Source organism: Mobula birostris, chromosome 5 (genome assembly GCF_030028105.1).
Source record: "Mobula birostris isolate sMobBir1 chromosome 5, sMobBir1.hap1, whole genome shotgun sequence".
Classification (NCBI taxonomy): domain Eukaryota; kingdom Metazoa; phylum Chordata; class Chondrichthyes; order Myliobatiformes; family Myliobatidae; genus Mobula; species Mobula birostris.
In genome coordinates, this window is record NC_092374.1 from 2,019,404 (window position 1) to 2,158,056 (window position 138,653).

General features: G+C 48.7%; 1 protein-coding gene and 1 pseudogene across 1 annotated transcript; one reads left to right on the top strand and one right to left on the bottom strand.

The window, feature by feature from the left end:
* Window positions 1–38,635: 38,635 nt before the first annotated feature.
* LOC140197492 (uncharacterized) lies at window positions 38,636–121,622 on the bottom strand. The gene is made up of 10 exons (XM_072257473.1): window positions 121,547–121,622; window positions 80,040–80,204; window positions 67,113–67,502; window positions 62,195–62,292; window positions 61,356–61,548; window positions 56,254–56,353; window positions 53,537–53,807; window positions 45,610–45,649; window positions 42,505–42,589; window positions 38,636–42,135 (listed from the first exon to the last, which is right to left on the bottom strand). Exons 1-10 carry the CDS (start codon window positions 121,620–121,622, stop codon window positions 42,060–42,062), a joined length of 1,494 nt encoding a protein of 497 aa, XP_072113574.1. The 3' UTR covers window positions 38,636–42,059.
* LOC140197457 (myosin-9-like) lies at window positions 80,327–81,782 on the top strand (annotated as a pseudogene).
* Window positions 121,623–138,653: the final 17,031 nt, after the last annotated feature.

Genomic DNA, 138,653 nt, shown 5'->3' on the forward strand with positions numbered 1-138,653 from the left:
ACGGTGGTAATGACCTCACGTGCGTTTGAGCTCAACAGTGGGCGTGACAGGAATGTGGAAAGGTGCAGCTGACTCATATCGCCAAATCATATCGTTTCCTCACGGCCCGGTAGCGCTTTCTTTGCGGCCCGGTGGTTGGGGACCGCTGATATAAAGAATGTAAAAAGAATCTTAAGAAAGAAATTAGAAAAGCTAAAAGAAGATACGAGGTTGCTTTGGCAAGTAAGGTGAAAATAAATCCAAAGGGTTTCTACAGTTATATTAATAGCAAAAGGATAGTGAGGGATAAAATTGGTCCCTTAGAGACTCAGGGTGGACGGCTATATGTGGAACCAAAAGAGATGGCGGAGGTTTTGAACAATTTCTTTTCTTCGGTATTCACTAAGGAGAAGGATATTGAATTATGTAAGTTAAGGGAAACAGGTAGGGAAGTTATGGAAACTATGATGATTAAAGAGGAGGAAGTATTGGCACTTTTAATGAACATAAAAGTGGATAAGTCTCCGGGTCCTGACAGGACATTCCCTAGGACCTTGAGGGAAGTTAGTGTGGAAATAGCAGGGGCCCTGACAGAAATATTTCAAATGTCATTAGAAACGGGGATGGTGCTGGAGGACTGGCGTATTCCATTGTTTAAAAAGGGTTCTAAGAGTAAACCTAGCAATTATCGGCCTGTGCATCTGACGTCAGTGGTGGGTAAATTGATGGAAAGTATTCTTAGAGATGGTATGTATAATTATCTGGATAGACAGGGTCTGATTAGTCCTGTCGAAGGGTCTCAGCCTGAAACGTCGACTGCACCTCTTCCTAGAGATGCTGCCTGGCCTGCTGCGTTCACCAGCAACTTTGATGTGTGTTGCTTGAATTTCCAGCATCTGCAGAATTCCTGTTGTTTGCGTTTAGAAACCTTTAGAGAAAGGGTTACTGATTTGCAGGGTCAGAGAGGTATGCACTTGATGCTTATGAAATAGTTTGAGTTGAAGTGTGAGAATAGAGGAAGTGCTGAATTTACGAAGGATGAAGTGGAGGATTAGGGAAACAGTGCGGTGAGTTAAAGACGGCTCTGAATGTGATTCAGAAATCAGCAGAGGAAAGGAAGAGTAACACCGGCGATCATGCAAAATGTATGAAACAGATTGAAAAGCTGCAGGGCCAGCGTAGGTGCTTTGGATGTGTATGAAACAGTCTGGTTTTCTTGGCTGTGTCAGTCTAGGTAAGGCACTCTCAAATCCCGCCAAACTCGTGAGATTGGGCCGGCTCAATCCCACCCCAAACCCCAGTTTGTGTGGACGCTGTGTCATTTGCCATCCTGTTACAACTTAGTGCCATGAAATAACTAAACACACTGAATACAATTAAAGGAATTGTGTTTATGAATCTTAACTGAAGGGTTAGTAAAGAATAACAAAAAGAAAAGGGCCCATTCAGTCAAATGTGCGCAAGTTGGAGCTCATCTTGAACGTCTCAGTCACTCACGCGCTGGGCCCTCGGTCAACGTGAAAACACACACCACCTTCCGAATTCACTCATGATCCATCTCAAACAAACGGGCATCTCACCGGATTGGATGTTACCACCCGTTCTCCCCAGCGTCATCTCTCTTCGTCTCTCGAACGAAAGCCCGAGACCAACTTTATTGTCCCTCAGCAAGAAAAACCACCCACTAATTGGATGTCACACACTCATCATCCCTCATCTTCAGCAATAACCCCACCAGCAGAAACGGAACAGAGCGCTCTGACAGAGCTGCCGAATGAAAGACCCACAGTATAACAGTACAGATGGGAACCAGGGCATTACATGTACAAGGTGAATATGGAGATATCGATTGGCATGATTTAATAGATGAAGCTACTAGATACAGCTACGATCATTACTAAGCACCATTTCACGAGCAACTCCCAAAGACACCCTACCAATGGGAGCGGGTGCTAGTGATGCACGATCGGCACCCCTAGTTAGTATCAGAGAGGGGAAAATAGGGGGAGCAAATCAAAATCAGAATGTAACACATACCACACCGTTTGGGGTACAGCAGCCTGGAGATATTGCTCAGGATATCGGGACATATGTGCTCGGAGACGATACTCCAGAGTTTTTCCAAGCAACTAGTCACCAGAGAGAAATACACGGCCTAGACAACTCTGAGGAAAGGGGATTGATTATAATGTACACTCAGATTTGCCAGATATACAACGACATGGTGGGGGAACAAGTGAGGAACTGAAAAACGCAATAATGATTGTTATGGGAGTGAACAGAGGGGACCCGGTAGATGCGATAGCCAAATGTTACCAGAGGAGAGGTGAACATCCCACTGTATTTGCATCCCGTTTATAGACTGTGTTCCGAGGGGTTTATGGGACAGCGTTAGAGTGGGACCATTTAGGACCAGAGGCATCAGATAGGTGGTTGTGGACACTGGTGTCTCACTGTACCGATGAAGCTAAAAGGCATTAGAAACGTCTGATCCTTCTGAACCCACACATACTGAGGCATGGGTACTGAGGAAAATGCGTAGAGCGTGGGAAAAGGAGATACAAAGACCAACTAAACCCTCCAATGGGAAGATGATGCCTGTTAAAAGTTAGGCAACTACCTGGAGATATGAGGACAGGGGACAAACCCCGATAGCCACCCAACCACACTATCAAGGGTCATGTAAGGGCAGAGGAAATGGAACAGGGAGGACTGAAGATAGAGTAATTAAATGCTATAACTGTTACATTAAGGCATATTAAGAGAGGATGTCCAAACCTGAGACGAGAAAGAGCAGAGTAATGTGGCTTGCCTTTGGAGAGGCCAGAAAGACTGAGTCCACAGAATAACTGTAGACACCAGCATCCAGGGAATTGCACCTCGAGCCTCGATTATGGTGTCAGGCCTCACCAACATGGGTGTGTGACACAAGGAACACCTCTAGTGAGTGAAGGCTGCCCTGTTACCTTTTTATGTGACACTGGAGGGTCCCAAACCACAGTTAACACCACCAATGTAAATAACGCAAACTGGAAGATATCAGGTAAAACTATCCCAAGCGGATTCACCGGACATTAACAAGTGGGACATGTGCGGGTACCATTGGAAGTAAGGATAGAAGACGTAGTATTGGAACATTCAACAGTGTTGAATTACTCGGGGACCAGGAGCACATGCTGGGGAGTGATTACATGGCCAAAGTGGGGCTTTGTTCTGACCCAGTTAATTGTATGATTTGGCAGATGCCAACTGGCATGAATAGCATCCACCACATGCAGATCCCAGCAGGGGAATACCAGGATAGAACATGCACCACGGCTGAGATGTGGATAAAACCGGAGGAGACGAGCAATGAGCAGATGTTGCAGCAAATCACTGCACAGAACTCAGGGGCATTTGCAAGGCACGAGCATGCCTGTGGAAAGATGGCTGGCAGTGTGTGCATACAAGGTCCAGACCCCAAACTCAGAAGCAATATGGGTTTCCCAAAAAAGCAGAGGAAGATGTCAGTGAGATAATACAGAGTTTGGTACAACAAGGGTCCTGAGGCCGGTAGCCTCCACTAATAACTCACCCATATGGCCAGCGAGGAAACCAGATGGTAGTTGGAGGGTGACAATAGACTATCGAGAGCTGAATAAAGAAACTCCATTAACAGGCATTTGATAAGGTGCCCCATGCAAGGCTTATTGAGAAAGTAAGGAGGCATGGGATCCAAGGGGACATTGCTTTGTAGATCCAGAACTGGTTGCCCACAGAAGGCAAAGAGTGGTTGTAGACGGGTCATATTCTGCATGGCAGTCGGTGACCAGTGGAGTGCCTCAGGGATCTGTTCTGGGACCCTTACTCTTCGGGATTTTTATAAATGACCTGGATGAGGAAGTGGAGGAATGGGTTAGTAAGTTTGCTGATGACGTGGTTGGGTGTGTTGTGGATAGTGTGGAGGGCTGTCAGAGGTTACAGCGGGACATTGATAGGATGCAAAACTGGGCTGAGAAGTGGCAGATGGAGTTCAACCCAGATAAGTGTGAGGTGGTTAATTTTGGTAGTGTTACCATGTTCGGATATGGCCCCAGTGCGGAGTGAGAGACACTGAAGCAGGTCGATAGTTCACAGACATTAATACAAACAGTGTTAAAGGGAAAATAAAACAATAAAAGCAAGGCCAAACATGGCCGTTAACTAAAACTCTCAGAAGGAAAATGAAGCCGACACTGCAGCTGAAAAGAACATGTAAACATTAAACAAATACCGCTAGTCTGTTCGGTTAGAGTTAGTTGACACGACAGTCCAATATCTCAGGGAAGGCCAAATGCAAAACAGCAGCGAAGCATTGCTGTGTTCTGTCCAAGTCTCGACAAGCACTACAACGACAAGAATGGAGTTAAATACTATCACAATTAAATAATAATTAACTGACACGTGCAAATTCACAATCGCAATTGCCGCATCTACTGTGTTGCAGAATCCGTGGTTGTGACGGGGCCCTCCTCTCTAGGCTCAGCCCCTGAGGCGCCACAGACCCATGTCCACTGGAAGTCCCGGATCAGCGACTTGTCCAAGATTACTTTAAGATGTCCTTCGCCGGGATCCAAGTCAGTTCTTCTGGACCATACCCTTCCCAGTCCACAAGGTACTGGACCTTCCCACGTACCCGGTGAGATGCCAGGAGGCGCCACACAGTATAGACAAAGGAACCATCTACCAGGCGGGGAGGAGGGGCAGGTGAGGTGACTGGGGCCGGGGGAGAGGTAGTAACCGGCCTGAGCTGGGAAACACACCTTGTTGACAGCCTTTTCCACTACAAACGGTCCAAAGCTACGGTGCCAATTTCCGGCTCTCGACTTTCAGGGGAGGATCCCTTGATGCCAACCAGACCTCCTCTCCTGGCTGGAATGGCCTTACCTGTCGATGAGCCGATCAGCCTGCCGGGAATGCTGTTTCTGGGCCCGCAGCAGAGAAGCCCTGGCTCGTCTCCAGCTGCGCTTGTGGTGCTGGATCAGCTGTTCAGCAGCAGGAATTCCTACATCGATCTCCTGATCAGGGAAGAGCAGAGGCTGGAATCCCTTCTGGCAGCCAAAGGCAGACATACCGATGGAGGACAACTGGAGGTTATTGTGGGTGATCTCTGCCCAAACCAAATGGGAGCTCCAGGACATGGGTTTGGGAGAAGCAAGACAGCACAGGGTTGTCTCCAACTCCTGGTTCGCTCTCTCAGTCTGGCCATTAGATTGGGGGTGGAAGTGAACTGTGGTCCATGAACAGACACTGTGACTTGAGGGAAGCCATGGAGCCGGGACACGTTGAACCATGAGTGTGGCAGTCTCACCAGCCGATGGGAGCTTGGGGAGGGCAATGAAGTGGGCAGCCTTGGAAAATCGATCCACAATGACCAAAATGGTGGTGTTTCCATTATACAGGGCAGACCAGTGATGAAATCTGGTGAGAGGTGGGACCAGGGGTGGTGGGGCACAGGCAGTGGACATAACAGACCCGCAGGACGCTGACATGATGTCTTGTTCCGAGCGCAGGTGGGACAGGCAGATACAAAGTCGTGGACATCCTGGGACATAGATGACCACCAAACTGGTCTCTTTATAAACTTCCGAGTCCGTTGAATTCCCGGATGTCCAGCCAGACGCGAGGAGTGATCTCATTCCAACACTTTGGCTGCATTGCAGCAAGGACAAACAGCCGGTTGGGAGGTCCCCCATCCGGGCCTGGGTCTAATTGTTGGGCGGCCCTCACCTCTGCCTCGATTCCCCAGATCACCAGAGCAGCGATACGCGAGCGAGGAAGAATGGGTCCGGATCGCCATTGTCCTCGGATGCGTTGAACAGCGGGGAGAGAGCACCGGCCTGCGTATTCTTGCTGCCGGGACGGTAAATGAGAACGAAATTGAACCGTGTGAAGAAGAGAGCCCACCGGGCTTGACGAAAGTTGAGTGTCTTAGCATCCTGAATATAGGAGAGGTTCTTGAGATCTGTGCAGACCAAGAATGGATGCTCTGTCCTCTCCAGCCAGTGTCGCCATTTCTCCAGGGCCTCCTTGACAGCCGGTAAATCGCGGTTCTCAACATCGTAATTCCTCTCGGCCGCAGTCAAGCGACGGGATAGAAAGGCACAAGGGTGCAGCTGGCTGTCCGCAGACGAGCGCTGAGAGAGGACAGCTCCAATGCCGACATCGGATGCATCTACCTCGACAATGAGTGGCTGAGATGGGTCTGGGTGCTGTGGCAGCGGGGCAGTGGTGAAACGACGCTTTAGTTCCGAAGATGTTCGGTCGGCATCGTCCGTCCAATGGAATCCTGCCCAGGTCTTCTTGGTGAGTGCAATAATTGGAGCCGCAATAGAACCGAAATTCCGGATGAAGCGGCGATGAAAGTTTGTAGATAAGGATGTCATCTAAACACAGAAACACAAACTGGTTCAACATGTCCCTGAGCACGTCGTCAGCCAAAGCTGGAATACAGTGGGGGCGTTGGCCAGTCCAAAAGGCAGCACCAGGCCATTAGAGGTTCTGAAAGCTGTTTTCCACTCACCTCCTTCTCTTATGCAAATCAGATTGCAAGCATTACGCAGATCAATTTTGGAAAGTATTGTTACTCTCTGAAGATGTTCAAAGGGAAGGGAGTAGCGGTTCTTCACAGTGATGTTGTTCAGGACCGATAATGGATGCAGGGATGGAGCTTGCTGTCTTTCTTGCTCACAAAAAAGAAGCCCGCTCCTGCCGGCGAGGTTGACAGACTGATAAACCCCATGCTCAATGCCTCCTTAATGTATTCCTCCATGCCCACGGTTTCAGGACGAGAGGGGGAAAAGAGCCGGCCCCGGGGAGGACTAGTGCCCAGTAGGAGGTCTATGGCACAGTCGTATGGCCGGTGTGGGACAGGGCTGTGGTCTTTCTGTCACTGAAAACCTCAAGGAGATCCGCATATTCAGCCGGAATTCCAGACAGGTCCACATCCTGAGCTGGCACAGGAGGGGATTCATGGGATGGAGGTTGAGCTGGACCCAGACAGGTAGACAGGCATGTGGGTCCCCACTCTTGGAGCACCTTCAGAGACCAATCGATCCGTGGGTTATGTCAGGATAACCGGGGAGACCAAGTACCAGTGGCAGTTCAGGTGAATTAACCAGACAGAAAGACATTTCTTCATGATGGTTGCCTTCCAGCAGCAGTTGGAGGGGTTGGGTGGAAAGGTGGATCTGGCCGGTTCCCAGAGGTCGATGGTCCAGCACCTTGACATTGATCTTTTCTCTTCATTCCTGAGTTGGAACTCCCCATCTTTGAGCGATGAGATGCCCGGCTGCACCAGAGTCAATAAACGCCTTCAGTTCATGGGTCTGAGACCTCCACGACAAGGAAGCTGCAGGCATTACAGAATGAGGGGAAGCTGACTGAAGAGAGAACCGACCCGTCAGGACTCTCCTCCCTGCTGACCGGTATCCTCTTTTACTGGACGATGGAACATGCCGCCCGGAAGTGTCCTGGATCACCACAACAGAGGCAGGAACCTGTTCTCCGGCGCCACACTCGTTCCTCCTGAGACAGGCGCATGGACCCCACTAGCATAGGCTCCTCCGTGTCCATGGGCTGGGTGCTGGGTGGTGAGGGAGGGGGTGAGGGTGAGGAACGACGATGATCAGGTGAGGGAGGGGAGAGGGTGAGGAACAACGATGATCAGGTGAGGGAGGGGGAGAGGGTGAGGAACAATGATGATCAGGTGAGGGAGGGGAGAGGGTGAGGAACGATGATGATCAGGTGAGGAGGGGAGAGGGTGAGGAACGACGATGATCAGGTGAGGGAGGGGAGAGGGTGAGGAACGACGATGATCAGGTGAGGGAGGGGAGAGGGGGAGGAAAGACGATGATCAGGTGAGGGAGGGGTAGGGTGAGGAACGACGGTGATCAGGTGAGGGAGGGGAGAGGGTGAGGAACGACGATGATCAGGTGAGGGAGGGGAGAGGGGGAGGAAAGACGATGATCAGGTGAGGGAGGGGTAGGGTGAGGAACGATGATGATCAGGTGAGGGAGGGGAGAGGGGGAGGAAAGACGATGATCAGGTGAGGGAGGGGTAGGGTGAGGAACAACGATGATCAGGTGAGGGAGGGGAGAGGGTGAGGAACGACGATGATCAGGTGAGGGGGGAGAGGGTGAGGAACGACGGTGATCAGGTGAGGGAGGGGAGAGGGTAAGGAATGAGGATGATCAGGTGAGGGAGGGAGAGGGTGAGGAATGAGGATGATCAGGTGAGGGAGGGGAGAGGGTGAGGAGCGACGATGATCAGGTGAGGGAGGGGTAGGGTGAGGAAGGACGATGATCAGGTGAGGGACGGGGAGAGGACAAGGAAAGACGGTGATCTGATGGCGCGTAGGAAGTTTGAAACATTCTTTCTCTGAGCCCCTCAGTTACCTGGTCGTCAACTCGAATAGCCAGATTAATCAGGTCATCCAGACTCTCCTGGTCATCCCGCACAGCGATCTCATGCCGGACGCCTGTGTTCAGCCCACGCTGGAAGGCAGTGATGAGATCTCTCATTCCATCCCATCTCTACTGCAAGGGTACGGAATTTGACTGCACAGGTTCTCACCGTTCCTCTGCCTTGACGCAGGTCCAAGAGTCGGTGGGCAGCCTCCTGACCCCGGACAGGAAGATCAAAAACCCTCCTTAACTCCCCCATGAAATGTCGAAACGACTGGGCTGCAGGGTATCCTTGCTCCCGTAAAGCGTTGAACAGGCCGAGTGGAGGTCTGTCAGGAGGATTGACCATGTACGCCAGTTTTCGCGCATCATCACCAAAGTGTTCAGGCTGGGCTTGGAATGTCAGCTCGCTTCTGGTCCGGGCGCGGGAGGGGGAGCATTAGGAGCAGAGATTGTCGGTGCAGCAGAAAAGGAGGACATGTGAGATGCCGGGAGTGGGACTGAGGCGGCTTAAAGCTGCTGAATTGCATTGGCAAGAACGTTAATGGCGGTCAGCTAAGGCTGTCTGTTCACAGTAAGTTGGTGGACGGCGGCCGTGAGTGTGGAAATCCGATTGTCTGATTGTGTGAGTCTGATTGTCTGCGGTGAGCTGTTGAACAGTTGCGGCTAGACGATACCTGTTCCTCCAAGTGAGACTGGGCTTGTCGGCACGAGATTATCTGCCTCATTGCCTCCGTAACATCACTGAGAATAGATTCCATTGCCTGTAGCTTGTCTCCTACCTGACCAGTGAATCCCACGGCCAAGGTCAGCTGCTCTCTCTCTGCTGGGTCCATCTTTGTGTGGTCCAGGTTCGGATATAGCCCAAGTGCAGAGTATTAACACTGAAGCAGGTTGATAGTTCACAGACTTTAATACGAACAGTGTTAAAGGGACAATAAAACAATAAATGTCAGGCCAAACAGGGCTGTTAACTAAAACTTTCAAACGGAAAACGAAGCCTACACTGCAGCTGAAAAGAATATCTAAACATTAAACGAATACTGCCAGTCTTCAGAGCCAGTTGAAAGTCCAATATCTCAGGGAAGGCCAAATGCAAAACAGCAGCAAAGTGTTGCTGTGCTGTGTCCAAGTCTCGACAAGCACTACAATGACAAGAATGGAGTTAAATACTATCATAATTAAATAATAATTACCTGACATGTGCAAATTCACAAGAGCAATTGCCGCACCTACTGCACTGCCGAATCCATGGTTGTGAAGGGTAGGTCAAATATGATGGCAGAATATAGTAGTAATAGTAAAACTCTTGGCAGTGTGGAGGATCAGAGGGATCTTGGGGTCCGAGTCCATAGGACACTCAAAGCTGCTGCGTAGGTTGCCTCTGTGGTTAAGAAGACATACGGTGTATTAGCCTTCATCAATCATGGGATTGAGTTTATGAGGTAAGAGGTAATGTTACAGCTATCTAGGACCCTGGTCAGACCCCACTTGGAGTACTGTGCTCAGTTCTGGTCTCCTCACTATAGGAAGGATGTGGAAACTATAGAAAGGGTGCAGAGGAGATTTACAAGGATGTTGCCTGGATTGGGAAGCATGCTTTATGAGAATAGGTTGTGTCATGTGACTGGCAACAATGAATTATCAATTGAGGCAGGTTTTATAAAAAAACAAGCAAACATTTATTAAACAATAGCAAAAAGTATTCAAAACCACAAACTTAACCGGAGGTTGACTGCTATAGGGCAACTCTGGAACAGTTTTTAAAAGGGTAAATTCGAAAACGGTTCTTAAAGTGGTAAATTAGAACACAGTCTTAAAATGGTAAATTGGAAAGGATGTTGCCTGGATTGGGGAGCATGCTTTATAAGAATAGGTTGCGTGAACTCGGCTTTTTTTCCTTGGAGCGACAGAGTATGAGAGGTGACCTGATTGAGGGGTATAAGATGATGAGAGGTTTTCTGGGCAGTCAACATTTCACCTACATAATCCACTTACAATACTGACAGAACATACCCCCATACAATTACTGTTAGATGGAAGGATTAAAGGAGCAGAAGAAAGATAAAGAATTTTTTAAAATGATAGAAGGTGCAGGGTATGAAATATACAGAGGACAAGGGAGTGTTTGTCAAAGATGGGTTGTCCTTCATGAAGGAAAGTTTGTGGTCCCAGAGGGAGGAAGAAACGAGATGATCCATCGGTACCATGATCTATGGGGACACCAGGGGTGTGAAAGCACCCTGGAAAAGATCAAGGAAGTGGGCTGGTGGCCTAAGATCAAGGATGATGTGGAGCGTTATGTCAGAGATTGCTTGATTTGTGCACAATATAATCCTGATAGAGATGTAAAGAAAGGAGCCCTTCGACACACCAGACCAGTGGAAGGGCCGTGGACTAATTTACAGATAGATTACGTTGGTCCCTTACTGCTCACCCCAGGAGGGTACAAATATATTCTGGTAGTAACAGATACTTTTACAAAGTGGGTGGAAACTTTCCCAGCTAAGACAAACACAGCAAAGGCCACTGCAAAAATCTTTTTGGAAAGGATATTCACTAGCTGGGGACTACCCCAGAGTATCGAATCACATCAGGGCCCAGATAATGCAAGATGTCATGGCACTTTCAGGGATCAAGCAGAGATTTCACATACCCTACAGACCACAGTCTGGTGGAATTGTGGAAAGGATGAATCGAACACTAAAAAATGTTTGCCAAAATGGTGCAACAACATGGCAAGTAGTTTTGCCTTGTGCCTTGACGATAATAAGGAATACAGTCACATCTTCAATATGTTACATATAGCAGGGGATGACCAGAAGGGACATTAGAAGATTAGATTTGCCTTGTGCGTTGACGATAATAAGGAATACAGTCACATCTTCAACTGGCTACACCCCTGATAACCTCATGACCGGAAGGGACGTGAGAGGATCAGAGGAGCCATTCTGATTAGATTTGTCAGAATCTGAAATCGATGGGACTGTGTCAGAAAAGTGGACACAACAATTGGTGGACAGTGAGAGGCCAATTATGTGGCAGCCCACTGCTAAATGGCAACTCATTTGCTTGCACCTTTGGAAACAGCTCTATTTCTATCTCTGATATCTCTTTTTTTCCCTTTTCAGGGATCTTTTGAAGACCCTGACCTGGAGTTACACTCTATTTCGGTTCTTTGCGGGAATGGGACCCGCTCTCAGGGCCTCACGAATGGCTGTTTTTTGATATCTCAAGGACGCGGCCTGGAAGGTGAGCATGCCTTCAGGGTGCCGGATTTCCGTGGCTCTGGAGACGTGCTGATTCTTGGATGGTGCCCCTGACTGAATCGTTGCGGGAGAACACAGAACATCGGGTTAGCTGCCGTGGGTTGTGTGCCCAGAGAGCTCCGCCTTTCTGGGGCTAATTCTCATTGCAGAGCTCAGAAAAAGCGAAGCAACAGACTTTTAACATTGTAAATCAGTGAGTTGTTTGTTATGTCTCCCCTCTCACTGTGAAATGGCAACAACTCTTTTCCCGTTATTAGAGAGGGAGAGAGAGAGAGCCTATGGTATGTCGAATACTGGGTGAACGAGTAGTCTTTGGGGTACTGTAAGTCTGTGCCTTTATTGATGTTTGCTGCACACTTGAGTGCTTGGTGGAGGGCGCTGATGCTTTTTGCTGGGGGGTGTGGGTGTGTGTGGGGGGTCGTTGCTTTGCTGCTGTTGTGCGTGGGGGGAGCTGGAGGGGGTGGGGCTTTGGGGTTCTATCATTTAATGGTCATTCATTCCTTGGGACGCTCCTCTGTTTTCATGGATGTTTGCGAAGAAAAAGAATTTCAGGATGTATATTGTATACATTTCTCTGACATTAAATGTACTTATTGAAACCTATTGAAATAGGAAAGAAGGGGCAACAGAGTAAAGCCTACTTTGACTCAAAAGTCAGTCCCACAGAATTAGGCCCAGAACAGAGTGATGATTAGAATACACCAACTACCTCATTTTTAAATCCAGGTTTGCTGGGCCCTGTGAAATTACAGACAAAGCAAGTGTTTCAATGTACAAAGTACTGACTGTTCCAGAAAAAAGTGGGTGGTACTATACCAACTAGCTGAAACTGGTGGGGAGAAACAGGAATTTTGTCACCATCAGCACGCAACAATTGATGTACAAGATAGTCCTGACTTGAGAGACTTGAGGATGGAACAACTGTTCCAAGAAGATGGGGACAGGTCCTAGCAAGGGGATGATTTTCAGATCTCTCATCCTGAGAACCAAAGGAGTTTTTTCAAAAAAATCAAAGGAAAAGCAAAATATGCCAATTTTGTCCCTCGTATCCTGAAACAAAATTTAGTGAACAAAAATAAATGCTTGAGTCCAAAGACAATTAGAGTCTGGATTGGATGGTCTAGAAAAACAAAATATGGACCTCACATAATTTAAGATTTAATCTGGAAATAAGAGCAGATATTAACCTTGTGTGTTACAAGTTTAATTCAACACGAAGAGAATAATGTACTTTGATGAGATGAAATTAACCGTGACTGGGGCCATGGTCCATCTTGCTCCAGTATCCAGTACAGTGGATAAACATATCAACAGTGATTTTCAGAAGGCCTTTGACAAGGTGCCGCACATGAGGCTGCTAAACAAGATAAGAGCCCATGGAATTACGGGAAAGTTACATACCTGGATAGGGTATTGGCTGATTGAAAGGAAACAGAGAGCGGGAATAAAGGGATCTTATTCTAGTTGGCTGCCGGTTACCAGTGGTGTTCCACAGGGATCAGTTGCTGGGGCCGCTTCTTTTTACATTGTACATCAACGATTTGGATTATGGAATAGATGACTTTGTGGCTAAGTTTGCTGATGATACAAAGATAGATGGAGGGGCCGGTAGTGCTGAGGAAACAGAGAGTCTGCAGAGAGATTTGGATAGATTGGAAGAATGGACAGAGAAGTGGCAAATGAAACACAATGTTGGAAAGTGTATGGTTATGCACTTTGGCAGAAGAAATAAACCGGCAGACTATTATTTAAACGGGGAGAGAATTCAAAGTTCTGAGATGCAACTGGACTTGGGAGTCCTCGTGCAGGATACCCTTAAGGTTAACCTCCGGGTTGAGTCGGTGGTGAAGAAGGTGAATGCAATGTTGGCATTCATTTCTAGAGGAATAGAGTATAGGAGCAGGGATGCGATGTTGAGGCTGTATAAGGCACTGGCGAGACCTCACTTGGAGTACTGTGGGCAGTTTTGGGCTCCTTATTTAAGAAAGGATGTGCTGACATTGGAGAGGGTACAGAGAAGATTCACTAGAATGATTCCGAGAATGAGAGGGTTAACATATGAGGAACGTTTGACCACTCTTGGACTGTATTCCTTGGAGTTCAGAAGAATGAGGGGAGACCTCATAGAAACATTTCGAATGTTGAAAGGCATGGACAGAGTGGATGTGGCAAAGTTGTTTCCCATGATGGGGGAGTCTATTATGAGAGGGCAAGACTTAAGGATTGAAGGGCGCCCATTCAGAACAGAGATGCAAAGAAACTCTTTTTAGTCAGAGGGTGGTGAATCTATGGAATTTGTTGCCATGGGCGGCAGTGGAGGCCAAGTCATTGGGTGTATTTAAGGCAGAGATTGATAGGTATCTGGGTAGCCAGGGCATCAAAGGTTATGGTGAGAAGGCGGGGGGGTGAGACTAAATGGGAGAATGGATCAGCTCATGATAAAATGGCGGAGCAGACTCGAAGGGCTGAATGGCCAACTTCTGCTCCTTTGTCTTATGGTGTTATGGTATTAAGAAAATTGCTCATTGTCTATTGTTCTAGTGAATAATCAGTCTGTTTTACAATATACATTGGTGGGACAGACATATTATCGAGCAATGGTGGCCACAGGTTATACCAAGGGATGGAAACAATGCCCTTTGGAAAGTCACAATGTCACCATAGAGAATGGGACTTTAGATCTGGCCATTGGAGGATGAACTTTGCCTCAGCCAACAGGAGACACAGTAAGGAGAACTTCAAGACCCAATGCACGGATACAGATCAATATCTGTGGGATTTAAAAATGCAAACACGAGGAATTCTGCAGATATCTGTGGGATTATGTTCTTACTGAGTTGCTACCACTTCCTCACTTGACTGCAGACAGGACACATGCTGTGGCAGGGGGAAGTTATTAAAACATATGCTGGTAAGGAAAATGAAATACTGAGTGACCAGGCTTTTGGAGTAAGTTTTGGAATTGGGGGACAAATATTCAAATACATCTATGGGTAAGAAAAGTATCACATGCTACTGTAACACTAATACTGATGGTCAGTATAAAGTCGGTGAAGTTAGTTAGTAAATGTTAATATTATTTATAGAATGCAAGTGTTGCACACCTGCTGAGGTTCCATGGCTGTCCTATGGGCAGTCAACTGAATGAGAGGAGGATAATGATCCTAAGATAAATATCTTTGGATCAAGAGGAGGGAGATGTTGGCCAGAATCTGATCAAGGATTGGATTTGATGAATCAAGGACAGGGGAAGTAGACAAACCTATTGTCTTTGTTTCCCCCCATTTTGTGGACTCTGACCACTTTCTTGATCTGGGATAGTCTAGTCAGAGCATCTGAATGTGGACACAAGGAGCTTCAGGAGCTTCTCCTGCTAAATCTGAGACCATTCTCAGACCGGCAGCTATGTAAAGGGTGTGGACTCTACACTGATTCTTGCTCTGGGACAACATAATCAGAGCAATCACAAACTGCCGGATCTCTGCAAGAGAGACGGGCTGCAAATCGGTGCTGGATTCCAGAAAGTTGGCCACTTTGGCCTCAAAAGAGTCTCCCTCTTCCCCCTCATGGGGTGAAACGCACTCATCCCCCTCCAGGCAGTTATCACCTACACCCAATGAGACCTCACCCTCACCCTAGACCCGACTTCGGGCTCTACCCCATCTCTGGGGCCAGTGACAGAGGAAGTCCCCCCACCCCCACACCTCTGGATCCAGAGAACCTGCTACATTCCAGGCACAAGCTTGTTGGGACAAACCCAGCTCTACGCCCTCACCACCTACCCTCCTACCCTGCAAACACTCAGAGAGCCCCCTTCCTCCTGGGCCCTTGGGATGGCGATTCTGGGCTACATCGGCTCCCCTCAAGGTCTGCATGCTCCTCGGCTGGGCGTGGCCTCAATTGAGGCAACAATTTGGGTGACCAATCCCCCTGGTGACCCGGTACCCACAGAGACCTCTGTCCCACCGGACTTTGTCCCTCACTAAATGAGATTGTTACAAATCATGTTCCTCATAAACTTAGTAAGGGCCGTATGCGTTCTCCTTGGTTTCAAGCAAAATTAAAACATCTCTGTAGTAAGAAAGAGAAATTTTATATGCATGCCAAAAAGAAATGGTACAAGACTGGATTGGGACAAATTCACCAGCGTGCGAAAGCAAGTCGACCATACCATTAGGAGAGCTCATAAGCAATGTGGTTCTTCAATTCTTGAGGGGGGAGAGCATCCTAAGGATTTCTGGAGATATGTGAAATCCAGACGGACAGACAACACTGGTGTCCAGACGCTAAAGGTGAGCAACTGTCTGATCACTGCGGACCAGGAGAAAGCAGAAGCTCTTGCAAACCAATTTCAAAACGTCTTTACTCGGGTAGATATGGAATCTTCATCTTTTCCTGATCTTCCGCCCAGCCCGTATACTGATATGCCTCCTATCGAAATTGAGGTTGAAGGTGTCAAAAAGTTACTGCTCAACATCAATACGACAAAAGCTATTGTGCCAGACCAGATCCAGAATCAAGCCCTTAAGATCGCAGCTGAAGAACTAGATCCTGTCCTGCAATTTATCTTCCAGCAGTCGCTCGGCTCCAGTGATCTTCTCCTGGACTGGAGAAAGGCAAACATCACTCCTCACTTTAAGAAGGGTCCAACCACCAACCCAGCAAAGTACCGTCCTATTTCTTTAACATGTGCTTGCTGTAAACTCTTGGAGCATATAATTGACAGTGTAACGTTCCGTTATATTGGCTCGTGAATGTCTCGGGGAAATCCCGCCCAGCACCTGCTTCAACAGTCCCCTCAGGGTCAATCGTCGCCCGAATCAATCACAAACATCAATCACCAGCCAGCACACCCAGTAAATTTTAACACATACACTTTATAGATATTACTAATTCTAGGGCATTAATATACATTTGATACAGAGAGGAAAGTAATGGGAAAAAAAAGGCGCCAACGCGTATCAAAGTCCAAGTTCTTCGCGCGCTACCGTTGGAGCTCAAGTTCGACGTCAGACGACCACCCGAATTCCGTCGACCCACGGCTCGGGAGCACCCTGAGTGATCGACCGGAGCCTCTCCGCACGTCCGCCGTCCTCCTCGTCTCTCCTCCCGACTCCCCGCCAAAACTCAGTCCACAGTCATATCATACAGCATGGCATCCGAAAACAAAACGATACATAACCACCATTGGCTAATAGAACCTGGTTATCTCATTTAAAGTAAAACAAACTGTTAGCGCAAACTCTCTGCAGCGTTAAAACACAATAAAGCCGCATTCCACAGATTAACATAACAAAATCGCCATTTTAAATGTAACAAAAGAAAGACCCCGTACACTCTCCCCCCACCTCAAAAAGTCATGCCCTCATGACGTTAACAGAATTCACTAGTACTCCTTGTAAAACACAAAACCCAACCCAGGTGCATAACCCAGTGACATAACTTTGCAGGGCAGTAGAGATCACACCCTGCTCTCCCGGCGCTATATAAGTGAGTCTTTCCGGGGGGTGCCTACTCCTCTGAGGCCTCAGGACTTCCTCTGTGGACTCTCCCTGTTCAGACACCCCAGTTGACCCCTCGGGCCTGTCTGACGGACCTTCCCCTTCACCGGGATCCCTCTGCCCCGGTGAACCCTCTGGCTCGGGTTCTGCCTCCACCCTCTCCTCCCCCAATCCCGGCTGTAATACAGGCGGCTCTGCAACACCCTCCCTCGGTTCCCCTGACTCAGTGATGGAAGGGCCAAGAGTCTCTTCTCCCGGCACCGGGGAATCAGCGAACGGAAGCAGGTACCACACGTCCGAATCATCATCTTCCGATGACGTGTCCCTTCTCGAGGTGGGGACCGGCCCCGTTTTCTTCGCAGCGGGCTCTTCCCGCGCCCCGCGCCCTCGCAGAGTCCTCGTACTAGGAGTAAACTCCCATTCGGGCTCTGGGTCCATCTTCACCTCTCGACCCAGAGGCAACAGGTGGTTCCGATGGAGTACCTTGACAGGCCCCTGCCTGCCCTCAGGTCTCACCCGGTAAACCGGGAGATTCGGCATCTGACTCTCCACCACATATGGGGTGGCTGCCCAAAGGTCCGCCAACTTGTGCTTACCCTGTAGTCCTAAATTCCGGATAAGGACTCGGTCTCCCGGCAATAGCTGGACGAACTTTACCTTCTGATCATACCTCCTTTTATTCCGCTGGTTCTGCTTGGTGGCTGCCGCCTCAGCCAACTCGTACGCCCTTTTCAACTCTCTCCTCATATCGGACACGTACTTCAGACATGGCTTCGAAGGTATTTCCCCCGCTTCAGTCCCAAAACACAGATCAATGGGCAACCTCGCTTCCCGTCCGAACATCAGATAGTAGGGCGAGTACCCCGTAGCATCATTGCGAGCACAATTGTAACAATGAACCAAATGGGCGATGTGCTGACTCCACTTACTCTTCCGTCCAATCTCCAAGGTGCCGAGCCTGTCCAGCAGGGTCCGGTTAAACCTCTCGGGTTGAGGATCACCCTGCGGGTGATAGGGGGTGGTTCTGGACTTTTCAACCCCAAGCATATCCAGCAATTCATGGATAAGCCTGCTCTCGAAGTCCCGTCCCTGATCACTGTGGATCCGCCGGGGAAGGCCATAATGAACAAAGTACTTCTCCCATAACACCTTCGCCACTGTAGTCGCTTTCTGATCCTTAGTAGGAAAAGCCTGCGCATATCTAGTGTAGTGATCCGTGAGGACCAAAACATTCGCGGTATTGCTGGTGTCCGGCTCAATAGACAGGAAATCCATACACACCAGGTCCATGGGTCCTGCACTCTGCAAGTGGGATAACGGAGCTGCCTGCGCAGGCAAGGTCTTCCTCCTGACGCAACGGCTACAGGTCTTACAGTATTCTTCCACCTCCCCCCTCATCCGGGGCCAGTAAAACCGGTCCTTGACTAATCCATAGGTCTTCTCTACCCCTAAGTGCCCGGAATCATTATGTAGAGCCTGAAGCACAGCCTTTCGATACTTCTCAGGCATGACCAGCTGCCAGCGCCGGGGGTGGTCCGGAGGCGACGTGACTCGGTACAGGACGTGGTTCTTCAGCTTCAACCGGGGCCACTCCTTCAGTAGTAGAGGAACGGAGGCATGTTTCGCCTTCTCCATCTGCCCCATATCACCCTGGCTAACCGTGTACCAGATAGTGCCAATGCTTGGGTGATCACGCTGAGCCGCCTTTACTTCCTGGGGACTCAACTCCGGCAGCTGCCGGTTCCTCAGAGCAGTCACATTACAGTAAACAGTGGGTAGCGCGTCATCGTCAGCCCCCAGTTGATCTACTGCCCGATCCGTTCCCATCTGTGCTCCTACTTCCCCGTCGCTCCCAACTTGACACATGGCCTTTACTCCCTGGGCGGGGAGACTCTTCCACTCCTCGGCCGTGCCCGACTCGTCGTGCGCCCGACGAGACAGGGCATCTGCATCGATGTTCCGACTCCCCGGGCGGTACTTCTGGCTGAACTCATAGGAAGACAAGGCTGCTAACCACCGGTGCCCAGTAGCGTCCAGCTTCGCCGAGGTCAGGATATAAGTGAGGGGGTTGTTATTAGTTCTCACCTCAAACTGGGCCCCGTATAGGTAGTCACTCAACTTGTCTACCACCGCCCATTTCAACGCCAAGAACTCCAGCTTGTGAGTGGGATAGTTTCTCTCAGATGGCTACAAGCTCCGACTGACAAACGCCACTGGCCTCAATCCGTTTCCCTGTTCCTGGTACAGAACAGCCCCCAGACCGTCGTGACTGGCATCAGTGTGTAGAACATACGGCTTCCGGGGATCAGCAAAAGCCAACACTGGGGCCTGTGTCAACGCCCTTTTTAGAGATTGGAACGCCTCCTCACATTGAGCATCCCACCTCAATCCAAAAGGCTCCCCCGGGTTCAAGTATCCTCCTACCTCCGACCCTCGGTCTCCCTTCCTCCTCCTCCCCACAGGTGGATAACCACACAGCAGCTGGTTCAATGGATGACTCATTTTCGCATATCCTTTCACGAATCGCCGGTAATATCCGCAAAACCCCAAAAACGAGCGTAAGGCGCTCACCTTCTGAGGTCTCGGCCAGGTGGTGACTGCGGCTATCTCACCCGGATCAGTGACCACTCCATTTCGCGAGATTATGTGCCCGACATAGCTGACCGACTTCTTACAGAACTGGCATTTATCCAGGGAAAGTTTTAACCCTTCCTCTTTCAGCCGACTCACCACCTTCAGCAGCCGCTCCTCATGTTCCTCCAACGTAGATCCAAACACTATCAGGTCGTCCAGGTACACCAATACCTCCAGCAGGTTCATGTCCCCCACTGTCCGCTCCATGAGCCGCTGAAAGGTGGCTGGGGCCCCTGAGATACCTTGGGGCATTCGTTCGACTGGAAAAACCCCAGGGGACAGATAAAGGCTGTCTTCTCCTTATCAGTCTCGCTCATCGGAATCTGGTAATACCCACTCCGCAAATCCAATACACTGAACCACTGTGCACCACTCAGACAGGCCAATGCATCTTCCACCCTCGGGAACAGTGTGGCGGTTCAGGGTCCTATAGTCCACGCACATGCGTACCTTCCCATTTTTCTTCCTTGCCACCACTATGGGGGACGCATATGGGCTTCGGGACTCCGCAATAATCCCTGCATCTTTCAACTGCCGCAAGTGCTGCCGCACATCCTCCACATCTGCTGGGGCCAACCGCCGCAACCTCTCCCTAAACAGGGTGTCAATTTTTACCCAAATGGTGTGCCGAGTGCTCTTGGAAAACCCTACATCAAACTCGCCCTGAGAAAAGACATCCCCTAACTTCAGCATCTTCTCCACCAGCCTGCTCTTATACGCCGGCGGTACAGGGGAGTTTTCAAAATTAAAGGCCTCCTCGGTCAGCCGCCCCCCGTTTCCCAATAGTTCTCCTCCAGTGGGCTTCACGGGGGCGCTGAACATCACTGTCACCGGGAACAAGTGCGCGAGGGGCATCCCGCGCTTAAAGGTGATCTCCCTCTCCGTTATGTTCCGTATCTTCACCCCCATCCGCCGTGCCTGTACAGCTGAGAGCCTCTGCAATTCAGGTCTCACCAGTGCCCCAGCCGGGAACCAGGACTCCCTTTCCAGGTCGTCGGGGGCGTCTACTAGCGGGGGCGTCTACTAGCAGGGCCTCTCCCTGCGGCAATCCGGGGAATCTGGGGGTTCCCATCACTAATGCCGCCTCCCCTGGCTGTATCACCTTAGGCCTCGCCTGAGTGCACCACACCGTCCCTCGTTTGCACTCCGGGTCCAGCCCCTGGGGGTCACTCACTCCTTCGTACACTGCTCGGAACACGGGATGTACCGAGAGGGTCTCCAAAAAGTTCTCCCCCCCTTCTTCTTACAGGCTCCCAAGAGCCGTCGCACCAGAGGGGAGTTAGTCCCCACCAACAGGGCAGCACCACCGGTCTCCACCGGGTCCGGACAAACCAACACCAGCGTCTCAAAGGCTTCTGATACTCCCACATCTCCCTCTGAAAATTCCAATCTCACTGACAAGTATCCATCGTACGGGTAATCACCATCACTTATGCCCCAAATCTCCAATGCGTTAAACGGAGTTACTGCCAAATGCTTCAGATATTTGTTGTAGAACGACCGGTACAGTAAGGTAACCTGCGACCCGGTGTCAAGGATGGCTTTCGCAAAGATTCCCTCTATCCGTAGGGACACGCTGGAACGGGGTCCCACCAGTCCATCAGGAATTTGGGCTTGTTCTTTCCGGGGTTCCATAGAGGTTTTCTGGGAACGTGTTCCTCCCGAGACTCCAGTCCATCCCCTCACTGAGCCTCTCTTAAGTTTCCCGACACCTCTCCCTTCTTGGTGGCCTGGGGGCCCTCCCCCCTCGGCGCATCTCGTCTCTCACAATCCTTCCGCAAGTGGCCAGCTTCCCCACAGTGGTAGCACGCCCCCGGCCACTCACATTCCCAGCGGAAATGCCCCTCTCTCCCACAGTTATAGCACCCACTACTCGCCGCCTCTCTCCTCCCGATACGGGCCCCCGAGGACCCCTTGGATTTCTCTGGTCTCACCCCGGCTACCACCTCCTGAACCGCTGAAGACCGTCCCTGAGGGTCCGAGCCCCCTGGTCGGCCCAAAGCACACTCCTCGGCCCGTACTTCTCGGATCAGCCGTCCGAATGATGGAGGGGAGCTCTGCTTAAATGACTGCCGTACACTCCAAGCCACCCTGTCATCCTCCCGGGAACCGCTACATATCTGGCTCATCCTTAATTCCGCCACATCGTCCTCCCTCACCATACCTCGTCGCAGCAACCGCGTAAGCTTTCCTTCCAGCCTGAAAGCATAGTCGGAGAGCTTTTCCCCTCTTCTCTGCCCCATCCGTTGAAACTCTGCTAAATGCCGCCAGGAATCCCCTGACAGTCCAAACACTTCCTCCAAAGCGTCCAAACACTCTGATAGGGAAGCCAAGGGGCGTGCCGCTCTCAGATCGCGGACCACCCGGGCCGCCCTGCCCCTTAAGCTTTCCACCAATCACTGTCTCTTTTCCTCATCCGAAACTGGCCACACCTCTAACAACTGGGATGTATCTTCAACCCAGGTATCATAGTCATCCTCCCCTTCCGGGGTGGGCTTGGCTCCCGAGAAAATTCTCAGCTTCGGGCGGGGCCCCTCAACCCTTCTCGCCAGGGAGGTAATGGCAGCCGTTAACTCGGCAGTCTCCTTAAGCCCATGGGGGCAGGGCCTGGCCAAACCTTCCCACTCCACACCTCTACCTCTTGCTACGGGCACCCGGCCGGGGGCCTCATCTAGCTCCTCCTCCTCCGGCACCTCCTCACTTGCGTCCTCGGGGAGAGTGTGAAGACTCCACGGCCCCGCCTCCCCCGGGGCATGGACTGTCGCTGGTAATTCTAAAGTCATGACGTCGGCACTCGCCCGCACCAACATCCAGCTAGCTTCCAGTTCTTTCCCACCCCTTCTAGCTACAAGTTCTACCTGCCCGATACCTTTAATCAAACTCAACCTTCGCACCAGTACCTCTGCCGAAATGCGATAATCGACCCCGCTTACCACACACGCATGACTCACCGATACCTCCTCCATTTCACACCAACTTACAATCTTATCTCGCTCCATCTTCACACCACTTACCGCAACCACAAGTACAACTTTCCCGAAAAAAAATCCAAATCCCGGACGAGCCCCCACTTGTAACGTTCCGTTATATTGGCTCGTGAATGTCTCGGGGAAATCCCGCCCAGCACCTGCTTCAACAGTCCCCTCAGGGTCAATCGTCGCCCGAATCAATCACAAACATCAATCATCAGCCAGCACACCCAGTAAATTTTAACAAATACACTTTATAGATATTACTAATTCTATGACATTAATATACATTTGATACAGAGAGGAAAGTAATGGGAAAAAAAAGGCGCCAACACTTATCAAAGTCCAAGTTCTTCGCGCGCTACCGTTGGAGCTCAAGTTCGACGTCAGACGACCACCCGAATTCCGTCGACTCACAGCTCGGGACCACCCGAAGTGATCGACCGGAGCCTCTCCGCACGTCCGCCGTCCTCCTCGTCTCCCCTCCCGACTCCCCGCCAAAACTCAGTCCACAGTCATATCATACAGCATGGCATCCGAAAACAAAACGATACATAACCATCCATTGTCTAATAGAACCTGGTTATCTCATTTAAAGTAAAACAAACTGTTAGCGCAAACTCTCTGCAGCGTTAAAACACAACAAAGCCGCATTCCACAGATTAACATAACAAAATCGCCATTTTAAATGTAACAAAAGAAAGACCCCGTACAACAGCAATCTGATGAGCTACCTTAGCAGACACAATATTCTTGCTGACAAGCAGCATGCTGGTCAGAAAACTGACTGACTGTCAGGAGAGGGAAGGGAAATGCCCAGATAGTGGAGAGCACACCTGTGGCTGTCCCCCTCAGCAACAAATATCTTGTTCAGGATGCTGTTGAGGGGGATGACCTGATAGGGGACGCCCATGGTGACCGGGTCTCTGGCACTGAGCCTGGCGCTGTTGTGCAGGAGGGAAGGAGGGAGAAGAGGAATGTGCTAGTCGTAGGGGATAGGGCATATGGTCTTAAGGTACTTAAATGCACGCAGCATAAGGAATAAGGTGGATGATCTTGTTGTACAGCTACAGTTTGGCAGGGATGATATTGTGGCCATCACTGAGACCTGGCTAAAGGATGCATGTCTCTGGGAGCTGAACGTCCAAGGATACACGGTGTATCGGAAGGATAGGAAGGTAGGCAGAGGGGGAGGTGTGGCTTTATTGGAAAGAAATGATACTAAATCATTAGAAAGAGGTGACATAGGATCGGAAGGTGCAGAATCTTTACGGGTTGAGCTAAGGAATAGCAGGGGTAAAAGGACCCTGATGGCGGTTATTTATAGGCCTCCAAACAGCTGCAGTGATGTGGACTACAAATTACAACAGGAAATAGAAAAGGCTTGTCAGAAGAGCAGTGTTATGATAATTGTGGGGGATTTTAACATGCGAGTGGATTGGAAAAATTAGGTCGGTACAGGATCTCAAGAGAGAGAATTTGTAGAATGTCTGCGAGATGGCTTTTTAGAACAGCTTGTTGTTAAGCCCACTAGGGGATCGGCTGTACTGGATTGGGTATTGTGTAATGAACCGGAGGTGATTAGAGAGATTGAGGTGAAGGAACTCTTAGGAGGCAGCGATCATAACATGATTGAGTTCACTGTGAACTTTGAGAAAGAGAAGCCGAAATCTGATATGTCAGTATTTCAGTGGAGTAAAGGAAATTACAGTGGCATGAGAGAAGAACTGGCCAAAGTTGACTGGAAGGGACACTGGCGGGAAAGACGGCAGAGCAGCAGTGGCTGGAGTTTATGTGAGAACTGAGGAATGTACAAGACAGGTATATTCCAAAAAAGAAGAAATTTTTGAAGGGAAAAAGGATGCAACTGTGGCTGACAAGAGAAGTCAAAGCCAAAGCCAAAGTTAAAGCAAAGGACAGGGCATACAAGGAAGCAAAAATTAGTGGGAAGACAGAGGATTGGGAAGTTTTTAAAAAGCTTGCAAAAGGAACCTAAGAAGGACATTAAGAGAGAAAAGATTAACTATGAAAGGAAGCCAGCAAATAATATCAAAGAGGATACTAAAAGCTTTTTCAAGTATATAAAGAGTAAAAGACAGGTGAGAGTAGATATAGGACCGATAGAAAATAATACTGGAGAAATTATAATGGGAGATAAGGAGATGGCGGAGGAACTGAACGAGTATTTTGCATCAGTCTTCACTAAGGAAGACATCAGCAGTATACCAGACACTCAAGGGTGGCAGGGAAGAGAAGTGTGCGCAGTCACAATTACGACAGAGAAAGTACTCAGGAAGCTGAATAGGCTAAAGGTAGATAAATCTCCCGGACCAGATGGAATGCACCCTCGTGTTCTGAAGGAAGTAGCAGTGGAGATTGTGGAGGCATTAGCAATGATCTTTTAAAAGTCGATAGATTCTGGCTTGGTTCCGGAGGACTGGAAGATTGCAAATGTCACTCTGCTATTTGAGAAGGGGGCAATAAAGCAAAAAGGAAATTATAGACCTGTTAGCTTGACATCGGTGGTTGGGAAGTTGTTGGAGTCGATTGTCAAGGATGAGGTTACAGAGTACCTGGAGGCATATGACAAGATAGGCAGAACTCAGCATGGATTCCTTAAAGGAAAATCCTGCCTGACAAACCTATTACAATTTTTTGAGGAAATTACCAGTAGGCTAGACAAGGGAGATGTAGTGGATGTTGTATATTTGGATTTTCAGAAGGCCTTTGACAATGTGCCACACATGAGGCTACTTAACAAGATAAGGGCCCATGGAATTACGGGAAAGTTACATACATGGATAGAGCATTGGCTGATTGGCAGGAAACAGAGAGTGGGAATAAAGGGATCCTACTCTGGTTGGCTGCCGGTTACCAGTGGTGTTCCACAGGGGTCCGTGTTGGGGCTGCTTCTTTTTACATTGTACATCAACGATTTGGATTATGGAATAGATGGTTTTGTGGCTAAGTTTGCTGATGATACAAAGATAGGTGGAGGGGTCAGTAGTGCTGAGGAAACAGAGAGTTTGCAGGGAGACTTGGATAGATTGGAAGAATGGGCAGAGAAGTGGCAAATGAAATACAATGTTGAAAGTGTATGGTTATGCACTTTGGCAGAAGAAATAAACTGGCAGACTATTATTTAAATGGGGAAAGAATTCAAAGTTTGGAGATGCAACGGGACTTGGGAGTCCTCGTGCAGGATACCCTTAAGGTTAACCTCCAGGTTGAGTCAGTAGTGAAGAAGGCGAATGCAATGTTGGCATTCATTTCTAGAGGAATAGAGTATAGGAGCAGGGATGTGATGTTGAGGCTCTATAAGGCGCTGGTGATACCTCACTTGGAGTACTGTGGGCAGTTTTGGGCTCCTTATTTAAGAAAGGATGTGCTGACATTGGAGAGGGTACGGAGAAGATTCACTGGAATGATTCCGGGGATGAGAGGGTTAAGATATGAGGAACGTTTGTCCGCTCTTGGACTGTATCCTTGGAGTTTAGAAGAATGAGGGGAGACCTCATAGAAACATTTCGAATGTTGAAAGGCATGGACAGAGAGGATGTGGCAAAGTTGTTTCCCATGATGGGGGAGTCTAGTATGAGAGGGCATGACTTAAGGATTGAAGGGCACCCATTCAGAACAGGGATGTGAAGAATTTTTTTTTAGCCAGAGGGTGGTGAATCTGTGGAATTTGTTGCCATGGGCGGCAGTGGAGGCCAAGTCATTGGGTGTATTTAAGGCAGAGATTGACAGGTATCTGAGTAGCTAGGGCATCAAAGGTTATGGTGAGAAGGTGGGGGAATGGGACTAAATGGGAGAATGGATCAGCTCATGATAAAGTGGTGGAGCAGACTCGATGGGCCGAATGGCCGACTTCTGCTCCTTTATCTTATGGTCTTATGGTATTATGCTTTTAGGAAGCATAGATTATGCGAGTCTCAGCCTATCCTGACAATAAATGACCTGGCCAAGAATTTTGATAACAATGTCATCAATGATTTAGTAGTGCTCGACTTCTCCAAAGCGTTTGATGTTATTCCCCACCAAAGATTCCTTAGGAAGCTCGATTTCTACGGTGTTCACTCCAATACTAAAAGATGGTATTCCAGTTTCTTGACAAGAGGTTTTCAGCATGTGTGCGTGAATGGAAAAAGTTCTAAATGGCGTCCAGTGTTAACTGGTAAACCCCAGGGTACAGTCCTGGGCCCTCATTTGTTTTTACTTTACATTAATGACATCCATGAAAAAGTCACAAGCACCACCAGATTTTTTGCTGATGATTGTTTGATATATCAGCCAATTAAGTCAGCTGATGATGAAGATGCTCTCCAAAAAGATCTTGATAGTATGGTTGAGTGGTCTCAACAACGGGGCATGCAGTTCAATCCTCCCAAATGTGAAACCATGCGTGTCGCCAGGAAGAGAAAACCAGGTAAAACATCATATGACATCCTGGGTGTCACCCTTGAAGAAACCAAACAGATCAAGCATCTTGGTATCAAAATCCAAAATGATCTGCACTGGAAGAGTCAGACGCATCACGCAACAGGAGTCCTAAATTTTTTGAGACGCAATTTCATCATTGTTCAGCTTCAGTTAAGGAGAAGTTGTACCTCACCATTGTTAGGCCACATTTGGAATATTCAGTTGCTGCCTGGGACCCATACACAAACAAAAACACGACTTCCATCGAGTGAATCCAAAGACAGGCAGCCCGATTTGTCACAAATACCTATCAGAGAGAAGCGAGTGTTACTGAACTTTTAAATTCATTAAAGTGGAACTCTCTCCAAGTTAGACGTGAAACACACCGCCCGACCTGTTTTTACAAAATGTTAACTGGTCAGCTGGACATAGACTACCAATCCCACGTCAAACCCAAACCTATTAGGAGCAGACGGTGGCACTCAACTCAATTTGAAATACTAACTACCAAGTCAGATGTGTACAGCAATTCATTTTCCCCCGCACAATTAAAGCATGGAATAATCTTCATCCTAACAGTCACACAACCAAACCCAATTAAAATTAAGGCAGCTTTTCTTCTTCAAAAATCTCCTTCCTAAGTCCACCCTCCGCCACCTCCAGTTTAAATTCCACACGGAATATTTTGGAGGATCGGGAACCAAGAACCAGGGAGTAGGCACTCCGAGTGCACAATTCCAAAGGTTTCCCTCCCCACACGGTTCCCCCCGCCCTCACCAGCCCGGAGGCCCCGCGTTCCGGAGATGTCTCCCCAACAGAGGGCCCCTGCACAACAGGGCTATCCTCCAGCTCTGGGGGTGGGGGGAGCTCTGCACCCACGGTCTGAACCAGGGGTACATCCTCCTCCTCCTGATCCCCAATCCCTCCGCTGTTTCAGGCCGCGGATATGCTGAGGCACACCGACCTCCATCAACGGCATCCTCAGCCTCCGGCACCACCCCCCGCCCCAGGTTCTGGCTGGATTTCGGGAGCCACGAGATCTCCGGGCTCGGTTCAACACCGACTACCTGTTCCTTCTCGCCTTCTCCTGGGGAGAAGACTTCAAATGGCTTTTTCTTCCCTATTCGCCTTCGTGCCCGCCACCCTGAACCCACCCTTCCCGTCACCTGCCCGTGTCCAACCACGACTTCCAAACACGGGGGTGGGGGTAACAGGGGGAGAAGGGACAGTCGGGGGGGGGGGTCACCGGAGGAAGGCCCAGCGGTATCACCCTGCGCCTCCGAGGCAGAGTTGGCCGCCGGACATTACCAGCAATTCTTCCGAATATGCCCGAACTCCTTAAGGCATGAAACCTCGGGCGGCCCACATCCCACGGGACGGTATTGCCCCTCAAAATAACCCTGAAGCCACCCTCAGCATCCCCACCCCGCTCCAGCTGCTCCAGAGGGCACTGAAATGAGAATAGATGCTCATAACCCTGAGGATGTGCCCTGCACCGTATCGGGATTATTTCTGAACGCACCGCTTCCGACGGAGCCCAGGTAGGGGAAAAGGGGCTTGTCAGGGGGTGGACTGGACATGGGTGCGGATGTCAGAGAGGATTATCACCTGTCCGGTGCTGCACAAACGCTCCTCGCCTTTAACCCCTGACTCAGGGCCAAACACACACCCCCTCACTGACTGCAAATGGAAAAGTGTTTCCCGTTCAAAACCGCTTCCGCAACGACGCGCTCACGGCCCCCAGCAGTCTCCGCCATGGTCTTTACGGCGGCATTCCTGCCGACTGAAGCAGGCTGTACAGCGTTCTCTAAAGTCAGTCATTTGAACGGGGGGTGGGGGGTTCCTCTTCGTGAACCAGCAGCTTTGCGCAAAGGACTTGTCCGCGCCCTGCCATGACGCCGTTCCATTTCAAAAGTTCCAACACAGGTCCTGGGAGGGGGCAGAGTCTACACCCAGCGGAACACCAGGAAACGGTCAAAAATACAGTCCAGAGACAAACTGGAGGGAACAGGGACGGGAGGGCAGGGAACTCTGTGCCGTGTTAAATGAAACTTCAGCGCCGTCTGCGCAGCGGTCGCGAAGAGGCGAAAACGTTTCCCCGCCCGTTCCGCTGCTCCAAAGTGCAAAGTCCTTTTCACCTCGCTGCCCTGGGCTAGATACTCCGAACGAGAGGCATTTTCTGCTGTTACAAACGGAAAACATCCGTCCCCGCTCCCGGCAAAGTCAGACCCTGGCAATCCGCCAGCCGCTTTCACTGCTCAGCACCGAGAGACACGGCCCGGAAAACTTACGGAAACACACAAACACGAGGAATTCTGCAAATGCTGGAAATACAAGCAACACACATCAAAGTTGCTGGTGAACGCAGCAGGCCAGGCAGCATCTCTAGGAAGAGGTACAGTCGACGTTTCAGGCCGAGACCCTTCGTCAGGACTAACTGAAGGAAGAGTTAGTAAGAGATTTGAAAGTTGGGAGGGGGAGGGGGAGATCCAAAATGATAGGAGAAGACAGGAGGGGGAGGGATGGAGCCAAGAGCTGGACAGGTGATTGGCAAAGGGGATACGAGAGGATCATGGGACAGGAGGCCCAGGGAGAAGGAGAAGGGGGAGGGGGAGGGGGCGGAAAACCCAGAGGATGGGCAAGGGCTATAGTCAGAGGGAGAAAAAGGAGAGAGAGAGAAAGAATGTGTGTATAAAAATAAATAACGGTTGGGGTACGAGGGGGAGGTGGGGCATTAGCGGAAGTTAGAGAAGTCGATGTTCATGCCATCAGGTTGGAGGCTACCCAGACGGAATATAAGGTGTTGTTCCTCCAACCTGAGTGTGGCTTCATCTTTACAGTAGAGGAGGCCGTGGATAGACATGTCAGAATGGGAATGGGATGTGGAATTAAAATGTGTGACCGCTGGGAGATCCTGCTTTCTCTGGCGGACAGAGCGTAGATGTTCAGCAAAGCGGTCTCCCAGTCTGCGTCAGGTCTCGCCAATATATAAAAGGCCACATCGAGAGCACCGGACGCAGTATATCACCCCAGCCGACTCACAGGTGAAATGTCGCCTCACCTGGAAGGACTGTCTGGCGCCCTGAATGGTGGTAGGGGAGGAAGTGTAAGGGCATGTGTAGCACTTGTTCCGCTTACACGGATAAGGGCCAGGAGGGAGATCAGTGGGGAGGGATGGGAGGGGGGACGAATGGACAAGAGATCGCGTAGGGAGCGATCCCTGCGGAAAGCAGAGAGAAATGGGGAGGGAAAGATGTGCTTAGTGGTGGGATCCCGTTGGAGGTGGCGGAAGTTACGGAGAATAATATGTTGGACCCGGAGGCTGGTGGGGTGGTAGGTGAGGACAAGGGGAACCCTATTCCTAGTGGGGTGGCGGGAGGATGGAGTGAGAGCAGATGTGCGTGAAATGGGGGAGACGCGTTTGAGAGCAGAGTTGATAGTGGAGGAAGGGAAGCCCCTTTCTTTAAAAAAGGAGGACATCTCCCTCGTCCTGGAATGAAAAGCCTCATCCTGAGAGCAGATGCGGCGGAGACGGAGGAATTGCGAGAAGGGGATGGCATTTTTGCAAGAGACAGGGTGAGAAGAGGAATAGTCCAGATAGCTGTGAGAGTCAGTAGGTTTATAATAGGCATCAGTGGATAAGCTGTCTCCAGAGACAGAGACAGAAAGATCTAGAAAGGGGAGGGAGGTGTCGGAAATGGACCAGGTAAACTTGAGGGCAGGGTGAAAGTTGGAGGCAAAGTTAATAAAGTCAACGAGCTCAGCATGTGTGCAGGAAGCAGCGCCAATGCAGTCATCGATGTAGCGAAGGAAAAGTGGGGGACAGATACCAGAATAGGTACGGAACATAGATTGTTCCACAAACCCAACAAAAAGGCAGGCATAGCTAGGACCCATACAGGTGCCCATGGCTACATCTTTAGATTGGAGGAAGTGGGAGGAGCCAAAGGAGAAATTATTAAGAGTAAGGACTAATTCCGCTAGACGGAGCAGAGTGGTGGTAGAGCGGAACTGATTAGGTCTGAAATCCAAAAGGAAGCAGAGAGCTTTGAGACCTTCCTGATGGGGGATGGAAGTATATAGGGGACTGGACATCCATGGTGAAAATAAAGCGGTGGGGGCCATGGAACTTAAAATCATCGAAAAAATTCAGAGCGTGAGAAGTGTCACGAACATAGGTAGAAGGGATTGAACTAGGGGGGATAAAACCGTGTCGAGGTATGCAGAAATGAGTTCGGTGGGGCAGGGGCAAGCTGAGACAATAGGTCTGCCAGGACAGGCAGGTTTGTGGATCTTGGGTAGGAGGTAGAAATGGGAAGTGCGAGGTGTGGGAACTATAAGGTTGGTAGCAGTGGATGGGAGATCCCCTGAGCGGATAAAGTCGGTGATGGTGTGGGAGACAATGGCCTGGTGCTCCTTAGTGGGGTCACGATCGAGGGGTAAATAAGAGGAGGTATCCGCGAGTTGTCGCTGTGCCTCGGCAAGGTAGAGGTCAGTACGCCAGACTACAACAGCACCCCCCCTATCGGCGGGTTTAATAGTAAGGGTAGGATTAGTGCGGAGGGAGTGGAGAGCAGAGCGTTCGGAAGGAGTGAGATTGGAATGGGAACAGGATGCGGTGAAGTCGAGACTGTTGATGTCCCGTCGGCAATTAGCGAGAAAGAGATCCAGAGCAGGCAGAAGACCAGAGCGGGGTGTCCATGAAGAAGAGGAGGGTTGAAGACGGGAGAAGGGGTCATCGGTGGGGGTGGAAGAGTCCTTGCCGAAGAAGTAGGCTCGGAGACGGAGACGGCGGAAGAAAAGTTCCGCATCATGGCGAATACGGAACTCGCTGAGGTGTGGGCGAAGGGGGACAAAGGTGAGGCCCTTACTGAGAACAGAGCGTTCTGCCTCCGACATTTGAAGGTCGGAGGGGATGGTAAAGACCCGGCACGGATGAGAGCTGGGATCAGAGGGGGGAGGGGGGAGGCTGGGGGTGTCAGTGGAGAGGGGAGGGTTGGGGTGAGAGGAAGATGGAGCCTCTGAGTACCCAGGAGCTGACGATGGGATCTGAGGGAGACGGGATTGCAGAGTGTTGGTGGGGGAAGGGTAGACAGGAGTCACAATAGCAGCACATAAAGACCCGCCTGGAGTTCAAGGCTGGAGTCGCAGTTGGAGGTTGTGCAATCGCTTTGAAGGTGTCCATGGTCGTTGGAGCCGCATTGATGGTGCTGGAGTCCGGGTTTTGAATATGCCCTGGGTTGCTGGAGCCGCCGAGATCAATGGCGGGGGCCGCAATCCGAAATTCGTGCCGGCTAGCGTCGGGGCCAGCAGGTTCTGGGGTCTGCAGATGTACGATCTTGCGATCCTAGCCTAACGTGACAAAGTCAAAGAAACAGTGATCGCAGGCGTGGAGCCGTATCTTTTTAAGGAGAGGGAAGTTTTCTCTCCCCCGCAATTTACTGTGGACTGGCCAGCATCGAATATCAACCCGCAGTCAGGAGATGAGTGGTGTCTCTTGGTTTGAGGAGTATTTACCATGTTGTTGTAACCAAGTTCTGTTCTGTTTAGCTGATTCAAGTCTGGAATCCCGAACAGTTCTGCTGAGTTTGTAAACATTTTGGGTAAATAGAACCCCTATTTTTTTCACCTTTACCTGCTCTCCCAGCTTTATGCTTACCCTGATCCTTCACACAGTAAAACATTACCAAGATCACAAGACAAAGGAGCAGAAGTAGGCCATTCGGCCCATCGAGTCTGCTCTGCCACTCCACCATGAGCTAAACTATTCTCCCATCTAATTCCAATTCCCGGCTTTTTCCCCATATCCCTTGATACCCTGACTAATTAGATACCTATCAATCTCCTCAAACACCTTCAATAATCAGGCCTCCACAGCTGTACGTGACAACGAATTCCACAAATCCACGACCTTCTGGCTAAAAAATTTCTCCTCATCTCTGTTTTAACTGGGTACCCTCTAATTCTAAGACTGTGGCCTCTTGTCCTGGACTCACCCACCAAGGGAAACAGCCTTTCCACATCTACTCTGTCCAACCATTTCAACATTCGAAATGTTTCTATGAGATCCCCTCTCATTCTTCTTTACTCTAATGAATACAATCCAAGAGCTGACAAACGCTCTTCATATGTTAGCCCTTGCATTCCAGGAATCATCCTCGTAAATCTTCTCTGAACTCTCTCCAACATCAATACATCCTTTCTAAGATAGGGGCCCAAAACTGCACACAGTATTCCAAATGAGGTCTCACCAGTGCCCCATAGAGCCTCATCAACACCTCCTTACTCATACACTATTCCTCTTGAAATGAATGCCAACATAGCATTCGCTTTCCTTACCGCCAATCCAACCTGGTGGTTAAACTTTAGAGTATCCTGCACGAGGACCCCCAAGTTCCTTTGCACTTCCGAGTTTTGAATTTTCTCCCCATCTAAATAATAATCTGCCCAGTTATTTCTTCTTCCAAAATGTACAACCGTATATTTCTCAACATTATATCTCACCTGCCATTTCTTTTCCCACTCTCCTAAACTGACTAAGTCTCTCTGCAACCTTTCTGTTTCTTCAACACTTCCTGCTCCTCCACCTATCTTAGTGTCATCCGCAAACTTAGCCACAAAACCATTTAATCCATAATCCAAATCATCGATATACATTGTAAAAAAGATATTACATTCTCCCCCCACCAAATTTAGTCATGTCCTCATGACGTTGAGATAATTCGCCAACCTTTCCTGCAAATACAAAGCCCAATCCAGGTTCAAAAGGCAGTGGCATAGCTCCCCAGAACAGTGGAGATCACGCCCTGTTCCCCAGGCGCTACATAGGCCAACCTAATTCTCTGAGACCTCCGTACCTCCTCACCTAACTCTTCAGGCTCAGACTCTACTGGGGATACGTTGGGTCGACTTGGCGAATCCTCCCTTGAGCTATCACTCATGCCCCCCTGTAACCCGGACCCCCCTGTCCCATGTCCAGGCCCCGCTTCCTCTCCTTCAGGGTCCTGCTGTAACCCCGGCTGCCCACAGATAGCCCTCCCCACTTCACCTGACTCAGGGGGACAAGGGCCAGGAGTCTCTTTCTCAGTCACTGGGGAGTTAGTGAAAGGCAGCAGATCCTCATCCTCCAAATCAGTATCCCTCTCAGGGGTGGGGTCCGGCCTAACCTCACCTGTTGGGGGCCCAGTAGTCCCCCATGTTTCTGAAGAGTCCTCTTACGAGGTGTAGGCTGCAAGTCGGGCCCTGGGTCTACCTGCAGCTCTCGTCCCAGGGGCAGCAGGTGGTTCCGATGGAGAATCTTGACAGGCCATTTCCCTCCTCTGGTCTCACCTGGAAAACTGGTAGGTTTGGCGTCTGACTCTCCACCGCATCGGGTGTGGCCGCCCAGCGGTCAGCCAACTTGTGCTTTCCAGGTAGTCCCAAATTCCTTATGAGGACTCCGTCTCCCAGCAGGAGTTGGGAGAACCTCACCATCTGATCATACCTCCTCTTATTCCCTTGATTCTGCTGGGCAGCCGCAACCCCAACTAATTCATAAGCCCTTTTCAAATCTCTTCTCATGTCGGACACATATTTCAGATAAGTCTTCAGTGGTAGGTCACCCTCATCAGTCCCAAAACAAAGGTCAATGGGCAACCTCCCCTCATGCCCAAACATCAGATAATATGGTGAGTACCCAGTCGCTTCATTTCGTGTACAATTATAACTGTGAACCAGGTGCCCAATATGTTGACTCCACCTGCTCTTCTTGCTGATCTCCAGGGACCTGAGCATGTCTAGCAAGGTTGGATTAAACCTCTCAGGCTGGGGATCGCCCTGCGGGTGATAGGGCATGGTCCGCGACTTCTCAACTCCAAGCATGCCCAGTAACTCACAGATGAGTCTGCTCTCAAAATCCTGTCCCTGGTCACTACCTATTCACCTGGGGAACCATAATAAATGAAATACTTCTCCCATAACACATTTGCCACCATAGTCACCCTCTGGTCCTTGGTAGGAAAAGCCTGAGCATATCTGGTGTCGTGGTCCGTGATGACTAGGACATTCACCGTGTTGCTGGCATCGGGTTCTATGGACAGGAAATCCATACACACGGAGTCCAGGGGCCCTGCACTCTGCAAGTGGGACAAGGGAGCTGCCCACATAGGCAGCGTATGAGGGGAATGCACGACTTGCAGTGTTCCTCGACCTCTGCCTACATTCGGGACCAGTAAAACCGGTCTCTGAGCAATCCATAGGTCTTTTCCACCCCCAAATGTCCAGAATCATCATGAAGTGACTTCAACGTCAACCACCTTATTCCTTATGCTGCGTGCGTTTAAGTACAACACCTTAAGACCAGTATTTAGTACTTTTTGCTTTGATTGCACCGCAACTCATCCCAATGGCTGCAAATTTGCCCCATCACCTGCCTGTCTTTCCTGACATCTTTACTGCTCACTATGTTAGATTTATTTCTGCTTTCCCATTCCTCCGCTCTATCATTCCGGTTCCCATCACCCTGCCAAATTAGTTTAAACCCTCCCTGACAGCTCTATTAAACCTTCCTGCCAGGATATTGGTCCCCTTCGGGTTCAGGTGTAACCTGTCCTGTTTGAACAGGTCATACTTCCCCCAGAAGAGATCCCAATGATCCAAGAATCTGAAGCCCTACTCCCTACACCAGTCTCTCAGCCACGCATTCATCTGCCTGATCTGACTACTCTTGCCCTCGCTAGCACGTGGCACAGGTAGCAATCCCGAGATTACTACCCTGGAGGTCCTGCTTCTCAGCTTCCTTCCTAACTCCCGGAAATCTCTCTTCAGGACCTCCTCCCTTCTCCTATCTATGTCATTGGTACCAACATGTACCAAGACAAACGGCTGCTCACCCTCCCCCTTCAGAATATTCAGGACTCGATCCGAGACATCCTGTACCCTGGCACCTGGGAGGCAACACACCATGCGGGTATCTCTGTCAGGCTCACAGAATCTCCTGTCCGTTCCCCTGACTATGGAATTCCTCTTCTCCCTCCTTCCCTCCTGCACAACAGCGCCAGGCTCAGTGCCAGAGACCCAGTCACCGTGGGCATCCCCAGTCAGGTCATCCCCCTCAACAGCATCCAGAACAAGATCTTTGTTGCTGAGGGGGACAGCCACAGGGGTGCCCTCCACTATCCAGGCATTTCCCTTCCCTCTCTTGACAGTGACCCAGTTTTCTGACCCCTGTAGCCTAGGGATGACTACCTCCCTGTAGCTCCTGTCTATCACCTCTTCACTTTCCCTGATCAGCAGTAGGTCATCAAACTGCAGCTCCAGATCCCTAACACGGTCTCTGAGGAGCTGCATCTTGGTGCACCTGGCGCAGATGTGACCATCAGGGAGGCTGGAGGTCTCCCAGGATTCCCACATCAGACACCCTGAACAAAGCACTAACCCTGCAGGCATGCTACCTAATTCTACAGGAATGAAACAGGAAAAATGAGTCTACTGACCCACTTATCTCGACAAATTTGGTATCCGGCCCAAAGCAGCCACGCACTTCCTCAAAAGCAGCTCGAAACCCTGGGTGCACGGACAATGTTCCCAGAAACCTCTCCCCAGCCTTCTCCTTGCAGGCCCCCATGAGACTCCTCACCAGAGGGGTGTTGGTCCCCACCAGAATTGAAACGCCGCCCGTCTCAACGGGGTCCAGACAAACCAGCACCAATGTATCAAGGACCTCAGACACTCCCACATTGGCCTCCAAGAACACCAACTTCACTGACAAATAACCATCGTACAGATAATCACCAGCACTGATACCCCAGATCTCCAGTGCACTGAATGGTGTCAATGGTAAATGCTGTAGATACTGGTTGTAAAATGATCGGTGCCTAATGTGACCTGTGACCCGGTGTCAAGTATGGTTTTAGAATAGATTCCCTCTATCCGTAGCGACACACTGGAGCGTGGTCCCAGTAAGCCTTCCGGAAATGGGTCTTTCACTTTCGGGAGTTCCTTGGTACATTGCTGGGAACGTGTTCCCCCAGAGACACCAGGCCGTTGCCTCACTGGGTCTCCTATAAGTTTCCTGACACCTCTCCCTGCTTAGGTACCCGGGGGCTCACTCCCCGAGGGGCTTCCTGCCGCTCACATTCCCGCTGGAAGTGCCCCTCTCCCCACAGTTATAGAAGACGCTACCGGCCGCCCCTCCTCTCGCAAAGCTCCAGCCACCCGCAGCCCTCTACGTCATGCTTCCCCTTGTGGGGGGGGTGGGGGGGCCTCTCTACCAGTCCTATCATATGGAGGGTCCACACCCGCTGTTAACACCCGGGACATCTCAGTTCTCAGCTCTGCCACCATCTCCTTTATGTATGATTTCCCGGGTTGGGCTGGCCACGGTTACTTCACCACAAGGGGCTACTACCGAGGGGATTGTACCCTGCTGATGGGAGTCCTCTCGTGGCCCCAACGCGTTCTCCTCCTCCCGCACCTCTCTGATCAGCTGAACAAATAAGGGAGGGGGTGCATTTTACGGGACTGTCAGAGACCCCAGGCAATCATGTCCTGGGGCTGGGCGCCCATGGCTACCTGGTCCATCCTTAACTTACCCACCGCAGCTGCCTGAATGACCCCCCCGGTGCCGCAAACTGTTTAGCTGTCTGTCTAGTCAGGAAAGGTACGTGGAAAGTTTCTGTCCCTTCTCCCTCGGGGGTGGGTGTTATTCCAGAGAAAATTCACAGCTTCCGGCGGGGATCTGCTGCCTTATTCGCCAGGGAGGCGAGGGCTGACGCCAACTCAGAACCCTCACTCTTCACTGGGGGACGGGGACTAATTAAACTTTCCAAATCCCACCACTCTTTCCCCTCACTCCTCCGCGATGATAGAACCCTGTCTCTGAAATCTCTGCCCCAGCTGCGGGCAACTCAGCTTGTGACCCGTGACCCAGCCTGCTGGGCTCCCTTCTCCTCCTCCCTGACAGTATGGACGGGCCACGGCCCCACCTCACCTGGGGCACCAATAACCGGGGGGCAGTCCCACCGCCATTACGTCTGACCTAAGACAAGGTCTGAGCTCGCCATTTTATCAAACCTTCACGCTACAATTTCAACCTTGCCAACAGCTTTAACCATACTCAAACAGCGAATTAACAATTCATCCGGGGTATGAATATCCACCCCACTCGACACGCACGCGTTAATTCCCGGCAATTCCACAGAGGCCGACCACTGCTGTAACCCAAGAACATCCACACCAGCAGAGAGTTACAGATTTAAACAGGGCGATCACACAGCATCCAACAGAATCAATCCCGGATGAGCCCCCACAATTGTAACCCTCAGGCTCGCCCAGCTCCTGTTCGTCTAGGGGAATCAGCCTTCGGACCCACCAAACTGAGTAATCACGTTTGTGTGGAGGCTGCGTGATGTACCCCCAGATAAAAACCCACAACGCAAAATATCAGACAGTACACCATATGCAATTAAATGATAGACTTTATGAATCTTAATCTGAATATAGGGTTAGTAATGAAAATAAAGAAAACAAAAGAAGGGCCCAAGTCAAAATCAAAGTGCCAGTTGGAGCTCACTCTGTAGCCATTCTTCCACCATCAATCTCCTCCGAGCGTCGCTGACCTTCGGACCCTCAGGTCCCAGTCCAATCCGTCCGGTGGTCTACCAGCTCTCTCCACTTGCATCTTCCCTCTTCATCTCTCCTCGACAACTGATCACGAAAACACAGCTCCCAGACACACCAGAAAGAACAATATTTCCTCATTGGCCACCCCTGCATACAAAACCCCGTTATCTCCAGCCATAACCCAAACATTGCTGCTACAGAGAACCCATTACCTCAGCAGTGAACATTACAGAGAAGCCATTACATTAGCATTAGCAGTAAAACATTACAAAGAAGCCGTTACACGTGAGTGTTGTGTGACTGGACATTGTCCATATGTATCTTGCGACCGGACGTTGTCCGTGTGTCTCGTGTGACTGGACGTTGTCCGTGTGTCCCGTGTGACCGGTCGCCGTCCGTGTGTCCCGTGTGACCAGTCGCTGTTCGTGTGTGTCATGTGACCGGACGCTGTACGTGTGTCCCGTGTGACCGGACACAGTCCGTGTATCGTGTGACCAGACGCTGTCCGTGTGTCCCGTGTGACCGGTCGCCGTCCGTGTGTCCCGTGTGACCAGTCGCTGTTCGTGTGTGTCGTGTGACCGGACACTGTCCGTGTATCGTGTGACCGGACGCCGTCCGTGTGTGTCGTGTGACCGGACACAGTCCGTGTGCCTCGAAGTGACCGGACACGGTCCGTGTGTCTTGTGTGACCGGACGCTGTCTGTGTGTCCCGTGTGATCGGTCGCTGTCCGTGTGTGTCATGTGACCAGACACTGTCCATGTGTGTCATGTGACCAGACACTGCCTGTGTGCATCGTATGACTAGACACTGTGTGTCTCGTGTGACTGTACAACGCAGTTGGTATGTTGTGGGTGATGAACTCCTTTGCTGCACCGAGTTCTGTTCAAAGCTCCAACCTGCTGGTTCGTTCAGACTGAGAGAGGAAGCTGGCGATACCAGTTCTTCAGCAAGGACAGTCAGAATGGTGAGGGATCGAGAGTTGTCAGTGCAGGGAGAGGGGCCAGTCTTAGTGGGGAGAGAGTTTGGGAGATGTATCAGTGTAGGAAGAGGTTGTTTGTCAGATAGAGGGGAGTGATAGGGAGAGTGGTGGTATCAGAGGGAAGTGATGGGGAGAGTGGTGGTATCAGAGGGGAGTGGTAGGGAGAGTGGGAGTATCAGAGGGGAGTGATAGGGAGAGTGGGAGTATCAGAGGGGAGTGGTAGGGAGAGTGGTGGTATCAGAGGGGAGTGATAGGGAGAGTGGGAGTATCAGAGGGGAATGATAGGGAGAGTGCTGGTATCAGAGGGGAGTGATAGGGAGAGTGGTGGTATCAGAGGGGAGTGATAGGGAGAGTGGGAGTATCAGAGGGGAGTGATGGGGAGAGTGGGAGTATCAGAGGGGAGTGATAGGGAGAGTGGGAGTATCAGAGGGGAGTGATGGGGAGAGTGGGAGTATCAGAGGGGAGTGATGGGGAGAGTGGGAGTATCAGAGGGGAGTGATAGGGAGAGTGGGAGTATCAGAGGGGAGTGATGGGGAGAGTGGTGGTATCAGAGGGAAGTGATGGGGAGAGTGGGAGTATCAGAGGGGAGTGATAGGGAGAGTGGGAGTATCAGAGAGGAGTGATAGGGAGAGTGGGAGTATCAGAGGGGAGTGATAGGGAGAGTGGTGGTATCAGAGGGAAGTGATGGGGAGAGTGGGAGTATCAGAGGGGAGTGATAGGGAGAGTGGGAGTATCAGAGGGGAGTGATAGGGAGAGTGGGAGTATCAGAGGGGAGTGATAGGGAGAGTGGGAGTATCAGAGGGGAGTGATAGGGAGAGTGGGAGTATCAGAGGGGAGTGATGGGGAGAGTGGGAGTATCAGAGGGGAGTAATGGGGAGAGTGGTGGTATCAGAGGGGAGTGATAGGGAGAGTGGTGGTATCAGAGGGGAGTGATAGGGAGAGTGGTGGTATCAGAGGGGAGTGATAGGGAGAGTGGGAGTATCAGAGGGGAGTGATGGGGAGAGTGGGAGTATCAGAGGGGAGTGATGGGGAGAGTGGGAGTATCAGAGGGGAGTGATGGGGAGAGTGGTGGTATCAGAGGGGAGTGATGGGGAGAGTGGGAGTATCAGAGGGGAGTGATGGGGAGAGTGGGAGTATCAGAGGGGAGTGATGGGGAGAGTGGTGGTATCAGAGGGGAGTGATAGGGAGAGTGGTGGTATCAGAGGGGAGTGATAGGGAGAGTGGGAGTATCAGAGGGGAGTGATGGGGAGAGTGGGAGTATCAGAGGGGAGTGATGGGGAGAGTGGGAGTATCAGAGGGGAGTGATGGGGAGAGTGGTGGTATCAGAGGGGAGTGATGGGGAGAGTGGGAGTATCAGAGGGGAGTGATGGGGAGAGTGGGAGTATCAGAGGGGAGTGATGGGGAGAGTGGGAGTATCAGAGGGGAGTGATAGGGAGAGTGGTGGTATCAGAGGGGAGTGATGGGGAGAGTGGGAGTATCAGAGGGGAGTGATGGGGAGAGTGGGAGTATCAGAGGGGAGTGATGGGGAGAGTGGGAGTATCAGAGGGGAGTGATGGGGAGAGTGGGAGTATCAGAAGGGAGTGATAGGGAGAGTGGGAGTATCAGAGGGGAGTGATAGAGACAGTGGGAGTATCAGAGGGGAGTGATAGGGAGAGTGGGAGTATCAGAGGGGAGTGATAGGGAGAGTGGGAGTATCAGAGGGGAGTGATAGGGAGAGTGGGAGTATCAGAGGGGAGTGATAGGGAGAGTGGGAGTATCAGAGGGGAGTGATAGGGAGAGTGGGAGTATCAGAGGGGAGTGATAGGGAGAGTGGGAGTATCAGAGGGGAGTGATAGGGAGAGTGATGGTATCAGAGGGGAGTGATAGAGACAGTGGGAGTATCAGAGGGGAGTGATAGGGAGAGAGGTAGTATCAGAGGGGAATGATAGGGAGAGTGGTGGTATCAGAGGGGAGTGATAGGGAGAGTGGGAGTATCAGAGGGGAGTGATAGGGAGAGTGGGAGTATCAGAGGGGAGTGATAGGGAGAGTGGGAGTATCAGAGGGGAGTGATAGGGAGAGTGGGAGTATCAGAGGGGAGTGATAGGGAGAGTGGTGGTATCAGAGGGGAGTGGTAGGGAGAGTGGGAGTATCAGAGGGGAGTGATAAGGAGACTGGGAGTATCAGAGGGGAGTGACAGGGAGATGCTGTGTGTCAGGGAGATGTGGAGTTGCGGAGGGGGAGGTGAGGCTGTGAGGTTGGGGCGAGATGAATGAGAATGGATGATGCTGAACTCTCCACAGGCTCAGTCTTCACCTGAGCTCTTCATATTGAAACGTCGGATCACTTGCCATTTGGGCTGCCTGGCCTTCCGTCTCCTCCTGCACAGGAAGGAGAGATGATAGTTAGGTGGAACACTCAGCAAGGTTCTGAGTTGTGGATGTCCCTATCCCAGAGGCAGTTATCCCTCCAGGAACTCTCTGGAAAAGACACCTGGAAATGGAAGTTGTGGAGTAACTGGATGTTAATCTGGACCAGTGTAAAATCTTCGGTGGGTGACCCAGGTCCTCTGGTTGCAAACACAGTGTCATCCTGGTGTGGCCACCCACTGACCCCAGTCGCTGATTTCATTTTAACCCTCACACGCCTCACCCCAAGACAGCTCCCTTCACCACCTTCAGTCAGAGCTGGTGGTTCCAGGGACCTGCCCCACCCATAGGGCCTTGGGGAAAGGCCCAGGAGATGCCTACCTGTAGACCATGAAGACCACCAGGATCGAATTCAGACTGATGAAGAGGAGAACAGTAACGGTTGCTGCAACCTTTCCCGTTGATACTGTTGGGAGCAGAATCCAAAGCAGTAGTTAGATACACGGAGAAACAACAGTCTGGCCCCCAGTTCAGGGTGTCCCAGAGTAGCCCTGTAAACACTCCCTGTACAGTGGGAGCCCATTGACTGGTGATGTGGACCAGTCAGTTCAAGGTGACCCAGAGTAGCCCTGTAAACACTCATAGAAACATAGAAAATAGGTGCAGGAGTAGGCCCTTCAGCCCTTCGAGCCTGCACCGCCATTCAGTATGATTATGGCTGATCATCCAACTCAGAACCCTGTACCTGCCTTCTCTCCATACCCCCGATCCCTTTAGCCACCAGGGCCGTATCTAACTCCCTCTTAAATATAGCCAATGAATTGGCCTCAACTGTTTCCTGTGGCAGAGAATTCCACAGATTCACCACTCTCTGTGTGAAGAGGTTTTTCCTCATCTCGGTCCTAAAAGGCCTCCCCTTCATCCTTAAACTGTGACCCCTCGTTCTGGACTTCCCCAACATCGGGAACAATCTTCCTGCATCTAGCCTGTCCAATCCCTTTAGGATTTTGTACATTTCAATAAGATTGCCCCTTAATCTTCTAAATTCCAACGAGTATAAGCCTAGTCGATCCAGTCTTTCATCATATGAAAGTCCTGCCATCCCAGGAATCAATCTGGTGAACCTTCTTTGTACTCCCTTATGGCAAGGATGTCTTTCCTCAGATTAGGGGACCAAAACTGCACACAATACTCCAGGTGTGGACAACAGGAATTCTGCAGATGCTGGAAATTCAAGCAACACACATCAAAGTTGCTGGTGAACACAGCAGGCCAGGCAGCATCTGTAGGAAGAGGTGCAGTCGACGTTTCAGGCCGACTGCAGTAGTACCTCCCTGCTCCTGTACTCGAATCCTCTTGCTATGAATGCCACTCCCTGTACATCGACTGGTGATGTGGACTGGCCAGTTCAGGGTGACCCAGAATAGCCCTGTAAACACTCCCTGTACAGTGGGAGCCCATCGACTGGTGATGTGGACCAGCCCGTTCAGCTGCTCGCTCCCTGGCCCTTCCCCAGCGGCTCTGTTAATGGGGCTGTTGCCATTCGGGTAATCATGTTCAGCACACCTCTCAACTGTCCCATTTAAATTGGGAAATTCTAGGCTTGAATGACCCAGTCCCGTCCTCTATTCCTGCACTTGATCATTTCACAGAGTATGATGGCTTTGTGTGATTGAAATGGGGTCTGGTCTCACTGATGTGTTTGAGAAATGGGTTTTGTGTGGGTGGCTGCAGTGATCTGTTACAACTTCACAAAACACTGGTTCGGCAGAAACTGCAGCTGCTGTGATCTGGAACCCCAATTTACAGCCGGAGGATCTCACTGAGTCAGGCAGCATCTGTGGAAGGAAACGGGCGGGTCAGGGGCCTTCACCCGGATTGGTTAGGCTGCAGGGAGTCTTGTGAGCAGAATTGTAGTTCTGGTCACCGTGCTGTGGGAAAGGTGTCCTTACTCTGGAGAGAGTGCAAGAGGAGATCTTCCCAGACTGGAGGACGTCAGATATGGGGGAAGGTTGGATGGGCTGGGATGTTTTCCCTGGGGTGAAGGAGGCTGACAGGCGGCCTGTATAAGTACACCAAGTTCTGAGAGGACAGCTTATCAGGACTTGTTTTCATGGTGTCAAAAGCAGGTGAGCGCAGTCTGATAGTGAGAAACGGAGGTTGAAAGGAGATCGGAGGGGGGAAGCTTTGCTTTACACATTTCTGGAATGCACTGCGGGAGGAAGTTGTGGAATCAGACACTATCACTACGTTTCAGACATTCAGACAAACCGGCAGGGCACAGGGGGCTCCAGACCTAATGCAGGCAGGTAGGATGAGTGTAGATGGGCAACAGATGTCAGCATGGACAGGATGGGCCGAAGGGCCTGTTTCTGTGCTGTACATCGACACGATCCGAGTCAGAATGAGGTCTATTACCACTGGCAGATATCACGAGGTGTGTTGTCTTGCTGCAATATGACTAAATCTGGAGAAAACGCAATGTGCTGTGGGACATCAGGGAGTCAGACAGTATCTGTAGAGATGTTGGGGGAACTCAGGGTGAGACAGTATCTGTAGAGATGTTGGAGGATTTTAGGGTCAGACAGGATCTGTAGAGATGTTTTGGGGACTGAGAGTCAGAGGATCTGTAGAAATGTTTTGGGTATCTCAGAGTCAGAAACATTCCAGACGAAGGACCTCGATTTTCATTTGCACCGACATCTCGTTCAATTGCTAATTCCACCCACCCCCCTGGATATTCGCTATAATTGTGTGGAGGAAGATTCCTCTGATGTGTGAATTTGTACAGTCAGGACCATTAAAAACCCTTCCCCCCAGCCCCCACCCACCTCCGTGGTCTTGATTCCACAACTCCCTGGGACATAGAAGCAGAATTAGGCCATTCGGTCCATCGAGACTGTTTTGCCATTCCATCATTTCTAAGACGATAAGGCCCATCGATTCTGATCCACCATTCAATCCTGGCTGATTTATTACCCCTCTCAACCCCATTCTCCTGCCTTCTCCCCATAACCGTTGTTGCTGTAATCAAGTTTTTCTCTACCTGCACTGTAAATTTATCCAATCACTTGTCCCTCATGGCGTCCGCGGAAATGAATTTCACGGAATCACCACCCTCTAACTAAAGGAATTCCCCATCTCCGTTCGAAATGTGTGTTCCTCTTTTCCTCCGGATCTAGATTCCTAGACATCGCCTACTACTGGAAACATCCTCTCTGTCAAGCATTTCAATATTTGATAGGTTTCAATGAGAACCTCATTCTTCTAAACTCCAGCCAGTACAGCCTCATGCCTGATTGCACACTGTCAGCATCACTGACCTGCTCTCATCCGTGCCAGCTATCCTGGAAATAACAGTGCTTTCTGCTCCCTCTCAGGTTTCATATTGTATTAACCACTGGAAACACCTGCTTTAAACAATCCCGTGCTGGGCTGTCTGCTGGGGTCAGTAACAGTGCGACAGCAGTCAGGGTTTGAACTCACCATAGAACGGTTCATAATACGCACACACAAACTTCACTTCCTGCAAAGAGAATTAACAGCCGCTGTTAGTAATCGAAGCTTTTCCATTCAGATGTGTTTGCTCAGACAATGAGGTGCATTACTCTGCCATAAGCCCAGAACCCAGGTCAACGAGCAAGAAACAAGTGTTCAAATCCCACCAAGCAATTTCAACTCAGTGAGTGAGGTGAATCTTGGACAAAGGTTGATCCCGGTGACAGTGTCTATGAAACTGCTGGGTTGTAGTAAACCCTCAACTGGCCACTATCGTCCTTCAGTGGCGGAACTCTGACCCCCCGGACACACTCTATCCTGTGTGTGAGTCTGTCCCCTCCAAACTGATCTGCAAACCCACTGTGACCATCACCATTACACCCAAAAGCACACAGGTCACCGTGACATAGAGTCACACATGACAGAGCCCCTCCCAGCCCGGTCTACAGCACCTCCTGGGTCTGCGTTTGAACTGCTGTCATGAGGTTTGGTATCAAGGGGTCCTGAAGAGACTCAAACTGAGTAATTTATCAAATGTCACCTGACAGCACCGCGAACAACGGCTTCCACCCACTCTGACGATGGTTCACACAGTGATTGTGCAATGGGTTTGTCCTTCAGTTTGTGAACGGGACAAGACTGGGCAGTTTGCACACTGTTGGGTCGATTCCTGTGTCGGAACTGTCCTGGAACAGATAGTTCTGGAGCACAGCTCGTCAGTACTGATGTGGGAACGCTCTCCATGGGTTCAGCTGGACCCTGAAGCAGCTTTATTATCAGTGATTTGTGCAGCAGCACAGTTACAATTACATCACTGTAAATAACAAATAATCTCATCGTACAAGGAAAGGAATAATGAGACAGAGCGAGTCGGGGACCAGAGGACCCGGCCTCAGAACCGAGGGGCGGCCTTTTACAACGGAGATGAGGAGGAATTTTTTCAGCCAGAGAGTGGTGAATCTGTGGAATTCTTTGCCACAGGCAGCTGTGGAGGCCAAGTCTTTATGTATATTTAAGGCAGAGGTTGGTAGATTCTTGATTAGTCAAGGCATAAAGGATACGGGGAGAAGGCAGGAGATTGGGGCTGAGAGGGAAATAGTCCGGTAATTCGGCACAGCAGTCGGTGTGACGCTACTAAGGATCGGGTAATAAGGGTAAGAGAAATTCTAAGGGTAGAAAGACCCTAATGGGACTTACCTACAGGCCCCCAAACAGTAGTCTGGATGTAGGGTGTAAGTTGAATCAAGAGTTAAAATTGGCATGTCGCAAAGGTAATGCTACAGTTGTTATGGGGGATTTCAACATGCAGGTAGACTGGAGGAATCAGGTTCGTACTGGACCCCAAGAAAGGGAGTTTGTGGAGTCCCTCCGAGATGGATTCTTAGAACAGCTTGTACTGGAGCCTACCAGAGAGAACGCAATTCTAGATTTAGTGTTGTGCAATGAACCGGATTTGATCAGGGACCTCCAGGTAAAGGAGCCATTAGGAGGCAGTGACCACAATATGATAAGTTTTAATCTACAATTTGAGGGGGAGAAGGGAAACTCAGAAGTGTCAGTATTACAGTTGAACAAAGGGAACTATGGAGCTATGAGGGAGGAGCTGGCCAAAGTTCAATGGAACAATACTCTAGCAGGGATGACAGTGGAACAGCAATGGCAAGTGTTTCTGGGAATAATGCGGAAGGTGCAGGATCAGTTCGTTCCAAAGAGGAAGAAAGATCCTAAGGGGAGTAAGGGGAGGCCGTGGCTGACAAGGGAAGTAAAGGACAGTATAAAAATAAAAGAGAAGTATAACATAGCAAAGACGAGTGGGAAACCGGAGGATTGGGAAACTTTTAAAGAGCAACAGAAGGTAACTGAAAAGGCAATACGCGGAGAAAAAATGAGATACGAAGGTAAACTAGTCAAGAATATAAAGGAGGATAATAAAAGCTTCTTTAGGTATGTGAAAAGGAAAAAAAAATAGTTAAGACTAAAATTGGGCCCTCGAAGACAGAAACTGGTGAATTTATTATGGGGAACAAGGAAATGGCAGACGAGTTGAACAGGTACTTTGGATCTGTCTTCACTGGGGAAGACACAAACAATCTCCCAGATATAATAGTGGCCAAAGGACCTAGGGTAATGGATGAATTAAATTAATGATATTAAATCATTAGAAAGAGGTGATATAGGATCGGAAGGTGCAGAATCTTTACGGGTTGAGCTAAGGAATAGCAGAGGTAAAAGGACCCTGATGGCAGTTATATACAGGCCTCCAAACAGCTGCAGTGATGTGGACTACAAATTACAACAAGAAATAGAAAAGGCTTGTCAGAAGAGCAGTGTTATGATAATTGTGGGGGATTTTAACATGCGAGTGGATTGGGAAAATCAGGTCAGCACTGGATCTCAAGAGAGAGAATTTGTAGAATGTCTGCGAGATGGCTTTTTAGAACAGCTTGTTGTTGAGCCCACTAGGGGATCGGCTGTACTGGATTGGGTATTGTGTAATGAACTGGAGGTGATTAGAGAGATTGAGGTGAAGGAACCCTTAGGAGGCAGTGATCATAACATGATTGAGTTCACTGTGAAATTAGAAAAAGAGAAGCCGAAATCTGATGTGTCGGTATTTCAGTGGAGTAAAGGAAATTACAGTGGCATGAGAGAGGAACTGGCCAAAGTTGACTGGAAAGGGACAATGGCGGGAAAGACAGCAGAGCAGCAGTGGCTGGAGTTTATGCGAGAAATGAGGAATGTGCAAGACAGGTATATTCCAAAAAAGAAGAAATTTTCGAGTGGAAAAAGGATGCAACCATGGTTGACAAGAGAAGTCAAAGCCAAAGTTAAAGCAAAGGAGAGGGCATACAAGGAAGCAAAAATTAGTGGGAAGAGAGAGGATTGGGAATTTTTTAAAACTTTACAAAAGGAAACCAAGAAGGTCATTAAGAGAGAAAAGATTAACTATGAAAGGAAGCTAGCAAATAATATCGAAGAGGATACTAAAAGCTTTTTCAAGTATATAAAGAGAAAAAGACAGGTCAGAGTAGATATAGGACTGATAGAAAATGATGCTGGAGAAATTGTAATGGGAGATAACGAGATGGCGGAGGAACTGAATGAGTATTTTGCATCAGTCTTCACTGAGGAAGACATCAGCAGTATTCCGGATACTCAAGGGTGGCAGGGAGGAGAAGTGTGCGCAGTCACAATTACGACAGAGAAAGTACTCAGGAAGCTGAATAGTCTAAAGGTAGATAAATCTCCTGGACCAGATGGAATGCACCCTCGTGTTCTGAAGGAAGTAGCTGTGGAGATTGCGGAGGCATTAGCGATAATCTTTCAAAAGTCGATAGATTCTGGCATGGTTCCGGAAGACTGGAAGATTGCAAATGTCACTCCGCTATTTAAGAAGGGGGAAAGGAAGCAAAAAGGAAATTATAGACGTGTTAGCTTGACATCTGTGGTTGGGAAGTTGTTGGAGTCGATTGTCAAGGATGAGGTTACAGAATACCTGGAGTCATATGACAAGATAGGCAGAACTCAGCATGGATTCCTTAAAGGAAAATCCTGCCTGACAAACCTATTACAATTTTTTGAGGAAATTACCAGTAGGCTAGACAAGGGAGATGCAGTGGGTGTTGTATATTTGGATTTTCAGAAGGCCTTTGACAAGGTGCCACACATGAGGCTACTTAACAAGATAAGAGCCCATGGAATTATGGGAAAGTTACATACGTGGATAGAGCGTTGGCTGATTGGCAGGAAACAGAGAGTGGGAATAAAGGGATCCTATTCTGGTTGGCTGCCGGTTACCAGTGGTGTTCCACAGGGGTCCGTGTTGGGGCCGCTTCTTTTTACATTGTACATCAACGATTTGGATTATGGAATAGATGGCTTCGTGGTTAAGTTTGCTGACAATATGAAGGTAGGTAGAGGGGCCGGTAGTGCTGAGGAAACAGAGTCTGCAGAGAGACTTGGATAGATTAGAAGAATGGACAGAGAAGTGGCAAATGAAGTACAATGTTGGAAAGTGTATGGTTATGCACTTTGGCAGAAAAAATAAACAGGCAGACTATTATTTAAATGGGAAAAGAATTCAAAGTTCTGAGATGTAACGGGACTTGGGAATCCTCGTACAGGATACCCTTAAAGTTAACCTCCAGGTTGAGTCAGTAGTGAAGAAGGCGAATGCAATGTTGGCTTTCATTTCTAGAGGAATAGAGTATAGGAGCAGGAATGTGATGTTGAGGCTCTATAAGGTGCTGGTGAGACCTCACTTGGAGTACTGTGGGCAGTTTTGGTCTCCTTATTTAAGAAAGGATGTGCTGACGTTGGAGAGGGTACAGAGAAGATTCACTAGAATGATTCTGGAAATGAGAGGGTTAAAATATGAGGAACGTTTGTCCTCTCTTGGACTGTATTCCTTGGAGTTTAGAAGAATGAGGGGAGACCTCATAGAAACATTGCGAATGTTAAAAGGCATGGACAGAGTGGATGTGGCAAAGTTGTTTCCCATGATGGGGGAGTCTAGTATGAGAGGGCATGACTTAAGGATTGAAGGGCGCCCTTTCAGAACAGAGATGCAAAGATACTTTTTTTAGTCAGAGGGTGGTGAATCTATGGAATTTGTTGCCACGGGCAGCAGTGGAGGCCAAGTCATTGAGTGTATTTAAGGCAGAGATTGATAGGTATCTGAGTAGCCAGGGCATCAAAGGTTATGGCGAGAAGGCAGGAGGGACTAAATAGGAGAAAATGGATCAGGTCATGATAAAATAGTGGAGCAGACTCGATGGGCTGAATGGCCTACTTCTGCTCCTTTGTCTTATGGTCTTATGGTCTTATGAATTGAAGGAAATTTATATTAGGCAGGAAATGGTGTTGGATAGACTGTTGGGTCTGAAGGCTGATAAGTCCCCGGGACCTGATGGTCTGCATCCCAGGGTACTTAAGGAGGTGGCTTTAGAAATCGTGGACACATTGGTAATCATTTTCCAATGTTCTATAGATTCAGGATCAGTTCCTGTGGATTGGAGGGTGGCTAATGTTGTCCCTCTCTTCAAGAGGGGAGGAAGAGAGAAAATAGAGAATTATAGACTGGTTAGCCTGACGTTGGTGGTGGGAAAGATGCTGGAGTCAATTATAAAAGATGAAATTATGACTCACCTGGATAGCAGTAACAGGATCGGTCCGAGTCAGCATGGATTTACAAAGGGGAAATCGTGCTTGACTAATCTTCTGGAATTTTTTGAGGATGTAACTATGAAAATGGAGAAGGGAGAGCCAGTGGATGTAGTGTACCTGGACTTTCAGAAAGCCTTTGATAAAGTCCCACATAGGAGATTAGTGGGCAAAATTAGGGCACATAGTATTAGGGGCAGAGTACTGACATGGATTGAAAATTGGCTGGCTGACGGAAAACAAAGAGTAGCGATTAACGGGTCCCTTTCGGAATGGCAGGCGGTGACCAGTGGGGTACCGTAGGGTTCAGTGCTGGGACCGCAGCTGTTTACAATATATATTAATGATTTAGCTGAGGGAATTAAAAGTAACATTAGCAAATTCGCCGATGAGACGAAGCTGGGTGGCGGTGTGAAATGTGAGGAGGGTGTTATGAGAATGCAGGGTGACTTGGACAGGCTGGGTGAGTGGGCAGATGCATGGCAGATGCAGTTTAATGTGGATAAATGTGAGGTTATCCACTTTAGTGGTAAGAACAGGAAGGCAGATTATTATCTAAATGGAGTCAAGTTAGGAAAAGGGGAAGTACAACGAGATCTAGGTGTTCTTGTACATCAGTCACTGAAAGCAAGCATGCAAGTACAGCAGGCAGTGAAGAAAGCTAATGGCTTTGCTGGCCTTCATAACAAAGGGAATTGAGAATAAGAGCAAAGAGGTCCTTCTGCAGCTGTACAGGGCCCTGGTGAGACCACACCTGGAGTACTGTGTGCAGTTTTGGCCTCCAAATTTGAGGAAGGACATTCTTGCTATTGAGGGAGTGCAGCGTAGGTTCACAAGGTTAATTCCTGGGATGGCAGGACTGTCATATATTGAAAGATTGGAGTGACTGGGCTTGTATACTCTGGAATTTAGAAGGCTGAGAGGGGATCTTATTGAAACATATAAGATTATTAAGGGATTGGACACGCTGGAGGCAGGAAGCATGTTCCCGCTGATGGGTGAGTCCATAACCAGAGGCCACAGTTTAAGAATAAGGGGTAGGCCATTTAGAACGGAGTTGAGGAAAAACTTTTTCACCCAGAGAGTGGTGGATATATGGAATGCTCTTCCCCAGAAGGCTGTGGAGGCCAAGTCTCTGGATGATTTCAAGAAAGAGGTGGATAGAGCTCTTAAAGATAGCAGAATCAAAGGTTATGGGGATAAGGCAGGAACTGGATACTGATTGTGGATGATCAGCCATGATCACAGTGAATGGTGGTGCTGGCTTTGTGGGCCGAAGGGCCTGTATTGTGCTGTAGGTTTTCTATGTTTCTGTTTGTAAGGGGTTTCTTCTTTCATGTTACTGTGTAGGCTAATCAAAATGGCTGCTTTGTTATGTTAACTGTTGAGAAAGTTCTCTCACTAGCAGCTTGTTTGGGTTATAGAGCGAGTTGTATTCATTTGCTAACCAATTGGGATAGATATTATTCTTTCTTGTGTGTCTGTAAGCTATTGTGATGTGCGGGCTTTGGCGCAGAAGGTGCGATGGGGACAAAGACAGTGGACTCGATGCTGTAAACCAGCCGAATCTCGTACGGGAGTCCGAGGTCCAGGGTCTTTGGCGGGGAGAGGAGACGAAGACAGACTCGTGTGGAGCGTCTGGTCGACCACTATGGTTGGTCCCAGGTGGTGGGCCGAGGTGGTCAGAGGGGATCAGATGGTGAACAGAGGACCGTTACTAGAGCTCCAACTGTTGTGCACGAAGAGGTTGAACTTTGATAAGTTTGGCGCCTTTTACTTTCCTTTTATATTTTATCTCTATTAATTATATAGTTCCAGTAATATCTATAAATTGTAATCATTTAATCGTATCTGGTGTATTGTCTGTTATTTGCCGGGGTGGGGTACATCACACAGCATCTACACAAACTTGATTACCCAGTTTGGCGGGGCCGAAGGCTGCTCCCTCTCGACGACAGCCAGTTGAGTGAGCCCGAGGCTTACCAGGGGGCTACATATATAAAATGGCCCATATTGTCAGGAATCATAAAGAAGCAGGTGATCTAAACGGTGAGAGATTGTAGATCTCTGAGACACAGACAGACCTGGAGCCCCTGTGTGTGATTTACAGAAGCCGGAATCAGGTATACAGATAAGTCACCGATGGACTCTGAGCCTTTGGCCCAAAGTGCAGCTGAAGCAGTGACCTTGACATTGTTAAAGCAGAAGTGGTTAAATGAGGGGTGAGGGTTGCTGCCATAGAACAGACAACATTACACCACAGTACAGGCCCTTCGGCCCACAATGTTGTGCTGACCTTTTCAGCTGCTGTAAGATCAATGTAACCCTTTCCTCCTACACAGCCTCCATTTTCCCATCATCCACCGTGGACAGGACTGTGGAGTTGAGGCTACAGTCACATCAGCCAAATAGACAGCGTGGTTTGAGAGACTGAGTGTCCCACAGCCACTCCTCACTCCGATTCTGACATTACTACTCCTATTTATAACCCCGCCAAGGACAGTCCCAAGCCTGGCTGTGAAAAGAGGAGGGTTGGGCAACCTCATCCTGTAAAGACCCAGAGCTACAAAGACCTCACCCCTGATGTAGCGGCTGGGGACGGTCGGACACAGGACACTGTCATGTCGGACCCACGTCCACCTTCCTTTCCAAGCTGTGACTCCAGGCACTGATGCCCACTGACCTGATTACCAGGACTCCTGGATACAAGAGCGAACAGCGCACAAGATGGCGGCAGGTGACGCACACTCACCGGACTCCAGTCACTGACGATTCGCAACGTGACTGTGTATTGCTGGTCAGGCTCCAGACGTCTGTTCCAGAAGTTGCCAATGGTCTGATCATCTCCGATGGTCAACGTCATTGTTCCAGAGACGTTGGCAGTGGGAATGCGCAGACTGATGTAGTCCTCGAATGGATGCTTCACTTGGAATGCAAGCAGATGCCTATTCTGACACAACCCTTCCCGTTCTAAACGTGAGGGTGAATGATAACTTGTCGGCGAAACAATCACCTCGTAAAATCTGCACCGGTGACAACAGAGGCAGAGTCAGTTGGGGGGGGGGCAGAGAGTGGGAGGGCGAGGGAGTGGGGGGGAGACGGAGAGAGTGGGGGGATGTAGAGGGTGGGGGAGAGACGGATAGAGTGGGGGGGGAGACGGAGAGTGTGGGGGGAGACGGAGAGACTCGGGGAATGGAGGGAGTGGGGGGGAGACGGATGGAGTGGGGGGGAGACGGAGAGAGTGGGGGGGAGACGGAGAGAGTGGGGGGGAGACGGAGAGTGTGGGGGGAGACGGAGAGTGTGGGGGGAGACGGAGAGTGTGGGGGGAGACGGAGAGTGTGGGGGGAAGACGGAGAGACTCGGGGAATGGAGAGAGTGGGGGGGGAGACGGAGGGAGTGGGGGGGAGACGGAGAGTGAGGGGGGAGACGGAGAGTGGGGGGGAGACGGAGAGAGTGGGGGGGAGACGGAGAGAGTGGGGGGGAGACGGAGAGTGTGGGGGGAGACGGAGAGTGTGGGGGGAGACGGAGAGTGTGGGGGGAGACGGAGAGTGTGGGGGGAAGACGGAGAGACTCGGGGAATGGAGAGAGTGGGGGGGGAGACGGAGGGAGTGGGGGGGAGACGGAGAGTGAGGGGGGAGACGGAGAGTGGGGGGGAGACGGAGAGAGTGGGGGGGAGACGGAGAGAGTGGGGGGGAGACGGAGAGAGTGGGGGGGGGAGACGGAGAGAGTGGGGGGGGGGAGACGGAGAGAGTGGGGGGGGGAGACGGAGAGAGTGGGGGGGGGAGACGGAGAGAGTGGGGGGGGAGACGGAGAGAGTGGGGGGGGAGACGGATGGAGTGGGGGGGGAGACGGATGGAGTGGGGGGGGAGACGGATGGAGTGGGGGGGAAGACGGAGAGTGGGGGGGAAGACGGAGAGTGGGGGGGAAGACGGAGAGTGGGGGGGAAGACGGATGGAGTGGGGGGAAGACGGATGGAGTGGGGGGAAGACGGAGAATGTGGGGGGAAGACGGAGAGACTCGGGGAATGGAGGGAGTGGGGGGGAGACGGAGAGAGTGGGGGGGAGACGGAGAGAGTGGGGGGGAGACGGAGAGAGTGGGGGGGAGACGGAGAATGTGGGGGGGAGACGGAGAATGTGGGGGGGAGACGGAGAATGTGGGGGGGGAGACGGAGAATGTGGGGGGGAGACGGAGAATGTGGGGGGAAGACGGAGAGAGTGGGGGGGAGACGGACGGAGTGGGGGGGGAGACGGACGGAGTGGGGGGGGAGACGGACGGAGCGGGGGGGAGACGGAGGGAGCGGGGGGGGAGACGGAGGGAGTGGGGGAGAGGTTGAGTGAGTCAAGGTATATGGACAGAGTAGGGAGGGGTGAGGAGACTCGAGGGTAGACTAGCACGGATGAAGAGAAGGGAAGGTAGGAGGGACTGCAGAGGGAAAGGAGGAGGGACCACAGGGAGAGGGGGAGGGACTGTGGGGGAGGAGCAGGGACCGTGGGGAGGGGCAGAGGGACTGAGGAGGAAAAGTGGGAGGGGCCGTGGGGGAGGAGGGGGAGGGACTGTGGGGGGAAGGGTGAGGGACTGTGGGGGGAAGGGTGAGGGACTGTGGGGGGAAGGGTGAGGGGTCGTGGGGAGGTGGGGCGGGACTGTGGGGGAGGGGGTGAGGGACTGTAGGGAGAGGAGGGGGAGGGACTGTGGGAGGAGGGGGAGGGACTGTGGGGGAGGGGGAGGGACTGTGGGGGAGGGGGAGGGAATGAGGAGGAAAAGTGGGAGGGTCCATGTGGGGGGAGGGAGAGGGACCGTGGGGAGGGGGAGGGACTGTGGGGGGAGGGGGAGGGACTGTGGGGGAGGGGGAGGGATGGTGGGGGGAAGGGGGAGGGGCCGTGGGGAGGTGGGGAGGGACTGTGGGAGGGGGTGAGGGACTGTAGGGAGAGGAGGGGGAGGGACTGTGGGGGGAGGGGGAGGGACTGTGGGGGAGGGGGAGGGACTGTGGGGGAGGGTGAGGGACTGTGGGGAGGTGGGGAGGGACTGTGGGGGGAGGGGAGGGACTGTGGGGGGAGGGGGAGGGACTGTAGGGAGAGGAGGGGGAGGGACTGTGGGGAGGTGGGGCGGGACTGTGGGGGGAAGGGTCGTGGGGAGGTGGGGCGGGACTGTGGGGGAGGGGGGAGGGACTGTGGGAGGAGGGAGAGGGACCGTGGGGAGGGGGAGGGACTGTAGGGAGAGGAGGGGGAGGGACTGTGGGGGAGGGGGAGGGACGGTGGGGGGGAGGGGGAGGGACTGTGGGGGAGGGGGAGGGACGGTGGTGGGGAGGGGGAGGGACTGTAGGGGAGGGGGAGGGACTGTGGGGGGAAGGGGGAGGGACTGTGGGGGGAAGGGGGAGGGACTGTGGGGGAGGGGGAGGGACCGTGGGGGAGGGGGAGGGAGCGCGGAGGAAAGGCGGAGGGGTGGATGATGAAGGAGAGAAGCAATACTCACGACACTGCAGTGCATTCTCTGTGTGAGTGTGTGAACCGGATACGAGCCGTCGAGCCAGTGATTTCTGAAACACGACTCTGAATTTCGGGAGCAAACGGTTCTGCAGGAAAAGATTGTGGTAAACGTGCCGGGCAGTGAACAAAGACAAACAAACTGCCTGAACCAGCTCGTCACTAACCACCATTTCACATTGCCTGTTGGTTTTCAACACAAGACCTTCTGGTCACTAAAAGGAGGAGACATTAGGCCTCTCACAGGGCGTAAACTGGATAAATCCCCAGGGCCTGACGTGCCCCAGGCTGCCGTGAGTTGAAAAGGGAAGGGTTTGCTCAGACAGAGACACAAGTTTCAAATCGCAGCCGAGGTGCCAGATGATGGCAGAAAAGCAATTGTGGTAGAAATTATGGGGTCACAGAAAAGTACAGCACAGAAACAGGCCCTTTGGCCCATCTAGTCCATGCCAAACCATTTAAACTGCCTACTCCCATCACCATTTAAAACTCTTTAAATGTGAGACAATTTTGCTGAATTACCTTCAGAGGCCCCACAAAAATGCACACCAATGTCAAGGGGACTTGCAACTTTTGCAGCGTTTAGGAAAGAGGATTACAATTATCTAAGAAAAAAAAGCAAAGTGCTTTACTGTCAAAGGATTCCTGTTAAAGTTTGATTTAATGCTTGGTCTTTTCAGAAAGCTGAACAGATATAAATATATAAAATCATATGAAATCTGTGCAAGACGTGTTCTTTAATGCAAAAGAATGTGCTTATTTCCAAAGACAGACACAGGGTGCGAGTTTGGGATTCCCTGACTAGCCGGTACCTTAGCTCAAGATGGATAAACGTGACGGGAACATAACGATCAGCAGAACGCTACGAGATCTCCGCTGTCAGAGGCTGGAGCTCAGTTCCATCTCTATCTGTGACAAAGTTTCTATATTCTTCCTTGTGCACATGATTTTCCTCGATGGGCTCTGGTTTCCTCCCACAGTCCAAAGACCCAACACCATCAGATATAGGAACAGAATTAGGCCATTCGGCCCATTGAATCTCCTCCACCATTTGATCATGGCTGACCCAATTCCCTCTCAACCCCAATCTCCTGCTTTCTTCCCATAACCTTTCACATCTTGACTTACGAAGAATCTATCGACCTCTGTCTTAAATGCATCCAGTGACCTGTCCTCCACAGCCACTCGTGGCAGTAAATTACACAGATTCACCACCCTTGGGTTTATGAAATTTTTCCTCATCTCTATTCCACTATTCTGATATTGTGCTCTCTGTTCCCAGACTCCTCCGCTACTGGAAACATCCTCTCCTGTTCCACTCAGTCTGGTCCTTTCCACATTCGACAGGTTCCAATGAGATCCCCACTCACTCTGAAATTCCAGTGAGTACAGGCCCAGATCTGTCAAACATACCTCATGGGATAAGCCTTTCAATCCCAGGATCCATTTTGCTAACCTCCTTTGAACCCTCTCCAATGTCAGCACATAATTTTTCAGATTAGGAGCCCGAAGCAGCTCACAATACTTCAAGTGAGCCTCCCTGATAATTTATAAAGCCTCAGCACCACACCCTTGCTTTTACATTCTCGTCCTCTCGAAATGAATGCCAACATCACTGACTTAACTTGCAAGTTAACCTTTAGGGAATCGTCACAAGGACTCCCAAATCCATTTGCACCTTCTCCCTGTTTAGAAAATAGTCTATGCTTTTATTCCCCTTACCAAAGTGCATGACATACACTTCCCAATACAATTCCATTTCCCATTTCCTTGCCCATCCTCCTAATCTGTTTAAATCCTCTGCAGCCTCCCTGTTTCCTCACCACTACCTGCCCCTCCACCTATCTTCATATCATCCACAAACTTGGCCACAAAGCCATCAATTCCGTCATCCAAATCATTGACATATAATGTAAAAAGAATCGGTCCCAACACAGACCCCTGTGGAACACCACTCGTCACCAGCAGCCAATCAGAAAGGTTCCCTTTATTGCCACTCTTCACCTTCTGCCAATCAGCTACTGTTTTATCTATGCTGGAATCTTTCCTGTAATACCATGGGCTCGTAGATTGTAAAGCAGCCTCATGCGTGACGTCTTGTCAAAGGCCTTCTGAAAATCCAAATATTCTGCATGATTCTGCTTTGTCTATCCTGTTTGTTATTTCCTCAAGGATTTCCAACAGATTTGTCAGCAATATTTTCCCTTGAGAAAACCACACTGACTTTGGCCCATTTCACGTCGTGCTTCCAAGTACCCTGGAACCACGTCCCTAACGATTGATTCCAACATCTTCCCAACCACCTGAGGTCAGAGTAACTGGCCTGTAATTTCCTTTCTTCGACTCTCTCCCTTCTTCAAGAGTGGAGTGACGTTTGCAGTTTTCCAGTCCTCCTGAACCATTCCAGATTCTAGTGATTCATGAAAGATGATTACAAATGCCTCCACAATCTCTTCAAGTACATCTTACAGAATCCTCAGTTGTACATTATCTGGTCCAGGTGACTTGTCTACCTTCAGACCTTTCAGTTTCTCTAGAACCTTCTCCCTAGTTATAGTAACCGCACTCGCTTCAGCCCCCTGACGCTCTTGAACTTCCACCATACTGCTGGTGTCCTCCATAGTGAAGATTAATGCAAAATACTTACTCAGTTCCCCCACCATTTCCTTGTCCCCCATTTCTACCTCTCCAGCATCATTCTCCAGTGGTCTGATATCTACTCTCGCCTCTCTTTTACTGGGATCAGTAATCATGGGCACGTTGAGTGCTCTGGGTGGGTAACCGTGGGCACCATGTGGATTCTGGGATAGGTAAACATGAGCACCATGAATATTCTGGGATAGGTAACCACGGGCAACATGAGTTTTCTGGGGTCGGTAACCATGGGCACCACAAATGTTTGGGATATGTAACCATGGGCACCGTGAGTGTCTGGGTGGGTAACTATGGGCACAGTGGGTGTTCTGGGATAGGTAACCATGGGCAACATGAGTATTCTAGGATAGGTAACCATGGGTACCATGTGGGTTCTGGGATAGGGAACCATGGCACTGTGAGTGTTTTGGGATCGGTAACCATGGGCACTGAGAGTATTCTGGGATAGGTAACCATGGGTACCGTGAGTGCTCTGGGATAGGTAACCATGGGCACCGTGAGTGCTCTGGGATATGTAACCATGGGCACCGTGAGTGTCTGGGTGGGTAACTATGGGCACAGTGGGTGTTCTGGGATAGGTAACCATGGGCAACATGAGTATTCTAGGATAGGTAACCATGGGTACCATGTGGGTTCTGGGATAGGGAACCATGGCACTGTGAGTGTTTTGGGATCGGTAACCATGGGCACTGAGAGTATTCTGGGATAGGTAACCATGGGTACCGTGAGTGCTCTGGGATAGGTAACCATGGGCACCGTGAGTGTTCTGGGATAGGTAACCATGGGCACCGTGAGTGTTCTGGGATAGGTAACCATGGGCACCGTGAGTGTTCTGGGATAGGTAACCATGGGCACCGTGAGTGTTCTGGGATAGGTAACCATGGGCACCGTGAGTGTCTGGGTGGGTAACTATGGGCACAGTGGGTGTTCTGGGATAGGTAACCATGGGCAACATGAGTATTCTAGGATAGGTAACCATGGGTACCATGTGGGTTCTGGGATAGGGAACCATGGCACCGTGAGTGTTTTGGGATCGGTAACCATGGGCACTGAGAGTATTCTGGGATAGGTAACCATGGGCACCGTGAGTGCTCTGGGATAGGTAACCATGGGCACCGTGAGTGCTCTGGGATAGGTAACCATGGGCACCGTGAGTGTTCTGGGATAGGTAACCATGGGCACCGTGAGTGTTCTGGGATAGGGAACCATGGGCACCGTGAGTGTTCTGGGATAGGGAACCATGGGCACCGTGAGTGTTCTGGGATAGGGAACCATGGGCACCGTGAGTGTTCTGGGATAGGTAACCATGGGCACCGTGAGTGTTCTGGGATAGGGAACCATGGGCACCATGAGTGTTCTGGGATAGGGAACCATGGGCACCATGAGTGTTCTGGGATAGGGAACCATGGGCACCGTGAGTGTCTGGGTGGGTAACTATGGGCACAGTGGGTGTTCTGGGATAGGTAACCATGGGCAACATGAGTATTCTAGGATAGGTAACCATGGGTACCATGTGGGTTCTGGGATAGGGAACCATGGCACCGTGAGTGTTTTGGGATCGGTAACCATGGGCACTGAGAGTATTCTGGGATAGGTAACCATGGGCACCGTGAGTGCTCTGGGATAGGTAACCATGGGCACTGTGAGTGCTCTGGGATAGGTAACCATGGGCACCGTGAGTGTTCTGGGATAGGGAACCATGGGCACCGTGAGTGTTCTGGGATAGGGAACCATGGGCACCGTGAGTGTTCTGGGATAGGGAACCATGGGCACCATGAGTGTTCTGGGATAGGGAACCATGGGCACCATGAGTGTTCTGGGATAGGGAACCATGGGCACCGTGAGTGTTCTGGGATAGGGAACCATGGGCACCGTGAGTGTCTGGGTGGGTAACTATGGGCACAGTGGGTGTTCTGGGATAGGTAACCATGGGCAACATGAGTATTCTAGGATAGGTAACCATGGGTACCATGTGGGTTCTGGGATAGGGAACCATGGCACCGTGAGTGTTTTGGGATCGGTAACCATGGGCACTGAGAGTATTCTGGGATAGGTAACCATGGGCACCGTGAGTGCTCTGGGATAGGTAACCATGGGCACTGTGAGTGCTCTGGGATAGGGAACCATGGGCACCGTGAGTGTTCTGGGATAGGGAACCATGGGCACCGTGAGTGTTCTGGGATAGGGAACCATGGGCACCGTGAGTGTTCTGGGATAGGGAACCATGGGCACCGTGAGTGTTCTGGGATAGGGAACCATGGGCACCGTGAGTGTTCTGGATAGGGAACCATGGGCACCGTGAGTGTTCTGGGATAGGGAACCATGGGCACCGTGAGTGTTCTGGAATAGGTAACCATGGCAACATGAGTGTTTTGGGATAGGGAACCATGGGCACCGTGAGTGCTCTGGGATAGGGAACCATGAATACAGTCTGACCTTTTGCTGCAGTTGTCCTTATCTCTTCTTCTTTATTCCCCAAGCCCACTGAGCTGTCAGCTTGCAGAGTAATGGTGTATTTCGTTGCACATATGAAGGTGTAATTTTTTAGCTGTGTTGTACTGGTATCGAAAGTGAACACATCTTCAGAAGGGAATGAGGCGTCGTGGGCTCTCGATCCAACAATGGTTATCTGCAGGCAGAAAAGGAGAACATGAGGTCTGTTAGCACTCGACTGGACTGAGTGGGGAGAGTAAGCAGGGAGACAGCGGGGAGATGGAGACAGAGGGGTTCGGGAAGGGAGAGAGAGGGGACAAGAGGTTTAGAGGGAGGGTAATGGAGGGACAGGGGTACAGATAGGGTTGATGAGGAGATTAGATTGGGTAAGCTTTACGTGTCACGTGAATTTAAAGCAGGCATCATTTGCATCAAATCCAATCACTAAGGATGTGCTGGGGCAGCCCGCAAGTGGCACCATCTTTCCAGCGCCAACATGGCATGTTCACAGCTGAATAACTCTAATGTTGTGTCTTGGAAAGCGGGAGGAAACGGGAGCACCCTATGGAACCCATGTGGTGACAGGGGAATGTACAAATCCCACACAGGCAGTGGCCGGAATTGAACCCGGATCTCACAGTCGGCACTGTGAGGAATGGTACTGACCGTACCGAGAGAGCAACGGGGCACAGAGGGGCTGAGACCAGGGTGGGTGGGGAGCAGAGAGAGGATGCAGGAACAACATGGGGACATGTGTTGGAGAGACCAGGAGAGTGCTGGAAGCAGACAGAGAGGGAGGGAGGGAGACGGACAAGGAGGGGAGACAGAGGGTCTCAACGTACCTGAGAACCAAGGACTTGAGCACGGCATGAATTCGGTAGATCCCAGCTAATCCTCCCCTCGACCATGTCCACATCCAGCAACCAGGGTTTGTCAGGCACTGGGATATGAGAGAGTGGGAGAGAATGTGAAAGAGAGAGAGAGAGAGAGAGAATGTGAGAGTGGGGGGGGGATAGAGGGGGGGAGAGGGGGGAGAGGGGGGAGAGGGGGGAGAGGGGGGAGAGGGGGGAGAGGGGGGAGAGGGGGGAGAGGGGGGAGAGGGGGGAGAGGGGGAGAGGGGGGAGAGGGGGGAGAGGGGGGAGAGGGGGGAGAGGGGGGAGAGGGGGAGAGGGGAGAGGGGGGAGAGGGGGGAGAGGGGGAGAGGGGGAGAGGGGGGAGAGGGGGGAGAGGGGGGAGAGGGGGGAGAGGGGGAGAGGGGGGAGAGGGGGAGAGGGGGAGAGGGGGAGAGAGGGGGAGAGGGGGGAGAGAGGGGGAGAGGGGGGAGAGAGGGGGAGAGAGGGGGAGAGGGGGAGAGGGGGAGAGGGGGGAAGAGAGAGTGAGGGGGGAAGAGAGGGAGAAAATGAGGGACAATGAGTGAGAGAGTGAGTGGGGGAGAGAGGGGGGGAGAGAGATGGAGGGGGAGAGAATGAGTGAGAGAGTGAGGGGGGAGGAAGAGAGGGGGAGAGGAGAGAGAGATATCAGTGAGGTCGGTTCACACAGCAGACAATGCTGACAGAGGTCAGGCTACATCTGAGCTCTCGCACAGGTAGACCACCTCACCACCTGACTGTCAGACATTCATCCAGTAACGGAGAGACCCACCGATCTTCCCCGCCGTGCAGTCTGGCTGCAGTATGCAGCACCCACAAAATAAACCACAGGTTGACGCGATGGCAGCTCCCAAACCCACCGTGTCTACCAACGAGAACAAGGCCAGCAGGAGCAGGGCTCACCACCACACACACGTTCCTCTCCTGGCTGATTGATCAGAGAGCACAGAAACTCCTCCATGCTGACCAAGACGCCAACTTGCATTTGGCCCGGCAACACACATCAAAGTTGCTGGTGAACGCAGCAGGCCAGGCAGCATCTCTAGGAAGAGGTACAGTCGACGTTTCAGGCCGAGACCCTTCGTCATGACTAACTGAAGGAAGAGTTAGTAAGAGTTTTGAAAGTGGGAAGGGGAGGGGGAGATCCAAAATGATAGGAGAAGACAGGAGGGGGAGGGATGGAGACAAGTGCTGGACAGGTGATTGGCAAAAGGGGATACAAGAGATCATGGGACAGGAGGCCCAGGGAGAAAGACAAGGTGGGGGAGTGGAACCAGAGGATGGGCAAGGGGTATAGTCAGAGGGACAGAGGGAGAAAAAGCAGAGTGAGAGAAAGAATGTGTGTATAAAAATAAATAACGGATGGGGTACGAGAGGGAGGTGGGGCATTAACGAAAGTTAGAGAAGTCAATGTTCATGCCATCAGGTTGGAGGCTACCCAGATGGAATATAAGGTGTTGTTCCTCCAACCTGAGTGTGGCTTCATCTTTACAGTAGAGGAGGCCGTGGATAGACATGTCAGAATGGGAATGGGATGTGGAATTAAAATGTGTGGCCACTGGGAGATCCTGCTTTCTCTGGCGGACAGAGTGTAGATGTTCAGCAAAGCGGTCTCCCAGTCTGCGTCGGGTCTCGCCAATATATAAAAGGCCACATCAGGAGCACCGGACGCAGTATATCACCCCAGCCGACTCACAGGTGAAGTGTTGCCTCACCTGGAAGGACTGTCTGGGGCCCTGAATGGTGGTAAGGGAGGAAGTGTAAGGGCATGTGTAGCACTTGTTCCGCTTACACGGATAAGTGCCAGGAGGGAGATCAGTGGGGAGGGATGGGGGGGACGAATGGACAAGGGAGTCGCGTAGGGAACGATCCCTGCGGAAAGCAGAGTGGGGGAGGGAAAGATGTGCTTAGTGGTGGGATCCCATTGGAGGTGGCGGAAGTTACGGAGAATTACATGTTGGACCTGGAGGCTGGTGGGGTGGTAGGTGAGGACCAGGGGAACCCTATTCCTAGTGGGGTGGCGGGAGGGTGGAATGAGAGCTGATGTGCGTGAAATGGGGGAGACGCGTTTGAGAGCAGAGTTGATAGTGGAGGAAGGGAAGCCCCTTTCTTTAAAAAAGGAGGACATCTCCCTCGTCCTAGAATGAAAAGCCTCATCCTGAGAGCAGATGCGGCGGAGACGGAGGAATTGCGAGAAGGGGATGGCATTTTTACAAGAGACAGGGTGAGAAGAGGAGTAGTCCAGATAGCTGTGAGAGTCAGTAGGTTCTATAGTAGGCATCAGTGGATAAGCTGTTTCCAGAGATAGAGACAGAAAGATCTAGAAAGGGGAGGGAGGTGTCGGAAATGGACCAGGTAAACTTGAGGGCAGGGTGAAAGTTGGAGGCAAAGTTAATAAAGTCAACGAGCTCAGCATGCGTGCAGGAGGCAGCGCCAATGCAGTCGTCGATGTAGCGAAGGAAAAGTGGGGGACAGATACCAGAATAGGTACGGAACATAGATTGTTCCATAAAGCCAACAGAAAGGCAGGCATAGCTAGGACCCATACGGGTGCCCACAGCTACAGCTTTAGTTTGGAGGAAGTGGGAGGAGCCAAAGGAGAAATTATTAAGAGTAAGGACTAATTCAATGCCCCCCCCCCTCTTTCTCCCTGGGCCTCCTGTCCTATGATCCTCTCATATCCCCTTTGCCAATCACCTGTCCAGCTCTTGTCTCCATCCCTCCCCCTCCTGTCTTCTCCTATCATTTTGGATCTCCCCCTCCCCCTCCCAATTTCAAATCTCTTACTAGCTCTTCCTTCAGTTAGTCCTGACGAAGGGTCTTGGCCTGAAACGTCGACTGTACCTCTTCCTAGAGATGCTGCCTGGCCTGCTGCGTTCACCAGCAACTTTGATGTGTGTTGCTTGAATTTCCAGCATCTGCAGAATTCCTGTTGTTTGCATTTGGCCCATTTCACTCTGAGCCTTTCCTGTCCAAGGGTCTTTTACATATCATAACTGTACTCACTTTCTCTGACAGCTCATTCATACACGCACGACCCTCGGCCCTTCTTAAATATGTCCTTTCTCACTTTAAAGCTGTGCCCTCATTTTAGACTCCCTACCCTGGGCAGGCTTTCACCTGTTTTATGCCCCTCATAATTTATCCCTTTCTATAAGCTCACCCCTCAGCCTCTGACACTGCAGGGAAAAGAGTTCGAACCCGCCCATTCTCTCCTTACAACCCAAACTCAAAATCTCAGTAACCTGCCCATAAATCTTCTCTGCACTCCCACTAGTTTAATGACACCCTCCTATAGCAGGGTGAGCACAGCTGTGTGTGGTATTAAATGTGGCCATAACACTATCTGTACACTCCATCACTCAGTATTCAGATCCAAAACCACCCAGTCTATCTGTCACCGCTCCATGTTAGCTGTGTCCTACTGCCTTGTCTTCATCACTTTTCTCAGTTACCTCTCAAAAAATTCAATCTGACAGCATCTCCTTGCTCAAAACCGTGTTGACCATCCCAATCAGTCTCTGCCTTTCCAAATGAACATAAATCCTGTCTCTTGGAATAGTTTTCAATTATTTCCCTCTACAAGACAGCCTCGCTCTCTTGTAGTTTCCTGGCTTATTCCTACCGCCGTGTTTGAACAAGGGAGCAGTGCAAACTATTCTCCAATCTTCACATTCCTCACCTGTGGTTAACTAAGATGCAAAGATCTGCATCAGAGACACAGCAATCTCCTCCCTACCATCCCATAGCATCCCGTCAAGCCGTGGGGATTTATCCACCGTCTCTAATACTTCCTTCGTCAAAACACAGACGTGTTCCACAATAAACCCACACCATCATTCAAAGTTCAAAGTACAGTTATTATCAAACTATGCATCCATTATGCAGCCTTGAAATTCATCTCTTTACGGAAAGCCACAAAACACAGAAACCTCAAAAGACCCATTTTGAAAAATGAAGACTGTCAAACACCGTGTGCAGGAATTCTTCTTGATCCCGCCAGGCACCTCTTCCTTATCCCGCTAGCCACCTCTTCCTTATCCCTCAACTGCTTTCTCAAGTTCTCTTCTCCGACCCCTACAGGGTCTCACTGCAAACCAAATGCTGAGAGTTGACCCTTTTGTTTTTCCCTCTTACCCGAGTGGACCCTCACAATCTCGCCTGCGAACATCTCTCTCCTCTCTGATGATGTCTCCTCCCAATCTACACTGCCACGTCCAGCCTTACACTGGCGAAATCAGCCCTCCCCAGTTTAAGACGTGAACTCTAGAACCAACGTTCTCTTTTTCCGTGACTACCTTCGATCTGACTGAACTGAGGAAGAGTCAAATCAAAGTGTTGACTGTTCATTTCCCTCTGCAAATGCTGCCTACACGTTGAGTTCTTGCAGCATTTAGTTTTAAGCTCCAGACTGCAAACTCTGCAGTTTCTTGTCTCTGCATCTCACTGAACAATGTTCACTGTTCCCAAAGGGTCACTTCCACACTTGGCCATTCTCATACCCCAGGATAAGGTTGCGTACAACCTCTTTCCGAGTAGGACTCCCTACATCCTGCTTTAAAAACCCTCGAAGATAATCCACCTTCTCAGGGGCAGCTAAATATGGGCAATGAATGCTGGCCTTGCTAACAGGGCCTGGATTTCAATATTGAATTGGACGGCCACCTCTGCATTTCTATCAGCCTCCTCCCCAATTCCAGCAATGGCCACTTCCAGCTCCTGTCCTGTCCCGTCCCATAGCCCACGTCCTCTGTGACCTTCCCCAGCACTGGGCGCAAACACACAGTAGCTGGAGAACCGTTACCCCTCCCCACACGGAGCAACCCCAGTGCCTGAGCAGCCTGGCTCATGAATGGTGACACCTTGATGTCGTTTCAATCCCCTTCCTCACCTGCTTGGCTGGTGTTTACCCTCGATGTGTGAAGTGGTTTCTCAAAAGTTTGCATCTGTCTTTGGCCCCTGGTGTCCATAGGGCTGAATCCAAATCCAGGGCTGCCAGAGCTGGGAAGAGAGTAACTCACAAAGAGCTGGATGTCGTACCGGGAGAACGGCCTGAGATTTTGGCAGGTCCAGTTATGCAGAGCCGAGCTACAGTAGGGATGACTTTGGCTGATGACCTCCGGGCCTGATTTACAGCGTGAATTGTGACCCTCATACCATTTACAGCGAAGCCAGACATTCAGTTTGGCAGCACTGCTGTTGGGACAGTATTCAAAGCGACCCGACAGGGTGATGCTGTCCGCTGGGGTAGAAACATTCACCACGTTGAATGGTGGCAGTTCTGTAAAAGGCAAAATTCACTCAATGAGCTTGGGACATGTCTGACCCCAGAAACACCGACAGGCGCGGTAAGATCCCAGAAACACCGAGAGGAGCGGTCCAATCCCAGAAACACCAAGAGGTGCGTTCCGATCCCAGAAACACCGAGAGGCGCGGTCCAATCCCAGAAACACCGAGAGGAGTGGTCCGATACCAGAAACGCCGTGAGCTGCAGTCCGATCCCAAAATGATGGAGAGACGCAGTCCGATCCCAGAAACACTGTGAATCACGGTCCGATCCCATAACTACCAAGAGGCGCGGTCTGATCTCACAAACACTGAGAGGTATCAGAAGGTGTTGAAATATTCTAGATAGATCTAAGGAACTGCAAGGGTAAAAAGACCCTGATGGGAGTTGTATACAGACCCCAAAAAGTAGTAAGGATGTGGTCTGCAAATTACACCTACAAGAGGAGAGGCTGTACTTGATCTGGTGTTGGGAAATGAACCTGGTCAGTATCAGATCTCTCAGTGGGAGAGCATTTTGGAGATAGTGATCACAATTCTATCTCTTTTACTGTAGCATTGGAAAGGGATAGGAACAGACAAGTTAGGAAAACGTTTAATTGGAGTAAGGGGAAATGTGACGCTATCAGGCAGGAACTTGGAAGCATAAATTGGGAACAGATGTTCTCAGGGAAATGTACAGCAGAAATGTGGCAAATGTTTGGGGAATATTTGCATGGAGTTCTGCATAGGTACATTCCAATGAGACAGGGAAAGATGGTAGGGTACAGGAACCATGGTGTACAAAGGCTGTTGTAAATCTAGTCAAGAAGAAAAGACACGCTTACAAAAGACTCAAAAAACTAGGTAATGGTAGAGATCTAGAAGATTATAAGGCGAACAGGAAGGAGCTTAAGGATGAAATTAGGAGAGCCAGAAGGGGCCATGAGAAGGCCTTGGCGAGCAGGATTAAGGAAAACTGCAAGGCATTCTACAAGTATGTGAAGAACAAGAGGATAAGATGTGAGAGAACAGGACCAATGAAGTGTGACAGTGGAAAAGTGTGTATGGAACCGGAGCAGATAGCAGAGGTACTTAATAAATACTTTGCTTCAGTATTCACTACGGAAAAGGATCTTGACGATTGTAGGGATGACTTACAGTGGACTGAAAAGCTTGAGCATGTAGATATTAAGAAAGAGGATGTGCTGGAGCTTTTGGAAAGCATCAAGTTGGATAAGTCATCAGTACTGGACGAGACGTACCCCAGACTACTATGGCAGGTGAGGGAAGAGATTGCTGAGCCTCTGGCAATGATCTTTGCATCATCAATGGGGATGGGAGAGGTTTCGGAGGATTGGAGGGTTGCAGATGTTGTTCCCTATTCAAGAAAGAGAGTAGGGATAGCCCAGGAAATTATAGATCAGTGAGCCTTACTTCAGTGGTTGGTAAATTCTGGTCTCCTCACTACAGTAAGGATGTGGAAACCATAGAAAGGGTGCAGAGGAGATTTACAAGGATGTTGCCTGGATTGGGGAGCATGACTTATGAAAATAGGTTGAGGAACTCGGTCTTTTCTCCCTGGAGCGATGGAGGATGAGAGGTGACCTGATAGAGGTGTATAAGATGATGAGAGGCATTAATCGTGTGGCTAGTCAGAGGCTTTTTCCCAGGGCTGAGTTGGCTAATGGAACATGCTGTAGGGTATGACTGCTGTGTAACATGCTGTCAGGTTTCACTGATAATGTAATGGTTTCCCTGTAGCAGCAATGTTTGGGTTATAACTAGAGATAGCAGGGTTTGAAATGCTGTTGTTCTTTCTTGTGAGTCTGGAAGGGAGATTTTCATGGTCTTTTGCCGGGGAGAGATGAGGAGAGAAGACGGAAATGGAGAGAGCTGGTTGACCACCGTATGTGGTGCAATTGGAGTGAGGGTCCGAAGGTCAGCGACAATCGGAGGAGGTCAATGGCGGGCAATCAGCTTGTCAGTGAGCTCCAGCATTGCGTAATAGACTGTTTCATAAGATTGAGCCCTTTTTCATTTTTTTCCTCGTTTTCTTCAACAGCCATACAGTCAAAGTAAGAATTATAAATCTTAATCCTTTAATCACATATTATGTACTGTTTGTTATTTCAGGGTACTGATTTGTAACAGGGGACACATTGCACAGCACCCACCCAAATGAGATTTCTTATGTTTGGCCGGGCCGAAGTGAGAGTTACAATTTTGGGGGCTCGTCTGGGATTGATTCCGTTGGATGCTGTCTGGTTACCCTGAGCAAAGAACCAATGGGGCAGATATTTGTACTCTGGATGAATTGTTAATTTCACTGTTAAGTATTGTTGAAGTTGTGATTGTGGGTGGAGGTTTGATAAAATGGCTGGTGCAGCTCTCGTTTTAATGCAGACCAGTGCCGAGGTAGCAGTAGCTGGGGCGAAGATTTCAAAGACAGGGTTCTCTCATTTCTGAAGAGTGAGGAGAAAGAGTGGTTGGATTTGGAATGTCTAATTAGTCCACGTCCCCCAGTGAAGAGTGACAATTCTGGGTTAGTATCTGCCCTTCCCTGGTGAATAAATTGAAAACTCAGATTCAAAGTCCCAGCTGTGGCAGGCTCCGCCTATTCTCTGGAATTACGCCCACCCCTAAAGGGGAGGGAGGAGGATGAGACTTGGGTGGAGAGGACCTCTCAGTTGTTAGATGAGTGGCAGAACTCTGATGTTGAAAAGTGACCGAGATTGGTTGAAAGTTTGAATGGGCAGGCCGCTGACCTTGTGAGAGCTGTCAGGTTGAAATATCTGACAGCTGTAAATTATCTGCAAGCACTGGACAATGCTTTAGGCCTGTCTGGAAGCAGTGGATCTCCTGGTGGGGTTTCAGAACATGTGTCAGGCAAAGGGGGAGAAGGGGGCTTTCTGCTTTTATTTTTCGGTAGAGAGGCAGCTCAATGGCTCACAGCGCAGAGGGGTCATTCAGGTGGCTGAAGTGGATCAGTTAAGAATGGATCAGATAGCCAGGGGCGCCCAGTCCCATGACCTGATTGCTTGGGGTCTCTGACAGTCTCATATGATGCCACCCCCCCCATCTTTTGTTGAGCTGGTTAGAGAGGTACGGGAAGAGGGGAATGCGTCGGAGGTGTGGGAGGCCTCCGTCAGCAGGGTACAGTCCTCGGTAGTGTCCCCCATGGTGAAGTGACCACAGACAGCCTACCCTGGGGAGCGGTAGAGGAGATTGTAGCAGAGTTGAGGATGGAGGTATGTTGGCTGTTATCAGCAGGTGTGACCCCCCATACGACAGAGCTGATGGGAGGGAGGATTCCCTCAGGGGGTGAACAATGCGGAGGGCTGCTGGCAGCAGGTGTCATGCCAGAAGGGGAGTGAGCCCTTGGGTACCGAAGCAGAGAGAGTCGTGAAAACCTAGAGGAGACCCAGTGAGGGAATGGCCTGGTGTCTCTGGGGGAACACGTTCCCAGCAATGTACCAAGGAGCCATCGAAAGCAAAAGGCCCAATTTCTGAAGGCTCAGTGGGACCACGCTCCAGTGTTTCACTACGAATAGAGGGAAGCTATGCTAAAGCCATACTCGACACCGGGTTGCAGGTCACGTTACCATACCGTTCATTTTACAACCAGTATCTGCAGCATTTACCATTGACACCATTCAGTGCACTGGAGATCTGGGGTATCAGTGCTGGTGATTATCTGTACGATGGTTATTTGTCAGTGAAGTTGGAGTTCTCGGAGGCTGATGTGGGAGTGTCTGAGGTTCTTGATACATTGGTGCTGGTTTGTCCGGACCCCGTTGAGACGGGCGGCATTTCAATTCTGGTGGGGACCAACACCCCTCTGGTGAGGAGGCTCATGGGGGCCTGCAAGGAGAAGGCTGGGGAGAGCTTTCTGGGAACATTGTCCGTGCACCCAGGGTTTCGAGCTGCTTTTGAGGAAGTGCGAGGTCGCATTGGGCTGGATACCGAATTTAGACGAGGGACTGTGTGGGTCACCCAGTCGAAGCCAATGGTGGTATGGCCCAGGGGAAGTAGAAAGAGTGATGGGGACCCCCAAATTTCCCGGAGTGCCTGAGAGCGAGGCCCTCTTAGTGGACACTCCGGAAGACCATGAGGGGGAGTTAGGTTTCCTGCTGGGGTGCTGGTGAGGCCTGAATTGCAGAAGCCCTCGGTCGTACAGGCGAGCAGGATGGCGGTGATCGTCAGGAACACTACGAAGAGGGAGGTCACCTTCAAGCGAGGGATGCCCCTGGCGCATTTGTTCCCGGTGACGGTAATGTCTAGTGTCCCCGTGAGATACGCTGGGGAGAAACTATTGGAAAAGTGGGGGGACGTTATGCTGAGTTAACATAGAACATAGAATAGTACAGCACAGTACAGGCCCTTCGGCCCACAATGTTGTGCCGACCCTCAAACCCTGCCTCCCATATAAGCCCCCACCTTAGATTCCTCCATATACCTGTCTAGTAGTCTCTTAAACTTCACTAGTGTATTTGCCTCCACCACTGACTCAGGCAGTGCATTCCACGCACCAACCACTCTCTGAGTAAAAAATCTTCCTCTAATATCCCCCTTGAACTTCCCACCCCTTACCTTAAAGCCATGTCCTCTTGTATTGAGCAGTGGTGCCCTGGGGAAGAGGCGCTGGCTATCCACTCTATCTATTCCTCTTATTATCTTGTACACCTCTATCATGTCTCCTCTCATCCTCCTTCTCTCCAAAGAGTAAAGCTCCAGCTCCCTTAATCTCTGATCATAATGCATACTTTCTAAACCAGGCAGCATCCTGGTAAATCTCCTCTGTACCCTTTCCAATGCTTCTACGTCCTTCCTATAGTGAGGCGACCAGAACTGGACACAGTACTCCAAGTGTGGCCTAACCAGAGTTTTATAGAGCTGCATCATTACATAGCGACTCTGAAACTCTATCCCTCGACTTATGAAAGCTAACACCCCATAAGCATTCTTAACTACCCTATCCACCTGTCAGGCAACTTTCAGGGATCTGTGGACATGTACCCCAAGATCCCCCTGCTCCTCCACACTACCAAGTATCCTACCATTTACTTTGTACTCTGCCTTGGAGTTTGTCCTTCCAAAGTGTACCACCTCACACTTCTCCAGGTTGAACTCCATCTGCCACTTCTCAGCCCACTTCTGCATCCTATCAATGTCTCTCTGCAATCTTTGACAATCCTCTACACTATCTATAACACCATCAACCTTTGTGTCGTCTGCAAACTTGCCAACCCACCCTTCTACCTCCACATCCAGGTTGTTAATAAAAATCACGAAAAGTAGAGGACCCAGAACAGATCCTTGTGGGACACCACTAGACACAATCCTCCAATCTGAATGTACTCCCTCCACCACCACCCTCTGCCTTCTGCAGGCAAGCCAATCCTGAATCCACCTGGCCAAACTTCCCTGGATCCCATGCCTTCTGACTTTCTGAATAAGCCTACCGTGTGGATTCTTGTCAAATGCCTTACTAAAATCCATGTAGATCACATCCACTGCACTACCCTCACCTATATGCCTGGTCACCTCCTCAAAGAACTTGATCAGGCTTGTTAGACACGATCTGCCCTTCACAAAGCCATGCTGACTGTCCCTGATCAGACCATGATTCTCTAAATGCCTATAGATCCTATCTCTAAGAATCTTTTCCAACAGTTTTCCCACCACAGACGTAAGGCTCACTGGTCTATAATTACCTGGACTATCCCTACTACCTTTTTTGAACAAAGGAAGAACATTCACCTCCCTCCAATCCTCCGGTACCATTCCCATGGACAACAAAGACCTGACCAGTAATGCCACCCCTCCTCCCCTTTTTCCACCCTCTCTATCCCTTTTAAAGCACTGAAATCCAGGAATATTGAGAATCCATTCCTTCCCTGGTGCCAGCCAAGTCTCTGTAATGGCCACTACATCATAATTCCATGTATGTATCCAAGCTCTCAGTTCATCACCTTTGTTCCTGACGCTTCTTGCATTGAGGTATACACATTTCAGCCCTCCTACCTTACTGTCTTTACACCATTTATTCTGCTTCTCTTTCCTCAAAGCCTCTATGTTAGATCTGGCTTTACTCCATGCACTTCTTTCACTGCTCTATCGCTCTGGGTCCCATCCCCCTTGCAACTTAGTTTAAACCCTCCCGAACCATGCTAGCAAACCTACCTGCAAGGATATTGCTCCCCCTCGAGTTCAGGTGCAACCCATCCAATCTGTACAGGTCCCACCTTCCCCAGAAGAGATCCCAATGATCTAAAAATCTAAAACCCTGCTCCCTGCACCAACTCCTCAGCCACACATTCAACTGCCATCTCCTCCAATTCCTACCATCTCTGTCATGTAGCACTGGCAGCAATCCTGAGAACGTCACCCTTGAGGTCCTGTTCTTCAGCCTTCTGTCTAGTTCCCAAAACTCACACTTCAGGACCTCATCCCTCTTCCTGCCTATGTCGTTGGTCCCAACATGTATCACGACTTCTGGTTGCTTTCCCTCTCATACCAGGATGTCGTGCACCCGGTCAGAGACATCCCGGACCCTGGCACCCGGGAGGCAACAAACCATGCGGGTGTCCTTCTCACGTCCACAAAATCTCCTGTCTGCTCCCCTGACTATAGAGTCTCCAATGACGACAGCTCTCCTCTTCTCCGTCCCACCCTTCTGCACCACAGGGTCAGACTCAGTGCCGGAGGCCCTGCCACCATGGCTCACACCTGGTCGGTCGTCCCCGCCAACGGTATCCAGGATGGTAAACTTATTATTCAGGGGAATGGCTACAGGGGTGCTCTGCACTACCTGTCTGCTCACCTTTGCTTTCCCCCCTCTGACTGTCACCCAATGACCTGCTTCCAACAGCCTAGGTGTGACTCCCTCCCTGTAGCTCTCATCTATGACTGCCTCATTCTCCTTTATGAGTCGAAGGTCATCCAGCTGCTGCTCCAGATTCCTTACACGGTCTTCCAGATCGCCCAGCCGTATGCACTTCTGGCAGATGTGACTCTGCAGGAGAGGGGCGTTCCCCCAAAACTGCCACATCTCACATGAGAGGCACATCACCATCTCAGGAGACATTGTAAAAACCTGCGAGCAAGCTTGTCCTCCGCCTCTTCGCGTCGAAGCCTCTCGAGTCAAAGCCTCAAAGCTCCACTCCTTCACTGGCCCACTCACGCTCTGGCCGCTTCGCTTGAGCTATCCCTCTATTTATCTGTTTGAGCCTTTCAAAATGTTTATTCAACTTCAGGGACTCCCAGGTTCCTGTGGGTTGGAAGAGGAGGCTGGTAGAGAAGATGTTGAAGCTGGAAGGTGATTTTTCCACTGACGAGTTTGATGTGGGTTGTTCCAAGAGCACGCGTCGCACTATCCGGGTGACCGAGGATACCCCGTTCAGAGAAAGGCCGCGGCAACTGGCCCCTGCAGAGGTGGAGGATGTTCGGCAGCGTTTGTATAAGATGAAGGAAGCTGGGATCATCACTGAGTCCCAAAGCCCCTGTGCGTCCCCAATAGTAGTGGCCCAAAAGAAGAACGGGAAGGTACGGATGTGTGTGGACTACAGGACTCTGAACAGGTGCACTGTCCCTGACCAGTTTACTGTCCCGAGGGTCGAAGACACGCTGGCCTGTCTGAGTGGTGCGAAGTGTTTCAGTGTGCTGAACTTGAGGAGTGGATATTACCAGATCCCTATGATTGGGGCCAACAAACAGAAAATGTCATTTATATGTCCCCTGGGATTTTTCCAGTTTGAAAGAATGCCCCAGAGCATATCAGGAACCCCTGCAATCTTCCAGCAGATCATGGAGAAGACAGTGCGGGATATGAACTTGCTTGAGGTGTTGGTGTATTTGGATGATCTCAGTGTTTGGATCCACCTTGGAAGAACATGAAGCGAGGCTGCTGAAGGTGCTGGGCTGCCTGAAAGCTGAAGGGTTAAAATTTTCCCTGGACAAGTGCCAGTTCTGCCAAATGTCTGTTAGCTATGTTGGGCACATAGTCTCACGGTTTGGGGTAGTTAATGACCCAGCTACGATCGAGGCGGTTACCACTTGGCCAAGACCCCAGACTGTGAGCGCTCTGCATTCGTTTCTCTGGTTCTGTGTTTAGTATTGGAGGTTTAGAAACATAGAAAACCTACAGCACAATACAGGCCCTTCGGCCCAGAGAGTTGTGCTGAACATGTCCCTACCTGAGAAATTACTAGGCTTATCTATAGTCCTCTATTTTACTAAGCTCCATGTACCTATCTAAAAGTCTCATAAAAGACCCTATTGTATCCGCCTCCACCACCATTGCCGGCAGTCCATTCCACGCACTCACCACTCTCTGAGTAAAAAAATTACCCCTGACATGTCCTCTGTACCTACTCCCCAGCACCTTAAACCTGTGTCCTCTTGTGGAAACCATTTCAGCCCTGGGAAAAAACCTCTGACTATCCACATGATCAATGCCTGTCATTATCTTGTAAACCTCTATCAGGTCACCTCTCATCCTCCGTCGCTCCAAGGAGAAAAGGCCGAGTTCACTCAACCTGTTTTCATAAGGCACGCTCCCCAATCTAGACAACATCCTTCTGCACCCTTTCTATGGTTTCCATGTCCTTCCCGTAGTGAGGCAACCAGAACTGAGCACAGTACTCCAAGTGGGGTCTGATCAGGGTCCTATATAGCTGCAACATTACCTCTTGGCTCCTAAATTCAATCCCATGATTGATGACGGCCAATACACCGTACACCTTGTGAAAGGTTTGTGAAAGGCTACGTGAAAGTGAGTCACCCACTGACTCAGTTCCTGTGTGGTTACCCTCCCTTGGGGAAGAAAGGGAGGGGGGAATAAAGGAAAGGAGAGTGGAGAGGCACCGGTGCTGGCTTTTGCTGACCGCCGATTACCGTATGTCCTGCGCACGGATGCCAGCCGAGAGGGTTTAGGGGGCGTCCTGTATCAGGATCAGGGCACCGGGTTGAGACACATTGCGTTTGTCAGCTGGAGTTTGTTCTCCTCCGAGAAAAACTATCCCATGCACAAGTTGGAATTCCTGGCGTTGAAATGGGTGGTGGTGGATAAGCTGAGTGACTATCTCTACGGGGTCAAGTTTGAGGTGAGGATGGAAACAACCCCCTGACTTATATGCTGACCTCGGCGAAGCTGGATGCCACAGGCCATCGGTGTTTGGCAGCGTTGTCTGCTTATGATTTCAGCCTGAAGTACCAGCCGGGGAGCCGGAACACTGATGCGGACGCTTTGTCCTGACGGGTGCATGGGGAACTGGACATGGACAAGGAGTGGGAGAGCGATCCTGCCCCTGGGGTGAAGGCCTTGTGTCAGTTTGCCATCACCGTGAAGGCAGAGGGAAAGGAGAGGTCGGGTCAAGCAGTGGATCAATTGGGGGCTTCTGATGACGCCATTCCCCAAGTTTACTGTGACCTGACTGCTCTGAAGACAAATCAGCTGCCGGAATTGAGTTGATCAGCGAGATGATCTGGGCATTGGTACCATTTGGGCGGTGGTCGAAAGGGGAGACATGGCTCAGGCGGAGAGGACGAAACATGTGTCGGTGCCTCCATTACTACGAGAATGGCTTCGGTTGGAGTTGAAGAGCCAGATCTTATACCGGGTCACGTCACCCCCAGACCGATCCCAGTGTTGCCAGCTGGTTCTGCCAGAGAAGTATCGGAGGATTGCGTTGAAGTCACTTCATGATGATTCTGGACATTTGGGGGTGGAAAAGACCTATGGATTGCTCAGAGACCGGTTTTACTGGTCCCGAATGTAGGCAGAGGTCGAGGAACACTGCAAGTTGTGCATTCCCCTCATACGCTGCCTACGTGGGCAGCTCCCTTGTCCCACTTGCAGAGTGCAGGGCCCCTGGACTCCGTGTGTATGGATTTCCTGTCCATAGAACCCGATGCCAGCAACACGGCGAATGTCCTAGTCATCACGGACCACTACACCAGATATGCTCAGGCTTTTCCTACCAAGGACCAGAGGGTGACTATGGTGGCAAAAGTGTTATGGGAGAAGTATTTGATTTATTATGGCCTTCCCAGGTGAATAGATAGTGACCAGGGACAGGATTTTGAGAGCAGACTCATCTGTGAGTTACTGGGCATGCTTGGAGTTGAGAAGTCGAGGACCACGCCCTATCACCCGCAGGGCGATCCCCAGCCTGAGAGGTTTAATCCGACCTTGCTAGACATGCTCAGGACCCTGGAGATCGGCAGGAAGAGCAGGTGGAGTCAACATATTGGGCATCCGGTTCACAGTTATAATTGTACACGAAATGAAGCTACTGGGTACTCGTCATGTTTTCTGATGTTTGGGCACGAGGCAAGGTTGCACATTGACCTTTGTTTTGGGACTGACGAGGGTGACTTGCCACCGAAGACTTATCTGAAATATGTGTCTGACATGGGAAGAGAGTTGAAAAGGGCTTATGAATTAACTGGGGTTGTGGCTGCCCAGCAGAATCAAGGGAATAAGAGGAGGTATGATCAGATGGTGAGGTGCTCCCAGCTCCTGCTGGGAGACGGAGTCCTCATAAGGAATTTGGGACTACCTGGAAAGCACAAGTTGGCTGACCGCTGGGCGGCCACACCCTATGTGGTGGAGAGTCAGATGCCAAACCTACCAGTTTTCCGGGTGAGACCAGAGGAGGGGAATGGGCCTGTCAAGATTCTCCATCAGAACCACCTGTTGCCCCTGGGACAAGAGGTGCAGGTAGACCCAGAGCCCGACTTGGAGCCTACACCTAGTAAGGGGACTCTGTGGAAATGTGGGGTGACCGCCAAGCCCCCACAGGCGACGTTAGGCTGGCCCCCACCCCTGAGAGGGATACTGATTTGGAGGGTGAGGACCTGGATGTGTGGTATTTGCTGCCTTTCGCTAACTCCCCAGTGATTGAGGAAGAGACTCCCGACCCTTCTCCCACTGAGACAGGTGAAGTGGGGGGGGGGGGGTGGAATATCTGTGGCAGCCTGGGTTGCAGCGGGACCCTGCGGGGAGGAAGCGGGGTTTGATCACGGGACAGAGGGCTCCGTGTTGCAGGTGAGCACGAGCGATAGATCGGGAGAGGCCTCGCCAGGTAGACCGGAAGTATCCCCAGTACTGTCGGAAGCTGAAGAGTTGGATGATAGCGTGCAGAGGTCTCAGAGAATTAGGAGGCCACCGGATAGGCTGGCCTACGTAGAGTGTGACCCTCACTGTGTCACTGCCGTTTACACCTGGATTGGACCCTGTTTTGCAGGAAGGGTTGGCGAATTATCTCAATGTCATGAGGACATGACTGAATTTGGTGGGGGTGGGGGGAGAGTGGAACATGCTGGAGGATTTCACTGACAATGTCATGGTTTCTCTGAAGCAGCAATGTTTGGGTTATGACTAGTGATAACGGGGTTTGGAATGCTGTTGTTCTTTCTTGTGAGTCTGGAAGAGAGGTCGTTGTGGTCTTTTGCCGGGGAGAGATGGGGATGGAAGACGCGAATGGAGAAACCTGGTACACCGCCGGACGGGGTGGATTTGGAGCGAGGGTCCGAAGGGCAGCGACGATCGGAGGAGGTCGATGGTGGACGATCAACTTGTCAGTGAGCTCCAACATTGCACAACAGACTGTTTCATAAGATTGGGCCCTTTTTTGTTTTTTCGTTTTCTTTAAAAAACATATGGTCAAAGTACGAATTATAAAGCTCGATTGTTTAATCACGTACCGTGTACTGTTTGTTATTTCGGGGTAATGATTTGTAACGGGGATACATCGCGTAGCACACACCCAAACGAGATTTCTTAAGTTTGGCCGGGCAGGGGCTATCACCCCCTATATTTGGCCGCTAGACGAAGCGAGAGTTACACAAACACGAGAGGGCAGAGTTTTAAGGTGCTTGGAAGTAGGTACTGAGGAGATGTCACAGTGCACAGTCTGATCACACCCTCACCCCCATGGTGCGCAGTCCGATCCCACACCCACCCTCACGGTGCACAGTCCGATCCCACACCCACCCACGGTGCACAGTCCGATCCCAGACCCATCCACACAGCGCACAGTCCGATCCCAGACCCACCCACACGGCACACAGTCCGATCCCAGACCTACCCACCCACACGGCGCACAGTCCGATCCCAGACCCACCCACATGGCGCACAGTCCGATCCCAGACCCACCCACACGGTGCACAGTCTGATCCCAGACCCACCCACACAGCGCACAGTCCAATCCCAGACCCACCCTCATGGTGCACAGTCCGATCCCAGACCCACCCACATGGCGCACAGTCCGATCCCGTACCCACCCACCCACATGGTGCACAGTCTGATCCCACACCCACCCTCACGGTGCACAGTCTGATCCCAGACCCACCCATCAAGCTAATTTCACAATCAACAATCAGCCTGTGTTTGAAATGTGGGAGGAAACTGGATCACCGTTGGAAACGCAAACGGTCACAGGGAGAACATGAAAACTCCACATGGACAGTACCTGAGGTCAGAATCGAACCCGGATCCCAACCTGTGAGTCCGTGGTAGAGCCACGATCACCACCGTGACACTCACCTTGACACTCGATGTCCTGGGTCGCGTGCTTGAACCAGCGTCCACGGCTACAAGAGAGACCGGAGATGTCCACTGGCACGAAGCCTGGTTTGCAGATGTCCTTGCACCCTCTCTGCCCATAGTGCCCATCGTAGTCCAAACCTGTGTCATCGTCAGCCCCAAAACCTGAAATGGGGGGGACGAGGGGAGGGAGAGGATGCGGGGGGGGGAGGGGGGGAGGGGGGAGGGAAGAGGTGGTGAGTGGGGTAGGGGAAGTGAGGGAGAGAGTGGGGGAGGAGAGAGCAGAGATGGGGAGGGTTAAGAGGGGGTGACAGGGAGTGACAGGATGGAGATGGGAGAAGGGTGAGATGGTGGAGGGGGGGTGGGGGTGAGAGGGCGGAGGTGGGGGGAAGAGGGGGATGGGGAGGAGGCAGAGATGGGGGAGGGGTACAGGGGGAGTGGGAGAGGAGGTGACAGGAGGAGTGGGGGGTGAGAGGGCAGAGATGGGGGAAGGGGAGAGAGGAGGAGGGGATGGGGAGGGGTAGAAGGGGAGTGGGGGTGAGAGGGCAGAGGGAGAGGGTGCAGGATGGGGGAGAGGGAGAGGGGGAGGGGGAGAGAGGGAGAGAAGGGGAGTGGGACAAAACCAAACAAGAAGAAAATAACAAAACTGATGTAGAGGAGGGCCATATCACATTGTTTGCGAAGGAATCACATAAATGCAGTGATCTTGATGAAATCTCTAGGAACTGTTGTTATTGATACAGTTATTGTGGGGAGAACGGTCTGTAATTGAACAAAACCAGAATGAAGTGCAGAAACTGGTGAACACAGACACACCGACTGACAAAGCATTCAAATCTGGGGGTGGGAAGATTGTACATTTCACCAAAACTCTGTTGAAAGAGTTGGAGGATGAGCTCCAGGCTACTGACGACGTTAAGCCACGCCTGCAAGTAAATCTTAAGCCGTGAGCGCTGAGTTTGACAGGGACCTGCCGGGGGAGCACGAACAAAGTGAGAGACTGACTGAGCCGGTTTGTGAAATGGAGGCAGCGCTGGAAGATGGGTGAAAGCAGCAGTCCCTGGTGTTGCTGCCAAGGAGAAGTCGGAGATGACTCTCAAGGATTTGGAGTGACAAACTGAAGCTTCAAACAAAGGCCACGATGAAGCAGAAAGTAGCTGCACGAACTGCAGACTCAAGTGAAAGACTACCTGCGAGAAGCGGATGAAGCTCGCAGCTCTGGAGAGGAAATCCTGACCCTGTCCAAAGAGACTGAAGCAACGGGAGGCAGAAGGGTCTCAGTTACAGGAGGAGCTTGCTGACCATTGCCGCAAACTGTCAGACACAACAGGAAAGAGATGAACGGGCTGAAGAGATTGCAAGCGGCAGTTCCGGAAAATCATTGGCTCTGGATGAGAAAAGACACCTTGAGGCCAGGATTGCTCAGCTGGAAGAGGAGATAGAAGAGTGAACAGATGCTGAAATGGTTAATGATAGACCCAAGAAAACCAGCCTGCAGGTAGGTCAATTCAGTGCAGATCTTTCTGCTGAACACAGCAATGCCCAGAAGGCAGAAGAAGCACGTCAACAACACGATTGTCAGAACAAGGAGCTGAAAGTCAAGTTGCAGGGGATGGAAAATGCTGTCAGATGCAAGTACAAGGAAAACCTTGCAGCACTGGAGGCAAAGGTCACGAGTTAGAGGAACAACTTGATGCAGAAACAAGGGTTAGAACTAATTCCCATATCCTGATAGACATTTGAAGTTTCTTTAAATTTTGTTTCAATTTAATTTTTTAATATATATATATAGAAAGTATGGGAGACTGTTGAGTTCTGTTCATTGGGACTGTGTAAGTATCTAGTACACGCACAGTCTCCATCGTGCGTGAGTGTGCGGGGGAGAAAGGGGGAATTGTGGGATGGAAAGGTGCCGGCCAGCCGTCAGCTGTTCAATGGAGATAGAGGGGGGGAGAGAGAGGGGGAGCAGGGGGGGGGGGGAGGAGAGAGTGAGGGGGGAGCAGGGTTGTGGTAAACCATATATATGTTGTAACTGGGTTACCTGTCTGGACACGCCCCTCTGCTGACTGCCCCTGTGGCTCCTCCAACAGAGTGCTGTATAAAGGTGATTCACCTTGCCCCTCCCCCTCAGTCCAGGGGCAGACACTCACTGTGGAGGTCGTATTGTACAGCGAATAAAAGCTTTTCAGTATTTTACCCAATTTCAGTCTTTTGGAGTTATTGAAGGTGCTTCAATTTTATTCGCTGTACATTTTAAAGCATGGAACATGCGCTGAGACCCGACAAGTTAGACCTTGATCTGCAAACGCCTGAAGCTGGAAACACTTTCGAACTCTGGCTGGCCCGCTTCAAAGCGTACCTAGAGGAGATTAAAGCAACTGACCCCGTAGCGAAGCGCAGAGTTCTACTCTCCAGGGTCAGTCCACGGGTCTATTCGCTGATCAGAGACCAGCTGAGCAAAAACGGCGCGATGAGCGCCCTCAAAGGGTAATACCTGCGGCCGAAAAACAGCGTCTATGCTCAGCACCGCTTAGCGACACGGCAACAACGGCCCGGGGAATCAACTGCTGAGCTCGTCCAGGCTCTACGGACACTCGTGCGGGCCTGCAATTGCCAGGAGCTGACAGCGGCGCAGAATGCAGAGCTCTGAGTGAGAGACACCTTCGTCACAGGGACCAGGTCAGTGTACGTGCGCCAGCGGCTGCTGGAAAAAGCCGATCTTACCTTCAGTTCGGCGATTGAACTGGCCGATACGCTGGAGGCCGCTCTGCACAACTCTGAGGCTCTCCAGGCACGCGATCCCCCGATGGCCTCGTGGGCGCCGCAGAACCCACAACCCACCGGCGAATGGACCTCGGCTGCTGCCAGTTGCGAGTCTGCGAGGTGCTACTTCTGCGGACTCGAGAAGCACCCCCGGAAACGTTGCCCAGTTCAAGAAGCTACCTGCTTCAGCTGCGGAGAAAAGGGCCACTTCGCGAAGGTCTGTAAGTCCAAACTGCGAGCGGGATCGAGCAGCGCTGCGTGCGTAACATGGGGGTTGCCATCTTCCCTGCCGCCATCTTCCCTGCACGCCGCCACCACGTGTGAGACATGGGGTGGCCATCTTGGTCAGCCCCACCTCCCATGACCAACGGGTGCTCACGGGACACCCCACCGTGCCGGACCAAGACAGCGACTCAACCCTGGCCTCCGTGACCCTCGACCAAAACGCTCCCCACCAGCTGGCAAGGTCAATAATGGACATCCTGGTGAAGGGGTGCAGGATAAGCTACCTGTTTGACACAGGCAGCACGGAGAGTTTTATCCACCCAGACCCGGTGCAGCATTGAGGACTCGTGATACGGCCGGTAAGTCGGAGGGTCACCATGGCTTCCGGGTCGCATACAACAGACATCCCGGTGGGGGGGGGGGGTTGTGTAGCGACGCTAGGGTGCAGGGCACAGAATATCGAGACTTTACGTTACTGGTGATGTCTCAACTGTGTGCCCCTGTGCTATTGGGGCTCGACTTCCAGAGCCACCTGAAAATCATGACAATGGAGTATGATGGGCCTCTCCCACCAATTACTGTCATAAATCCCCGGTTTTGTAGAGATATGTCACGTACCCCGCTACTGACCACACACACACACCGACCCGCGCATCCCACCCAACACCATGCCAACTGCCACACTACCAATGCCACTTGTGGCCTCTCCACCCTCAGGATCCCTCCCCCACCGCTGTTCGCCAACCTGACCCGACTGTAAACCTGTGGCAACTAAAAGCAGGAGGTACAGCGTGAGGGACAGAGCTTTCATTAAGTCGGAGGTGCAGCGGCTGCTCAGGGAGGGGGTCATTGAGGCAAGCACAAGTCCTTGGAGGGTGCAGGTGGTGGTTGTTCAGAACGGGGAGAAGAATAGGGTGGTCGTGGACCATAGCCAGACCATCAATAGGTTCATGCAGCTCGACGCGTACCCTCTACCCCGCATCGCGGATATGGTCAATCAGATAGTACAGTACAAGGTGTACTCAACCATAGACCTGAAAACCGCTTACCATCAGCTCCCCATCCGCCGGGAGGACCGCCCTTACACTGTCTTCGAGGCGGATGGCAGGCTTTATCACTTCCTGCGCATCCCCTTCGGTGTCACGAATAGAGTATCTGTCTTCTAGAGAGCGATGGACCGGATGGTGGACCAGTGCTAACTGAAGGCCATGTTCCCATATCTGGATAACATCACCATCTGCGGTCACGACCGGCAGGATCACGACAACAACCTCCAAAAATTTCTCCAAGCGGCCAAAGCTTTCAATCTCACCTATAACAAGGACAAGTGTGTATTTGTGACCACCCGACTTGCTATCCTTGGGTGTGTCGTGGAGAATGGAGTCATTGGCCCTGACCCCGACCGTATGCGCCCCCTGTTGGAACTCCCTCTTCCCAACACCCTCAGAGCCCTCAAAAGGTGCCTGGGCTTCTTTTCATATGACGCCCAATGGGTCTCTAACTATGCAGACAAGGCCCGCCCCCGGTCAAGTCCACCACATTCCCCCTCTTAGCCAAGGTCCACGCGGCCTTCAGCCGCATAAAAGAGGACATTGCCAAAGCAGCAATGCATGCGGTGGATGAGGCCATTCCCTTCCAAGTAGAGAGTGACGCCTCTGACTTTGCGCTGGCTGCTACCCTCAACCAGGCAGGAAGACCAGTGACGTTCTTCTCCCGTACCCTTCAAGGCCCTGAAATTCGGCACTCTGCGGTAGAGAAAGAGGCCCAGGCCATAGTGGAAGCTATTGGGCACTGGAGGCACTATCTCGCTGGCAAAAAGTTCACCCTGCTAACTGATCAGCGCTCAGTGGCATTCATGTTTAGTAACCAACAGCGGGGCAAAATCAAAAATGATAAAATTCTGAGGTGGAGAATCGAACTTTCCACCTACAACAATGACATCATGTACAGGCCTGGGAAGCTCAACGAGCTCTCCGATGCCTTATCCCGGGGAATGTGCGCCAGTGCGCAGATCGACCGGCTATACGCCCTACATGTAGATCTTTGCCACCCGGGGGTCACCCAGCTTTTCCACTTCGTGAAAGCCCGGAACCTGCCTTACTCCCTTGAGGAGATCAGGATGATGACCAGGGACTGCCAAGTCTGCGTAGAGTGCAAACCGCACTTCTACCGACCCGAAAAGGCACCACTCATCAAGGCCACCCGCCCCTTTGAGCGACTGAGTGTTGACTTTAAGGGCCCCCTTCCCTCCACTGACCGCAATGTGTACTTTCTTAACGTAATTGACGAGTACTCGCGGTTCCCCTTCGCCGTCCCCTGCCCCGACACCACTACCACGTCAGTTATAAAAGCCCTGCGCGAGCTCTTCACTCTGTTCCGATACCCATGCTATATCCACAGTGACAGAGGGTCCTCGTTTATGAGTGACGAGCTGTGCCAATATCTACTGGCTAGGGGAATTGCAACCAGTAGGACCACGAGCTATAATCCCCGGGGGAATGGACAGGTAGAGAAGGAGAATGGCACGGTGTGGAAAGCCACACTCTTAGCCCTCAGATCAAAGGGACTGCCGGTCTCCCGCTGGCAGGAGGTCCTTCCCGAGGCACTCCACTCCATCCGCTCCCTGTTATGCACAGCCACCAATGCCACCCCTCATGAGCGGCTCTTTTCTTTTCCCAGAAAATTGACCACTGGAACCACCCTACCAACTTGGCTGACATCCCCGGGGCCAGTGCTGCTCCGGAAACATGCGAGGAGCAATAAGTACTCCCCGATAGTCGAGAGGGTTCACTTACTTCATGTGAACCCCCAGTATGCCTACGTGGTTTTACCTGATGGGTGGGAGGACACGGTCTCCATCCGCGACCTGGCGCCCGCAGGAGCTCCGGGCCCCTACCCTGAACACTCCGTGGTGACTATTGACCCCGTACCCACCGATGTATGTACTCACGAGACACCGCGCACTCCGAAACCTACACAGACACCACACGACACTCCCATACCGGGCGCGACGCACACGCACGAGGGATTACCAACGCCTAACGTGCTGGCACCTGAAGTCAGGCTGGAGCCAGCACAACCGCCGTCGCAATCACCGCCGGTGCTACGTAGATCACAGCGACGGACTCGACCGCCTGATAGACTTAACGTGTAAATATACTTCTTGTAAATATTGTCAGTCACTTCACCCCGCAGGATTCTTTTTAAAAAAAGGAGGGGTGAATGTTGTAACTGGGTTACCTGTCTGGACACGCCCCTCTGCTGACTGCCCCTGTGGCTCCTCCCACAGAATCCTGTATAAAGGTGATTCACCTTGCCCCTCCCCCTCAGTCTGGGAGCAGACACTCAGCATGGAGGTCGTATTGTACAGCGAATAAAAGCCTTTCAGTATTTTACCAAACCTCAGTCTTTTGGAGTTATTGAAGGTGCTTCAGTCGCTAAACCTTAGCCTCCGAGGAAAGCCACAACTACAACCTGGCCGTCTCTGAGACTCAGTTACGCAGGTGTTTCCAACAAGTGGACAGTCGTAAGGCTGCGGGACCGGACAGCATCCCAGGGCAGGTACTCAGGATGTGCACAGCACAACTGACATGTGTGTTTACAAACATTTCTAATCTCTCCCTCTCCCAGTGTAGAGGGTCCTCCTGTTTCAAATTATCCACCATTGTCCCTGTACCAAAAAAGACCAAAGTAACATGTCTGAATGACTGGCATCCTGTCGCACTCACCTCAATAATCAGCAAATGCTTTGAGAGGCTGGTCAAGGACTACATCTGCAGCTTGTTACCACCCACACTGGACCCCCTACGCCTACCGACACAACCGATCGACAGACGACACAATAGCCGCTGCTCTACACACCAAGTTTACACATCTGGAGAAGGATGCTTGTGTGAGAATGCTGGTCTTGGACTACAGTTCAGCATCCAGGCTCGATAATAAGCGCAGAGACCTCGGCCTTAACCCTGCCTTGTGCGGCTGGATCCTGGACTTCCTGTCAGATCGCCGGCAGGTGGTAAGAGTGGGCTCCCTCACCTCTGCCCCTCAACACAGGAGCCCCTCAGGGCTGTGTACTAAACCCCCTCCTTTACTCTCTGTATACTCACCAGGATGTCATGAACAGAGCAAACACAAAGAGAAATAATGTATGAGATCATGAAAAGGCAACGTAACTTCATTGGACATGTGATTAGGAAAGAGGAGTTAGAATGCATGGTAATTATGGGAAAGATTGAAGGGAAGAAAGCAAGAGGAAGACAAAGACAAATGGTGATGAAGACAGCAGCCAGAGAACTGGAAATGAATACCAATGAATTGATCCACTTGACCCGAAACAGGAGTGTGTGGGCCATGGCAGTCAAAGCTCAAACTGGACATGGAACCTGAAGATGATGATGATGATAATACCCATGACTGCGTCGCCACCCACAGCTCCAATCTGCTAATTAAATTTACTGACCACACTACACTGATTGGCCTTACAAAGATCTCACGTGGTCTGTGCACGCCAGCTGTGTGGTGAAGAAAGCACAATTGTGCCTCTTTCACCTCAGACAGTTGAGGAAGTTTGCTTTGGGCCCCCAAATCCTAAGAATTTTCCACAGGGGCAGAACTGAGAGCATCCTGACTGCCTGCATCACTGCCTGGTATGGGAACTGTACCTTCCTTAATCTCAAGATTCTGCAGAGTGTGGTGTGGACAGCCCAGCGCATCTGAAGTTGTGAACTTCCCATAACTGGAATGGGAAAACTAGGTCAGTACTGGACCTCAAGAAAGAGAATGTCTAAGGGATGGCTTTTTAGAACAGCTTGTTGTTGAGTCCACTAGGGAATCAGCTGTACTAGACTGGGCGTTGTGCATTGACCCACAAGTGATAAGAGAGCTTAAGGTTAAGGATCCCTGAGGGAACAGTGATCACAATATGAGCGAGTTCACATTGAAATTTGAGAGGGAAAAATTAAAATCCAATGTCGTTATTTCAGTGGAATAAAGGAGATTACAATGGCATGAGAGGGGAACTGGCCGAAGTTGACTGGAAAGGGACATTTGCAGGAAGGACAGCAGAGCAGCAATGGCTGGAGTTTCTGCGAAAAATGAGGGAAGTGCAAAACAGATAGATTCCAAATAAGAAGAAATTTTCAAAGGGAAGGAGGACACTACTGTGGCTGACGAGTGAAGTCAGAGCCAAAGTAAAAGCAAAAGAGAGGGCATACAAGGAAGCCAGAGCTAGTGGGAAGATAGAGGATTGGGGAGCTTTTAAAATCTTGCAGAAGGAAACTAAGAAGGTCATTCAGAAGGAAAAGATGAATTATGAAAGGAAGCTGGCGACTAATATCAAAGAAGATACCAGAAGCTTTATTAAGTATATAAAGGATAAAAGAGTTGACGGTAGATATAGGACCAATACAAAATGATGCTGGAGATATTATAATAAGAGATGCAGAGATGGCAGAGGAACTGAATGCAGATTTTGCATCAGTCTTCACAGTGGAAGATATTCAAGAGCATCAGGGAAGTGAAGTTTGTGCAATGAAAGTTACGACTGAGAAGGTGCTCAGGAAGCTTAATGCTCTGAGGGTGGATAAATCTCCTGGACCTGATGGAATGCACTCTTGGGTTCTGAAGGAAGTAGCTGGAGAAATTGTGGAGGCATTACCAATGATCGTTCTGGCATTGTACCGAATGACTGGAAAATTGCAAATGTTACTCCATTATTTAAGAAGGGTGGGGGGCAGTAGAAAGGAAACGATAGACCTGTTAGCCTGACGTCAGTGGTTGGGAAGTTGCTGGAATTGATTGTTAGGGATGAGATTATGGAGTACATCTCTATCAAGTCACCTCTCATCCTCCATCGCTCCAAGGAGTAAAGGTTGAGTTCACTCAACCTATTCTCATAAGGCATGCTCCCCAATCCAGGCAACATCCTTGTAAATCTCCTCTGCACCCTTTCTATGGCTTCCACATCCTTCCTATAGTGAGGCAACCAGAACTGAGCACAGTACTCCAAGTGGGGTCTGACCAGGGTCCTATATAGCTGCAACATTACCTCTCAGCTTTTAAATTCAATCTCACGATTGATGAAGGCCAATACACCGTACGCCTTCTTAACCGCAGAGTCAACCCGCGTAGCAGCCTTGTGTGTTCTATGGACTCAGACCCCAAGATCCCTCTGATCCTCCGCACTGCCAAGAGTCTTGCCATTAATACTATATTCTACCAAAATGAACCACCTCACACTTATCTGGGTTGAACTCCATCTGCCACTTCTCAGCCTAGCTTTGCATCCTATCAATGTCCCATTGTAACCTCTGACAGCCCTCCACACTATCCACAACACCCCCAATCTTTGTGTCATCAGGAAACATACTAACCCATCCCTTCACTTCCTCATCCAGGTCATTTATAAAAATCACAAAGGGTAGGGGTCTTAGAACAGATCCCTGAGGCACACCACAGGTCACCGACCTCCATGCAGAATATGACCCATCAACAACCACCCTTTGCCTTCTGTGGGCAAGCCAGTTCTGGATCCACAAAGCAATGTCACCTTGGATCCCATGGCTCCTTACTTTCTCAATAAGCCTGGCATGGGGTACCTTATCAAATGCCTTGCTGAAATCCATGTACACTACATCTACAGCTCTACATTCATCAATGTGTTTAGTCACATCCTCAAAAAATTCAATCAGTCTGATAAGGCATGATCTGCCTTTAACAAAGCCATGCTGACTATTCCTAATCACATTACACCTCTCCAGATGTTCATAAATCCTGCCTCTCAGGATCTTCTTCATCAACTTACCAACCACTGAGGTAAGACTCACTGGCCTATAATTTCCTGGGATATCTCTACTCCCTTTTTTGAATAAAGGAACAACATCTGCAACCCTCCTATCATCCGGAACCTCTCCCACTCCCATTGATGATGCAAAGATCATTGCCGGAGGCTCAGCAATCTCATCCTTCACCTCCCACAGTAGCCTGGGGTACATCTCATCTGATTCTGGCACCTTATCCAACTTGATGCTTTCCAAAAGCTCCAGCACATCCTCTTTCTTAATATCTACATGCTCAAGCTTTTCAGTCCACTGCAAGTCATCCCTAAAATCGCCAAGATCCTTTTCTGTAGTGAATACCAAAGCAAAGTTTTCCTTAAGTACCTCCACTATTTCCTCCGGTTCCATACACACTTTTCCATTGTCACACTTGATTGGTCCTATTCTCTCACGTCTTATCCTCTTGCTCTTCACATACTTGTAGAATGCCTTGGGGTTTTCCTTAAACCTGTTCACCATGGCCCCTTTTGGCTCTCCTAATTTCATTCTTAAGCTCCTTTCTGCTAGCCTTATAATCTTCTAAATTCATATCATTACCTAGTTTTTTGAACCTTTTGTAAGCTCGTCTTTTCTTCTTGAACGGATTTACAACAGCCTTTGTACACCATGGATCCTGTACCCTACCATCCTTTCCATCTCATTGGAACGTACCTACTCAGAACCCCATGCAAATATCCCCCGAACATTTCCCACATTTTTTTGGTACGTTCCCCTGAGAACATCTTTCCAACTTATGCTTCCGAGTTCCTGCCTGATAGCCTCATAGTTCCCCTTACTCCAATTAAACATTTCCCTAACTTGTCTGTTCCTATCCCTCTCCAATGCTATGGTAAAGGAGATAGAATTGTGATCACTGTCCCCAAAATGCTCTCACACTGACAGACCTGACACCTGACCAGGTTCATTTCCCAATACCAGATCAAGTACAGCCTCTCCTCTTGTTGGATTATCTGCATATTGTGTCAAGAAACCTTCCTGAACACACCTAACCAACTCCACCCCATCTAAACCCCTCACTCTAGGGAGATGCCAATCAATACTTGGGAAATTAAAATCTCCCACCACAACAATCCTGTTATTATTACACCTTTGCAGAATCTGTCTCCCTATCTGCTCCTCAATGTCCCTGTTACTATTGGGTGGTTTATAAAAAACACCCAGTAGAGTTATTGACTCCTTCCTATTCCTAACTTCCACCCACAGAGACTCTGTAGACAATCCCTCCATGATTTCCTCCTTTTCTGCAGTAGTGACACTATCTCTGATCAACAGTGCCACGCCCCCACCTCTTTTGCCCCCCTCCATGTCCTTTCTGAAAGTCAGAGGATGGTAAATCTGTGGAATTTGTTGCCACGAGTGGCTGTGGAGGCCAAGTCATTGGGTGTATTTAAGGCAGAGATAGATAGGTCCTTGATTAGCCAGGGCATCAAAGGGTATGGAGAGAAGGCAAGGGAGTGTGGATGACTGGAAGAATTGGATCAGCCCATGATTGAATGGTGGAGCAGACTCGATGGGCCAAATGGCCTACTTCTGCTCCTATATCTTATGGTCTTATGATGATTCAGGACATTTATAAAGATAGGTGTGAAAAAAGGGCCCAAGGTATCATTGGGGACCCGAGTCCCCAACCACAATCTCTTCCAGCTGCTACCCTCAGGAAACGGTACCGCAGCATAAAGGCCAGGACCAACAGGTTCTGGGACAGCTTCTTCCACCAGGCCATCAGACTGATGAACTCACGCTAATTTGAGTGTATTCTATGTTACATTGACTGTTCTATTTATTATAAATGTGATTGCACTTTGCACACTCAGACAGATAGGTAACATAACGATTTTTATTTCTCATGTATGTGAAGGATGTAATAAAGTCAATTCAATTCGAATATTTCCTGTAATACCACAGACACTTGTTAAACAGCCTCATGTATCACCCCTTGTCAAAGTCCTTCTGAAAATCCAAGTACACAACATCCACCAATTCTCCTCTGTCTATCCTGTTTGTTATTTCTTCAAAGAATTTCAACAGATTTGTCAGGCAAGATTTTCCCTCGAGGAAACCATGCCGACTACGGCCTGTTTTATCATATGTCTCCAAATACCTCGAAATCACATCCTTGACAATCAACGCAAACAGCTTCCCAACCACTGACATCAGACTAACTGGTCTATAATTTCCTTTCTTCTGCCTCTCTCCTTTCTTAAAGGGTGGAATGACATTTGCAATTTTTCAGTCTTGATTCTTGGAAGATTATTACTAACTCCATATAACAAACCATATAACAATTACAGCACGGAAAGAGGCCATCTCAGCCCTATTAGTCCATGCCGAACTCTTACTCTCACCTAGTCCCACCGACCTGCAATCAGACCATAACCCTCCATTCCTTTCCTTTCCATACAGCTCCACAATTCCTCCACAATCTCTTCAGCCACCTCTTTCCGAACCCTGGACTGCAGACCATCTGGTCCAGGTGACTTGTCTACCTTCAGACCTTCCAGTTTCCCAAGCATTTTCTCCCTGGTAAAGGCAAATTTACACACTTCTGACTCCTGATACTCTTGAACTTCCACCATACTGCTAGTGTCTTCCACGTGAAGACTGGTGCAAACTACTTCATCAGTTTGTCTGTCGTTTCCTTGCCCCCATCACTACCTCTCCAGCATCATTTTCCAGAGTTCCAATATTTACTGCTGCCTCTTTTCCACTTTAGAAATCTGAAGAAACTTTCAGTAACCTTGGCTAGCTTACCTTTGTATTCTGTCTTTTCCTTCTTTATGACTTTTTAGTTGCCTTCTGTTGGTTTCTGAAAGCTTCCCAATCCTCTAACTTCCCACTAATTTTTGTTCTATTTTATGTCCTCTCTTTGGCTCTTATGTTGGCTTTGACTTCTCTTGTCAGCCACGATTGTGTCATCCTGCCTTTAGATTACCACTTCCTTGGGATAGATATATCCTTCGCCTTCCGAATTGCTCCCTGAAATTCCAGCCATTACTGTTCTGCATGTTCCCTTCCAATCAATTTTGGCCAGCTCCTCTTTCATGCCTCTGTAATTCCCTTTACTCCACTGTAATACTGATACAATTGACATTAGCTGATCCTTCTCAAATTGCGGGATGAATTCAATCATATGATCACTTACTCCTAAGGGTTCCTTTACCTTAAGCTCCCTAATTAATTCCGGTTTGTTGCACAACATCCAATCCATATTAGCTGATCCCTCAGTGGGCTCAATCATGAGCTACTGGAAAAATTCACCTTTAGGCATTCTAGAAATTATCCCCTTGTAATGTAGCACCAACACAATTTTCCCAATCTACCTGCATATTGAAATCCCCATGGCTATCATAACACTGCCTTTCTGACATGCATTTTCTAACTCTCATTGTGATTCGTAGTCCACATCTTTAATACTGTTTGGGGGTCTGTATACAACTCCCATCATGGTCTTTTTACCCTTGTAGTTTCTCAGCTCTACCACAATGATTCAACACCTTCCAACCCTATGTCACCTCTTTTTAATATATGATTCCATTTTTAACAACAGAGCAACACCACCTTTTCTGCCTGTCCTTTAGATACAGTGTGTATCCTTGGATGTGTAGCTCCCAGCTATAATCTTTCAGCCACGATTCAGTGCCAATCTGTAACTGTGCTACACGTTCACCTACCTTATTCCGTATACTGCACGCATTCAAATATATCACCTTCAGTCCTTTATTCACCCTTTTCGATATCCTCCACCTTTTACATTGCAAATAATCCCATTGACTGCAATTTTGTCCTAAGATCAGCCTCTCCTTGCTCGGAGTCTCACTACACACTACCTCTGTTTGTAAACCAACTACCCCATCCTCACCACTGTCACTCTGGTTCCCATCCTCCTGCTAAATTAGTTTAAACTCTCCCGAACATTTCCAGCAAACCTGGCCACAAGGATATTTTGGTCTCTCTCGGGTTCAGGTGTACCCCGTCCCTTTCGTACAGATCATACCTTCCTCAGAAAATCCAAATGGTCCATATATCTGAAAACCTGCCCCCCCCCCCCAACACAGTTCCTCAGTCACTCATTTATCTGCCAAATCTTCCTATTCTGGCGCCTGGCACAGACAGTGATCCAGAGATTACCTCCCTGGTGATCCTGTTTTGAAGTTTCTACCTAGCTCCCTGAAGTCTCTCATCAGGACCTCCTCACCTTTCCTACATACCTCATTGGTGCCAATATGTACCAAGGCTTCTGGCTGCTCATCCTCCCCATTTCGAATGCTGTGGACCCAATCCGTGACATCCCTGACCCTGGCACCTGAGAGGCATCATACCACCTGGGTATCACAAACACTGGAAATCCAAAGCAACACACACAAAACAGGAAGAGCTCAGCAGGTCAGGCAGTATCTTTGGATGACTTTCATTTCCTCGATGTGTAGCCATCTGACTATGCTTTCGATGTACATAAGCCAAGCTCTTCCTCCAGGTTTGCTCCCCTTAATCTTTCCAGAGTATGAGTTTTTCTAGTTCATCTTTCCGCATGATGTGTCCTAGGAATCTGAGTTGCCTTTCTCTTATTGTTGGTCTGAGTGATCGAACTGCTTGGGCTCTTCTGAGAACTTCTTCATTTGATGTGTGTGTGGTCCATGATATTTTTAACATTCTCCTGTAGTACCAAAATTCAGCTGCTTCTAGTCTCTTTTCCATCGCTGGAGAAATGGTCCAGCATTCACTTTCATAAGTCAGGATAGAATAAGTGTAGCACTGCATTATTCTGTTTTTAGTGTACATGCTCATCTTTCTGTCTGTTAATGGTCTTCACTTTTTGGAAAGCTTCTTTCACCATTGCTATTCTGTATTTGTTATCTGTGTCGCACCTGCCATCACTTGTTATTAGGCTGCCAAGATATCTGAATTTGTTGACTTGTTTGATGTTTGTATTTCCAATCTTGATCACACATTGTGGGATGTCTGTCTTTCTGGAGATGACCATGCTTCCTGTCTTCTTGGTGTTGATTGAGAGGCCTCTGTGATTACTTTCTGCTGCTACTATAGTGAGTAGTTCTTGAAGTTTTGTTTCTGAGTCAGCTATCAGTACGATGTCATCAGCATATCCGACGTTATTTATATTATGGCCTCCAATTGTGAATCCTTTGTCTTTGATACTTCAAGATATTTTCACTATACAGGTTGAGCAAGTCTGGCGAAAAGACACAACCTTGCCTGACTCCTCTCATGATATTCACATACTCACTTACTTCTCCTTCTATTCTGATGGATGCTGTCTGGTCCCAGTATAAGTTTCTTCAGAAACAAACATCTTTCCTCTATGTCAAGATCTTGAAGCATTTCCAGGAGATCTTGCTGTCTGACAGTGTCAAAAGCTTTTGTATAGTTGATGAAACATAGGTAGATGTCTTTTTGTACCTGGATGGCTTGTTCAGGTCATCTGTAGCATGAAAATTGCATTTCTGGTTCCAGTGTTTTCCCCAAAGCCGCATTGTTCTTTACTGATTTCTGATTTTATACAGCGTCTTGCTCTCATCATGATTACTCTGAGAATAATTTTTGCCACGTGGCTCATCAGGGTTATTGTACGATGTAACTCACATTCTGTTGCTCCCTCTTTCTTTGGAAGTGTGATGAACACTGATTTACTTAAATCATCAGGTATCTCCCCACGATCATAGATTTCATTTGCTGTTTCTGATATTTTCCCTATTCCAAAATCTTCTAAGGCCAGTATGATTTCAACAGCAATGTTGTCTGGACCAGTTGCTGTGTTATATTTTGTTTTATTTATGGCTGCGCGAATTTCTGATTTTAGAATGTTAGGTCCTTCAAGATTCTTCTTTATGTTTGGCTTTTCTCCTGTTTGGTCTTCAGAAAGTTCTTTTATATATTCTGTCCATCTGTTTAGGATTTCCTCTTTGTTCATAATCAAGCTGCCATCTTTTGCCTTGATGCATCCACTTGCTGAGCAAGGTCATTTCCCCGTTAGTTCTTTAATCTTACTGTGCGTCATCTTTATTCCAGAGTTATGGGTTTGTAGCATTTCTATCTCTGAGCATTTCTCATTTAGCCATCTGTCTTTAGCTTCTCTGCATTTTCTTTATCAAGTTGTTTGTATTCTTCGCTGTCTCTGAGTTTGATGGTCTGTCTTTGTTGCATCAATTGTATTATATCTTCAGTTATCCATTTCTTCTTACTTTTCTGTTCTTTTTGTGGGATGGTTTCTTTTGCAGCTTCAACCATAGATTCCTTCAGTATGTCCCAGGAAGATTTGCCTCCTTCATCCTGCAGCAATTGAAAAGAGTTTTTCACCTTGATTGTGTATTCTGTTTTCAGATGAGGGTTGTTTTGTAGTTGTTGATAATCCAGTGGTTCTGATCTTTTTGGTTTCTTTAATTTTCTCATCTTTATTTTCATTTTGCAAATGACTGGTGTGTGATCGCTTCCACAGTCTGCTCCAGGGTAGCTTTTAGATTGAGTTAGAGTTTTTGAATCAGTTATTGATTGTTCTGCAGTCGATTTGATTTTTGTTGTTCCCATCTGGGCTTCTCCATGTCCATTTCCTTCTTGGATGTTGTTTAAACCAAGTGTTGGTGATGATCTGATTGTTTGTTTTACACCATGATATAAGCTTTTCTCCTCTTTCATTTCTTTCTCCCAATCCCTTGTCTCCAACAATATGGTCTTCTCTTCCCTCACCAACTTTTGCATTGAAGTCGCCCATGACTATGACGGCTTCTTGTGATTTGCATTCTTCTAGTGCTTTGTCTCGGGAGTGGTAGAAGGCATAAATTTCTTCCTCCGAACTTGCCATTGTGGGTGCATATACTTGGGTGATAGAGATGTTGTTTAGTTGTCCTTTTAGTTTGATTAGCATCATTCTGACTGAGATATACCAGTATCCTAGCAGGCTCTTCGATGTTACTTTGTCTAAGATGATTGCAACACCCTTTTCATGTTTATCTCCACCAGAGTATATCATCCTGTAGTCGTCTGATTGGAATTCTCCAGTGCCTTCCCACCTTATTTCACTCAGGCCGAGGGTGCTGACTTCTAGTCTCTTCATTTCTAATTTTATGTTTCCTCGCTTACCAGCTTGGTGCAGGGTTCGAACGTTCCAAGCAGCAATTCGCAGTCTCTTGTTCTTGCAGACAGTAGCGGTATGACGATCTGGGTCATACTATTTGGAAGTGGGCTCCCATTTACGCTGTTGTCTTTTACTTTTGCGTATGTGTTAACCATGGTTGTACTAGGGATGAAACACAAGAAGTAGCTCCTGGGTATGAGGATAAACTACATCTGGCTGTGGAGTATGTGCTTTGGGTAATGAGGTTACCATTAACCACAGCTCCCTCCAGGTCACCCTCAGGCAAGGTGTAGAACCTGTTAGCCTCCCTACTGGGTTACAGTGAAGCCACGGAATGCAGGTGGTGGATGAAGCAGAAGGCAAGTTGTGAGTAACACAATCGATGGTTCCTGCTTCTCAGACGCTGAGCAGTAGATCCTTTTAATAGGACAACGGTCAGGGTCACGCGTCTTGTAAAGACACTGCATCGGAAGCAAGGGGAAGCTACTTCTTGTATTTCATCCCTAGTACAACCATTTCATCATGGCTGATCCAGTTTTCCTCTCAGCCCCAATTTCCTGCCTTCTCCCTGTACCACTTCATGCTCTGACCAATCAAGAATCTATCAACCTCGGCCTTAAACATACATAAAGACTTGGCCTCCAGAGCTGCCAGTGGCAACGAATTCTACAGATTCGCCACTCCTCGGCTACAGAAATTCCTCCTCATCTCCATTCATAAAGAATGCCCCTTTCTTCTGATGCTGTGTCCTCTGGTCTTAGACTCTCCCTCCATAGGAAACATCCTCTCCACATTCACTCCATCAAAGCCTTTCACAATTCGAGAGGTTTCAGTGAGGTCATCCCTCATTCTTCTGAATTCCAGTGAATACTGGCCCAGAGCCATCAAACACTCTTCATGTATGTGGAATACTTTGGGATTCTCTTTAATCTTACTTGCCAAAGACTTTTCATGACTCCTTCTAGCTCTCCTCTGTCCCTTATTAGTTCCATTCTGACTCTTTTACAGCTTCTTAAGTGTCTTGTTTGATTCCATATTACATGTGCTTTCTGAACACAAGACATCGTACAGATGCTGAAAATCCAGAGCAACACACACTAAATAGAAACCATAGAAACTACAGCACAGAAACAGGCCTTTTGGCCCTTCTTGGCTGTGCCGAACCATTTTCTGCCTAGTCCCACTGACCTGCACACGGACCATATTCTCCATACACCTCCCATCCATGTATCTGTCCAATTTATTCTTAAATGTTAAAAGTGAGCCCGCATTTACCACCTCGTCTGGCAGTTCATTCCATACTCCCACCACTGTGTGAAGCCCCCCTAATGTTCCCTTTAAACTTTTCCCCCCTCACCCTTAACCCATGTCCTCTGGGTTTTGTCTCCCTTTGCCTCAGTGGAAAAAGCCTGCTTGCATTCACTATCTATACCCATCATAATTTTATATACCTCTATCAAATCTCCCCTCATTCTTCTACACTCCAGGGAATAAAGTTCCAACCTATTCAACCTTTCTCTGTAACTGAGTTTCTCAAGTCCTGGCAACATCCTTGTAAACCTTCTCTGCACTCTTTCAACCTTATTTATATCCTTCCTGTAATTTGGAAGGACAAACTCCAAGGCAGAGTACAAAGTAAATGGCAGGATACTTGGTAGTGTGGAGGAGCAGAGGGATCTGGGGGTACATGTCCACAGATCCCTGAAAGTTGCCTCACAGGTAGATAGGGTAGTTAAGAACGCTTATGGGGTGTTAGCTTTCATAAGTCGAGGGATAGAGTTTCAGAGTCGCTATGTAATGATGCAGCTCTATAAAACTCTGGTTAGGCCACACTTGGAGTACTGTGTCTAGTTCTGGTCGCCTCACTATAGGAAGGATGTGGAAGCATTGGAAAGGGTACAGAGGAGATTTACCAGGATGCTGCCTGGTTTAGAGAGTATGCATTATGATCAGAGATTAAGGGAGCTAGGGCTTTACTCTCTGGAGAGAAGGAGGATGAGGGGAGACATGATAGAGGTGTACAAGATAATAAGAGGAATAGATAGAGTGGATAGCCAGCGCCTCTTCCCCAGGGCACCACTGCTCAATACAAGAGGACATGGCTTTAAGGTAAGGGGTGGGAAGTTCAAGGGGGATATTAGAGGAAGGTTTTTTTACTCAGAGAGTGGTTGGTGCGTGGAATGCACTGCCTGAGTCAGTGGTGGAGGCAGATACACTAGTGAAGTTTAAGTGACTGCTAGACAGGTATATGGAGGAATTTAAGGTGGGGGGTTATATGGGAGGCAGGGTTTGAGGGTCAGCACAACATTGTGGGCTGAAGGGCCTGTAATGTGCTGTACTATTCTATGTTCTATAACTGAACATAACACTCTAGATTAGGCCTCACCAATGCCTTATACAACTTCATCATAACATTCCAGTTATGCTCGAGGAACTCAGCAGGTCAGGCAGCAGCTACGTGGTGGAATAAACAGTTGGCGTTCTGATGAGGAGGTCTCAGCCTGAAACGTTGACTGTTTATTCTTCTCTTTGTCGTGTGGTTGAAGGGAAGTACCTGGTGAGGCACTTCAGGTCTCTGTGCCCACTGCCAAAAGGGCGTGTGGCATCAACTGGCAGATTCTCTTACTTGGGCAGCAGCATTCTGCAGGATGCTGGGACAAAGGACGACATTCAGTTCAGACTCAGCAAAGCTAGAAGCATCTTCGGATCAATGAGAGACATATCAGAATCACCCACACCAAGGTGAAGCTGTAGCAGTGCTGCGTTCCATCCTCACTCTTGTGTGGGTCAGAATGCTGGCACGTGACAGAGAACGACTGTGCCAAGCTGTCGCCATTCCACACCACGAGAATCCAGAAGATCCTCCAGATTTTATGCAAAAAAAGCTGTTTACAATATATATTAATGATTTAGATGAGGGAATTAAAAGTAACATTAGCAAATTTGCCGATGACACAAAGCTGGGTGGCAGTGTGAAATGTGAGGAGGATGTTATGAGAAGGCAGGGTGACTTGGACAGGCTGGGTGAGTGGGCAGATGCAGTTTAATGTGGATAAATGTGAGGTCATCCACTTCGGTGGCAAGAACAGGAAGGCAGATTATTATCTAAATAAGGCCAAGTTAGGAAAACGGTAAGCGTAAAGGAGTTGGGTGCTTACTGTTCTGGCTAACAACGGATGGTGCAATCCGGGGCATATTACGATCGAGGAATGTGTTTGCAGACTGGATATTGAACTTTTCACTGTTGGACTTCGGCCACATTCCACCGTGATACAACACTTGGCGGCACGGGAGGTCGTTCCTGCCTGTGGCGATCGAACGTGCAGCTCCTCCCGTGGAGGGTCAGACACCCTGAGCCAATAGACTGGTCCTGGACTTTTTTCCATCTGGCATAGTTTGCATTTTGTTGTTTGATTGTTTGTGGTTTTTGTATTGCTGATAGGTGAGTCCAGAACCAGAGGCCACAGTTTAAGAATAAGGGGTAGGGCATTTAGAACGGAGTTGAGGAAAAAGTTTTTCCACCCAGAGTGTGATGAATATATGGAATACTCTGCCCCAGAAGGCTGTGGAGGCCAAGTCTCTGGATGCTTTCAAAAAAGAGATGGATAGAGCTCTTGAAGATAGTGGAATCAAAGGTTATGGGGATAAGGCAGGAACTGGATACTGACTGTGGATGATCAGCTATGATCACAGTGAATGGCGGTGCTGGCTCAAAGGGCTGAATGGCCTACTCCTGCACCTATTGTCTATTGTCTTGTCCAACCATGCCATACTCCTTCAGAGTTACCAAGAGAACGTGGCTACAATCATCATGAGGAAATGATGGAGATGGATTGGGCACGTGATGAACAGAGAGGCCAAATCCATCATTAAGACAGCACCTCAATGGAACCCGAAAGGTTGGAGAAAACATGAAAGACCAAACACAACTTGGTGCCATACCGTAGAGACAGAGAGGGAGACCCTGAACCCCACCTGTGGCACAATGGAGAAGATGGCCAAGGACAGACGGAGATGGGGAACCTTCATTGCTGCCCTAATGAATTCCACCGAGATACAACACTGGGCGGCACGGGAGGTCATTCCTGCCTGTGGCCATCGAACTTGCAGCTCCTCCCGTGGAGTGTCAGGCACCCTGAGCCAATAGGCTGGTCCTGGACTTAATTCCATCTGGCATAGTTTGCATTTTGTTGTTTGATTGTTTGTGGTTTTTGTATTGCTATATTTACGCTCTATTCTTGGTTGGTGCGGCTGTAACGAAACCCAATTTCCCTCGGGATCAATAAAGTATATCTATCTATCTAAATGTCAGTGGATAAATGGGCAGTAACTAACTCACTAACCTGCTGCCAAATGGTAGCTGTGAGAAGGCATGGCTTGGATGGTGGGGCTGCCTTGACAACGAATGCTACTTTCCTGAGGCAGTATCTCCTGTATACATTATCAGTGGTGGGGAGTGATACCTGTGATGTATTAGGCCGAGTCCACTACTGTTCACGAGACCCACAGCTCTTCATGAGACTTGGCTTATTGAGAGTGGGAGGAATGTGGAGTGAGGTCTCCAGACTCAGCCCTCAGAGCAGGAGTGGGGTCAATCACAAGTAGGGTGTCTGTAACTTGCACCGAGCTCCTGGGCGAAGGCGAGGAAGGTGGGGGAGAGCGGAAATCGCGCGCACATCAGAGAGACCATGAGATGGTATCAGAGCTGACGAAAACAGCACGGTGGGGGAGGGAACAGTTTCCGCTGCATTCGTCAGAGACGCAGACCAAGCCGCAAGCTCACTCAGCACCTGTTGTTGGACCCAGCGAGAGGCTGAGCTGGGCCTTGACACCATAGTACAGGCCATTCAGCCCAACAGTTCCCTGCCGGCCCCTTCCGACCCTTTTCATCACCCCACCAAGCCACGGGAGGAGATCAAAGAGGGGGTGGAGTGATGTAATGGAGGAGCAGGAGAGAAAGAGTGGTGTAGGAGGGGAAGGGAGAGAAGACGGTTACTCAGGGCCTGGTACTCCAGGGCAGAGAGGGAAGGGGTTGAAGGGAAGAAAGGGGAGGGGAGCTGGTGTCTCAGGACTGGTGCATGACCATGCATTTTCCAACATTGTATTTTATTTGCCGTTCTCTTGTCCATTCTCCTAATCTGTCTCATTCCTTCTGCAGCCCACCTGGTTCCTCAACACTACCTGCCCCTTCACCAATCTTCATATCATCTGCAAACTTGGCAACAAAGCCATTTATTCCATCATCTAAATCATTGATATACAGCACAAAAAGAAACAGTCCCAACACTGACCTCTGTGGAACAGCACGAGTCACTGGCAGCCAACCAGAAAAGGCTCCTTCTATTCCCATTCACTGCCTCCTGCCTGTCAGCCATTCCTCTATCCATGCCAGTATCTTCCCTGTAATGCCATAGGATTTGATCTTGTTAAGCAGCCTGATGAGGATAAGTCACCTGGATCAGATGGACTACATCCCAGAGTCCTGAGAGGGGTTCCTGAAGAGATAACAGATGCATTGGTCATGATCGTTGAAGAATCACTTGATTCTGGCATGGTCCTGGGGGACTGGAAGATTGAAAATGTCACTCCACTCTTCAAGAAGGGAGAAAGGTGAAAGGAAATTATAGGCCAGTTAGCCTAACTTTAGAGGAAAGTGTTGGAGTCCTTTATTAGGGATGAGTTTTCAGGGTACTTGGAGACTAATGATAAAATAAGTCAAAGTCAGCATGGTTTCTGTGAAGGGAAATCTTGCCTGACAAATCTGTTGGAGTTCTTTGAGGAAGTAACAAGCAGGGTGGACAAAGGAGAGGCAGTGGATGTCATTTACTTGGATTTTCAGAAGGTGTTTGACAAGATGCTGCATGTGAGGCTGCTTAACAAGACAAAATCCCATGGCGTAATGGAAAGATACTGGCATGGATAGAGGAATGGCTGACAGACAGGAGGCAGCGAGTGGGGATAAAAGGGGCCTTTTCTGGTTGGCTGCCAGTGACTAGTGGTGTTCCTCAGGGGTCAGTATTGGGACCACAACTTTTCACATTGCTTGTCAGCTACTTAAATAATGGAACTGATGGCTTTGTGGCAAAGTTTGCAGATGATATGAAGATTGGTGGAGGGGTAGGTAGTACTGAGGAAGCAACACGATTGCAGCAGGACTTAGACAGATTGGAAGAATGGGCAAAAAGTAGCAAATGGATACAGAGCTGGGAAAAGTATGATAATGCTTTTGATAAAAAGAACAATCGTATGGACTATTATGTAAATCGGGAGAAGGTTCAAACATCAGAGGTGCAGAGGGACTTGGGAGTCCTCATGCAAGACTCCCAGAAGGTTAATTCACAGGTTGAGTCTGTGGTAAAGAAGGCAAATGCAATGTTGGCATTTATTACAAGGGGAATCGAATATAAAAGCAAGGAGATAATGCTGAGGCTTTATAAGACAGTAGTCAGGCCGCACTTGGAGTATTGTGAACAGTTTTGGGCCCCGTATCTTTGAAAAGATGTGCTGTCATTGGAGAGTCCAGAGGAACTTCACGAGGATGATTCCGGGAATGAAGGGGTTAACATGAGGAGCATTTTAGCAGCTTTGGGTCTGTACTCACTGGAATTTAGCAGATTGCAGGGGGCTCTCTTTGAGATCTACCGAATGTTGAAAGGACTAGAGAGGGTGGATGTTTCCTATGGTGGAGGTACCCAGAACTATAGAGTACAGTGTCAGATTGAGGGGATGACCATTTAGAATGGAGGTAACAAGGAATTATTTTTAACCAGAGAGTGGTGAATCTGTGGAATGCTCTGCCACAGACTGTGGTGGGGTCCAAGTCCGTGGTTATATTTAAGGTGGAAGCTGATCAGTCAGGGCATCAGAGCATATGGCAAGACGACAGGTGTATGGGGTTGACTGGGATCCTGGTTCAACCATGATGGAATGACGGATCAGGCTCGATGGGCTGAATGGCCTAATTCTGTTCCTGTGTCTTATGGTCTAAAGGTCTCAGCTGAAACGTTGACTGTTTATTCATTTTCATCGATGCTACCTGACCTCCTGAGTTGCTCCAGCATTTTGTGTGTTGCTCTGGATTTCCAGCATCTGAAGAATTTCCTGTGTTAGTGATTCTGCATTCTGCTTTCTTTTGACAACTCTGATGCACATGAGCTCTCTTGACTGAACATAGAACATTAAACAGTACAATGCTGGAACAATCCTTCGCCCACAGTGCTGTGTCAAACTAAATTAAGGATTAAATGACCAATTGAACTAATCCCTCTGCCTTCACAATGTGTATATCCTCCCATTTCCACATATTCCCATGCCTATTTAAAATCTCTTCAATGCCCCTATCCTGTTGCCTCCACCACCAGAACACTCCATGAAAATAAAACTTGCCCTGCACATCTCCTTTGAACTTAAACACAAGAAATTCTGCAGAGCTGGAAGTCCAAGTTACACACACACAGAATAATGGAGGAACTCAGCAGATCAGACAGCATCTATGGAAATGAATAAACAGCTGACGTTTTGGGCCAAGATTCTTCTTCAGCACTACCTTAAATGTGTCTCCTCTGGTATTAGACATTTATTTACTTTATACTTTATTCTCGCCAAACAATTGGTACCGGAACGTACAATCATCACAGCGATATTTGATTTTGCACTTCCCACTCCCTGGATTACAAATATTAAAAATAGTAAAAAATTAGTAAATATTAAAAATTTAATTATAAATCATATATAGAAAATAGAAAAGTGGGAAGTAAGGTAGTGGGAGAATATATTGGCTCTCCAGTCTGTGCCTCTCATAATCTTACGAATGTCAGTGAGCTGTCTTCTAAGGCTTGCCCATTTCAGGGACAACAACCAAAGTTTGTCCATCCTCTTGTTATACCACATGCCCTCTAATCCAGGCAGCATCTTGGTAGACTTCTTCTGCACCCTCTTCACATCCTCCAAACCAAGTCCTTCATCAGTACTATACTCAACCGTTTATTCATTTACACAGATGCTGCCTGACCTATTGAGTTCCTCCAGCATTTTGTCCATTTAAAACCATAAGATATAGGAGCAGAATTAGGCCATTTGGCCCATCAAGCCTGCTCCACATTTCATCATGGCTGACCAGTTTTCCCCTCAGCCCCTTTCTCCTGCCTTCCCCCAGTAACGCTTCATGCCCTGACCAATCAAGAATCTAGCAACCTGTCTTAAATATAAATTAAAAACTTGACCTCTGCAGCTGCCTGTGGCAAAAATTCCACAGATTCACCACTCTCTGGCTAAAGAAATTCCTCCTTATCTCCATTCTAAAAGGACAGCCCTCTATTCTGAGACTGTACCCTCTGGTCTTAGACTCTCCCACCGTAGGAAACATCCTCTCCACATCCACTCTATCAAGGCCTTTCACTGTTTGATAGGTTTCAATGAGGTTACACATTCTTCTGAATTCCAGTCCATCGATTCAAGCCCAGAGCCATCAAACACTCTTCATATGACAAGCTATTCATTCCTGGAATAATTTTTGTGAACCTCCTTTGAACCCTCTCCAGTCTCAGCATATCCTTTCTAAAGTAAGGTGCCTAAATCTGCACACAATACTGTAAGTGAGGCCTCACCAGTGCTTTACAAAGCCTAAGCATTACATCCTTGCTGTTATATTGTAGTCCTCTTGAAATGAATGCTAACATTGCATTTACCTTCCTCACCACAGACTCAACCTGCAGATTAACCTTTAGGGAATCCTGCACAAGGACTCCCAAATCCCTTTGAGCTTCCGTTTTCTGTATTTTCCCTCCGCTTAAAAATAGTCAACCCTTTCATTTCCTCTTCCAAAGTGAATGACCATACACTTTCCTGACACTGTATTCTATCTGCCATTTCTTCGCCCATTCTCCTAATCTGTATAAGTCCTTTTGTGGCCTCGCTACTTCCTCCAAACTACCTACCCCTCCACCTATCTTCATATTGTCTGCAAACTTTGCCTTGGATTTCCAGCATCTGTAGATTTTTGTATGTTCTGTTACCATTAACAGTATACTTCCCCTTTATAATTATCTCACACAATGAAACATTCCATTGCACATTTGGGTGGAATTAAACATCATCTGCCATTTCTCCATCCTTATGCACAACTGAACAACATCTGACTGCATCCTTTGCCAGCCCCCTATGCTATCCACAGCACCAACAATCTTCATAACATTTGCAAACTTACTAACTCACCCATCTACGTTTTCATCCAAGTTACTTGTATATACCCCAGGCAGCTAAGTTCCCAGTATGGATTGCTGTAGAACATTAATAGTCACAGATGTCCGGCCGGAATACATCCCAGTGACCACTGCTGTTGGCCATGGAGGAATTAAAATATGGAAGAAAACATCAAACTTGAATGGATCAAGGGCCGTGGAAATCGACAAACCAATTGTCTTTCTTCTTGCCATGTGGTTGAAGGAGTGGAGGCTGCCAATTTGTGAAGCTGTTCTGCAGCCCCCAACTTGTGAACTGTGTGGGAACTGATTCTTGCTCTGGGATCATCTAATCAGAGCAATTGAATGTGGATGCAATGAATTTGTTACTGACTTGCTAAACCTGAGATATTCTACTGTGTATTGTTTAAAATGGCAGGTTTGCAGAAGTAATCTTGTTATCTCGGCCCAGTGTCTGAGTGACTTGGTTGGGCTGGTTTGAACCAGAGTTGAAGAGAACAAAAAAAGTCACCTAAGGCATGAAGATGTGTAGCTCTTGGACTACGTCCAATGAGAATGTGTCAGATGACCCATAGCCACTAGCACTGATATGCAACATTTCAACTGGTAAGGAATGAATACAAAAGCAGAGGCTTCAAAAGCAAAGTAGTGACAACTCCGGAGACTAACCATTGTGATGAAGAACCCCCATGTCAGGAGCTTGGAGAAGAAAGGATTATTCATTTGCCCAATGGGAGATCCCCTATTTCAGTGCTATAAATTGGAAAAGTGGTCTGGGTAAATATTGGTACAGAGGGATCAGCAGAATTCATGTCCTAAGTTTTTGGCCTGGCGTCAACATAGTTACATTGTTGTTTGTGCAGAGACAATAAAGTGAGTTTTGTTTAATTAAGAGTTCCATGGTGAGTTTCCTAACCTAGTTCTGTTGATGAATGGTGAAGACTACCCTCTGTCCTGTACAGAAAAGGCCATTCTGAATCTTTTTATGATGGGGTTACATCTGCCACGACATGGCACATGATGATGAAGATGATATTTGCTACATTCCAATTTTCAGGAAGTCAGAGTTAGAGAAAAGTACAATACAGAAACAGACCTTTGGCCCATCTAGTCCATGCCAAGCCATTTATACTGCCTACCCCCATTGACCTGCACTGGGACCATAGCCCTCCATATCCCTAGTATCCACGTACCAATCCAAACTTCTCTTAAATGTTGAAATCGAGCTTGCATGCACCACTTGTGCTGGCAGCTCATTCCACACTCTCACTACCCTCTGAGTGAAGATATTTCCCCTCATGTTCTGCTTAAACATTTCACCTTTCACCCTTAACCCATGACCTCCAGTTGTAGTCCCACTCAACATCAGTGGGGAAAGCCTGCTTGCATTTACCCCTCATAATTTTGTATACTTCTATCAAATCTCCTCTCAATCTTCTATGTTCCAAGATATAAAGTCCTAAACTATTCAAGCTCTTATAACTCAGATCCTCCAAACCTGGCAATGTCCTTGTAAATTTCAACAGAACATCCCACCTCCTCTACTCAATACTTCGACTTATGAAGGCCAATGTACCAAAAGCTTTCTTTAAGACTCCATCTACTTGTGATGCCCCCTTCTTTCTCTCCCTCAGAGCACCGGGACCTGAGACACCAGTTCCCCTCCCATCAATGCCCTTCCTGCTTTGGCCCGGGGTACCAGGCTCTGAGTCACCAGCTTCTCTCCCTTCTCCAACACCACGACATCTGCTCCCTTCCCCTCCCACACCCCACTTTCTCTCCCACTCATCCATTACATCACTCCACTCCCTCTTTGATCTCCTCCCTGTGTCTTGGTGGGGTGATGAAAAGGGTCGGAAGAGGCCAGCAGGGAGCTGTTGGGCAGAATGGCCTGTACTATGGTGTCAATGCCCAGCTCAGCCTCTCGCTGGGTCCAACAACAGGTGCTGAGTGAGCTTGCGGCTTGGTCTGCGTCTCTGACGAATGCAGCGGAAACTGTTCCCTCCCCCACCGTGCTGTTTTCATCAGCTCTGATACCATCTCATGGTCTCTCTGATGTGCGCGCGATTTCCGCTCTCCCCCACCTTCCTCGCCTTCGCCCAGGAGCTCGGTGCTAGTTACAGACACCCTACTTGTGATTGACCCCACTCCTGCTCTGAGAGCTGAGCCAGCCTCTGCTCCTCAGGCCTGAGGCTGTGGACCTCATCCACCAAACTGTAACATGGTAGAATCTGATACTAAGATGGAGACTGAGCTAGCAGAATCAGATTCTAAATTGCTGGAGGTGGAAGCTGGGCGATTGTCAGGAGAAAGAATGGAGATGTGAATGGGCAGTTACCGCAGGGCACCCCTGTGCCAGTACCTTGAATGATGCATCTCACCCCAACCATGGACTTTTCACTCTCCTTCCATCCGGTAGGCTCTACAGGAGCCTCTGCTCCCGCACCAGCAGACACAGGAAGAGCTTCTTCCCTGAGGCTGTGACACTGCTGAACCTCACATCACAGCGCCAAGCAGTATTACACCCATATTGGACTGTCTCAGTGCTTTTATATTTGTGTGCTGTAGCACTTACTTCTTATTGCAGTTATTCTGTAAATAACACTATTCTTTACATCTCTGGTTCGATGCTAACTGCGTTTCATTGGCTTTGTATCTGTACTCGGCACACTGACAATAAAGTTGAATCTATTAAGAAGTATAACGGTTTGGAGATGGTTGTGGGGGATGATCTCCCATGGGAATGCTCTGAAGACCAGGTTACTGGCAGTGAGTGTGGGTCCGAGGTGCAGACAGGAAAGAGGGAGATGAGGGGAGCTGTAGTGATAGGGGATTCAGTAGTTTAGAGGAACAGACAGGAGATTCTGTGGATGTCAGTGGACACTCGGATGGTGTGTTGCCTCCCAGGTGCCAGGGTCAAGGATGTCTTGGATCATGTTCACAGCATTTTGGAGGGGGAGGGAGAGCAGCCAGATATCTTGGTACATATCGGTGCTGTGGTACCATTTCCGGTTTGGTCACTGGCCACTCCACCATGGTTTTCGGCCAGGCGCCGGTCGCTCGGAGAGATTCGGTGGGGGGGGGGGGCGGGTGCCCGACGCTTAGCCGGGGGCCGTGGTCGAGTGGTCAGCGACTTGGGCCGGCTCCCCCACTGGACTTAGTCTGGTGAGGAGGGTGTGCGGACACCCAGGACTGAAAAAAACAAGACCTGACAAAGGGCGGATGAGCTCCTTGTGAGCCAACGGCCATCTTCCGTGGAAGAGATTAAAGCCTCACCACGTATCTATGAATCGTACGCTATGCACCCAGTTACAAGAGACATGATGAACTTGGGCCTGGACCTGCCCAAGGCCTCCGCCTAAGGAAGGGCCGAGCTCGAAGAAGCGGCCGCGGCTGGAGGCCGACACGGCCTTGGGCTCGAGTTCGGCGGGGGCAGCAGCAGGCGGTGCCAAGGCAGCCAGCGAGAACAAACTGGAGGAGAGGCTGCACTCGGTGCTGTCGCAAGATCGAAGAGGATGGAGGTGCATAGCTGCCAATCCCGGATTCGGGACAGCACCCACTGACTGACTGATCGGTACCAGTGACAAAGGAAGGAAAAGCAATGAGGTCCTGAGCAGAGAATTTAAAGAGCAAGGCAGAGAGTTGAGACGCGGGACCACCAGGATAATCATCTCTGGATCGCTGCCGGTGAGGGTGGGAACAGGATGATCTGAGGAGCTGGTGCAGGCAGCAGGACTTCAGCTTCTGGGATCATTGTGATCTCTTCTAGGGAGATGAAAACTCGATGGCGGGTTTGTTAGAACTGTTGGGGAGGGTTTAAACTAATTTTGCAGGGGATGGGAACTGGAGTGTATATATAAATTAAATAATAGATGAGAGTGGATATAGGACCACTAAAAAATGAAGCTAGAGAAATCAAATCAGGGTACAGAAGATGGCAGATAAACTAAATGTGTATTTCCCTTCAGTCTTCACTGTGGAAGACACAGCAGTGTGTCAGATGTTCCAGAACACAAAATAATCTGCAGATGCTGGGATCAAAGCAACACTCAACACGCTGGAGGAACTCAGCAGGTCGGGTAGCATTCGTGGAAACGATCAGTCAACGTTTTGGGCTGGAACCCTTCGTCAGTACTGTAGGGGGAAGGGGCAGAGGCCCTATGAAGAAGGTGGGGGGAGGGTGGGAAGGAGAAGGCTGGTAGGTTCCAGGTGAAGAACCAGGAAGGGAAAAGATAAAGGGGTGGGGAGGGGGGAGGGTAAGCAGCGAGGTGATAGGCAGGAAAGGTGAAGAAAGAATAGGGGAAAACACAATGGGTAGTAGAAGGAGGTGGAACCATGAGGGAGGTGATAGACAGCTGGGGGAGGGGGCAGAGTGAAATAGGGATAGAGGAAGGGAGGGGGAGGGAATTACCAGAAATTGGAGAATTCTATGTTCATACCAAGGGGCTGGAGACTACCTAGACTGTATATGAGGTGTTGCTCCTCCAACCTGAGTTTAGCCTCATCATGGCAGTAGAGGAGGCCATGTATGGACATATCCGAACGGGAATGTGAAGCAGAGTTGAAGTGGGTGGCAACCGGGAGATCCTGTCTGTTGTGGCGGACGGAGTGGAGGTGCTCGACGAAGTGGTCCCCCAATCTGCGTCGGGTTTCACCGATGTAGAGGAGGCCGCACCGGGAGCATCGGATGCAATAGGTGACCCCAACAGACTCACAGGTGAAGTGTTGCCTCACCTGGAAGGACTGTTTGGGGCCCTGAATGGAGGCAAGAGAGGAGATGTAAGGACAGGTGTAGCACTTGTGCTTACAGGGATAAGTGCCGGGTGGGAGATCCGTGGGGAGGGACGTGTGGACCAGGGAGTCGCAGAGGGACCGATCCATGTGGAAAGCGGAGAGGGATGGAGAGGGAAAGATGTGTTTGTGGTGGGGTCCTGTTGAACATGGTGGAAGTTGCGGAGGATAATGTGCTGGATCCGGAGGCTAACAGGGTGGTAGGTGAGGACAAGGGGAACTCTGTCCCTGTTGTGGTGGTGGGAGGATGGGGTGAGAGCCCAAGTGCAGGAAATGGAGGAGATGCGAGTGAGGGCATCATTGATGACAGATGTTCCAGTGTGTGAGGAAAGAGAGGTGAGTGTAGTTACTATTACAAGGGAGAAGGTGCCCAGAAATTTGGAAGACCTAAGGGTACACAAGTCACCTGGATCTGATGAACGGTACCCTGGGGTTCTGAAAGAGATAGTGTTAGAGATTGTGGAAGCATTAGCATGTCACACGGTGGGGAGCAAGGGTGGACCCAATCATGTCTTGTGAGGTTAACTAAATTGAGCTTATTGCTCTTGTAAGGCTCTCAGTAATACTAGACGGACTGACAACTGTTAACCACTTATTACCAGAATGGCTTCAGTTGGGGCACAGGCCATTACACTCATTACAAGGAGAGCAAAGCGGAAGCGGGAATAGCGTAAGGGACAAGGACTCGGGCCCTGGGCTAGGCTGGGACTTGGAATCACAGAACTCGGAGCCAGGACTCGATGCTTGAAACCTCCGGAGTCAGGACTCTTCTTATTCACGGGACAGACTTAGACACAGGACATAAAACACTGAGCCAGGAATCCTCCTTAGACACAGGACGGAGTCAGGACTCTACTTGACACAGGGTCAGGACCCTTCCAGGGTACAGGGCTGGGACCCCTTTTAGACGCAGGACAAGGATACGGAGACCACACAACGATGGACAGAACTATAACTGGGCACAAATACGCTCCAAACCGCGGCGAGCTCTCGACTCACCCTGGTGGGTGAACTTTGACTGACCCGCTCTGGCAAGGGAAGGCAGCTTTCTGGCACTTGCTCCAGGAGGAGACCGGGCTTGCTCCGGCCAGATGATATTGGCTCGCACGCAGAACGGCTGAACCCGGAGACTTACAAACTGCCGGTCCAGCCGAGAGTAAATTGCCTCTAATGACCAATCCCGAGGAACACGGGAAAACAGGGAACCAAAGGGAAACAGGGAGTCAACAGTCCGGATTGTAACAAACAAAGTAAATATAAAGGAAACCTGATCCGGACCATGACAGAGCACTGATCTTTCAAGAATCATTGTCATGGTTCTGGAGAACTGGAAAATTGCAAATGTCACTCCACTCTTTAAGAAAGGAGGAAGGCAGCAGAAAGAAAATTATAGACCAGTTCGTCTGACCTCAGTGGTTGGGAAGATGTTGGAGTCAGTTGTTAAGGATGAGGTCATGAAGTATTTGCTGACACAGGACAAGATAGGATAAAGTCAACATGGTTTCCTTAATGGAAAATCCTGCCTGACGAACCTGCTGGAATTCCTTGAGGAGATTACAAGTAGGCTAGACAAGGGAGATGTAGTGGATGTTGTATATTCGGACTTTCAGAAGGCCTTTGACAAGGTGCCACACACGAGACTGCTTACCAAATTAAGAGCCCATGGTATTACAGGGAAGTTACTAGCACAGTTAGAGCATTGACTGATTGGTAGCAGGCAGTGAGTGGGAATAAAAGGATCCTTTTCTGGTTGGTTGCCAGTGACTAGTGGTGTTCCACAGGGGTCAATGTTGGGGCTGCTTTTTATGCTGTGTATCAGTAATTTAGATGATGGAATAGATGGCTTTGTTGTCAAGTTTGCAGATGATACTGTCACAATGTGGGTGTTGGGAATGCACCCAAATGCAAGACACAGACACTGAAGTACTAGGAACAGGACAAGGATGCCAGACCTGTACTAGGACATGGACAAGAAACAGGGAACCCAGACAAGGAAATATGAACTAGGAGCCTGGGCTTGGGCTCCAAGCCAGAGACTGAACAAGGACCCAGAACTTGGGTCTTGCCTCAGGTTTGGCCCCCAGAACCAGGCACGGATATGACATGACTACAGGACAGGATGTGGCTAGGGTCTCGAGGCTGAAGGCTTGGAGACAGGCTTGGGGTCTCAGCTCTTGAGGCTTGGGGTCTCGGCTCTTGAAATGCAGAAGCTGATAACTCAGAGGCTGGAGCTCGGAGACATACTGGGAAATATGCATCAACATGGAGCTGGGACTTATCCTTTGAAAAGCCAGGACTCATCTTCAACACAACACCAACATGAGACAGTTCAGTACATAGACTCAGAGCCGGGACTTATACTGAGACAAGCCTGGACTCAACTTCATCTCCACACCAAGGTGGGATAGGACCATCCATCAGGTAACAGCAGAACAGCCAGACTTACCCAACAGAGGCAAAGACAAGACAAGACAGATCCTCCTGCAGGGCAACAGCAGAACAGCCTGACTTACCCCACAGAGGAGAAGACAAGAAGTGATGAACACCGAAGAACAACAGACAGTTCCATCTCTGCATTGGCGATTGAACTAGACAGTGGTGCAGGCGAGGTATCCAGCCAGAGAGCCAGGTGAGGGGGAAAAGACAGGGAGGGGAACTGGACAGTCCAGCAGGGAATCCCTCATTTGCAGAGGTATTTATGTCTCAGCCCCAAAACGAGAAACATGTGCCTACATGATTCTGGGGAAAACCAGAAACCCCGGAACAAGGAACTATGGACCGGACCGTGAACTGGAATACAGACTTCATGGACCGGAACATGACAGATACAAAGATTGGTGGAGGGGCATGTAGTGTTGAGGAAACAAGTAAGGACTTAGACAGGTAAGGAGAATGGGCAAGAAAGTGGCAAATGAAATACAACGTTGGAAGATACGTGGTCATGCACTTTGGTAGTAGAAATAAATGTGCGGACCATTTTATAAACGGGGAGAAAATCCCCTGAAGTTTAACTTGCAGGTTGAGTCAGCGGTGAGGAAGGGAAATTCAATGTTAGCTTTCATTTCATGAGGTCTAGAATACAAGAGCAGGGACATGATGTATAAGGCACTGGTGAGGCCTCACCTTGAGGATTGTGAACAGGTTTGGGCTCCTTGTCTTAGAAAAGATGTGCTGGCATTGGAGAGGGTCCAGAGGAGGTTCACAAGGATGATTCCAGGAATGAAAGGGTTATCATATGAGGAACGTTTGATGGCTCTGGGTCTGTACTCACTGGAATTCAGAAGGATGAGTGGGGAACTCATGGAAATCTTTTGGGAGACCGTCCCCGTCTGCATATGGAGCAGCAGTAATTTTGTGCTGCTCTTAGTTTTCTTTCTCTTCCCCCAGTTTAAACTCCGAATTAAAAATTTTTATTTGCTGATTCTTGAGGGGGAACAATATGTCTATGTCTACGAGAAGTGGGAAGAATTTACCTGAACCTAGTGATAAAGGTAATGGGAAAGGAAAGGTGCTAAAGGAAAGATCTGATGAAATGCCATCGAGGGCTGAAGATATCGTTCGGACACTGCATTCAATTAAGGATCAGAATGGATCAATTAAAGACCAACTGGAAAAGAATAGTAATGAAATGAAGTCTTTTCTGGGAAAACTTAAAGACCAGGAAACTCAAGTTACTACACATGAAGAAGAATTGAAGATAACTAAGTAAAAGTTGTCTGAAGCTACAACTGGTTTGGAAAGATATCAAAATCAGATTATAGACCTGGAAAGTAGGTCTTGCCGAAAGAATATACAAATTGTTGGGCTGCAAGAAGGAGCTGAAGATGGAAATTTAACTGCTTACTTTGGTATGCTTTTCCACACTTTATTTCCTACCATTTTATTAAAGCCGCCTGCTATAGAAAGGGCACACAGGGCGTTTACTTCGAAATTGAAGGATTCTAGTAAACCAAGATCTGTTCTGGTTTGTTTTCCTCACTTTAAAATTAAAGATCAAATAATGCGACAGGCAAGAAAACAGAGAGTTTTTAGATTTATGGAGTCTGAGCTCCGTTTTTATGAAGATTACCCAAGAGAGGTAATGGAACAAAGATCAAAATTTGCCCTGGTAACAAAACAAGCATATGATAAGAAACTGTTTCCCTCTCTGAGGTATCCGACAAGAATTAAAGTTTTTCCTGCTAATTCTCCTCCTCGTACTTTTTTTGATCCAAAAGCTGCAGTGGACTTTGCTCAGGCTATACCCGCTGCTGTTACTGACACCGCTGCTGAACGAACTATCTGAAAGGCTGTTTGGCTACCTGTATATTATTCGCATTTCGGAAAGAAAATTTATGAAGGTCATTTGTATATTTCATTGAGAGGCTAATAAAAGAAGATAAGGAGATTTGTTCATTTTTGTATATTATTGGTTTTCCTTTGGAAAGAAGATTTATGGCTCAAGTATGACTGTCTAAATGATTATCTGAAGATTCGACTGAGAAAAGAAGATAAGGGGATTTGTTCTTTTATTCTAATACCTGGTTTGATGTTTTTTTGTTTAATCAACTAATTGGTAGTTTCTTCCTACTAACAGGGCTTTATATATATATATTGGGAGGGTTTAATTACTTATGATATTATTAATTAGTATTTTTGAAAATTCAGCTGGGTCAAATATACTATTAATTTTTTTCTGTTTTATTATAACATTTTATAATTGAATTTAAAGTTTTTTTAAGGAGTTAATGTTAAACTTAAAGATGGCGCTGGATTTTCTCTCTAAGAGATAACATTATTTTGGTTTTTCTTGTTCATTAGATGATGGAATGTAAGTGCTTTTCTTTACTGAGACTTTATTGTCTTTTTTACAAGGTCACTCTACTCTTTCTACTAACTGGGGAGGGAAAGAAAATACAGATGGAACTCTGTCATAGGTTGCTTGCCTTTTTCTTGGGCTTTCGGGTAGGGAGGTGGGATTAGAGTTAGGGGCTTTTTCCCATGGGTGGTTCCGGAGCATGCGTGTCTTTTATGTGGTTGTATTCTTCATCGCCGCCATTTTTGGTCATCCTGTATTGGTATGTGCTATGTGCGTATATAAAGTAGAATAAAATTATAGTATGGTATTTAAATGGATTAATATAACACGTTGGAATGTATGTGGCTGGAATCATCCTATTAAATGAAAAAAGACTTAAAATTATTAACCGATTCCAACCTGATATAATTTTTGCTCAAGAGACACATATCAAGGCGGGAGATAGAACATAGAACAGTACAGTTCTCATTGAGATCATTTCTTATTCAGCTAAGCTTAAAAAACAGACTAAAGCAGAATTAGATAGAATTTCAAAACAAATTAAGGATTTAGATAATATCTATGCAATTCCCCCAATATTGATTAACTTAAACAAAGGGTGGAACTTCAATCACAATATAACCTGTTATTAACTCATCCCATTGAAAGTTATTTGCTTAAGTTAAAGAGCCAATTTTATATGTTTGGAGATAAAAATAATAAACTGCTCACATCTCAATTAAAAATGACTACAGCCAAAAAGCAAATTTTGAAAATTCATAGGAAAGGTGGTACCTTGGCTCAGGAATATGAAGAAATTAATAAGATTTTTCAAGATTTTTATCCTGAACTTTATAAATTTCAATGTTCATTAGATTCCTCTGAAATGAATGCTTTTTTTTAACGAAAGATTGCTTTTCTTAAAATCTCGGCTGAAGATGAAAAAAACTCTCGACGCTCAAATCACTGAAGCCGAAATTCATGAAGCTATTTTTTTCAATGCAATCTGGTAAATCCCCAGGACTTGATGGTTATCCTGGAGAATTTTATAAAAAATTGGAAAGTTGCTTTCTCCGTATATGTTGGAAATGTTTAAGGATTCTTTTGTGAAAGAATCTACTTTTTATGAGGCTTCTATTTCTTTAATTCTTAAAAGAGATAAAGATCCCACTGCCTGTGCTTCATATAGACCGATTTCATTACTGAACGCTGACGCTAAGATTCTGTCAAAGATAATGGCCAATCGGTTGGAGAATATTTTGGGTAAAATTATTTTTAAAGATCAAACAGGCTTTATAAAGGGTTGCTCTTCTTTTTCAAATGTTTGGAGACTATTTAACATTATATATTCGTCCTCTTCGAAAACTCCACAATGTGCTGTATCTTTGGATGCTGAAAAATCGTTCGACCGAGTGGAATGGAAATATTTATTCAATGCTTTAGAGAAACTTGGCTTTGGTGCTAATTTTAATACTTGGATTAAAATGATATATAAAGCCCCTATTGCTACTGTTGTCACTAACAATTGTAAGTCTCCTTTTTTTCAGCTTTCACGGGGGACAAGGCAAGGCCGTCCATTAAGTCCTTTCTTATTTAATTTTATATTAGAACCCCTTGCTATTGCTCTTTGTGAGGCTAAAAATATCCATGGGATTTATGTGAACAAGACCATGCATAAAATCTCTCTTTACGCCGACGATTTATTGGTTTATATATCTAATCCTGACGAATCTATTCCTGCCTTGCTAAAATTATTCAATGAATTTCGAGATTTTTCAGGATATAAAATAAATTTCAGTAAAAGTGAATTGTTTCCTTTAAATGATTCTGTATCTATATATGATAGTACTCCTTTTAAAGTCACGGATTCTTTTAGGTATTTAGGTATCATAATAACTAAAAAAAATAAGGATCTTTATAAAGCCAATTTTTTTCCTTTAGTAGACTCTATGAAGTATTTACTTAGTAGATGGAGTCCACTTACATTTTCACTTGTTGGTCATATTCATATAGTTGAAACGATGATTTTACCAAAATTTTTATATTTATTTCAGAATATCCCTTTTTTTGACTAGGAAGTTTATTGATCGGATTGATTCTATTATTTTATCTTTTATTTGGAATAATAAAAGACCAAGAATTAGTAAATGCCACTTACGAAAATTGAAAAAGGATGGAGGTCTTGCTTTGCCTAATTTAAGAATGTACTATAGGGCTGTTAATGTGCGATACATGTCTTTTTGGGTTGATAAGAGTGATCGGCCAATTTGGGTAGACCTGGAACTGAAAGTTGTAAAACAGTTTTATTTAACCTCGTTATTGGGAGCTGCTTTGCCTATACAATTAGCTAAAGTTGCTAATTTAAATCTATATCCTGTGATTAAGTATTCTTTACAAATTTAGCTCCAGTTCCGCAATTTTTTTAATCTTAAAAAATTTAAACTTTGTAGTTTAATTTATCAAAATTACTTTTTTAAGCCTTCTTTGAGTGATCCAATTTTTTTACTTTGGAAAAATAAAGGTATTAATTCTTTTTTTGGATTTATTTAAAGAAGATAGATTGATGTCTTTTGAACAATTAATTGATAAATATTCTCTTTCATACTCACACTTCCTGCAATACCTTCAAGTTAGACATTTTTTACAAAAATATTTCAGTAATTTTCCTTGCGTATTGGAGGCTAACCTGTTAGATACTATTATGAATATGAACCCTTCGATCAAGGGTTCTATTGGAAGAATTTATAATTTATTATTACAATGAGATAAGCGTCCTTTATCTAAGATTAAACAGGATTGGGGAAAGGAACTCAATTTGATTTTTATGACAGAGGATTGGACGCGGATTTTGAAGTTGGTTAACTCTTCTTCAATTTGTGCTAGCCATTCACTGATTCAATTTAAAATTATACATCGTTATCATTTGATGAAGGAGAGACTTTCTAAAATATTTTCTAATGTTGATAGTTATTGTGATATATGTAAAACTGAGATAGCTACACTGACACATATGCTCTGGTCTAGTTCTATATTGGAATAGTTCTGGAAGTCAGTTTTTTCAACAATTTCTAAAGCACTTAAAATTAATTTACAACCTAATAAATTAACTGTGCTTTTTGGAATAATTCCTCAAAATATTCATGGCATTTCTTGTCTGACCAACATTTGTTACATTGATAGCTAGGAGGGCCATTTTGTTGAAGTGGAAGGATACATCAGCTCCCACTTTGTCACAATGGTTCTCTCAAGTGATGCTATGTCTTAGTTCGGAGAAAATTGGAAGTTGAACCTTTATTTGATTTTGAGAAAAGATGGGGCTCATTTGCTTGTTATTATCATTTGAGCTAATTGATAGATTATTTCCAAATTGTAAATTTTTTGGTATATTTTCTTTTCTTGCTGGCGGTTTGGTTTATTTTTAGAAGCTTTTTGAATGACGCATGGCTCCAGGGTTGTACGCCTAATGGGGTTCTTTCCCCACTTTTTCTGCTTAGTAGGTTTTTTTTTGTTATCACAAATTTTTTTTCAATCTTTAAGATAATGCCTTTTTTGAGACATTGTAAGTGTTGTTACTTCAATGTACTCGTGTTATTTCTTTTGTATAATAGAACAATAAAAAGATTTGAAAAGAAAGAAAGGAAACCTTCGGAATGTTGAAAGGCCTAGAGAGAGTAGATGTGGAAAGGATGTTTCCCATGGTGGGGGAGTCTAGGACAAGAGGGACAGCCTCAGGATAAAAGGGTGTCCATTCAAAACAGATGCGGAGACACTTCTTCAGGCAGAGGGGGTGAATTTGTGGAATTTGTTGCCACGTGCAGCTGTGGAGGCCAAGTCGCTGGGTGTATTTAAGGCAGAAATTGGTAAGTTCTTGATTGGATATTGAATTAAAGGTTAAGGGGAGAAGACCGGAAAAAAGAGTTGAGGAGGAGAATTAAAAGAATCAGCCATGAATGGCAGAGCAGACACGATGGGCCAGATAGCCTAATTTCTGCTCCTATGTCTTATGGTCTTGCCATATTCCCAGTCCTTTCCCCATTCTCTCCATAACCCCAGACTCTTCACCATTCTCTCCATAACCCCAGACTCTTCACCATTCTCTCCATAACCCCAGTCCCTTCAATGTTCTCTCCATAACCCCAGTCCCAGTTCTTACTACCTATTTTCATGTTTTCATCGGGTTGCTGTCACTCATTTTTATCTTGCATTTTTTAATCAATTTCAAGATTCTCCTTTGATGAGTTCTACAACGCTCCCAACACTCGAGTCTACTGCTATTTTGGGCAACTTCACAAGTCTCTTCCTGTAATTTAAGATTATCTTTTATTTCTCTAGACAGCCACAGATTAGTAGTTGTTTCTGTTGGGTTTGAAAGGAGTATGTATCTCTTGCAGCATCTGTATTATACTTTAAAATGCTAAATGCTATTATTGAATGCTCAAAGTACCTTCAATTCAGTTGACTGCGTCCCTTTCAATGTGTTCTCCCAAACTACGGCAATCAAATATCCTCTCGTACTTCAGTATTTGTCTGTTTAGGGTTAAGATACTGACCACGCATGGAGCTTTGAATAACACATTCCATCACATTGTGCTCTCCCTTGTTCACTCCTGGACGTACGGATCAGTAAATCATTGTGTATACCACGATTGACCCTCCATCTTTGCTCACGTTTCTCTCGTCTTTGTGGAGCGAAGAATCCCTGACGACCTCATCAGCTCAGTCACATACCTATCGAGTTCCCTGCTTTATGCCATGCTAAATATCACAACAACTATTTGAAGACCCATGAAGAACGGCAACCAAGATTTTCTGCCCTTTTCGATTTCTTTGCTCGACACAAATACAGTCGATTTGAATTCTACATCATGATCTGTCAAGCCAAGATCCTTTCTCACCCCGATTATAATTCCATCTTGCCCTAATTATTATTCCATCACACCCCAATTATAATTCCCTCTCACCCCGATTATAATTCCGTCTCACCCTAATTATAATTCCGTCTCACCCCGACTATAATTCCGTCTCACCCCGACTATAATTCTGTCTCACCCTAATTATTATTCCATTACACCCCGATTATAATTCCGTCTCACCGCGATTATAATTCCGTCTCACCCTCTTTTGGCCGTTCCTTTCTAAATGCCCAACAGCTGGAACATTCAGATTGCAGCTTTGAGCGCTCCGTAGCCGCGTTTCGCCAGTAGCAACTACATTGTACTCATTTACCCCTATTGTGAAATTAGTGAGTTACCTTAAATGCAAACACAACACATCTAATCTATTATTTTTATATTTTTCAGTTCTTTAATTCCTTTATTTCTCTTTTAATTTCTTTCACCTATTTTTCTAGCTTCTCCTTCCCGCTTTGCCTGACAGGTTTCATCCATTGTGGAGCGACTTCAAACTCTCTGCAATTACGCCAGCAAACCTACCCACCCCTGTAAAGGAATTGATCCCAGCACAGCTACACACCCTGTAAAGATACTGATCCCAGTCCTGCTGAGGTGACCCCATTCAAGTCGTACAGGTCTCCCGGCTCCTGATGTTCCAGTTCTCAGATATCTAAAGCTCTCCCTGCCAAACGCCATCCCTCCTGCTGCACACTCATTTCATCTCAGCACATTATGTGGCACGAGGAGTTATCATTAACATCTAGATTGGATTCATCGTCAGGAGAAGGGGCCGGGGAGACTGGTGAAAGGGCTGAACAGCCTCCTATTCTGAGAATACTCTGGGCCTCAGTAAAAACAGCTGAATTCACAAACTGGGACCTGCCACCTCATCCTGGGCCCTGTCCAATAGCCATGGGATTACACAGAGGAACTTACCCCGCCTTGGGGAGCCCAACTGTAGGATTGTGCTCGTCACCAACAATGTCAGGATGGTGCTGCTGACAGACTCCATGTGAAGAGGCCGATCACTGTGGCTACACGAAACCTCACACGTACCAGCACTGAATCAGTCCGATCACCGTGGCTATACGAAACCTCACACGTACCAGCACTGAACAGGCAGGAAGTGAGAAAGAACAACCCATCAACGAAACATTAACTGTTCCAAGACAATCACACCAGCAGCAATGCCATACCCAGCGATATCACGTGAAGACTGGGGGCAGCTCCCTGAGCTGGAGAGACAGGCCCTTTCGCTCAACATCCAGGCTGATGGTCAGATACTCAACTGTACAAATCCTATTTGCCAGCAACTGAACCAGAGTTTGTCTAGGTACGGTACTCAGGTTGTCACTTTAGTAAGTCTGTCCTCCTCTGCCACCCCTTCAGGCCGTGAGTTCCAGGTTCCACACAGCGTCTGGGTGAGATCTCAGGAAAGTAGTAGGGGAGACTGTTCCTCCATTCAATATGTTGTTCCAGCTTCTTTCCTCATTCCTTCATCTGTCCAGATTCAACTTCTATTTGTGATGAAGAATTCTACAAGTTCACCACTTTCCTTGGGGAAGCAATCTTCCGTCATCTCAATCCCACGTGTTTTACCCCCTATCCTTACAGTGGGATCTCTGCTCTGAATTCCCCAGCCCACAAAAACATCTTCTTGCATCCAATCTGCCCGTTCCTATAGAATTTTGTAAGTTTCCATGAGATCTCTTCACATTCCTATTGGGGAAGATTTATTTCCACACCAGACTTGGAGCCAGTTTGATGAAGGGTCTTGATTCGAAACGTCACCTGTCAAAAGATGCTTCACGAATTCCTGCAGCTCTTTATTCCAGATCTTCAATCACTTATGTTGATATTTAATTCCCCAATTCCAAATCATAGAAATCAGTCTGATTGTGACTCTCTAAGACAGAATGCCTCTGAGTTTGCTCCTTTAATATTCTGTCAGTTTAGCATTATTATAAAGTTTGCCTCTCGCCCATGATCTCACTTGCCCTCCAACCTTCTTGATTTTAGTTCCGTCATTGTCTCTATCTTTATTTCCTCCGCGGAATTCTTGCTCTGTCCCCATCCCGCTGCCATTCCCCTTTAAATTTTCCCAACCAGCATCGGGGAATGGCTCTGGTCTTGAGCAGGTGCAACCCATCCTGCTTGTACAGGTCTCACCATCCCCGGAACAGGTACTCAAGAAACTAAATCCCTCCCTGCTGTAGCACGGCAAGTAATCCTAATATACAACCTTCTGGGCCCTGCTTTTAGTTTACCTTCCAACTCCTTAAGTTCACATCTACCTCATCCCATTTTCTACCCACGTCTTCGTACTAACATAGTCACCAGCTGATCCGGGCCCCTCTAGACTGTCCTGCAGCCGGCCAACATATCCCTGACCCTGGCTCCTTGCAAGGCCATGTGTTATTTGTAAATCTGGTGAACAGCCACCGAAGAGCATGATTACAATTCAATACCAAAACCCTATCACTCTGCCTGTCTTCCCTTTTCTTCCTTCAGGGGGAAAGCTGTGATGTGTCTGTCTGAGGGCCATTCTGAGCTGCCATCGTTGTAGTGGGGGCCAGAGTCCAAGTGGGAACTTAGAGGCTTTGACTGAGGCCAAAGAAACAGGGAAGAAGGGTAGGTTTTTCCTTTTGTGATTGCTGATTTGGTCGTGGTTTCCTGTGGTACAGTGCGGACGGGAGGCAGATAGGACAGTGAATGCTCCTCCTGTCCGATGTGGGAACTGATGGAACCTGATGACTACGTCTGTGGGAAGTGCAGCCGACTCCAGCTCCTGAAAGACGGCATTAAGGAGCTGGAGCTGCAGTTGGATGAACTTAGGATCATCCGGGAGGCGGAGCATTTGACAGATACGGCTTTTGAGCAGGTGGTGACACTCAATTCAGGGAGTAGATGAGTGAACAGCACAGAGGTAAAGGGAGAAAGAAGTCAGTGCAGGGTCCCCCTGTGGCCTTTCCCCTCAGCAACAGGTTTACCCCTTTGGAATCTGTTGAAGGGGTGACCTATCTGGGCAAGGCAGCAGCAGCCAGACCAATAACACCTGTAGTCAGTTCTGAGCCTCAGAAGGGTCGGGTGAAGTTAGATGGAGCAATAGACATAGGGGACTCGATAGTTAGGGGCACAGATAGGAGATTCTGCAGCAGCAAGAAACAAGGATAGTGTGTTGCCTCCTGGGTGCTAGGGTCCAGGATGTCTCTGAGCGAGTGCAGAATATTCTTGAAGGGGAGGGTGAGCAGCCAGAGGTTGTGGTACATGTTGGTACCAATGTCGTCCTGCGCAGTAAGCTTAGGGAGTTAGGAGGCTGAAGAGCAGGATCTCCAAGGCGGTAATCTCCAGATTACTCCCAGTGCCACGAGATAGTGAAGGTCAGAACAGGAAGATAGCACAGGCGAATGACTGGCTGAGGAGATGGTACAGGAGGCAGGGTTTCAAGTTCCTGGATGATTGGGACCTTTTCTGGGGAAGGGGTGAGCTGTACAAGTGGGACGGGTTGCACCTGAACTGGAGGGGAACCAATATCCTGGAAAGGAGGTTTGCTAATGCTATTGGGGAGGGTTTAAACTGGAATTGGAGGGAGGGGTGGGAACCGAAGTACAGAGGCAGAAGATGGGGCGGATGGTGCACAAGTAGAGACAGTTTGTAGGGAGTTTGTGAGGAAGGATAGACAGATGATAGAGCAAAGATGCACTCAGCCTGATGGTTTGAGATGTGTCTATTTTAATGCAAGGAGTGTCATAAATAAGGCCGATGAACTTAGAGTGTGGAGCAATATGTGGAACTGCGATGTTGTCCCCATTACAGAGATTTAGTGTCACCCAGTCCGGATATGACCCAAGTACGGAGTGAGAGAGACTGAAGAGGGTCGATAGTTCACAGACTTTCATGCGAACAGTGTTAAAGGGAAAAGAAAACAATAAACACTGGGCCAAACAGGGCTGTTAACTAAAACTCTCAAATGGAAAATGAAGTCTACGCTGGGGCTGAAAAGAACAACTAAACATTAGACCAGTACTTCCAGTCTTCAGAGTCAGTTGACTCGACAGTCCAGTTTCTCAAGCAAGGCTGAATGCAAACAGGGAGTGAAGCGTTGCTGTGCTGTGTCCAAGTCTCAACAAGCACTACGACAGAATGAATGGAGTCAAATACAATCACAATGAAATAATTAGCTGACACGTGCATATTCACGATCGCAATTGCTGTATCTGCTGTGCTGCCGAATCCGGGATGCCTCGGGCAGGAATGGCTGCTGAGTGTGCCGGGCTTTAGGTGTTTCAAAAAGAGCAGAGAGGGAGGCTAAAGAGGTGGGGCGTGGCATTGCTAATCAGAGGTAGTGGAATGGAGCAATAATAATAGGGTTGTTGTAATCGAAGATTTTAATGTTCCTAATGTTGATAGGCATCTGCTTAGCGCAAGGGGTTTTGATGGGATGGAGTTTGTTAGGTGTGTTCAGGAAGGTTTCCAGACACAATATGTAGATAAGCCAGCTAGAGGAGAGGCTGTACTTGATCTGCTATTGGGAAATGAACCTGTACAGGAAGGATGTGGATACTATAGAGAGGGTGTAGAGATTTACAAGGATGTTGCCTGGATTGGAGGGCGTACCTCATGAGAACATAAAAATCTACAGCATGTTACAGGCCATTTGGCCCACAGTGTTGTACCGACCATGTAACCTACTCTGGAGACTGCCTTGAATTTCCCTAGTGCATAGCCCTCTATTTTTCAAGCTTCATGTACCTATCTAAGAGGCTCTTAAAAGACCCTATCGTTTCCGCCTCCACCACTGTCACAGGCAACCCATTCCACGCACTCACCACTCTGTGTGAAAAAACTTACCTCTGACATCTCCTCTGTACCTACTCCCCAGCACCTTAAAACTGTGCCCCCTCCTTTAAGCCATTTCAGCCCTGGGAAAAAGCCTCTGACTATCCACACGATCAATGCCTCTCATCATCTTATACACCTCTATCAGGTCACTTCTCATCCTCTGTCACTCCAAGGAGTAAAGGCCAAGTTCACTCAACCTATTCTCATAAGGCAGTGGTCCCTAACCACCGGGCATGTGCCACTGGGTGACGAGGAAATGATATGATTTGGTGATATGAAACGATATGAGTCAGCTGCACCTTTCCTCATTCCCTGTCATGCCCTGTTGAACTTGAACACCCACCCTCCCCATCGGCCGGTCCGCAAGAATATTGTCAATATTAAACCGGTCTGCGGTGCGCAAAAGTTTGAGGTCCCCTGTCATAAGGTACGCCCTCCAATCCAGGCAACGGCCTTGAAAACCTGTGAACTCTCTCTATAGTATCCACATCCTTCCTAGTGGGGTCTGACCAAAGTCCTCCCTCATGACTCTTAAACTCAGTCCCACGGTTGATGAATGCCAACACACCATACGCCTTCTTAACAACAGTGTAGACCTGCGCAGCAGCTTTGAGTGTCCAATGGACACGGACCCCAAGACCTCTAAGATCCTCCGCACTGGAAAGAGTCTTACAATTCGTATTATATTCTGTCTTCAAATTTAACCTACCAAAATGAACCACTTCACACTTATCTGGGTTGAAGTCCATCTGCCATTTCTCAGCTCAGTTCTGCATCCCATCAATGTCCCGCTGTAAACTCTGACATCCCTCCACACTATACACACCTCCAAAATGCTCTCCCACCAAGAGATCTGACACCTGACCCAATAGGAAATGAACGTCCTTTTACTCTTGCAGTTTCTTAACTCAGCCCACAAGGATTCAACATCTTCCGATCCAGTGTGACATCTTTCTACAAACTTGAGGCCATTCTACACCAGTAGAGCCACACCATCCCTCAGCCTACTTTCCTATCCCTCAGCCTACCTTCCCAGCCCTCCGCCTACCTTCCTATCCCTCCGATATAATGTGTAACTTGGGACATTCAGCCCCCAACTACAATTTTCCTTCAACCACCATTCTGTGATGGCCACAACATCATACCTGAGAGTCTTAATTCAGTAGTGAGCAAGTTGTTGGAGAAGATCCTGAGAGGCAGGGCTTATGAGCACTTGGAGAGACTGAATCTGATTAGGGATAGTCAGCTTGGCTTTGTCAAGGGCAGGTTGTGCCTTACGAGCCTGATTGAATTCTTTGAGGATGTAACAAAACAAATTGATGAAGGTAGAGCAGTGGATGTAGTGTATATGGATTTCAGTGAGGCATTTGATAAGGTTCCCCATGCAAGTCTCCTTCAGAAAGTAAAAGACGTGGGATCAAGTTTATTTACAACAAATATACACAAGGGTACACACAATCAATATTTACAAAAACAGTAAGTACACTCAAATTAAAATATGTTTACTACCGTCTATAAAGCAGTCAATACCCCGGGGGGCACTGCTCACGATGTCCCCCAATGTGACCGCGACCGTGTGCTCCCTCTCCAAGGACAGCCGGGCACGGATGTATCCTCGGAAAAGAGGCAGTCAGTCGGCCCGGGCAGTACCCTCCACCTTCCGCCACCCAGAGCTGTGAATGGCCATCTTGGCCAGGCCCAGGACCAAGCTCACCAGGAGATCCTCCTCTTGCCCACCCCCTTCCGTACCGGGTGCCTGTAGACGAGGAGCGCGGGGCCAAAGTGCAGCCAGAACCCCAGGAGCAGCCCCTTGAGAAACTCAAAGAGCGGCTGCAACCTCTCGCACTCCGTGTACGAGTGGTACACTGACTCCTCGCGGCCACAGAATGGACAGCTGGACGGGGTGTCAGTGAACCCGCTCAGGAATCCGTTATTCAGAACTGTCCGAAGCAACCCCCTCACCCCAGGTCCCCAAAGATGTGGTATTGGGAAATGAACCTGGTCAGGAATCTGTTATACGGGACTGCCCGATGCAACTTCTTCACCCCAGGTCCCCAATGTACAGGGGAAACACACCTGCGTAGAGAGATTTGTCACACTGCCTGCTGATGCAAATTACCGGAATTGTACTGAACACCAGCGTCCCGATCCGTAATAACGTCACACTGACTGCTGATCCAAGTTTCCGGAAAGGTACTGAACACTGGTGTCCCGATCCGTAATAACGTCACACTGTCTGCTGTGCCGAATTACCGGAATTGTACTGAACACCAGTGTCCTGATCATAAGACCATAAGATATAGGAGCAGAAGTAGGCCATTTGGCCCATCATGTCTGCTCTGCCATTCGGTTATGAGCTGATCCAATTCTTCCAGTCATCCCCACTTCTTCCCATACCCTCTGATGCCCTGGCTAATCAAGAACCTATCTATCTCTGCCTTAAATACACCCAATGACTTGGCCTCCACAGCTGCTCTTGGCAACAAATTCCACAGATTTACCATCCTCTGACTAAAGTAATTTCTCTGCATCTCCATTCTAAATGGACATCCTTCAATCCTGAATTCGTGCCCTCTTGTCCTAGAATCCCTTACCATGGGAAATAACTTTGCCGTATCTAATCTGTTCAGGCCTTTTAACATTTGGAATGTTTCTATGAGATCCCCCCACCCCCTCATTCTCCTGAACTCCAGGGAATACAGCCCAAGAGCTGCCAGACGTTCCTCATACGGTAACCCTTTCATTCCTGGAATCATTCTCGTGAATCTTCTCTGAACTCTCTCCAATGTCAGTATATCCTTTCTAAAATAAGGAGCCCAAAATTGCACACAATACTCCGTGTGGTCTCACGAGTGCCTTATAGAGCCTCAACATCATATCCCTGCTCTTATATTCGATACCTCAGGAAACCATGCTGGCTTTGGCCTATCTTGTCATGTGCCTCCAGGTACTCCATAATCTCATCCCTAACAATTGATTCCAACAACTTCCCAACTACTGATGTCAGGCTCACTGTTCTATAGTTTGCCTTCTATTGCCTTCCACCCTTCTTAAATAGCGGAGTAACATTTGCAATTTTCTGGTCATCTGGTACAATGCCAGAATCTATCGATTCTTGGAAGATCATCGTTTATGCCTCCGCAATCTCTCCAGTTACTTTCTTCAGAACCTGAGGGTGCATTCCATCAGGTCCAGGAGATTTATCCACCCTCAGACCATTAGGCTTCCTGATCACCTTCTCAGTCATAATTTTCACTGCACAAACTTCACTTCCCTGACGCTCTTGAATGTCTGGTATATTGCAGATGTCTTCTACTGTGAAGACTGATGCAAAATACACATTCAGTTCTTCTGCCATCTCTGGGTCTCTCATTACAATATCTCCAGCGTCATTTTCTATTGGTCCTATATTGGTTCTACCCTCAACTCTCCTTCACCCTTTATATACTTCAAAAAAACTTCTAGTATCTTGTTTGATATTAGTCGCCAGCTTCCTTTCATAATTCATCTTTTCCTTCCTAATGACCTGCTTAGTTTCCTTCTGCAAGATTTTAGAAGCTTCCCAATCCTCTGTCTTCCTGCTATTTCAGTGGAATGAAGTAGCTTCCTTGTATGCCCTCTCTTTTGCTTTTATTTTGGCTCTGACTTCACTCGTCAGCCACAGTAGTGTCCTTCTTCCCTTTGAAAATTTCTTCTTATTTGGAATATATCTGTCTTGCACTCCCCTCATTTTTTGCAGAAACTCCAGCCATTGCTGCTCTGCTGTCCTTCTTGCTAATGTCCCTTTCCAGTCAACCGGCCAGTTCCCCTCTCATGCCATTGTAATTTCCTTTATTCCACTGAAATACCAACACATTGGAATTTAGTCTCTCCTTCTCAAATTTCAAAGTGAACTCAATCATATTCTGATCACTGTTCCCTAAGGGTTCCTTAACCTTAAGCTCTCTTACCACCTCTCGGCTGCTGTTTGGAGGCCTGTATACAATTGTCATTAGGGTCCTTTTTTATCTGCTGCTGTGATTTGTAATCCATATCCCGGCTGCTGTTTGGAGGCCTGTATACAACCTCAGCTGCCCTCCCTTTCTTTTGGAGGATCATGCAGATCGACCCCTCCCGGACCTGACCATCGATCAGGGGCCAACTGGGCCTTGAAAGGTTTCCTCTAATAATCCCGCACGATCTGCAGGATCTCCTCCAGAGAGCCAGGCTGAGACTCGGTGCAAGGTTCGAGGAAGTCGGCCATCTTGTCTTCAAAAGAATTCCCCTTTTTCCCCGTCATGGGGTAAAATGCTCTCATCCCCCTCCAGGCAGTCGTCATCTGCACCCGATGTGACTACCTCACTCCTCACCCTCACTGTAGACCTGACTACGGGCTCTACTCCATCCCTGGGGCCAGTGACAGAGGAAGCCCCCCACCCCCACCTCTGGATCCAGAGAACCTGCTACACCCCAGGCACAAGCTTGTTGGGACAAACCCAGCTCTACACCCTCACCACCTACCCTCCTACCCTGCAAACACTCAGAGAGCCCCCTTCCTCCTGGGCCCTTGGGACACATCCCCCTCTGCCTGGCTGCTTGGGATGGCGATGCTGGGTGTTGCGGATAAATCACAGGAGCATCGGACAGGGCGGCTCAGAGAGTTGTTTCAGACTAAAGGATTTGATTTACATGATATCATGGAGAGCCCAAGCAGCTAAATGCGGGATCTTGGGCCTCTGCTTTAAAATAGAGTACACTCTTATTTATACCCCAAACGTACGTGACAAGAAGCACTGGAAGCTGTAAGGAGGAACCTAGAGAGGTTATTCAGTTACTTGAGTGTTGGTTCACAGGGAACTATACCAGGCTTGCTCAATCACAGACACGTGATAATTTTTAGAACAAAGAAGAACAGATATAGTTATTTCTACATCCTGTCTACAGCGCACATTTTAGTTACGCAATGTACATTAGTCAGATAAATGAATATAGCTTTTGAATTCACAGTATTAACCCCTTAACATCTCTCACGAGGTCTTAGTATTTTCCTTCCACACTGGCCTACATCGGCTCCCCTCGAGGTCTGCATGCTCCTTGGCTGGGCATGGCCTCAATTGAGGCAACAATTTGGGAGAGCAATCCCCCTGGTGACCTGGTACCCACAGGCGACCCCTGTCCCACCGGGCTTCGCCCCTCCCCAGGGAGTGGGCACACTGAGTGCACAATTCCAAAGGTTCAGCTCCCCCCCACTGGCACCACTCACCGGCCTGGAGGCCCCGCGTTCCGCAGATGTCTCCCCAGCAGAGGGCCCCCGCACAACAGGGCTATCCTCCAGCTCTGGGGGTGGGGGGAGCTCTGCACACAGAGTCTTAGCTGGAGATCCATCCTCCTCCTCCTCCTCCTCCTAACGTTCCTGAATATTCTTCCCAATATGCCCGAACTCCTGAAGTCATGGCACCTTGGGTGACCTGTAGACCAGGGCATGGTACAGTATTGCCCCTCAAAATAACCCTGAAGCCACCCTCAGCATCTCCAGCTGCTCCAGATGGCACTGAAATGAGAATAGATGCTCATAACCCTGAGGATGTGCCCTGCACCGTATCGGGATTATTTCTGAACGCACCGCACCGACGGAGCCCAGGTAGGGGAAGAGGGTCTTGTCAGGGGGTGGATTGGATATGGGTCTGGATGTCAGAGAGGATTACCACCTGCCCAGGTAGGGGAAAAGGGGCTTGTCAGGGGGTGGACTGGATATGGGTGCGGATGTCAGAGAGGATTACCACCTGTCCGGTGCTGCACAAACCCTCCTCACCTTTAACCCCTGATTCAGGGCCAAACACACACCCCCTCGCTGACTTCAAATAGAAGAGTGTTTTAAATCCTGTCCATTCCCCTAACTAACAAATTCTCCATCACCACAGAGTGTCTCTTCTCCCCCCTTTGCCTTCAGAGTCGTCTAGTCAGACTCAGTGACCGAAAGCTGACTGTTGTGACTTTCCTCTGTTAGGTCACACATTTTCCCTTTCAGGGTTCTTTTGAAGACTCTGCCCTGGAATTACATGCTGACTATGGTTCTTTGCGGGAATGGGAGCTGTTCTCAGGGTTTCACAACCAGCCGTTGTTCGGCACGCCAATGGCTCGGCCAAAGAGCTCTGCTCGCCTTCGGAGGACTGAGTTTTCGTGGCTCTGGAGATGGGTGGATCAAAGGACAGTGTCCGGGCAGATTGGTGTGTTGTTGGAGATGAAGGATCCAAGCCTGTGTGCCCAGAGACCCGAGATCTTTGGACACAGAGCTCAGGAAAAGCCATGCAATGGACTTTTAACATCATAAACCAGTGAGTTGTTTGTTATGTCTCCCCTCTCACTGTGAAATGGAGATATCTCTTTCACCCTTACTGGGGGAGAGAGAGCCTGTGGTATGTCGAAGACCGGGTGAACAAGTAGTCTTTGGGGTTCTGCAAGTCTGTGTCTTTGCCGTTGCTTTGCTCACGCTTGAGTGCTCGGTGACAGTGCGGATGCTTTTTTATGCTGGTGGGGGGAGGCGGGATCGTTGCTTGTGGCCGCTTATGCACGGGAGGGAGGAGCTGGGGGGGACTTTGGGGTTCCAACATTTAACTGTCATTCAATCTTTGGGGCACTCCTCTGTTTTCGTGGATGGTTGTGAAGAAAAAGCATTTCAGGATGTATATTGTATTCCACGCTATGCCTCTCGAGTGGTGTATTCCCAGAACAATGGAAAACAGCATCAGTAACACCAGTACACGAGCCGGAATCCAGAGCTGATCCTACAAATTACAGCCCTTATCCTTACTCAGTGTCATCAGCAAGATAATGGAAGCAGCAGTCCACAAACAAGCTCAGAACTACCTACTCCGTAACAACTGAGTTTCAAGTAGGCAGTATGGACTTAGAGCTGATCACAGTACAGCCGATCTCCTCACCACCTTATCTCAAACGTGGAACACCTTCTTAGACAAAGGTGGAGAAGTGTGTGTCATAGCCCTGGATATCAAAGGAGCATGTGACAGGGTCTGGTATAATGGACTCTGTGTTAAGCTGAGATCCAAAGGAATATCTGGAAAGCTGCTGAGATGGCTGCAGAGCTACCTTTACGGACGGACCATCAAAGTTGTTATCTCTGGTCAGGCTCCTGATTCTTCAACCATCAACGCATCTGTACCACAGGGTTCAATACTTGGGCCACTTCTGTTTTCCATCTTTATTGACGACTTGGTTGATGCATGCAGTAACGAGCTATACCTGTACGCTGACGACTCCACACTATTAGAGCAGGAGAGAGTAATACAGCGGCAGCAGGCCTGAATGGGGATCTCGACAGGATGAAAGCCTGGGCAGACGACCGGAATGTCACCTTTGAGTGCAAGACGATGGTGATATCTAAGAAGAGGAATCCATCTAACCCCGACCTGTATTTTGGGAACTGCAAGCTGGATTTAAAGAAGGAGCTAGTAATCCTCGGTGTTAATAGTGACAGCAAGTTGGTGTGGGATAAACACCTTTCCACTATTTCAAACAATGCTGGACGAAGGCTTGGAGCTCTGCGGAAAGCAGCATCCAAACTAGACAAAGAGGGCAGAGCCACGGTTTACAAAGCCCAGGTTCGAAGTATCATGGAGTATGCCTGCTTATCATGGATGAAAGCCTCACAGAGTGTCCTCAGCCAGCTTGATTCCATTCAAAGAAAGGCTCTCAGGATTATAGGTGTAGATGAAGCCACAGCTCATGAGAAGTCGCCATCAGTAGCTTGCACCACAGACGACAGATTGTGCAGCTACAAAATGCACACCAGCCACAGCCCTGCAGACATTTGCACCATGCTGCCTTCATCTTATGAGAGACAGCACACCACACGATCAAGTTTATCTATGCCTGCTCATGCTGTTTCTATGCCTGATGCAAGAACCTACACACTGGATAGAAGCAACCTTCACTGTGCTATCAGAATTTGGAACAGCCTTCCAGATGCTGTGGTTGGAAGCATCTGTGACGATGGGGTCCAAGCCTTCAAGAGTCGAGTGCACAAACACCTATCATCTCTGGGAGGGAAGTCACATGCTTCTTCATAAGCTATCATGAAGGGGACCAGGATGGCAATGCTTGGTTGTTGGTAGGTAGGGTTAATACTCGACTTTCAAGAGCACTTGTGAGTTATGTTCCGGCTGGACTTCATCCTTAAACTGCTGGAGAACAGTGCGGAAAGAACAGGTGCTGTTTTCTCCCAGTAGGGATTAGTTTTTAGTTCCAAGTGTTCCTGCCACGTTTTGTCACCCTGCAACCTTATCCTTCAATCTCTGAAATATGGAGGACAGCACGTGTATAAATGTCTCTCTCCAGCAGACCTCATCATGATCATCATGACTCCAGTATTTCTACTATTTTTTGAATGTTTCTTAATTGTACATATGATTATTTTGTGTTCTATTGCTGAGCAGCAGTGAACCATCTGATTGGCCTATCAGAGTCTCTTTGGGAACTAGTTGACTTGATCAGCAGTTCTGATCTGGCTATTGCTCACGATTGCACTTAATAAAACAATACATTTCTCTGACATTAAATGTACCTTTAAAACCTTTGAAACCGTTGTCCCTGTAGCTATAAAAGACCAAGGTAAACTGTCTGAATGACTGGTGTCCTGTCGCACTCACCTCAATAATCAGCAAATGCTTTGAGAGGCTGGTCGAGGACTACATCTGCAGCTTGCTACCACCCACACTGAGCCCCTACAATTCACCTACCAACACAACTGATCGACAGACGACACAATAGCCACAGCTCTACACACCATCTTTACACATCTGGAGAAGGATGCTTGTGTGAGAATGCTGTTCTTGGACTACAGTTCAACTCATAATTCCATCCAGACTCGACAAGAAGCTCAGAGACCTCAGCCTTCACCCTGCCTTGTGCGGCTGGAGCCTGGACTTCCTGTCAGATCGCCAGCAGGTGGTAAGAGTGGGCTCCCTCACCTCTGCCCCTCTGAAGCTCAACACAGGAGCCCCTCAGGGCTGTGTACTAAACCCCCCCCCTTTACTTTCTCTCTGTATACCCATGTCTGTGTCACCACCCACAGCTCCAATTTGCTAATTAAATTTGCTGATGATACTACACTGATTGACTTAATCTCAAATAATAATGAGGCAGCCTACAGAGAAGAAGTCATCACCCTGACACAGTGGTGTCAAGAAAACAACCTCTCCCTCAATGATAGGTTACCTGTGAGGAATAGAAACAGGAAGTATGTCAGTGAGGCCGGTGTTCTGTACTGGGTGTCAGATGTGGGAAGTCCGGGAGACTCCCAGCCTCCCGGACGGCCACATCTGTATCAGGTGCGTCGAGCTGCAGCTCCTTTCAGACTGCGTTAGGGAACTGGAGATGCAGCTCGATGACTTTCATCTGGTCAGGGAGAATGAGGAGGTGATAGAAAGGAGCTATAGGCAGGTAGTCACGCCGGGGCCTCGGGAGACAGTAAGTGGGTTATAGTCAGAAGAGGGAAGGGCAGGAGTCATATACTAGAGAGTATCCCTGTGGTTGTCCCCCTTTAACAATAAGTACTCCTGCTTGAGTACTGTTGGGGGGGGGGGACAGCCTACCTGGGGGAAGCAACAGTGGCCGCGCCTCTGGCACAGAGTCCGAATCTGTGGCTCAGAAGTGTAGGGAAAGGAAGAGGATGGCAGCAGTGATAGGGGACTCTATAGTTAGGGGGTCAGACAGGCAATTCTGTGGATGCAGGAAAGAAAGGAAAGAAAGAAAGGAAAGGTGAGTGGGCAAATTCACGGCAGATGCAATTTAATGTGGATAAATGTGAAGTTATCCACTTTGGTGGCAAAAATAGGAAAACAGATTATTATCTGAATGGTGGCCGATTAGGAAAAGGGGAGGTGCAATGAGACCTGGGTGTCATTATACACCAGTCATAGAAAGTGGGCATGCAGGTACAGCAGGCGGTGAAAAAGGCGAATGGTATGCTGGCATTTATAGCGAGAGGATTCAAGTACAGGAGCAGGGAGGTACTACTGCAATTGTACAAGGCCTTGGTGAGACCACACCTGGAGTATTGTGTGCAGTTTTGGTCCCCTAATCTGAGGAAAGACATCCTTGCCATAGAGGGAGTACAAAGAAGGTTCACCAGATTGATTCCTGGGATGGCAGGACTTTCATATGAAGAAAGACTGGATGAACTGGGCTTGTACTCGTTGGAATTTAGAAGATTGAGGGGGGATCTGATTGAAACGTATAAGATCCTAAAGGGATTGGACAGGCTAGATGCAGGAAGATTGTTCCCAATGTTGGGGAAGTCCAGAACGAGGGGCCACAGCTTGAAGATAGAGAGGAAGCCTTTTAGGACCGAGATTAGGAAAAACTTCTTCACACAGAGAGTGGTGAATCTGTGGAATTCTCTGCCACAGGAAACAGTTGAGGCCAGTTCATTGGCTATATTTAAGAGGGAGTTAGATATGGCCCTTGTGGCTACGGGGATCAGGGGGTATGGAGGGAAGGCTGGGGCGGGGTTCTGAGTTGGATGATCAGCCATGATCATAATAAATGGCGGTGCAGGCTCGAAGGGCCGAATGGCCTACTCCTGCACCTATTTTCTATGTTTCTATGTTTCTATGTATGTAAACTCGGATGGTAGTTTGCTTCCCAGGTGCCAGGATCCAGGATGTTTCTGATCGTGTCCACGATATCCTGAAGTGGGAAGGAGAACAGCCAGAGGTCGTGGTACATATTGGTACCAATGACATAGGTAGGGAAAGGGAGGAGGCCCTGAAAACAGACGACAGGGAGTTAGGAAGGAAATTGAGAAGCAGGACCTCAAAGGTAGTAATCTAGGGATTACTGCCAGTGCCACGCGACAGTGAGAGTAGGAGTGGAATGAGGTGGTGGATAAATGCGTGGCTGAGAGATTGGAGCAGGGGGCAGGGATTCAGATTTCTGGATCATTGGGACCTCTTTTGGGGCAGGTGTGACCTGTACAAAAATGACGGGTTGCACTTGAATCCCAGGGGCACTAATATCCTGGCGGGGAGGCTTGCTAAGGCAATTGGGGAGAGTTTAAACTAGAATTGCTGAGGGGTGGGAGCTGAACTGAAGAGACAGAGGAAGGGGAGGTTGGCTCACAAATAGAGAAAGCTTGGAGACAGTGCGAAGGGGAGGATAGGCCGGTGATAGAGAAGGTATAAGCTCATATCGATGGTTTGAGATGTGTCTATTTTAGTACAAGAAGCATCATGAACAAAGCGGATGAGCTTAGAGCGTGGATCAGTACTTGGAGCTATGACGTTGTGACCATTACAGAGACTTGGATGGTCAGGGGCAGGAATGGTTACTTCGAGTGCCAGGCTTTAGATGTTTCAGAAAGGACAGGGAGGGGGGCAAAAGAGGTGGGGGCATGGTACTGCTGATCAGAGATAGTGTCACGACTGCAGAAAAGGAGGAAGTCATGGAGGGATTGTCTACGGAGTCTCTGTGGGTGGAAGTTAGAAACAGGAAGAGGTCAATAACTCTACTGGGTGTTTTTTATAGACTGCCCTATAGTAACAGATAGGGAGATAGATTCTGCAAAGTTGTAATAATAACAGGGTTGTTGTGGTGAGAGATTTTAATTTCCAAAATATCGATGTGTCTAGAGCGAGGGGTTTAGATGGGGTGAAGTTTGTTAGGTGTGTTCAAGAAGGTTTCTTGACACAATATGTAGATAAGCCTACAAGAGGAGAGGCTGTACTTGATCTGGTTTTGGGAAATGAACCTGGTCAGGTGTCAGATCTCTCAGTGGGAGAGCATTTTGGAGATAGTGATCACAATTCTATCTTTACCATAGCATTGGAGAGGGATAGGATCAGACAAGTTAGGGAAACATTTAATTGGAGTAAGGGGAAATATGAAGGTTATCAGGCAAGAACTTGAAAACATAAATTGGGAACAGATGTTCTCAGGGAAACATACGGCAGAAATATGGCAAATGATCAGGGGATATTTGCATGGAGTTCTGACTAGGTACGTTCCAATGAGACAGGGAAAGGATGGTAGGGTACAGGAACCATGGTGTACAAAGGTTGTTGAAAATCTAGTCAAGAAGAAAAGAAAAGCTTACGAAAGGTTCAAAAAACTAGGTAATGATAGAAATCTGGAAGATTGTAAGGCTAGCAGGAAGAGGCGTAAGAATGAAAATAGGAAAGCCAGAAGGGGCCATGAGAAGGCCTTGACAAACAGGATTAAAGAAAACCCCACAGCATTCTACAAGTATGTGAAGAGCAAGAGGATAAGATGTGAGAGAATAGGGCCAATCAAGTGTGACAGTGGAAAAGTGTGTATGGAACCAGAGGAGATAGCAGAGGTACTTAATGAATACTTTGCTTCAGTATTCACTACGGAAAAGGATGTTGGCGATTGTAGGGATGACTTACAGTGGATTGAAAAGCTTGAGCATGTAGACATTAAGAAAGAGGATGTGCTGGAGCTTTTGGAAAACAGCTTGTTGGATAAGTCTCCGGGACCAGACAAGACGTACCCCAGGCTACTGTGCTGAGCCTCTGGCGATGATCTTTGCATCATCAATGGGGACGGGAGAGGTTCCGGAGGATTAGAGGGTTGCGGATGTTGTTCCCTTATTCAAGAAAGGGAGTAGAGATAGCCCAGGAAATTATAGTCCAGTGAGTCTTACTTCAGTGGTTGGTAAGTTGATGGAGAAGATCCTGAGAGGCAGGATTTGTGAACATTTGGAGAGGTATAATATGATTAGGAATAGTCAGCATGGCTTTGTCAAGGGCAGGTCGTGCCTTACGAGCCTGATTGAATTTTTGGAGGTAGAGCAGTAGATGTAGAAGTAGTGTATGTGTATTTCAGCAAGATTTTTGATAAGGTACCCCATGCAAGACTTATTGAGAAAGTAAAAAGGTATGGGATCCAAGGGACCCTTGCTTTGTGGATCCAGAATTGAATTGCCCACTGAAAGTTGTAGACGGGTCATATTCTGCATGAAGGTCAATGACCAGTGGTGTGCCTCAGGGATCTGTTCTGGGACCCCAACTCTTTGTGATTTTTATAAATGAACTGGATGGGGAAGTGGAGGGATGGTTTAGTAAGTTTGCTGATGACACAAAGGTTGGAGGTGTTGTGGATAGTGTGGAGGGCTGTCAGACATTACAGCGGGACAAGAATACAATGCAAAACTGGGCTGAGAATGGCAGATGGAGTTCAACCC

Bases quoted from the DNA above. Each gene is read 5' to 3' on its own strand.
- LOC140197492 (XM_072257473.1), bottom strand. From the start codon at position 121,622: ATGGAGTCTGTCAGCAGCACCATCCTGACATTGTTGGTGACGAGCACA. The intron at 62,293-67,112 runs GTGAGGAAGGGG...CTCATATCCCAG, and splicing joins GGTAAACACCAGCCAAGCAG to TGCCTGACAAACCCTGGTTG. The intron at 45,650-53,536 runs GTGAGTGTGCGT...TTCTCTTTGCAG, and splicing joins TCGTCAGTGACTGGAGTCCG to GAAGTGAAGTTTGTGTGTGC.